General features: G+C 39.7%; 1 protein-coding gene across 3 annotated transcripts; it reads left to right on the top strand.

The window, feature by feature from the left end:
- The first annotated feature begins 1,402 nt into the window (after positions 1-1,402).
- LOC115264697 (oxidative stress-induced growth inhibitor 1) lies at positions 1,403-96,187 on the top strand. Of its 3 annotated transcripts, none has more exons than XM_062860099.1 (6): positions 1,403-1,474; positions 46,883-48,144; positions 74,201-74,406; positions 74,539-74,622; positions 84,563-85,338; positions 93,089-96,187. In XM_062860099.1, the coding sequence occupies exons 2-6, from the start codon at positions 48,075-48,077 to the stop codon at positions 94,230-94,232; spliced, it is 2,280 nt and encodes a 759-aa protein (XP_062716083.1). In that variant the 5' UTR covers positions 1,403-1,474; positions 46,883-48,074; the 3' UTR covers positions 94,233-96,187. The 3 variants fall into 3 exon arrangements, with proteins under 3 accessions (XP_062716083.1, XP_062716082.1, XP_062716080.1); XM_062860098.1 differs by lacking the exon at positions 1,403-1,474 and adding an exon at positions 12,867-13,372; XM_062860096.1 differs by lacking the exon at positions 1,403-1,474 and adding an exon at positions 12,867-13,647.
- Positions 96,188-121,896: the final 25,709 nt, after the last annotated feature.

The raw sequence follows: 121,896 nt of genomic DNA, 5'->3' as shown, positions 1-121,896 counted from the left end.
TTTTCAATCAAATGAAGTTTTATGAAAATTTATGTTTTTATTTGGAATAACATTCGACCAGGTCCATTGTATTATTGCATATTATTATTTAGATTTTTTAGAATTCCTTGTAACTTAAATATTGCAGGATGTAGGAAAAATAATATGGCTAGTTTTTTTTCATAGGAGCTGTAGGTACATTGAATCTATTATTGGTATTAAAAATATTTTAAATTGTTTTCCTTTGATTGTTTCAAAAATTAAATGAAAAAATAAAAATTGAGTAAAAATAGTTGGCAGTATTTGACCAACTTTGAGACTAGAAGTCAGCTTTCTACCGAAGAATAATAAAAAAAATCGGAGGGTACGGTTTTTGAAAAATTGAAATTATATGACATCTAACATAGATTTGCTATTAATATTACTCTCAGTGTATTTTTTTTTTCTTGAAGTCCTTAAAATATCCTCAAACATCTTTGAAGACATCATTTCAATCCAACAAACCGTTTTTAAATTATAATTTTTGAATAATAAAGTATGATTTATTTATACGCCCCTTTCAGAACACATAGCATGCAGACAATTTTCAGACAGAAGCTCCTACGTGAGCCAAATTTGATTTGAATTGAGAAAGGTCACGTCTACGTGATTCGTGTGTTAAGTAGGAAATGCTCCTCAGAGATCTGGTATGTAGAGAGTTGTAGAGAAAGACAAAGAAAGACAAAGTAGGAGAAAAGGGACAGGTCAGGAATTGAACTTAGAACCTTCTGTATACAAATTAGAAATGGCGGGCACTAGTCCAACTCCCAGTACTAAGTCCGTCTGGTGTACTTTTAAACTGTTCTCGAAGTCACGAAAATTGATTACGTCAATAAATCATAAATATAAGCCAATTCGTATCGTAGAAAAACATTCTCCTAGCCCCTACTTCGTATAGACTTAATTCTCATGGCGATATTTATGGCACGGGCGGCGTCTTCACTGCTATTTTATAGGAAATGAAAGGGCGAGTGTTCGTTTCTGGTTGCGTTGTGTTCACAACCACACGTGTCCCAGAATGTTGGACGTATAAAACGGTTTTTTGTCGAACTGTGCCAAAATAATGCAGTCCTTTTATTGGCGCGGCTGATGATGGGAAATGTTGATTGTAATTCATCCATTATTCAAACAACTGCATGTGCATAATACATTCACTAGGACGCTGAAATCAGCAATACATACATGTGTGTATGTGTCGTATTGGCTTGGTCAATATTGCTGCCAGTACTTCAGCTCTTTCAAACGGGATTAGCTTTCACAGATTTCCCGATAAATGCAAAATTTAGTTGAATTCTGTTTATACCAAGCGTTTTATAACTGCTTTGGTGTTTATTACCCGCACATGTTGTGGTTGAACGTGAATAATGTTCTAGTCAAAAGTTTAATTCTATTCTATTTTTTTCTATTTTCAGATTTTTACACTTTTTCGTGTGCTATCAACTGGACTTCCAATTAGGTACGTGTTAATATTGCCATTTCAATGCTGCCCATAATGCGCATCACATGTAGCACTTTAATTTGATAGTCGTGTATTACACATGTCGCGCCACCATATTTCAACTACCGTAATTTAAAGTGCAATTGATCCGTTTTAAGAATGTTCCGAATGAATGAAGGAAGAGCTAGTAAGTCTATTGAATGATGAACAAATAATGCCTAAAATATGTATGGACAATCTTCAGACTTTCAAGTTTACTCAAACTTACAGTATTTTGTCGTTCTGCGACTTTTACGTTAAAATATCATACTGCTCTCCATTACGCTTAAAAGCGTTCGTTTCCAATCAACACGGCCGCATTTAAGGAGGCATCTTTTTCTTCTGAGCAGTGAGCAGTCGTAAATTTTGGTTTATGATGCTCATATTAACATAACATCATGTAGGTGTCGTCGTCGTTCCTGATGCCTTGATCTTGTCACATTCGCCACTTTTTTGCGAATGCCTACACTTTTATTGAGTTGTCTCGAGATTTCGAAAGCATTCATTTTTCACGCATGTTGGCATTGTTGGCCCCGAAAAGTGTTGTTCAGCTAAATCCCGTGCTGCGCGGCCACATGGTATCATCCAACCAACACATTTCGCAAGTGTCAGTTTTCCTCATGTTGTGTAAACATGCTACCATGGCTGGGTTTGCACTTCTTCTAGCTGCCCTACAATACAGGTGGCCGACCACGCGTTCACTCTTACTCTCCGCAACTCGATGTTCGTCGTTGCTCCTGAACCGCAAGAGAGGTTTTCTCCGGAGTATTTCGCGGTGGGTTTACGTACGTTTTCTTTAGTTACAATTCACATCCAGTCCAACTTTTGTTTCTTTACGCTTCAGGCAAATGTGCAACAGTGTCACCGTTTCAAATGTTTTGTTTGGCACAATGTCTATGTCGTCCACAGAGCGGGGTTTCTTGAAAATAACGCTCAGTAGTGTGATCGCGCGATAGTTCCCGCAATCCAACTGGTTGCCCTTTTTATAGATAAGACACACGATACCTTCCATCCATTCGTCCGGTAATACTTCCTCTTCCCAAATCTTGGTAATGACCCAGTGTAGTGCTCTCACCAGTGCTTCTCCACCGTATTTTAGTAGCTCGTTTGGTAGTTGATCTGCTCCAGCGGCTTTGTTGTTTTTCAACCGGCTAACCCCCTCCTCAATCTCTTGGAGGTTAGGGGCTGCAAATCTTTCGACCTGCGCACGTACTCCTAGATCTGTTACCACGCCACCTTCGGTACTTGCAACGTCTCCATTGAGGTGCTCATCGTTATGCTGCCGCTACCTCTTGACCACCTCACACTCGCTCGTGAGAAGATTCCCGTGATTGTCTCGCCATCTGTCGGTTTGTGGCCTAAAGCCTCTGCGCGAGCGGTTCAGCTTCTCGTAGAACTTCCGTGTGTCCTTAGTGCGGTACAGCTCTTCCATCTCTTCGCGATCTCGTTCTTCCTGCTGGCGCTTCTTCATCCGGAAGACTGAGTTCTGCCTGTTTCGCGCCTGTCTATAACGTGCCTCATTCGCCCTCGTACGGTGTTGCAACATTCTCGCCCATGCTGCATTCTTCTCGTTTTTTCTACTGTTCACATTCGCCGTCTTAACAGTCATTTCAGTGGTTTGGAGTCGCGAAGCCTAGTGCTGCAGCCGAGGTGCTACCTATGGCGAATGGATGTCCCTCCACCCGTCTTCAAGTGTAGCTGCGCCAAGCTGCCCTTTCGTTGGTAGGGCCACTGCTAACTACTGCGCGTAGTCTTGGGTAACTTCTACGTTCCGCAGCCGCTTAATGTTGAGCCGCGGCGTTCGGTTTCGACGGGTGGTAATAACCGTCGAAAGTTTTAAACGCATGCATACAGCGACTAGCTTGTGATCCGAATCTATATTCGGAATGAGGTATGTGCGGACATTGATTATATTCGAGAAGAATTTACCGTCGATTAGAAAGTGGTCGATTTGGTTTTCTGTTTGATGATCAGGTGACCTCCAGGTGGCTTTGTGGATATCTTTGCGGGGAAGAAAGTGCTATACCACGGGAGGCTGCAAAGTTTACGCATCGCTGGCCGTTATCATTCGATACGGTGTGCAGGCTGTTTCGCCCGATTACCGGTCTGTACGTTTCCTCCCTTCCTAACTGCGCGTTCATGACGCCAACAAAGATTTTCACGTCACGCGGCGAGCAACCATGGTATGTTTACTCTAATCAAAAATTTTGCTGCCAGGAAGAGAAAACATAATAAAAATCATCAACACCGCTGCTCTCCATACAAACGGCGAGAGACCATTTATGTCATGACAAATCTGTCCAGAAAAAAAAACAAGACATTTCTGTCTAGTGGAGACGTCTTGTAACTGCGCGTATAACGATTCTTCCTGGTCATCAGATCTTCCTTCGTGCAGTTCACATTAATGGTGCTGTAGTTGAAGAAACGGCCCTTAACTCTCAACAAGCACATCCCTGAGGTGTTTGGCTGCCACTCGATCACACGTTGTCGCACCTTGCCTAACACTATGAATCCTGTTCCCAGTTCATTGGTGGTGCCACAACTTTGGTAGAAGATAGCCGCTCGATGCTCGCTTTTCCACACTTTCTGTCCAGTTTAACAAAGTTCCTGCAACGCCACGATGTCCAAGTTGCGGGTACCCGGGTAGACGTGAATATCATAATCATATCTTGAAACGATCAAATTTTGATGTCATATCTTAATATGATATTGATGAGATATTCAAAAAGTTGCCAAATATCTACTCAATATCTCATCGTGATATGATTTCAAAATTAGTACTTAATTTGATTTTTGGAAAGCCTAGTGCAACCTGCTGTATAAATGTCGAAATTTCCCAACATTGCGCATAAAAACTATTTTAAGTTTTCAACTTTCATTATGCTCCGTCCCCAAATAACGTAACGCTTCAGGAGATAGGGGTTCAATAAATTCCGTAACGCTCCAGGGGAATAGGGAATACAGCCTAGCGTTACGACCCATACAAAAAAGTTGGAGTTATCATACAAAAGCACATTATGGATTCCGCCAGTTCCTAATGAACCAACCACCGAGTTCAAAGATATCGAATTTAGTGTTACACAATAAATAGATGTTCCCTTATGTACACCACAAATTTTACAAACGAGCACTGGGACAAAAAGGAAGTAGAAGAGGCCTTCATTTTCAATAAGCGGGTGCGGCAATTGAACAAAAAAAAACAGAGTATGTGCGCCTATTACTCTGCTTATAATCGATATTTGCTTTTCTTTAAAAAAGGTTTAAAAATATATACTGATTTAATCTGATACATTTCTTAATTATTTCACTGTGAGTAAACCAGCAGAGGCTTTCCAATTGAGTCCGATGACAACATGAGCTGGATCTCGATGTCGAGCTTGCATTTGTGGTACGAATCCAATAAATGAATCACCGGATAATTTGGGAACTTTATCGGCCCGCTAAGCGAAATACGTCTATTACGAAAAACGGATCGTTTAATTCTAGATTCAACAAAACATACCGCTGCAGACGACAAGCTTTTTGAGTTTCAACCAACAAATTGCGTAGCGATTCTGCATGGGGTATACGAACAGACGACAGTCGTGACGACTGCGATCTTCTAAATGTTTCCAAAGCTTTTCTGGGCGACAGTTCACAATGGGGCACGTTCGGTGTGGTACTAGATTTGTAGTAATGAGCTGAATTTTAGTATGGTGAGAAGGTCAATTCTCCGTTTCTGCAATGAAAAGGCGCAAAAAGCGTGGGTATTATGATTCCTTGCCTAATTTGATGCTGTTTGAGCAAAACTTTGGATAACTATGTGTCGTGTCCGGAAGGACACCATGGCAATTCCGATCCAATGCAATCGGTCGGATCTTATCACCAGGGATGCACCCGACGAGTAATCCAACTTACTCGTGCAAAATACTTTACAAGACTGACGTTTCATTTCATCATGATCGTTTGCTTTGTTTTTCAGATGGCGCATCACCGCTGCTAAAGCTATATGCCCTGTTTCTTGCTTTCTCTGTATCCCTCTCAATCCCTACATTCTCCTCCTGTCCTACTCTGTCATTGTTTTTAAAATTCAAATTATTATTTAATTTAAACTTCTCTTTTATTTTAACTTCTATCTAAATATTCACCCGATTTGCATTACCTTAACTGTAGCTTAGTTAACAATTGTATTCGTTAAAAAACATAATAATCGATCATTACTATCATAATCCTTTTCACCTATATTTCACCATCATAATCCTTTTCACCTTCCTTTTCACCTATATTTCATCTTAATATTTTTTTCGGCCTTTACCACATTGACATGCATTATGCAAATTTTCTATTTGTGATTTGAATTCAATCTTAAACCCTTCATTAACAACCTTCATTATCATGCTTCATCATTATCCTTCATCATCATCCATTATCATCCTCCTCCATCATCATCCTTCATCATCATCCTTCATCATCAACCTTTATCATTATCCGCCATCATTATGCTCCATCTTTATCCGTCAACATCATCCTTCATCATCAACCTTCATCATTATCCTTCATCATTATTTTTCATCATCGTTCCTCGTAAGCATCCTTCATCATCATCATCATCATCATCATCGTCATCATTCATCAACCTTTATCATCCTCCGTCATTATTATGCTCCATCTACCATCTTCATCCTTCATCATCATCCATCATTAACAACCATCATCATCATGCTTCATCATTATCCTCCATCATCATCCTTCATCGTCATCCTTCATCATCAACCTTTCTTATCATCCTCATTCTTTATCGTCATCATGCTTGATCATTATCCTTCATCATCATCATCATCATCATCATCATCATCATCATCATCATCATCATCATCATCATCCTTCATCATCATCATCATCATCATCATCATCCTTCATCATCATCATCATCATCATCATCCTTCATCATCATCATCATCATCATCATCCTCCATCATCATCATCATCATCCTTCATCATCATCATTATCATCATCATCATCCTTCATCATCATCATTATCACCATAATCCTTCATCATCATCATCATCCTTCATCATCATCATCATCACCATCATCCTTCATCATCATCATCCTTCATCATCATCATCATCATTATGATCACCATCATCCTTCATCATCATCATCATCATCATCCTTCATCATCATCATCATCCTCATCATCATCATCATCCTTTATCATCATCATCATCCTTCATCATAAGAGACGAACCAGCCAAGGGCTGAAAGTCTCTCTAATAAAGACAAATCAATCAATCAATCCTTCATCATCATCATCCTTCATCATCATCATCATCCTCATCATCATCATCCTTCATCATCATCATCATCATCATCATCATCATCATCGTCATCATCCTTAATCATCATCATCATCATCATCATCCTTCATCATCATCATCATCATCATCATCATCCTTTATCATCATCCTTCACCATCATCATCATCATCATCCATCATCATCATCATCATCATCATCATCATCATCATCATCATCATCATCATCATCATCATCATCATCATCATCATCATGCTTCATCATCATCATCATCATCATCATCATCCTTCATCATCATCATCATCCTCATCATCATCATCATCATCATCATCCTTCATCATCATCATCATTGTCATCATCCTTCATCATCATCATCATCATCATCATCATCATCATCATCATTATCATCATCATAATCATCATCATCATCATCATCCTTCATCATCATCATCATCATCATCATCATCATCCTTCATCATCATCATCATCATCATCCTTCATCATCATCATCATCATCATCCTTCATCATCATCATCATCATGATCATCATGCTTCATCATCATCATCATCATCATCCTTCATCATCATCATCATCATCATCATCATCATCATCGTCATCCTTCATCATCATCATCATCATCCTTCATCATCATCATCAACATCATCATCATCCTCCATCATCATCATCATCATCATCATCATCATCATCATTATCATCATCATTATCATCATCATCATCATCATCATCATCATCATCATCCTTCATCATCATCATCATCATCATCATCATCCTTCATCATCATCATTATCATCATCCTTCATCATCATCATCATCATCCTTCATCATCATCATCATCATCATCATCATAATCATCATCATCATCATCCTTCATCATCATCATCATCATCATCATCATCATCCTCCATCATCATCATCATCATCATCATCCTTCATCATCATCATCATCCTTCATCATCATCATCATCATCCTTCATCATCATCATCATCATCATCATCATCATCCTTCATCATCATCATCATCATCATCCTTCATCATCATCATCATCATCATCATCATCATCATCCTTCATCCTTCATCATCATCATCATCATCATCATCATCATCATCATCATCATCTTTTATCCTTCATCACCATCATCATCATCATCATCATCATCATCATCATCATCATCATCATCATCATCATCATCATCATCATCCTTCATCATCATCATCATCATCATCCTTCATCATCATCATCATCATCATCATCCTTCATCATCATCATCATCATCATCATCATCATCCTTCATCATCATCATCATCATCATCATCATCATCCTTCATCATCATCATCATCATCATCCTTCATCATCATCATCATCATCATCATCATCATCATCATCCTTCATCATTCATCATCATCATCATCATCATCATCATCATCATCATCATCATCATCATCATCCTTCATCATCATCATCATCATCCTTCATCATCATCATCATCATCATCATCATCCTTTATCATCATCATCATCATCATCATCATCATCTTTCATCCTTCATCACCATCATCATCATCATCATCATCATCATCATCATCATACTTCATCATCATCATCATCATCATCATCATCATCATCCTTCATCATCATCATCATCATCATCATCATCATCGTCCTCTCGGGGGAATCCGCTTTCTATTTCTGCTACCCTCTCGGGGGAATTTGCCTAGCTTACCCTCTCGGGGGAATTCGCTTTCTATTTCGGCTACCCTCTCGGGGGAATTTGCCTTGCTTACCCTCTCGGGGGAATTCGCTTTCGTTTCGGCTACCCTCTCGGGGGAATTTGCCTAGCTTACCCTCCTGGGGGAATTCGCTGTTTGTTTCGGCTTACCCTCTCGGGGGAATTTGCCTAGCTTACCCTCTCGGGGGAATTCGCTTTCTATTGCGGCTACCCTCTCGGGGGAATTTGCCTAGCTTACCCTCTCGAGGAAATTCGCTGTTTGTTTCGGCTTACCCTCTCGGGGGAATTCGCCTAGCTTACCCTCTCGGGGGAATTCGCTTTCTATTTCGGCTACCCTCTCGGGGGAATTTGCCTAGCTTACCCTCTCGGGGGAATTCGCTTTTTGTTTCGGCTTACCCTCTCGGGGGAATTCGCCATAGCTTACCCTCTCGGGGGAATTTGCCTTGCTTACCCTCTCGGGGGAATTCGCTTTTCATTGTGCCTTGCTTTGCCATGTAAACACTTTCTACTTTACCTGTTCTCATCGCAGTTTACTGTTGACCCTTTTTGCACTTTTCCTTTCATCAACCCTTTCAATCATATCGCTGATAAATGGGCCTAAACCAGCAATGAAATTCGTATTGACTTCTCAAAAGAATTACAGGGCCAGAATAATATATGTAATTTCACTTCTGATATCCGCACATTCACCCTATCTTAATTAAAATTTAAGGGACTTGTATTAGATGCCCATATGGCTACTAGATATTTTATTTTGTCCAGCAGATATCTGTTAGATATCTAGTTGAAATTTCCAAGCGGGAAGCAAAAATTACACTCATCTCAGCAGAGAAACAAAAAAACTTAAAAAACTCACATTTTCTCAACCTGCAACTGAATCAATGTATACAATCCGCCCCTGCATATGAAGTCGCTCAACGCAGCTGCAAATAACATCAAAACACGACTCTTTAATTTTTCGTTTTTGTACATCCAAGGTCCAAAAGCCAACGAGACTGCTCCTTGTTCCATAAAAAAAACAACCCCGCAGCGGCCGCACGTCGCTTGCTCTTCCAGTAAACAAAACCGAAATCCACACTATGGTTTACCTGCTCCAGCTGCTTCTGCACATCGACAACACAAAAAATACTCTTACTAAAACCTTTCTTTGGGAGCTTACCTACCGGCTGTGCCATTGTCGTGTCCGGAAGGACACCATGGCAATTCCGATCCAATGCAATCGGTCGGATCTTATCACCAGGGATGCACCCGACGAGTAATCCAACTTACTCGTGCAAAATACTTTACAAGACTGACGTTTCATTTCATCATGATCGTTTGCTTTGTTTTTCAGATGGCGCATCACCGCTGCTAAAGCTATATGCCCTGTTTCTTGCTTTCTCTGTATCCCTCTCAATCCCTACACTATGTTGTTTATGTTGCAAGAAATTGAGAAAACAACAACTCTGTTGCCCAAAGTTTTGCTCAAACAGCATCAAATTAGGCAAGGAACCATAATACCCACGCTTTTTGCACCTTTTCATTGCAGAAACGGAGAATTGGCCTTCTCACCATACTAAAATTCAGCTCATTACTACAAATCTAGTACTTCACCGATCTGTCCTATAGAGCACGTTCAGTGAAGTACATACTTGATTCACCTTCTCACCATACAAAAATTCAGCTCATTACTACAATCTAGTACTTCACTGATTGCGTCCTATTGGTGGAAATTCGTCCTGTTTTAGGCGCAAAATAAACCAAACATGTTTCTACGCATGTCGTTTTTAAAGTTTGGATCACCAGCTTTGTTAACAATTCAGAGATAGAGCATGATATGTGAAATCATGTAGAGAAAAGTGCTCTCTTAGTTTAGGAAAATATGCAAAATAGCCTTAATTCGTTTTTACTTTCCATACCATCACGTCAGTTTACAAATTTTGGGTGGAAACTGTATTAATATTCTGCAATAGAACATTTATCATTAAGAAATCTGAAAAATACTGCTCAAGATCAAAATTAGCACTTCACATTTCCATCTGCAACATCCAGAATTCGAAAGATCTGAAAATTACTGCTCAAGATCAAAATCAGTTCTTTGACACATTCATCTATAACATCCGAAAATTGTAAGATCTGAAAACTACTATTCAAGATCATAATTAGTTCTTTCACACACTCATCTACAACATGGCGGGACCAAACCAACACAACTACCATGACCCGCAAACATCTTGGAAAACGTAGAACTTGATGCTCTTGTTACCTTCTATTTTCAGATATGAGTCGTAGTGCAGTGGTAATGTCACTGCTCATAAATCACAAGGTCATAAGTTCGATTCTGGTCGCGGCCATTTTTCTGTTTTTTTTTACTCCAATCCATCTGTCAGATCATTTTATGATATTGGTTAGATGTGCTACAGCCCAGATCTCCCCAGATATTAGTCTGATCTTATAACATCAAAATGAGATATTATTATGTTCTTCCACATGCTAATTTTTGATCTTATTTTTGATCTTTTATCTCTTATGTCAAACAAACCAATAGCTAATTATGATCTTGAGTACTTCACTGAGGAATATCAAATGATGCTATTGTTCTGATTTTTACTTCTACTCGGGTATGTAGATTATCCTGCAAAACCAACTGACATGCAATTCCATGTTCCAAGTTTCCAAGCGTAATCTTTTTTTTTTCGTCGCGTGGGTCTTTGCCGATTGTAACGAGTCGTATGTTTTCCTATGTTATTCGTAACGGGGATTTTTTATGGGTGGCTTATTGGGCCTACGCCAACACTCCTGTCTCGCCAGGTGGGCCATCGTGCCAGTTCTGTTTAGCGTTCCATCCAACCAACACTAGGGTGGCCTGGCTGACGGGGCTTCCATCTTGAATCTAGCTGGCCGTGATGCAGCATTTCTTACTCAGCTGCTGGATGCTAACAGATGCCGCATCTCCATATTGAACAGACGCTCGGGTCGTTTCTCCTCAATCTAGCTGAAGTCAGAAGGACAACAGTGTCCAGGCTGCACTACCAGCTAAGCACACAACTCTTAGCTGGCGGTTTGTCATCGCCTGACCCGCCATGAGGTGGGAACTTGTGAGGACCAGAGCTTTGTTGGACTGTTATAGACTCACCGTTTTATCTGCTTTGGATCCTTATTGTGAGTTGTGAAATACGAAGATGCATCATCAGTGCAGTGTAAATCGTGCCTATAGTAAACTCCAGAAGAATCTGAGATCTAAAAAGAACCACCCCCGCACCAAATGTACCATACACAAAACGCTAATAAGACAAGTGTTCTACGGACACGAAACATTGGCCATGCCCCCCCTTCATGCAAACACTCAGAGTTTTCGAACGATGCGTGTTTAAGGACGATCCTCGGTAGTGTGCAAGAGAACGGTGAGTGGTGGTGAAGTATCCAGTGGATGGCCAAAGCCGGAAGGATACGGTGGGCAGGACATGTAGAAATAATTCCGGTCAACAATTCTGCAAAATTAGTGTTCGACGCAGATTCGATTTGTACAAGAATAGGGTAAGTGTACCAATTATGGCTATAGTGTCAATTAATCGCCATAGTTAATTTTCACCCTTTAACGATGTAAATCAACAAGAAAAAATTTGTGAACAACAGATCACGTTCACAAAAGATGGTCGCACTGATTTAAACTCAACATTTTGCTCAAATCATGGTAGAAATAAATCATTTTCTATAAAATTTCGGCTTCCTTGCACCCTTTTTCGCCATAGTGTACCAGTTATGGCTTACCCCATAAGGAATGCATGCAAATAGTGCGAAAAGAAACCAAAGTTAAAAAATGTAGCCATAACTGGTACAGGGTTCCTATCATTGGCACACGCCGTAATAAATACTAAAAGTAGTTTTGGCTCCGTTTCTATATTTTTACTGTAGGAAACTAAGCTGTCTTTTAACTTATTGATGACATTCGTTGGTCTTCTCGTTATTTTTGTATAAATAGCTTTCCTTAGGTAGTGCTATAATTGGTACACGCACCCTACGTACAATTATTGATTATGCGTTAACCTAATGTAGTCTATGCAAGATGTCCTTATCGAAACTGTTCTAAATCACGGTGGATGCTCTATGCATTCACCATTGACCCTTACCAATTTAATATCTACCACGCTTACCTGCTTACATTTTATCGAGTTTCTCTTACCTCCAGTCCCACCGTCCCACAAACGGCGAGAAAACGAAAATGTGGGTGGATGGGTTGGAAAATTGTTTTCTCGAGAGCATAACAGACACCCGACTAAACATACATAGGTCTTTCGAGCAGTCAGTGTGTCGCTGGCTCTGTCGTCGGTCGGAGAGTGCAAAACATTCACGGTGCTATACTCAACTGTCGTCGCTGCTAGTGTCTAGAAGAGGTTTCCAATCCCAATCCGATCCTCAGTTGAATGCCGAATGCACATCAGCCCCGAGCTGACGGACGCGGAGATTTTTGCACCAAGTAGCACGATCTCAGTTGGATACTGACCGCGACCCAGAAGTGCAGAGGTTGGAGCGCGCGTTCGGATGTTTAGTTGCGATACTTGGCTGTATGGTGAAGGAAGAAGTGCAGCAGCAGTCTGGTGGTGCAGTTGTGAGTGCGATAGTTTCAATCCGCCTGCCAGAGCGATTGATGGGAAACCGAACGAGACGCGTCTTGCCGTCAGTATAGTGCAGTGTATGTGATTTATTCGAGGTGCTTTTAGTAGCTTGTTCTCTAAACATTTTCATTTCGATTGAAAGAGACGTGTTGCCGAGTGCTGGGGAAATTAATCGATTGCCAATTCGAAAGTGTGCTGCAAATATCCGGATTATTCCTTATGCTAATTACGAGAGTAAGTGTCGATAATTAATTAAGGTTACAGTAGTGGTGTGGAGGCGGGGTCGGAGGTGGAAGATTGCAAGAAAGTGGCATGAGAAATTGATAGACACACGTGCCAGGAAAAGTGCGAAGAGTGCACTCTAGCAGATTTTCTTCTCGTTTTCGAATTTTCTCGGTTTGGTGTTCGTTTCCCGGCCCGCGGACCATCAGCAGCTGTTCGTCGCAGCACGATTCGACATTAGGTCTCTGTGGCCCAGACACATAGCGTACCTAGAAGATGTATAAGGGGTGAGTGTTGAAGCGGGTGTTTCGTCGTAGGGTTGGCGGTTGTCGAGGTCGGCATTCTTACGTGTCGCAGCCGTATGTTTCAGAATGACGGATATACACATAAAAACGAAACATTTCTCTGGCGCTAAGGTATACTAATTTCTTACACTAGGGGATGAGAGGTGTGGAGCACTCATGTTGTTTGTTTGTAAGACTTTGGCCTTGTGCTGTGGCTTTCAAGTCACATAGTTTTAACTCATTGTGAAGGTTTTTTTTTCTATTTTTTTAATATATTACAGTGGTTGGGTAAAATGCTGTGACAGTGAACCCTTCAAAGAGAATTCTAATTAATACCGTGAACATGAAATCTGAAATCCGCGGGAGGACTCATACAGTCAGAACTGTAAAGGCGTGGGTATTCAGCTTGACCATTCTGAGGGAGTCGTTATGTGCGAGAAATCGTCACAGTTTAGTGTTCCATTAACACTTCCACAGTTATTAACTGAGAGCATCCTTTGTCAATTGATCAATTTGCATACCTAAATCGTGTGGCAGGTACAATGACACTATATTCCTAAAGAAGTCAAGAATATTTCCATTGGGGAGCGTAGGTAAAGTCCCATGTCCGGACGGAGTTCCGACCTTGGCCTTAAAAGTAGCTATTGCAAAAGCTCCTGGGATGTTCAGGTTTGCTATGCAGAAATGCCTGGACGAGGGAGTTTTCCCAGAGGTTTAGAAGCGGCAGAGCCTGGTTCTATTTCCAAAGGCGAGGAAACCAGCCGGAGACCCGTCGGCATATAGACCAATATGCTTGACCGACACGACGGGGAAGTTGCTCAAACAGATCATCCTCAATAGAATGTTGAGGCACATGGTGAGTGTGTAAATGGTCTCTCGAGCAACCAGTTCGGCTTCCGAATGGTCAGGAGGTCGATCATAGACGCTATCTTGTCAATTGCAAGTTCAATAGCGCCAGTTAAGCGGTTATATTGCCGATACGCTCCTGCGTCTGAGGATACCCGGGTATCTGTACAAGATTCTCGAAAGTAACTTCCAGAATCGAGTACTAATTTACGACACAGATAATGGTAGGAAGTGCTTTCACATAACCTCAGCCCGAGTAGAGGAAAGAGCTCAATAATATCATATTTTGATATGGAGATCAAAAAGTGATATGGGTTTGATTGACATAAGAGATAAAAGATCTAAAAATAAAATCAAAAATTTACTCCTGGGACATCATCATCAAAGCATATTTAGATTTTGTAAGATCTAACCAATACCAGCGAGCTTTTAGTATGATCTTGAAATATCAAATTTTGATATTGTTCAGATGTTCCAGGAACATTTTTCAGATATTATTTTCAGATCTTTTATCTCTTATATCAATCAAACCAATATCATGTTTTGATCGTCAGTATTTTATCTCTACCCGGGAGGAGTTCCACCGGATTCCAAAGTCTACGCTCCGTACAAATTTTCAAATTTTTGTGGGGTCTGAGATGGCCAAAATTTGGTCTTCGTCGACTTTGGCACCTACTCATGATTTCGAGCGCACAAATCTCTTCGTATCTAAACAAAACCAGCGCACCTGATCTTCTTATTTGAAGCTTATTACAAGTGAGCAAGAACAGAATAATAAAATGCACTGATGTTTGAAGCTTGCTTCTTTAGATTTGTGCGTCTGAAGTTCTGATACACTGTTAAAGCGGGATTTCAAGACGTTTGTCCTTAAGAGTAATTGAGTAGCCTTAACTGTAATTGAGACCTATCACCTTTTTGCTATGTGACTGTGCAGCACTATGTGGATCGTACTTTATTTTTCCTATTCTTTACCTACTAGTGGTAGTGACAAACTCGGTAGGGAGTAAGTAATTCCAATGAAAGTATTAATAATAATACTAATTTAAAAAGCCCAAATTTTGCCGTTGCAACCCACGATGTGTTACGATCCCATACCCAAACGGTAGGTATTAGCTACTGTTGGATCAGTCATACACCCGCATCAAGGTACTGGTATGTTTCCACCAGACGCTCTTCCCCATCTGCATGTTGGGGTAACGGCTCGACGCGGCTATTATTTCTAACAACATTGCTCACGCCACGATATTGAACATGATAAGAACATAGCGATTCGAACACTGTCAGTAATAGGAGAGGACGGGGTAATTGTTCTTTTAGTTGTTCTCTTTGTTTTTTTTTTTAATTTATTGTTCTAATTGTTCACTTCTCTTAGCAGATTTGTGCTTTGAAATCTTTATACCATGATTTTGTTAATACTTTGTTTTTTGCTTTTCCACGTGACGTCTTTTCTGGAACAGAGTTTGTTTCCCACCATGTTTAATTTAAGGTGCATGAGCCACTTCAGTTAGCCTAGTGGTTAAGGCTTTGGATCGCCAATCCGGAGATGGCGGGTTCCAATTCCCGTTCCGATCGGGAAAGTTTTCTCGACTCCCTGGGCATAGTGTATCATTGTGCTTGCCTCACAATATACTAATTCATGCAATGGCTGGCAAAGAAAGCCCTCCAATTAACAACTGTGGAAGTGCTCAAAGAACACTAAGTTGGAGAGAGGCAGGCCAAGTTCCAGTGGGAACGTAGAGCCATACAGAAGAAGAAGAAGAGGCACTTCAACTTTTGAGAAGAATTGTTTATCACATCAGGCTCCAAAGCGTTCTGTCATCATTCCCTCTAGGTGACGACGACAACAAGATAAGGCCACACTAGCTTTACACAGCATCTTTTTTTTTTTTGAAGAATCAAATTATCACTCAACCCTAATTGTTCGCTTCATACCCTTTGACGCATTTCAAAAAGAGATTTCAAAACATCAAAAAGCCTGCTAGGTCTAGAATTGTTACTAAATGTGCTCATGTTGTGTTTTATTTTTGTCAGTTTTTAATTTTTGCCTGTTTATAAAATTGAATTAGAACTGATATAGTACTGAAGATGCTCTAACAGTGTTTCGTTTCGTAGTGTTGTCACAAATGATCTATGAGCCATTTTACGAAGTGACAACAATGTTGATGATGATATTGGTTTTCACGGGTTATTGGACGCTACCTTCTGTCAAAATTCATTCATAAAATCGGCTCGTAAAATGGACTATTAGTAAGTCATAATTCTATTTAAGGACAAACATCTTGGAATCCCGCTTCAACAGTGCATCAGAAATTCAGACGCACAAATCTCAAGCAGGTGCGCTGGTTTTGTTTACGAAAAGATTTGTGCTTTCGAAATCGTGAGTAGGTGCCAAAGTCGGCCATTGTGGCGGTCATTTTTGGATTCTAACAAGTCTGTCCTTTAAAACATGAACAATTACGTCAGTTCCTTCGTTGGGTATTCCAATCAAAATTAATTTTATTTAAAAATCAAGTAATCGATACATCCGTTCGTGAGCTATATTGCTCAAAGGGAACTCAAACTCATTTTACTTTACTAGGTTTAATCACAGCATGACTTTATCATTCTTTCTTTAATTTGCTTACTCCCTCTTGCTTCGAGCAGTATTCATATCACCGAAAAAAGCCAATTAAAGTTAATAATGATAATGTCAAACTCATTTTGTATGTAAAAGGTGTGATATAATTTTAATAAAGTATTTTATAAACATCAAAAATTATGAACATTTTTCTTGACATTTTTATATCAAAAAATGAGATATAAATATCCAAATTTGTTATAATTCTACTATATTTTTGTTATAATTTTCTAGTCTACAAGCAGAGTACCTGGCGAACTTTGATAGAAAACTGCAGATACCCTACCTTACCCCGTCCTTCCCTATGCTTGTGTACTCGCTGCCTAGTGGCTTGAACGATAACGTGAGCTGGTGAGGTGAACTCTGTTATAAGTGATATAACGACTCAAAATGAACTCTGTACGGTGCCTATGTACACACGTACTGTAGGTGAAGGGCATGCGGCATTAAATGTTTGTAAATAAGACTGTCTAGCTAGATCATACGGAGGATAGTACGAGTAATTATTGGTAATTATATTTTACTATTGTATCTGTTGAATGAGGTAAATTTGATAAGAACATGTGCTTAGATAATTAGTGCAGTATCTCAACTACAAATTTCTGTCATGATACTTTGCTGTCTGTTCAACGCTTTCTGTATTTTTTCCTGAGCTCAACCAAATCAGAATTCTATCACGGGATTCCATTTTGAGGTTCTCATAGAGCGCAGAGCACGAGCTTCTTCGAATGCTTCTATGATGAAGTACGTTTTTCGTTCAATAGCATCATCCAAGTCACTTGGGGTTTCTGATACATAGAAGGTGAATATCCATGAAATTTGTCCGCAACCAAATGAAGTGCGTTCGGGGATTCCGAAAACGAAAAGTTTGTGAAGTTTTCAAAATAGATGTAGCGATGGAATATATGGGTTTGGCAGATCTGGGTCGGATGATGTGATGAGCATTTGGCGTCACTGCCATCAATCAGTGGAAGGTGCAGTATGCACCAAAGTGTTTGAAAGCAACATTTGATATGGTTCAAATAAATTCAATAAACCAAATAATAGACACATTTCCTGTTTTCAGATACGTTAATTTTAACAGCACATGCATCTCTGGTACTTGTTTCCGAGACGAGTGTAGCGATAATTGTGTTATTGACAAGCACACATGTTCAAGGCATGATACGCGAGTGTGCCATTTCATTTTTACTGAAAGTAATTCCCCTTACGTAGGTAGGATTCTTGATCTAACGCCACTTGGGCTGCATAATTTTGCATTGTCTGAAAATATTGATCGTTACTGTTATTTTTTTTTCTTAACCCTCTAATACCCAAATTTTTTATTTTGATCTAAATATAATTTTTCGTTATCTAAAATCGATTTAAACATGTTTTGGAAGATGATTCTTTTTAATTCTTGATTTCGTGAATTTCAGTTTTTGATTTTTTAATTTTTATTTTTGAACATTCCCACACTTTTATATTTTTCCTGGAAGCCTATTTGGGGTACGGATTTTTTGAGATGAAAACATTTTGAGATTTTATGATTATTTAAAAATATTTTTATTTTTATTTTTTTTCATCGAAAATTTTATTTTCCGTGTAATTTTAAAGAAAATAATTTAAGAGTGTATTCGATTCCCTTAAATTATTAAACTAGGATAGAATGATTGGGGAAAAATCTAAAATATGCTAATTGTAGCGATTCAAAGCAAAATAAACAATGACTTCTGAAAGGTGACTAAAACATCAATTTTTCAATGATTTTTAAAAAATGTAAGTATGCTTCAAAATACACCAAAAATTATTTTGAGATATACAAAACAGTCCTTAATCTCAGCCAAAAATATAAAAATTTTGAATTTCCACGAAACATAAATTACAAAAATGCTCAAACTATACCCCGTCTAAAGGCGGGATTGGGTATTAGAGGGTTAAAATAGGTCTGTTTGACCAGCTACAATCCCAGCACAAAAATGCTAGTAAAAAAATCAGATCAGCATCGATTGGAAAACGCCAAAGACGACGATACACAGAATACACTGAATACGAGATTCCTTGAATTACCAGAGTGCATATTTCAAAATCGAAAAATGAGACGACACTATGTTTTAGTTTGGTAGATCTTACTATGTAACGCAGTATTAAAAGGTGAAATACACACGCTACGGGCTTCGTGTGGTGATGCAGCGGACTCAACACAGTCTGCAGTATGTAAGCGATTGCAATAATTACTTTCCTCACCTTTCTCACATTGACCTGCAACCTGACGTAGCAGGCGCCATTCTAGCCCAAAAAAGTCGAAGATCACCAACGCTCACACACTGAGGATGCATGTTAGTCCCAAGCAGCTATTTGATTGATTCTGATCTGGCGATACTGGAGTAGCAACTACGGTCTGTCAATCAAATTTAGGCCCTTAAGGGCGAACGGGACGGTCAAGGAAAGATCCGCCATTGCTCTGTTGCTACTAAGATGGTAATCTCAGATTCTACTTCATATTTTGCAACAAAAACCTATCATTGTGTATGCTCACTTGCAGTGCATATGCAGATTGGTTTTCAGCATCTTCAGTGCGATAGAACTCGAGATTGCCATCTTCAAAATCACGAGGCAAATTGTTAGGAAGAGAGGCAAGGTAGGAAAAATAACATGGCATCCCGTTTCACCTTAAGTTAAGTTTGCTCAAAAGTTTTTTGTAAAATATAATTCATATTCGAACAAGTTTTCATATCAATTCGTTATTCCATTATGAATTGCCGTGCTTCTGACAAAATTTGGACAATAGCAAGAATCTATTCGAAATGTGTACAGTAGCGTGGGACACCAAAAGACATTTTACTCCTGTACACTTTTTGAGATCCATTTTGGTCCCATATCAACTGTGCAAAATTTCAGCTCGATCGGAGAAACTGTATTTTAGCGCCAGCTATTTTAATTTTTCATACGATTTACTATGGGGAAAATCACTTTTTGAAAGAAAAATCGCCACAGGTTGCCCCTTAACCCCCAAAAATAAGTCGATGAATGATTTCTGTTTGAAATTTTACGAGGAACCAACCCTTCCGAAGACCGCAAAGCGATCTAAGGCATGTGGAAAAAGTTATTGACTGAAAATCGAATGGCATGCCAACGCTGTTTAACATGTAAGGAATAACAATAAATAATAAAATCTCGTCATTTTATCGATCGGATGAGGCTTAATAAGTTTCTCCACGGACGTCGCATCGCTTTGCAGTCTTCGGAGGTCTGATTCTTCGTGAAGTTTTCTACAGAAATCATTCATCGACTTATTTTTAGGGATCTAGGGGTGACTCCTAGCGATTTTTCTTTGCAGAAGTTAAATTCCCCCATTGTAAATCGTATGAAAAACTATGAATGGCGGGCGCTAAAATATATTTTTTCCGATCGATCTGAAATTTTTCACAGTTGATATGGGACCAAAGTGGAACTCAAAAAGTATACAAGAGTTAAAGTTTTTCCATTTTTTGTATTTTTCCCAGGCTAGTGTACATCGCAAGATCACTGACCATTCACTATTCCGCTAATTTATGGCATCGTGACACAGCAAAAATTCATTGTTTGAAACTCCGCTCACATGCAGTGCAACGTAATTCTCGGTAGACCGCACCGTGGAGGAGCAGATAACACTCCTTCCATTGACAATAGAGTGAAGGTCAATTGCTGTTTATTGCGGCTAGAGTAGCGGCAGTTAAACAACGGTGCTAGGTAGCTATGTATGTACTGTGCTACCGTGTGCAGTAGTAGCCTTCATGGCTGAAAAGGTGATCATCATCGAACCTAACAGCAATTCCAATTACATGGTTATTGGTTTCCGTGTGACAACGGGCCGGTTAGTCACTACTGTAGTCAGTGATGAAGGTTGGGCAGATCTAATAGTATTAGATAATGCATTTGCCGTAGTGGAATGTTCCATTCTAAACCATTTGGAAATAGGAAACCTTTGTTAGCTCAAGTAAATTTATTATTATTCTACTCAAAGGTATTAAATATCTTTGATGTAACTATTGAACCTAAAACAGTACAGAGTATCGTTGTCATCTATTCCCGTTATAAACTGCAATCCTCAAATGTCTGAAAAGTAGGGTGATTTTTTTCTTTTCACTATCGTGAATACCACTTCAGAAGACCATCCACGCTGACTGACGTTAGTTTCATTAACCCGATCTGCAACTCATTAGGATAAGTAGGTACACTTTATTTAGAATTCACTTGACGTAGTCCAACAATGCTTTCACCCGAATCGGCATTTATGGTTGCAGTAGCTGCTGCTATTGGCTGTCTTGTTTAATCTTTTTTTTTTCTCGCACTGTTCTGTACGTGTGTGCAAATCAGCAAGTCGCCAAGTATGGGTGGAAGTGTAGTGAACTCAATCGATTATAAATGGGGCACGTTCGGTGTAGTACTAGATTTGTAGTAATGAGCTGAATTTTAGTATGGTGAGAAGGTCAATTCTCCGTTTCTGCAATGAAATGTCCCAAAAAGCGTGGGTATTATGATTCCTTGCCTAATTTGATGCTGTTTGAGCAAAACTTTGGATAACTATGTTGTTTATGTTGCAAGAAATGGAGAAAACAACAACACTGTTGCCCAAAGTTTTGCTCATACAGCATTAAATTAGGCAAGGAATCATAATACCCACGCTTTTCGGACCATTTCATTGCAGAAACGGAGAATTGACCTTCTCACCATACTAAAATTCAGCTCATTACTACAAATCTAGTACTTCACCGATCTGTCCTATTGTTTAAAATAGCCGGGACCGGTTTTTTTTTGCATGAGCTAGTGGTTTACACGTTCGTGCATCGGCTTTTCCTGCTTTGATATTCATAGAGTTGGACTGCCTTATTTACTGGACAGTTTTAGCTGTTTAGTAAATTCTTCATAATACAAATCTTTATTGTTGATGTTGTCCAACATGTTGGAAACTGTACATTTACACGTGAATTCGTGGATTATAATTTTAGGAAACTATTCAGCGAAATTTTTGTTGCGAAAGGTGAAACACAACTTCGATAACCAGATTTGATTAAGTTGACCCATCCGGATCTCCGTGACAGGTTCCGCGAGGCCTCATTGGGGACACTTCTGGTTTTCAACCTGCCAACATGCCGTGCGACATATCAATCTTCAGGATTTCGAATGGCTGAGTCAGAAACGATAGACTGCATCAACTAATATGGCCACCCCGGAACATCTAGCACAGGTTCCATGGGTGTGTCATCGGGAACATTTTTGGTTTGGTCTCCGGAACACCTAGAACAGGTTCCGCGGGGCCTCTCAAACACAATAACACAGGAAATAATCACTTTTAGCCAGACACCTTCCCCTCTTCTTGACCCCAGTAAAATCCGGAATATCTCCGGAATGGTTCCGGATAGTGCATGGCCACTTGAGTGTAATAAACTTGCATCAATTTATGATTAATTGAGAGCGGTTTCAAAAAAATCGGATGAAAATTGACGAAATGTCAGCATTTTGAAAATGAGTTGCCGGGGGTCGGGTATGTGAAGGTTAAAACGTGAGTAAGGGTTCAAGTCGGTAATTTTGGCCGCCATATTTGTATTTTTTTATGTTTCGCCTTAACAACGGATATTCATTACGCTGTGTCACATTCAGAAAATGTTCCTCATGCAGAGTTTTTTTTTGTTAATATTGATCTACTTCAACCGCACGACGGCAAGACTCTCCTACTACAGTAAACTTACCGATCTTTCAGGACAGAAGTTTAAAACTCTTTGCGGTAGACGACCCTATTATGCTTCTCTATGGCAAAAGGCGCGAAGTAGGTAATTGAAATCAAACCTGTTTCGCGGCTGTTTTTTATTGCACTTGGATGAGCAGAAATTCTTGCGTCTCACATGCCCTCACCTACCGCCTGTGCTACGTCACCAAGTTGGTAGGGGCACTCCGTCAAGTCATCGTTAGTCATTCAATGCTGGATCAAACATTTGAGAAAAAAATATGTAGAAAATGAATTATTAAGTAGGTTTTCCTTAATCCTCTAATACCCAAATTTTTGATTTTGATCTTAATATCATTTTTCGTCATCTAAAATCGATTTAAACATGTTTTAGAAGATGATTCTTTTTAATTCTCGATTTCGTGAATTTCAGTTTTTGATTTTTCTAATTTTTATTTTTGAACATCCCCACACTTTTATATTTTTCCTGGAAGCCAATTTGGGGAACGGATTTTATGAGATGAAAACATTTTGAGATTTTGTGATTATTGTTGAAATATTATTATTTTAATTTTTTTTCACAGAAAATTTTATTTTCCGTGTAATTTTAAGGAAAATAATTTTAGAGTGTATTCGATTCCCTTAAACTATTAAACAAGGATAGAATAATTTGGGAAAAATTTAAAATATGTTAATTTTTGTGAAACAAAAATTACAAAAATGCTCAAACTATACCCCGTCTAAAGGCGGGATTGGGTATTAGAGGGTTAATGGCGAATAACATAGCCCAACTGTTTGATTAATTGTATTCGACAGCATAACCATCACGCTGATCAAACGTGTTTGATCTGATTGAGCCAGAGCCTTCCTAACACTTTCCAAGTTCAAGGCCAAACAGAATCACGCATCACTACCTTCGCATGTGGCCGGCTTGAAGAGTGAAGCGAACCAGTTAGTGACGTCCGACAGCAACGCACAAAACTAGTTTCTTGCCAATATGCCGCTCCTTCTCTACTATCGGCAATCGACGATGATGGTATGTACCACATTGCTTACGCAATTTCAGTGGCGCGAAAATGAACGAGGTTCTTCTGACCCACATCGTCCCACCCAGCCAGGCAGACTTCATCCAAGTATTTTTAGCGTCGGATAATTTATCCGATACGCCTGTAATAATCGTACTCTTTCATCATAATCAGATATAAAGGAATCCTGTTGCCACCAGCATTTTTCCATGCATTCATAGGAGTGTGTCCGTCCATTGTAGATACATACGGGGTTGCAAACCGGCAGGAGAGACCATGACTCTTCCGAGTATCCACTCAAGGCTGTCTGCGCTAGCCGACAGGATTTATTTTTATTCACTGTGGTGGTTGTCCTGTCCTTACCTACTACCTATGATATACGGGTTTCCACTTCCACGGCGGTAAAATTCACGCAAAAGATGTATTGTAATTTGGGCCATTAATCACAGCTCACTGTACTGCATCGACTCTCAGGGTATTATTTCCAGAATGCTGAAATGATGCTTATGCTTGGGTGATGAAGCGAAATAGAGTTGAAGAATAGCAACACCAACTATGCACACTCACTTCAAATTGCCGGCATATCACCACTTTTTCAAATTTTTATCAAGACACAGAGTCGAAACAGCGTCATATATATGTACAATGCACCTAAACAGTCTGTTGTGGTTGAAATCGACTGACGTGCATGTTTTTAATGTTAACTGACCCTGCATTGCATTCTGCGAAATGTTAAATCCTCAGAGCTTATCGGCAGGCATTAGCTACTGACAAGATACCCAGAATAGCAAGATATACCGCATATGATGATTCAAATTTAGCATTTACAGGTTTTTTAGATACAACACGCTGATGCTGATGCACCTATTTGGGCCCATAATGACTCCATTTTCCGTAAATGCATAACACGGAGCATTAGAAAAAAAATACTGTTGCGCTACTAATAAAACTTTACCAGAAATTGATCATCTCACCATACAAAAATCCAGCTCACTACTCTCAATCTGTACTTCACCCTTTGCTTCCTATTAGTCTAATTATTTTTCCGAGGAAAATTAAATACAGCATTTATCTATAAATACACCGACAGAATACTGTAGGCATTCTTCTTGGGCTTTGAAAAAAATCTATGGATATTGTGAAAAATTAAAAAAAAAAATGTTATTAATTTCTCCATAGAAATTGAAGAACTCCTCCAAAGGTTCCATTATGCTAAAATTGTTCTCACAAAAACTTCATCACGACTATCTCCAGCATGTAGATTTCATCAGGAATTTCATGATTTTTTTACATGCATATTGCAGAGAACTCCCTGGAGGTATACCATTCTTGTAGAAATTTAATCGAAGGTTTCTCCAGGGTTTATATCAAGAATTTCGACGGCGATTTGCCCTGGAATTAATCTATGAACTTTGAAATACTTTCAAGAATACAATTAACTGACAGAAAGTTGAACTCAGATTTCATTTCAAAACATCTAGTAGGGATTATCATAAAATCCTCATGAGAAATCATCCAAGCATTCTATAAATGAAGAATCATTCCTTTGATTTCTACAAGAATTACCACAACTATTTTCTAATAAATTATTTTTGGAAATCCAACAGGAATTTCTCATTGATTTCTTCCAAGATTTTTCTCCAAAACAAAAACTGCTGCCTGTTATATGTAAATGTTTTACCTATCTATCAGTAAAGAATTATTAAACATGAAACGTCTGCGAATCCAATATGAATTGTGTATACAAACTGTTGATGTATAAATCTAACGAATGAAGCAATATACCACAGTACATACATTTGTTTATTCTGGCTTCGAACATATAAATATACTGCAACGATTTGGTTCCATTTCTTAATTTCACTTTTATTTAATAATTCCAGGGGTTTACAATATACAGCAGAACTGTAGAGTGCTTATATAAAAAAAGCGACCGGATAAGCTGTGGCTCAAACCAACACTGATTTCTCAGCGAACCAAATGATCGTTCGATTCTCTTCAGTTGGGTTGCTCGGTTGTCTCGTTACAACTTCCCCCCACCAGAACGATCATTGAGCGAAAAATTTGGAGATTCGTGATCTGTTTTGTCCATCATTACCAGCGTATTGTACAAAGATCCAATATCGTTGCAGTACATCAATAGCTCTTGTACATTTGGCGAAAAATGTCCTATGATGCTCCTAATCAATCTGTCTTTCGTTGGTGGTAGTTGCATATACTGTGCATTGATCAGTAAACGAGTAAAATATGCAGCCATTCGACTTTTCCTGCCTTTTTGTACGTATTTACCATCCAATAATTTTGTCATAAAACTCCATTGATCTTGATGCCCCCAGAATATCAACAGAAACAGCCTTGCAAATGTATCCCAGCTACTGAAACGGCACCTGAACGCACGATACCATAGCTTAGGTTCGCCTAGCAGACAATCGTATACAGCCTCGATACGTTCTGTCTCATTCTTTATTTGAGGCTGACCATTCACATATCGATCGAATCGGTGCAAAAACTCTTTTGCAGTGAAGTACTCACACCTCCCGTCGAATCGTGGTTTCCCAATCTGGCTCGGTTGGATAATAATCGTTTGACTCTCGATCGGCGCTGGTGTAGTGGATGGTAGAACGTTCTCTGTTTTAGTTGGGATCCCATGATCAATTGTTTCGTGGCATACAGTATTGTTCTCGGCAGCAACAGGGATTTCGGTGCAAGCTGTTGTATGATCTCCATCCATTAGACTACTGTTGAAAACCATGGTGCATATCTGCTCAAGCTTCTTTATACTGCGTTCGCTTTCTGATAGACGACGTTCAAATGATAATATATCTATTGGCTGGGGCATCGAATTAACGATGCATCCCGGTTGAGCCCCCACGTTGAAACGATTTGGTTCCATTTCTTAATTTCACTTTTATTTAATAATTCCAGGGGTTTACAATATACAGCAGAACTATAGAGTGCTTATATAAAAAGGCGACCGGATAAGCTGCGGCTCAAACCAACACTGATCTCTCAGCGAACCAAATGATTGTTCGATTCTCTTCAGTTGGGTTGCTCGGTTGTCTCGTTACAATACATTTATTTGTACAAAAATCGCAATTAGGATAACCTATAATCAACAACATTACGCCACAATATCGGGTTATGGCTATCGGTCTCCATCATTGGTCACGCCTAATGTTCGCCAGATCATGCTCCATGTGGTCAGCCCATCGCACTCTGCACTCCACGCTTTCTGGCTCATCACTGATTGAACTGAGTAGCGAACACCAACTTAGCAGGGTTATTGCCGGACATTCTTGCAACATACCCTGCCCTTCAGGCTTTGACAACCTTCTAGATGCTGGGTTCCCGAAGAGTTCAACGAGCTCGTGGTTCATCCTTCGTCGCCACTCATTATACTGGCTTCGCTTGCTAGCAAAAAGATTCAGATACCTATTACAGGATCAGATGCATTGTACAAAGTGTCGAGATCTTTGCTCGTGAAAACGCGAGTTTTATTGATCAATAGAACCCAAGATAGAACCCAATTATCTTCCTTTACAAAAAAAATGATGAACTCATCACCTCTCGACTCACTGAGCACCAATAAGTTCACCTTTGTATCAATAGCCCCACGCACGCCAAACAAACGTTTCGTTATCATTCGTAGAGCTTTCATTGAGAAAAGACGGGTACCGGCCGGCCGACCGGATAATTCCACATTCACAAAAGTTGTCTCATTCTGTGTCAGTATGTTGATGAGATTCGTCTCTCGTCGATGATGGCGAAGCTGTAAACAATTGAATTATTGCACTTTGTAACTTGCATGTGCATCGCAGGTCGGAGGCAGTCACATTGACAGAACCGGTTTTGTACGTGATTGATAGTCGTAATGAACTGTATTGAGAACTTTGTGATGTAAAGAATCATTCACCTGTAAGCGGTTAGTTCGCAAATGCTAATAAAAGGGTCGAGTATTGCATGCAAATAAAAGTTGGTGGTATATAGCTTTTAATAACATCATCATTCAACGAGTTACAGGAAATAGGATTTGCTCTACTCGCTTGCTCCACTCCTCTGATCGCTGTTCTATATCCCAGATCTGAAAAGAGAAGATAATTGTCTGAAGAGGCATTAAATAAGTGTCCATGAATACACAATGAATTTTTATTTTGTCGCAACTTGTGCAGATAATGCCTTTGTCACGAAAATGTTTGTCGGTAACAAAACAGCAGCTTAATTTGATGCGCACTTTTCAATTGGCTTCTTTAGCGGTGTTGAGATAATTCCATATTCTGAATCTGCATGCAAAACTGAGCCGAAATCCAAATTTTCATGAATTTTGGTGCCCGGGAACCTATTTAAAAATCAGTTTGAAGTTTGTATGGGAGCGATTTGTCGAATCACCCCTCGTCGCATTTTGTACTGGGTGGAGCTGTCAAGCAGTTGGCCAGCTGTCAGAAGGTGATTTCTAAAAATCTCTTCGAAATCGATTTTAGGTACCAAAACGAAGTTCTGAAAATCTGAAAAAAAATCATAGTAGTTCAGAAAAATGTGCTCTTTTGTATAAAATCAAAAAACCAATACATTTTTCTTAATTTGAAAACCCAATTCGTGAGTACTCAACATCAAAACTGTTTTATCGAAGACCACTTTATCAAGAAGACTTGCAGCACTGCTGAAAACCGGGAGTCACTGTTAGCAGCGCCACCACGGATGAAGATGGAACTATTTATAATAGTGTGTGTAAAACCTCATACTCGCACCAACACACTCTTACGCTTTTATACAAGAGTATCACCTTAACTCAACAGACGGCGGTGCCGTCGGTGACGCTTGCCGTTAGTATGGAAAAATAACAGAGTTCCATGTCTTGTTGATAAAGTAGTCTTCGGTTTTATGTTTTATCACAGAGAACAGACATTCAAGCTTGAACAAATTTCATTTAGACAGTTGTGTAAGGATTTGAATCTTCACTTGAATAAGGTTGCAAACCAATACACGATGAAAACACTGACGCCGCCAAACACCATATTGCCACAGTCAGTGGTGAGCTTAAACATTTCAAGTGGTGAATTAAATTAGTATGGAAAATTAACCGATTGCAGCGCCACAATGTTGCCACTCGTGTTGCCGATTTCAAATGGCCGTTTAATTCCTTACACAGTTTCGGAACTGGACTTGGATGTCTGTTCTCTGTGGTTTTATGTAGTTCTTCAACAGAAATGCAATGTTAATCCATTCGAAGTTACCCCCTGAAAATCTCAATTCAAGGTTCAAAAATCTCTGAACCAGCGGTGTGCGATCTTTACGTTTTTGTTTCAGTTTTGACAAACCTATGTCGCATTGGGTTGATTGTCGCTACAATTGCAGATTCTGACATTGTTGTTATTGCTGCGCGATGGTTGGAATTTAATTCAGCGTCCAGATCCTCTCCTGACTATTTATTAGGTGCGGTGCAGACAGATGAACAACTTTTTCTGAACTGTTTTGCTGAGTTTAATGAATGTAGACAGCACAAATGCCCCAATGCAGTCTTTTCAGTGTACACATTACAAATACGAACACCTCTATATAAAAACTCATGTATTTGTGCACCAATAGACATATAGTTTGGCCAAAGCCTCTTTCATTAAAAAAAAGTCGAATCGAGAACACTAACTGTGAAAACTAATTTTGCACAAAACAGTAAAAAATCCGGATATGACGCACGGGTATATTGTATAGATGTTGAGTACCGTAAAATTGGGGCTAATGTATGGAAGTGGAAATGTATCTGAACATTTTAAGCGAAAAAACTTGTTGAGGTTCACAAAGAAAGGTTCTCGTATCATAGTTGGAAATGTGTGGATGCGGTCTCAGAATCGACAAGACTGCTACTTAACCCTTATGTGGCCGGCAGGGTACCCGGGTACCCAGCACCCATTTAAAATACACGGTGTAGGAAAAAGCAAAAAGTTTGCCGGCCACATAACGGTTAAACGGATAATTTTACGTGTAAGAATGTCAAAATAAGCGTCTGTTCCTTTTTTTTCGGACACAAACCACTGCGTAAATCGCATGATTGAAATGGACAAATTCGAACCAGAACGAGAAGAACACCCAGGACGCAACGAAGAAAGCATTTTGGGAGTCCCTGGTTCCTCTAACTCAGTCGCGCCTTTTGCTGCCAGCGTTTTTCAAAGCCGTCCTGGCCCTGAGTTTAGATGCGGATTGGGGATCTCCCAACTTGCTATCCCGGGCAAGTACCATCCTGTTTATGAACATTCGCCAACTGATGCCACTCCGATTTTCAGCCATTGTACATTACACCGGACTCCGGGGCGCACGCTTGCCGACCGCATTAAGGAAGCCCCTATCCCACTCATCGCAGTCGAGCCACTCCAGCCAGCGACCACCAGCCGCCCCGGTCCTGCGTTTGAGCTGGAAGACGGGGTCTTCCGTAATCCTTCCATCGGCAAGTATGATCGTTCTGTTAGAATTCCATCGCCTGAATATTTTTCGGCTTTCAGTGCATCTCCACGATCCATCCCACGACTTGTGACATCCTCCAGCTCTCAACTACATAATGAATCCTCTACTGTCGTTTCATCCATATCGTCACCGGGACGCACATTTGCCGCCCGTCTTGAGGAAGCCCTAGATCCTCCCAACACAGTCGAGCCAATCCTGCCAGCGATCAGCAGCCGTCCCGGTCCTGTGTCTGGGTAAGGAAACAGGGTCTTCCGATCTCCACGTGTCGGCAAGTATGCTCGTACTTCGAATGAATCCCTGCCTGATTCGGTCCCACCTTCTAGCGCTACAGTTTCTCACCAATTGAAGTCCAACGTCACTATATACTACCAGAACGTGGGAGGAATGAACGGTCTGGTGGACGACTATCGCCTTGCAGTTACGGACAACAGCTACGATATCATAGTTCTTGTCGAGACGTGGCTTGATTCTCGAACCGTTTCAAGCTATGCTTTCGGAAATGGCTACGAAACTTTCCGTTGCGATCGTAATCCGTACAACAGCAGAAAAAGTACTGGAGGGGGTGTGCTTATTGCCGTCAGTACCCGGTTGAAAGCGAAGGCGATCGAAGATGCTACCTGGAATTCTGTTGAACAAGTTTGGGTCACTATCAAGTTAGGGGACCGACAGCTATTTCTTTGTGCAGTGTACATCCCTCCAGACAGAACACGAGATTTGGATCTTATTGATGTACATTGTCAATCCATCGCCAAAGTTACAGACATCGCGGCGATTGATGACGAAGTTATGGTCTTCGGGGATTTCAATCTAGCAAACATTACATGGACGCCAACTCATAGTGGTTTCCTCCATCCAGATCATGATCACTCCACTTTTCATTCTGGTGCCATCAGGCTTTTGGACAGCTACAGCACCGCTACGCTGCGCCAAATAAATCATGTAGTGAACGAAAATGGTCGTTCCTTAGACTTGTGCTTCGTGAGTAATAGTGACACGGCTCCATCCATCTATCCGGCACCGGCACCACTAGTTAAGGTGGTTGCTCATCATCCTCATTTAGTAGTTACCGTTGAAGGCACCATTGTGGATCGTGATTGCAACTGGAATCCGGTTGCTGTATGCTATAACTTTCGAAGAGCTGACTACGGCAGTATAGTAGCATTGTTGTCCAGTATAAACTGGATCAATATTTTGGACATGACAGATGTTAATATCGCTGCACAGACTTTTACCAATATCTTGCTTTACGCAATCGACAGACACGTTTCTAAAAAAGTCGTTAAAGAAGATTCCCGGACCCCATGGATAACGAACGATTTGCGTTCATTAAAAAGAATTAAAAGAGCTGCTCTCCGAAGGTACGTTAAATACCGCACTCCATCGCTTAAGATCCAGTATATCAGACTCAACTACGAATACAAGAGGTTAAGCCATTTTTGCTTCGATCGCTATCAAAGGGGAATACAGCAGCGTTTAAAATCCCACCCGAAAAGCTTTTGGAACTACATCAACCAGCAACGAAAGGAAGTCGGTTTGCCATCATCCATGGTCTACAACGGAGAGTCGGCTTCTTCTCCTCAAGAGATTTGCAGGCTTTTTTCAACTAAATTTGCAAGCGTGTTTGAAGATGAGCAACTATCCTCCAACACCATTTTCACCGCTGCCAGCAATGTTCCACTAGCAAATCAAACCCTCAATGCCGTTGATGTTAACGAAGAATCGCTCTCACGTGCGTTGTCGCTGCTTAAATCGTCGCCAAAACCCGGACCTGATGGTGTACCATCAACGTTTCTCAAAGCGAACGCTGTTTGTCTCTTGGAACCTCTCCTCCTGTTATTCAGACTCTCGCTCTCTAGTGGGATTTTCCCATCTTGTTGGAAAATAGCTGAAATGTTTCCCGTGCACAAAAAGGGTAGCAAGCGTGACGTTAATAACTACCGAGGAATAACTTCATTAAGCGCTGTTTCGAAGCTTTTTGAGCTGGTGGTTATGGACTCCTTAAATTCCCACTGCAAACAGTACTTGAGTGCTGATCAACACGGATTCACTTCTGAACGTTCTACAACTACGAACCTGCTGTGCCTTACATCATACATCACGAATGGCATGAATGCTCAGGCTCAAACGGACGTAATTTACACTGATTTAACTGCCGCATTTGATAAGTTGAACCACGAGATCGCAATCGCAAATCTTGATAGATTAGGGATAAGCGATAATCTCCTTGGGTGGTTCCGTACATATCTTACTGGTCGTCAACTGGAAGTAACTATAAGTGACGTTCGCTCAGATAGTTTTCGTGCAACCTCCGGTATACCGCAGGGCAGCCATCTTGGCCCCGTTCTTTTTCTTCTATACTTCAACGATGTTAATCACACTGTTCGAGGACCAAGATTATCTTTCGCAGACGATCTTAAGCTATTTCTGCGGGTCTGTTCAATTGCCGACTGCAGTTTCCTTCAAGCTCAGATCGATGCCTTCGCGAACTGGTGCATACTTAATCGGCTATCGGTGAATCCAGCGAAATGCTCGGTTATTTCTTTCTCCAGAAAGAAGCGGACAATAATCTACAGCTACAATTTGCTAGGAACGCCTATACAACGAGTACATTGTATCAAGGATTTGGGGGTGCTGCTGGATGCAAAACTGTCATACTCGCAGCATATTTCATACGCTGTTGACAAAGCGTCACGAACTCTCGGCTTTGTTTTCAAGGCGGCGAAGAAGTTTACCGATATCTATTGCCTCAAGTCGCTGTATTGTGCTTTGGTGCGATCAACACTAGAATACTGTTCTGCAGTCTGGAGCCCGAACTACAACAATGGCAGCGACCGCATTGAGAAAATACAACGGCGCTTTCTCCGTTTCGCGTTGCGTAGGTTACCTTGGAGGGATCCAATTCGTCTACCGAGATACGAAGATCGCTGCAGATTGATCGACCTGGACCCTCTGCGGATTCGACGGGACGTATGTAGAGCACTGACCGTTGCTGATATCTTCCAAGGGAAAATTGAGTGTCAGGCTTTGCTGGAGCAGCTAGACATCAATGTACAACCTCGACTGCTGCGCAATAATGCTATGTTTAGGATCCCTTTCCGTCGAAACAATTATGGTTTGAACAACGCCATGACCGGACTTCAGCGTTTGTTCAATAGAGTAGCGGCTGTGTTTGACTACCATCTACCTAGGGAGGCGCTTCGTCGCAATTTTAGAACTTTTTTTTCAAATAATACTTGATCTGTAAGGTACGTGTCGATTTTATTTTAATTGTTTGTGATAAGGTTGATAGTTTTAAATTGTACTGTTTTTGTTATAATTTAAGTTAGACATCATTGGGACTTTGCATAGTCTGTTGATGAGTAATAATAAAGATAAAGATAACGGTTCAGGGCTGTTCAGACCTGACTTGGTACTTGCAACTATTGCAAACTGCCTTACAATATGGTATAGGAAAGTACACGTACCGAAACAGTATCAAATTTCCAAGGTTTTGATTTAGCGGATTAGATGATCTGGGATTCATTACACTCTGTCCAATCGTGGGCAGAGAATTGGGTTATGGCTAAAAATAATCAGAAAATCGGGTTAAGTACGGTTCCTTTGAATTCCACTAAGAATTTGCATCCTTTGACAGATACGTATTTAGACCTCAACTGTAAGGTCGTCTTCAGTGTCTTGTACTTGACTCGACTGAAGAGATCCATCGCATTCTACACGTATTATACTTCTTAGGTAAAAAGAATAGGTAACTTAATCTAGGTAGTTTTTTTTTTTTTTCGAGCATGCAAAAACTTATACATATCTATATTAACCTCCACCATATAAGTTTTTGCATGCTCGGGAGAAAAAAAAACTACCTAGATTAAGTTACCTATTCTTTTTACCTAAGAAGTATATAATACGTGTAGAATGCGATGGATCTCTTCAGTCGAGTCAAGTACGAGACACTGAAGACGACCTTACAGTTGAGGTCGAAATACGTATCTGTCAAAGGATGCAAATTCTTAGTGGAATTCAAAGGAACCGTACTTAACCCGATTTTCTTTTTATTTACAGATATTCCCCTAACAAGCCCAGGTTAATCATTATAAAAATAATTGGGTTAAAATAAAATATTGGGTAAAATAAATGGCAACTAACGAAATTCTGCTAAATTAGTGTAGGATGACTTTGTGCAACAGCTCAAAAAAAGGCGTCAAGGGAAAGACACGTGTATTAGGATACAACATATTCGAATAACTGAATCTTATGTGTTTTACCTTCTTATGTGTTGTATCTCTGTGTTCTGATAAACTGGGTAATTCTCGCTGAAACCAGGCCGCCATTTTCATAAAGTCTGGGATTTAAACATTTTCCTGTTATTTCGCTAGAAAATGATAAAAAAGGATGAAAACCACTTTGGTTGGGATGAACCCTTTACTTGCCAAGGGACTGACAAGGTGACATAAATGACGATTTTTCATGAAATTGCACCTAGTTTATCGTATTATATTTCGAAAATTCATGTTATATGTACAGAACTTCACATTTCTATGAAGTGGGTCAACGTTGTATGGGGACAATTTAATTTTGATCGCATCAACCTGGAACAAAAGCTTTTCAATCTGTATTAGCATCCAAAACAACTGTGCAAAATTTGGGAGCGATTGGTTGCGTCCGCGTGTTCCGCATTGCAATTAAAATTTGTATGAAATTTAGTATGGAAAATGTACTTTTTTTTGCATTATTCTCATATTTTTTTTTTGTCTAAAATGATCTAACTAATAACGTTAAAGCATAGTCTAGGATATGCCGAAAAACTTTGCCGAAGACCGCAAAGTGATCCGATGCTTAGGCCAAAAATTAAGATTTTATTAATGACGATATTACATGTTAAATGTTAACCCTCTAATACCCAATCCCGCCTTTAGACGGGGTACAGTTTGAGCATTTTTGTAATTTTTGTTTCGTGGAAAATCATTTTTTTTCTATTTTTGGCTGATATTTAGGACTGTTCTGTATATCTTAAAATGGTTTTTGGTGTATTTTAAAGCGTATTTACATTTTTTTAAAATCATTGAAAAATTGATGTTTTAGTCACCTTTTAGAAGTCATTGTTTATTTTGTATTGAATCGCTACAATTAACATGTTTTAAATTTTTCCCACCTTATTCTATCCTTGTTTAATAGTTTAAGGGAATCGAATACACTCTAAAATTATTTTCCTTAAAATTACACGGAAAATAAAATGTTGTATGAAAAAAAAATTAAAATAATAATATTTCAACAATAATCATAAAATCTCAAAATGTTTTCATCTCAAAAAATCCGTATCCTAAATTGGCTTCCAGGAAAAATATAAAAGTGTGGGGATGTTCAAAAATAAAAATTAGAAAAATCAAAAACTGAAATTCACAAAATCGAGAATTAAAAAGAATCATCTTCCAAAACATGTTTAAATCGATTTTAGATGACGAAAAATGATATTTAGATCAAAATCAAAAATTTGGGTATTAGAGGGTTAAGCATCATCAGATGCTCTGAACGTAATAACTTTTGTCACAAGTGTCGGATCACTTTGCGGTCTTCGGCATATCCTAGGTTATACTTCAATGTTATTAATTAGTTAGATCGTTTTAGACAAAAAAAATCAATTTATGAGAAAAATTTGAAAACAAAAATCCCATACTAAATTTCATACAAATTTCAATCGCAATGCGGAATACGAAGACGCAACCAATCGCTCCCGAATTTTGCACAGTTGTTTTGAACGCTAAAAGGAATCGAAATAGCTTTGTTAAAAAAATCAGCTTTGTTGCAGTCTAGAATGTATAGACTTTTCATTTGAAGTTGAATTTTTTTTGGCAGCCATCTTGGATTTGACCGCCGTTTGAAATGTTATTATAAAATCGCGATTTTCGCTGTGTTCGCAATCACCGATTTCAAATCTGAAGTCATCATTAGAAAATTGAAAGTCTAAGTTTTTCATAACATTACAGTATTTAGGTAAGCTTTGACCACAACAATGAAATATCGATGAAAATGTGAGCTAACCACTGAGCGTCCAATAAGCTGAACTTTCGTGGCATGCCACGTTTTGATACATATTCGCATCTAGCTAACTAATTACAATCAGCTTCTGCCATGCTATCCATGCTGCTTGTTGTATCCAAACCACCCTCAGTATGCCATCATTAATCTCACGCTCCCATATTCATCCTATTCGTAAACAAGCGATTACGGCACCGATTGATTCAGTTCTTTTTGTTTTCATGGGTACTCACTTTTGATAAAAAATGCAAAAATAAGAAACAAAACAAACAGCGCTTCAATCCTTTGTTTTTCGTAGGATGAAAATGGGAGCCGTACATACGCGCCAACTTGTGACGTAGTTGGGGGGGCAAGACCTCTCAAAATCAATGAAATCCGGAAAATATCGACGCAGTTTACCTTATTTGAGCATATTCTGGTGAAAAATAGTACATTGAGCTGAAAAAAGGTCAAGATTGTCCAATTTTGGAGAGCTTCGCCCCCCAACTACGTCACAAGTTGGCGCGTATGGAGCCATATGCTTAAGAAGGGAACCAATACCCTATGTGTTTATAGTGTTTATAGTTTATAGTAGTATTGACCTAGCAGATGTTTCTGACAAGCCGATGATTCAAAAAAGATGCTGCAAATTCTATGTGGACGCGGATGAATCTGAGAGTTCAAACCCCTTCTAGAAATTCCGCTTCAATATTTTTTTCCACAATCTCTGTCAGAATTTCTTTTTGGAACTTTTTATATTCCTTCCTCCCAGGATTTCTCATAGGATACCTTCCGTATTTTTCACGACATTTTCTTCCTTATAAAAATATTCGAATAATTCTTTCCGGTACTCTTTCTTGAGAATCTTCCAGGATAACTGAACTCCGGCCGATTTCTCCTGGAGTTTTTCACGAGAATGACACAGAATTTCTATCCAGAATTTCTTCCAGAAGTTTTCCAGGTATTGCTCTAAGAACCCTCGAGGAATTTTCCCGGAGATCATCCTACGTTTTGCTCAAAGAAAATTTACGCGATTCCTTCTAGTGTTCCTCTTGAGACTCCTCCAGAAGATATCCTCAAGGTTTCTCTCAGAGTTGCTACATTAATTTTTCCAGGGATTTTTACTTGAGTTTCTCCAAATTTTTCACAAATTTTCTGCTGTTGTTCCTCCCGGAATCACTTCCAAAGTTTTCCCTATAATTTCTTGAAGAAATTTCCGTAGTCTTTCTTCTATAGTTCCTCGCTGCACAGGAGCTTCCTTAAAGCTCGCGTAGAACTCATTTTGAAGTTTCACCTGAGATTTCTCTCGGAGTTTTTCTTGGAACTTCTCTCAGAAGACTCCTTTCAAAGTTGGTCCTGGGATGCCTCTAAGAGTTCTTGTTGAATTTACCCTGGACTAAAGTGACCAGACGTCCCGCGTTTCGCGGGACAGTCCCGCATTTTCACCAAATGTCCCGCGACAAATTATGTCCCGCGAAATGTCCCACGTTCGTCTCAAATCGTAAAAATGTCCCGCGTTTGAAAAAAAAATCAACAACCCTTCAAAATATTGTAGTAACTTCAAAGCCAAAATAGTCAAACCGGTTTTGTACAAAGCACGAAGCACATCAAACATCGCGCTCAGTATCATACGGGCGTATCTACTCTGATCCATTTCTTTTCATCGATTTTCTATTTGGTTAATAGTTTGGCCGGTAAATCATTTTCTTTTGGTTTTGTTGTTTTTGATACTAGTCCTAGTAGTCCTTTATTGAAATACACCGACAAATCATCCGAATATTGGCCGCATTTCGCGAAATAATCCGAAGACAAAATCGATGAAGAGAAACCGATCATTGTAGATACGCCTGCATGATACTAAACGCGAGATATTAACGGAACTTTCAACATCAGAGTTCAAAAACTAAAAGATTTTTGCGAGAAAGTACATGAAGATTCCGGGTTACAATAAAGTTTGAACTGTTGAAAGCTTTTTTTATCAAGCGATAGCAGTCCCAGCATTTTTTTTTTTTTTTGAAGAGAAAAAATCGAATTTGGTTGATTTTTATGCACAGTCAGGCAGCATCATTTTACAGTTCGGTGAAGAAAATAGAGAGTGACAAGAGTACAATTACAAAAGTATTAGACAAAACTGTCTCAAGTTCAAACTTCAGGATAGAAAACTACTTTTATTACTATGTAAGTGACCACTGCGCACAGTCAGATGAAAAATCTGCAGGGAAATCGTTGCCCGAAGTTAAAATCTTTCCAAGCCCAGTACATATAGTAAACTATTATCGGAAATTTATTTTGACTGTGTTACTTTTTTTCAAATGGGTGAATATCAAAACCTTCATTGACTGGGAGGCGGTTCAAACGAGCTTGTAAATTACATTCATCCAATAAGTTAATCAATGTTGACAGAGAAGCATCCGAGCTACTTAAGGAAATAATACGCAAATGACAAAATTGGACAAACAGAAGCTAGACTGGTTATCATTTTCAGGCAGGGTAATAATAACCTCAAAAAATTGTAGAGTTCACGTCATGCTTATCAGGCAAAAATACTGTAATAAATGATTTTTGTTTCAGTTGTGTACGAAGTTTGAACAGGTTTGAGAATTGAAATATTAAAACCATTTTTGACAGCTACATTAAATTATCAGGTTTCTTTAGAAGACTGTAGAAAAAAATGTTTATGAGTTTGTCCCACTTCTGCGAAGCTCACAACGCAGAAAGATATGCTTTGGTAGAAGAAATGAGTGCTTCGTATTCTACGAACAAAAAAACATTACGTATTCGTTAACAAAAAAAAAAAAAAAAAAGATCATGATTTCACCTTACTATGCATCTTTCCAAATTAATGTCCCGCGTTGGAGCTCTGAACATCTGGTCACTTTACCCTGGACTAAGTTTTTTTCCAGATTGCCTTCTGGGATTTCTGCAGCAGGTATTGTTGATATTCCTCATTGATTTTTTCTCGTGAATTCTTATTTTTTACAGGTTTTCACGAAACTACCAAACAAATATTTTTGCTGTACAACAGTAAAGCAAACTTTAGCTTAAGAAACTGTTATTCAGCTAGTTCTGTTTCTTTTCTTGGGTATTCCCAGAGCTCTTCCCGGATTCTTTACCGGAAATTGTCCCAAGATTCTAGATGCTCTTTTTGGGATTTCTTTGATATTTAGTTGCTCCCACAGTTCTCCTGGGATGCCTTGCAAAATTCTTAGTCAGAACCATTCTTAGGAACCCAGGTGAAACCATGTGAGAAACTTTGCAATGTTTTGTTTAAGAAATCTTGACAGGAACTTAAATCCTGGAAAAAATTACATCTCGAACAAAAGCTCAAAGAGCAATCCAGGGAGGAAATATTAAAGACATTCAAGAAGATACTTTAAAACCCTGGAGGAATCACAGGAGGAAATACGTGAGAAATATCTAAAACTCTTTAAAAGCAATCCATTGAAACTCTGCCATCTCGTAAAAGTCTTAAGAAAAAACTGTTGGAAAGTCATCCCAGAAAACCACTAAGAGAAATTCATGAAGAAACTTTGAATAATTTTGTAAGGATTTTCAGGATGAATCCAGCATCTGGAAACATATCGAGATGCACTAATAAGTAAACATCTTTCAAGATTTCTGAGAGTTGTTTTGTTACTAGGTTTTCTACCAGAATTGGTTCCAGGATTTCTGCAGAAATCCTGGAACCAATTCTGGTAGAAAACCTAGTAACAAAACAACTCTCAGAAATCTTGAAAGATGTTTACTTATTTTTTGGGTACATTTTTGTAGAGGTTTAGGAAAATATGCAAGTCTAATGAAATTTGGGCTAATTTTTATTGCATCTTGCTTTGCTTTTTAGATTACCGTCGTGCGGGGTGTCATTGGGCCAAAGCGGGGTGACATTGGGCCACTATTCCGCACGTTTAGAATACTACGAGATGGGCCCATATAGCCGAGGCGGTAAACGCACGGGTATCCAGCATGACCATGCTGAGGGTGACGGGTTCGATTCCCGGTCGGTCCAGGATCTTTTCGTAAAGGAAATTTCCTTGACTTCCTTGGGCATAGAGTATCTTCGTGCCTGCCACACGATATACACATGCAAAATGGTCATTGGCAGAGGAAGCTCTCAGTTAATAACGGTGGAAGTGCTCATAGAACACTAAGCTGAGAAGCAGGCTTTGTCCCAGTGAGGACGTTACGCCAAGAAGAGGAGAGGAGGAGAATGCTACGAGAATGCATTTTGTGTGCAAAGCTACTAGAACACATAATTCTAAGATACTTTGCATCCACCGTCTGATTCTCTGACTTATATTGAATGCGTGGGATCGATGGACCAATGTCACCCTCTAGGCCCAATGTCACCCCGAACGACGGTACCATGCAAATGTTCAATCGTCTAAAATATTTGTTCACACGTCAAACACCAAAGAAAGTAGCAAGTAAACAAACCGATTATTCCATGCACTACCCAAAAAGTGTAACCGACGCTTTAAATTTCTAGCAGTGAAACGAACCAATGTATGCTGAAACTGGTGGGAACATATTGTGGTGTGACAAAAAATTTCTGCAGGGGGTCGAATACAGTGCAAAAAAACCCGATTTAATCCACCTATGGTGAACAGAACCCTTCTTACACTTATTAAAAATATTGTTGTATTATGCGTATTAGGGGCTGTCCATAAACCACGTGGTCATGAGGGGGGGGTTTGGCCAATGGCCATTTTGTATGGACGAAAAAAAAATTGGTATGGACAAATGACCACGCGGGGGGGTTGAGAAGTCCCAAAAAAATGACCACGTGGTTTATGGACAGCCCCTTAAGCAAATTTATTTTGTGTGATTGACCAAAAGTTCTAGAAAATATTGTGGATTTGACATCTAGTGAATTGGTTCCCAAAATAGCATCAGACCATGGACTTACCAGAAATGCCAGACACCTCCTAGAATCTTATATGGAATGTTAAAAAAATAGCTTCATATTCTGGAATATTGTATCTTTTGTCAACTGCCAAATAATCTTGAATCGATTAACAAATGGATAAGAAAATCAGCGAGATGCACTTTGTCTAATATCTCTTAATCAGTCGAATAAATTAGCTCCGAAGTACTTGGTATTCATGGTTATGGTGTAAAAAGGACAAAAATGACATTTCTACTAAGTTAATCAGTTTTGGCATTAACTAGTTATTTTGGCTGTCCGGTTCTTGCATTTTTCCCACAATATATAAATTCAAAGCTTTCATTTAACATATTGTTAGTTTTCATAAAATTCCTGTGTATTTGCAATTTGTTAATTATAATTTTGTTGAAAACAATAACCTGCTAGAATACACTAGGGTGGGGCTAATTTCAAAAAATCTCTCCGATATATAATTTCCCAAGTGGAAAGTGATCTACTAGTCGAAATAAGTGAGCTGTACAAAAATGAGCGATTTCGGTTGATATTTAGGGGTGGCGCAACGGGTTCAAGTGAAATGTTTGCTAGAACAAACTTTCGTAAAATATTTCAAATTTAATTTTCAAACTTAATTTTTCTATGCTACATCGGTGATTCTAGAACCCAATTGGGCGAAATTTATGCTCAAAATTGCGATATCTCTACTGGTTTCTGAGATATTTGAACAAAAATGTCGTTTTTCAGTATTTTTTGGGTTGTATGCCAAAATATGACATTTTTTCAAATATCTAGGAAACCAGTAGAGATATCGCAATTTTGGGCATAAATTTCGCCCAATTGGGTTCTAGAATCACCGATTTAGTCTAGAAAAATTAAGATTGAAAATTTAATTTGAAATATTTTTTGAAAGTTTATTCTAGCAAAAATTTCACTTGAACCCGTTGCGCCACCCCTAAATATCAACCGAAATCGCTCATTTTTGTACAGCTCACTTATTTCGACTAGTAGATCACTTTCCACTTGGGAAATCATATATCGGAGAGATTTTTTGAAATAAGCCCCACCCTAAGAATACACTTTGTATGAGATCAGCATTATTTATTGAAAAATTATTTCCCATAGACTGGTGAAAAACTTATGCAAGATAGCAAGTGAATATAATAATAAAAAAGAATTTATTGATATACTCTTCGAAAGATGTCTCAGTAATCAAATGTCGAATCGAAATAAAATTTCAGGGCCTTATACAAGGATATTGTAGCTTTCATTTGGTGCTTAGAGAACCCAAATCGGTTGACAGATGACTGAGATATTTATTATGGTACCCTTGGTCCAAAATCTTTCAAAAAGTTAACCTGTATTACTCCCAAGTACTCTTTGAAAGATATCTCGGTAATCAAATGTCCAATCCTAATGAAATTGTATAGGGTTCTACTAGAATGTTGTAGCTTTCATTTGGTGCCAGGGTAACCGAAATCGGTTGACAGACGGCTAAGATATTTATTATTATACAATTGGTCAAAAATCTCAAAAAGTTTAGTTGTATAAATCCTAAGTACTCTTCGAAAGATATCTCTGTAACCAAATGTCCAATCGAAATAAAATTTCTGGGTGATCTACTAGGATGCTGTAGCTTTTATTTGGTGCCAAGAGAAGTTAAATCGATTGACAAACGGCCGAAATATTTATTATGATACACTTGGTGAAAAATCTTAAAAAGTTTAGAAGTATTACTCATAAGTACTCTTCGAGAGATATCTCGGTAACCAAACGTCCAATCGAAAAAAAAATCAATAGCGTTCTACTAGGATGTAGTAGCTTTCATTTGCTTCCAAGAGAACTCAAATCGGTTGACAGACGGCTGAGAAACGTGCGTGACTTTTTTTTGTAACGCACATACACACACACACACATACACACATACACACATACACACACACACACATACAGCCATTTGCTCAGCTCGTCGAGCTGAGTTCATTGGTATATGAGACTCGGCCCTGCGGGCCTCGGATCGAAAGTCGGTTTTTCGAGCGATATTTATACCCTTCTTATGGGTGTAAGAAGGGTAAAAAGAATTTATTGAAATACTCTTCGTAAGATATCTCAGTAATCAAATGTCGAATCGAAATAAATTTTCAGGGCCTTATACAAGGATATTGTAGCTTTCATTTGGTGCTTAGAGAACCCAAATCGGTTGACAGATGGCTGAGATATTTATTATGGTACCCTTGGTCCAAAATCTTTCAAAAAGTTAACCTGTATTACTCCCAAGTACTCTTTGAAAGATATCTCGGTAATCAAATGTCCAATCCTAATGAAATTGTATAGGGTTCTACTAGAATGTTGTAGCTTTCATTTGGTGCCAGGGTAACCGAAATCGGTTGACAAACGGCTAAGATATTTATTATTATACAATTCGTCAAAAATTTCAAAAAGTTTAGTTGTATAAATCCTAAGTACTCTTCGAAAGATATCTCTGTAACCAAATGTCCAATCGAAATAAAATTTCTGGGTGATCTACTAAGATGCTGTAGCTTTCATTTGGTGCCAAGAGAACTTAAATCGATTGACAAACGGCCGAAATATTTATTATGATACACTTGGTGAAAAATCTTAAAAAGTTTAGAAGTATTACTCATAAGTACTCTTCGAGAGATATCTCGGTAACCAAACGTCCAATCGAAAAAAAATTCAATAGCGTTCTACTAGGATGTAGTAGCTTTCATTTGCTTCCAAGAGAACTCAAATCGGTTGACAGACGGCTGAGAAACGTGCGTGACTTTTTTTTGTAACGCACATACACACACACACACACATACACACATACACACATACACACACACACATACAGACATTTGCTCAGTTCGTCGAGCTGAGTTCATTGGTATATGAGACTCGGCCCTCCGGGCCTCGGATCGAAAGTCGGTTTTTCGAGCGATATTTATACCCTTCTTATGGGTGTAAGAAGGGTAAAAAGGCTTTTCCTACATACATTCCGTGATATTTTTGCTACTGTTTATTAAGCTCAAATATAACAAAGAGATAGTAGCTTTTATGTATTTGATGCAATTGCATTTTTATGTATAACTAACTTGTGTAACCAAATATGATCATAAAAAATCTGTTGACAAACGGCTGAGAAATGTATTATGATACATTTTATCAAAAATCTCTCAAAAGCGTAAATTTCATTACTCCTTAGTACTCGTGGAAAGATATCTCGGAAACAAAATGTCCAAACGGCATAAAATTTAATAGCATACTACTTAGATGCTGTAGCTTTCATTTGATGCTGAGAAACTCAAATCGATTGACACACGGCTGATTCATTTATTATGAAGCATTTTGTCAAAGACCTCTTAAAAAGTTAAGTTGTATTACTCCAAAGTACTCCCCGAAAGATATCTCGGTTACAAAATGTCCAATCGGAATGAAATTCAAAAGCGTTCTTCTAGGGTGCAGTAGCTTTCGTTTCGAGCCTTAAGAACCCGATTCGGTTGATAGACGGCTGAGAAATTTATGGTGATACACTTTGTCAAAAATATCTAAAATAATTAAGTTGTACTACTCCCTAGCCCTCTTTGAAAGATATCGCGGTAACCGAACGTCCAATCAAAAAAAATTCAATAGCGTTCTACTAGGATGTAGTAGCTTTCGTTTGGGGCCTTAAGAACCCAAATCGGTTGATAGACGGCTGAGAAATTTATGGTGATACACTTTGTCAAAAATATCTAAAATAATTAAGTTGTACTACTCCCTAGCACTCTTTGAAAGATATCTCGGTAACCGAACGTCCAATCAAAATAAAATTCAATAGCGTTCTACTAGGATGTAGTAGCTTTCATTTGCTTCCAAGAGAACTCAAATCGGTCAACAGACGGCTGAGAACCGTGAGTGACATTTTTTTGTAACATACATACACACACACATACACACACACATACACACACACGCACATACAGACATTTGCTCAATTCGTCGAGCTGAGTTGATTGGTATATGTGACTCGGCCCTGCGGGCCTCGGATCGAAAGTCGGTTTTCCAAGCGGTATTTATACCCTTCTTATGGGTGTAAGAAGGGTAAAAAGCAATAAATAATAAACTATCAAAATATTCTCCTGGAAAAACTTGGAAAATTCAAGGAATTGGATCTTGAGTTATGTGTAGACACCCTGACCAACTTTGTAGGGTTGTTGAGCGAGATTCTAGCAAACTTATGTTTTTAGGGTTTCCGTAGAGTGCAGCGAGCGCGTTATCTACACGCTAACAGTTATTAAGAAATGGATACGATTCTCAAAAATCTGAGATAAAATGGGACAACACAAAAATTAATACATTGCATTTCCAGCGCTAGCTTTGGGCTAAACTTGTGGTGAACGGTCTTTATCCTATTCTGTTCAAGTTGAGACAAAACTATGTTGCGTTGGGTAGATTGTCACAACAAACGCAGGTTGCGACATTGTCATTATTATTGCCTGATGGTTGAAATTTGAATCAGTGATAGTAGGTAATACTGGTTTTATCTCCATGGTTACTTGAGACACCACAAGGCCTGGCCTGCCGCTGTTCGCTATTATGAATTTTGTCTTGGATAATTTTATTGTCAATCCTATCCTGGCAATCTCCCGCTTTCAATGAGCAAAAGCTTCCTCCACTAGCTTGTTACTACCTGATCATATCATCATCATGGCTACCAAGCGGACGGAGCAGAGTTATTTCATCGATTTGAATTGTTACCTTCTGATTGCTCCTTCGAGTGGAATGTTAAACAGAAAATTTGAAAGAGCATCACCCTCGATCCATCCACGGTCGCAAACGATGTAAATCCTTCGGCAGCTATCCGAACAATTCGACAATAATTTTTCTTAAGGGCCTAACTGACTTGATCGATTTCTCTTCGTCGACTCTCTGTTTCGCTAATAACTTGATCAAAACAAACAAAATCATTATTCGTTTTGTTTCTAGGGCAAGATGTCGCCTTTGCATTTCAACCAAAAAATCTTTGGAAAACTTAATACACTTTCCGTAATAACACAAAGGGAGGATCGTTGAAGAGAAATCGAAAATGTCAGTTAGGCCCTAATGAAGAATCAGTGTCGAATTGATATTAATCTATCCAGTGTTGCGTGTATCAACCTAATTAGTTCCACCACAGAACCATGTTCTGACACTATCTTCTAAAGTTTAATGGTGCAGTCTTGTATCGCGCGTTATTGACAGTTGCATAAAATCTTCGCATATCGCTCCGGCTCTCTCCTGTCTTCTTTTAGCTTCACCATAGGCTGTTTGGACCAATATCTTCTTCATGTTGCGGATACAAAACCATCTGCAAACTGCAAAGCATAGTTTCATGTGGTGTAAGAATGTATTTACTTCAGTCAAAAATTGGTCAACATAGAAGAACAGTCTCAGCGAATTGTTTACTTACCAATTACTTCCTTTTTTCCGTGAGTTTTTCCTTTCACGTGAGCAAACATGATAACAAATAGAAGCCAATCAATTTGAATCGACCTTTGATCTCATGTTTACAAATAGAATAAATGAAGTAGCGTAGGATGTGTAATAAAATTGTTCTTTTATATTGTAGTTACTTCGATTCTTTCATTTCTTTTGCGCGTTAATAGTAAGGATCCTATCAATCCTAAATGTTTACTTCCAACGTATAAGTAAAATATCAACAATATTTTTAATCGTTTAATTTCTCCTTCTCTTTTCAGGCTAATTTAAATCCATCGCCAAAGCATTATCTGTGAGCAGTTTTTATCTAGTATTTTAGTCTAATGCAAATTTACCCCGTCATCACTACGTCATCACAAAATTAGCCACGCGCGCGCCCCGGTGTTGTATCGAATAGGCAGATAAGCCGAACACACAAGTCATCACGTGGATTGTCAACCACCCAACGAGATTTGCGTGCAAACACTATCATTGATTCTTATCTCCGCACGATATCGATCAGTGTGATTCAGTGACACAGAAGTGATATTATTATTCGTACGTCCGATAAGACGAGTCCGTAGGGTGGCCGGCCACCGCGCTCTAATCATCGTTACCGCACGAATCCCAGGGGAGCGTGCTCTCTTGCACACGTTCTCTCCGCCGGCAGACATATAGGAAGGAGGTGTCGCTCTCTCCCCGGGTCGTGACTTGGACCGGAGTCCTCTCATCGCCGAGTGGTTCGCACGTTGCTGGACGCCGGACCGCGGCGGTTGTGTATGTTTGTTCAACCACTTTCGGTCGGGAGGAGCCTCACCCCTTGAGTTGCGATTCACCCACCCGCGACTTCATTCAGCACGGCCCCAACGTACCGCGACGCGACCCGACGACGACGGTCGGATGGTGTGATGGTGTATGAGTGTGGACGCGACGCCCGCGTGAATAAATATATACGGGATCTGAACGCCGCAAGTCAACCAGTCCAGTGCCGGCCGCGGATGAATACAGTCGCAAAGTGAATTTGTGCAACATTACACAATTCGGAAGCACATTACATGCTGATTGTTGTATTGTATCAAGTCTCTTCCGAGTGATATAACTGCAACGCGGGGAATACTATCGCCGTATTCTGATTCCCTTTTCTTTCCTGAAAGTCTATGTGCATTGTGCGTCCAAGAAGGAGTTTTTTCTCTTTGGAAAGGTGAAAGTGGACAAAGAAACATAGACAACGTCGTAAAGCCGCCTGGAAATCGAATTATACACATCAAAGGGTTGCATCGTGTCGGCTTGTGTAATCCTTGTTTTATCAAACCCGTTATCGTTTCCTCGATTTTATTTTTGGGAAACTTGTTAGAGCGTTAGTGTTTTGTGTAGTGAATAAGTGAGTGTTTTCAATTCGTTGAGTTTTACGTTGTGCAATCGAAAACGGAGAAGAATCGATCTCCGAAGGTGGCCAAATCGTCAAAATTCAAAATGAAGGATATCATCGCCAACAGGAACCTTATCAACAAGGATACTATCTTTAAGGAAGTCGTTATCATTGGTGAGTATCATTGCATCCTTAATTAGGTATAAGGAATCCTTAACAAACTTTACATTGACCGATGAAGTCCAAGCCTGACCAAGGAAAGGTCTAGTAGGGCGAAATTTGCATGTCATTGCTAATGGAACGCGTTCATTCATGACGTTGCCGGCCGGGGTAGCCCCAGCCAAAACGTGATTCGAACCAAGTGGTTCACCATTGGCAATACAACACACATGGATATAGTACAAACTACAGAGACTGATACGACCGTGTGGATAGTGGGAAACAAAAATTCACATCGAACAGTAGAGTTGAAACCAACCGCGTCCGCGCTGAGAACCGTCACGATGGTGTGCGGTGATGATGGTTTGTTTCTAAGAATACTTAATGCAAAGTGGGGGCAATCGTAAAATAATGGCAGAAACAATCGTGTGCAGGATTTCGAAGATTTATGTAGCGCACGAGATAGCGCGGGCTTGAGTTTAACGTTCGCTGCTTAACCAGTTTTATGGGGTTAGAGATAAGGCCGGTAGATATCGTGGTCGTCTAGTTGTGGTCAACTAAATGGTTGTTGTAGAATAGAAACTAATCGGATTTGGGACTGTTATGTGATCACACAGGTTTCGCAAGTTTTCACATCATTTCAATACCCAAGACTTATCTTTCCGATTTTTTCAATTAAGCATGACGCTGCAATTTTACAAGATGATTCATTGTAGTACATATTTCTAGAATCAGAAGAATCTATGACAAGCGTTCAATGAAATTGAACGAAATAAAGCGATAAACAAAAAATAAAAAATCGCTCACTTTGCCGAAACTGGATACAGTTACTTATGTTTGGTTGTTGGTTTTTCATTAAAAAACCTATACAATTCTAAAGAAAAAAATCCTGTAGAAATTTCTTGTCAATCCAATGCAGAAATCCCTGGAGAAAACGTTAAAGGAATACTGGGTTAGTTCATATAGGGAAGTGGATCCATCTCGGCAGGGGTCCTATTTTGGGAACTTTTCTGCTATAACTCAACCAATTCTGAACCAATTGATACAATTTTTGCAACGCGATGAGATACGTATAGTATCTAGCCGTGTACAAAATTTCAAGTCAATTGGTTTGGACTTGACTGAGTTATAGCGAAAAGTGCCCAAAATACCGGCCGCTGCCCAAGTGGTTCGCTATCCTGTTTATTATTTGTGGAATCAATTGGTGAATGACTGGAGAATTATTGATTAAATCCTTAGTGGAATCTTTGTGAACAAATCCTAGAGAAATTCCAGAAAAAAAAATCTGAGAAAAATCCTGTAGGAATTCCTGGTGAAGGAACCCCCGCTAGCAAATCGTGAGATATTTCCAGAGAAATTCGTTTGAAAATCCTGGAGGAATTTCTGGATAAACTCCTAGAGGAATTCCTGGTGGAACCTGCGGGTTAATTCCTGGGGAAATCCGCAGAGAAATGGTTGAAAAATATAGGAAAAAATCTTTGAGAAATCACACTGGGAGTCTCTAGTACTCCCAAGAGGAATTCTTGGAGATACTTCTAGAAAATTCTGGAGGAATCCCTGACAAAACGCATGGCGGAATCCTTGGAAAATTGAAGGAGGAATTTCGGGAAGATTCCCTGCAGGTGTTTCTGGAGGTATTCCGGCCGAGATTGGTTGAGGTATTGCAGCAGAATGTCTCGTAGGAATCCCAGCAGGAGGAATTACCACAGGGATTCCTGGAAAAATCTCCGAAGGAATTTCTGGACATTATCTGCAGGAATTCTTAGGTGATTCCCAGCAGGAATTCCCAGAGCAGTTCCAGCTGTTGCATTTGTGTTGTTCCACTGAGACGATATTCAGGAAATAAAATAATTTTCGTCATTGAGTCATCTTTTGAGGAGATTTTTCACATTTATATTAAATTGTCATGCAATTGTTGATACTAGTTCAAAGAATATCTCTTTAGCGAGATATCCAATCGAAATTAATATGTAAAGCAATGTGCATATATATGAGATAAACATAAGATAAAACATGTAAAAATGTTACATTTTAGAGCCTAGTGTGCGCCATGTTTCGGTTGAATTGCGTACCCAACAGCCTACCTTTCGAGAGCAATGAGACTTCTGAACAACTTTGCTGAAGACATGAGCATTCTAGGTGCTCTGGATCATGAGATAATCATGAGGTAAAACATGTGAAAATGTTCTAGTTTAAACACACACACTAGCGCCTCGTTGTGGTAGAATGGCCTAGCACACATTACACCATTTGAGAGCCATGAGTCCTTTATACAACTTTGTGGAAGACTTGTAGGCAGTCCTGCAAAATATCAGTCTCAGTGCCTGTTTTTCAGCCGAAAATGAATGACTGCTGCGGTCGTTCTCAGTTCCTCGATGTGAGAACTGACAGAGTCCGAGAGCTCCATTCGTGAGCGACCCAACAAGATCAATTCCCAATCATCCACACACTACTCATGCTGAAAGGCCATTCGTCTCAAGCGGTGGCTTGTGAGAGTGAGTGCCCTATACGTTAGCACTGGTGAAAACACTCAACTACAGAAAATTGAATGGAAATTTAGCCCTGTCAGCTCTCGCTTTCAGCACGCTGCGTGCGAGTGTGAGTACCTATTTCATTTCGCTCCCATGCTGCTGATCGGAAAGCAACTTTGACAGGAAAACCAAAACGGAGAAAATGAAAAAAGCAAAATATCGCTATCATAAAGGCCTGTCGAAAAATTGCAACACTGCTTGTAGGTGGTCTGAATCATGAGGTAATCATTATGATAAAACGAGCGAGAATTTTCTATTTTGAAAACACAGTGTCACGTCGTGGCAGTGTGTACTAAATATTCTACCATTTGAGAGCCAAGAGACTTCTGAACAATTTTGCTGAAGACATGAACAAGGCGGCCTGGATCATGAGATTACCATGAGATAAAACACACTAGCGCCACGTAGCAGTGTAATTGCGCACCATTTTTTTATGTACCCACCAAATAGCAGAATTCATCTGAACAATACTTCCGAAGATCACAAATTGAAGCTATAAATTCCAAGATTAAGATATTGCCTTGAATGATGCGATTTTCAAGTGATGCCAAACTTTCTGCGGGTGTTGCAATATTCAACCAGGGCGTTGCAATACTACGATTCCACATTTATGGCGGGTAGTGTAGATTATTACTTTCATTTGCTGCAAATATTTAGATCTTCAGATCTAAATTTACCCAAAGCAGAAATTTTGCATACTAATTCTGAAATATTGTATATTTTGTTTGCTACCAAAAATCTCAAAACGGTTTACAAGTGGCTGAGAGATTAAATGAGGAGATACATACAGACCAAATACATTTATAAAATGAAGTAATTTTGCTCCCATGGCCACCCATGGTATCTTGGTAATAAAATGATAAAATGACCTATCATTATCCGAAACTCGCACACATATTCTGGAGTATTGCAGTTTTTGTTTATTTCCAAAAACTTCTAAACCGGGTAATAAGTATCCCAGAAATTGATTGAGATAGAGATTCGGTAACATTGACCCCAAAAACTAGTTGTAAGATAGGGTGAACATTTACTTCATCATATGCGTTAATTCCCGTCACATCAGACAAAAAATACAAATATTCCCATTTATCTTTTCCAATGCCTTATTGGATGAAAGTAAAAATATGTAGACTATCGATAATCAACCTGTTTAGCATTAGAAATCGAATAATTACACTAAATTACACGTATCAATTTTACTCCACTTACGAGTTGACATTTTTTTTTTCATTCCGCGTACGACGAAGGCAACCGCACCAAAGCAGCAGCTAGCCGATTTTTTCTTCATCACCGTTCAATTTTCACTTCGCCAGATTCACTTGTTGAACCAACCTTCTATTCACAACCCACAAAAGCTCTGTGGTACTTCAAAGTTGGATTTCACTGCTGCAAAATGCAGCAAAAGCCGTTTGATTAATCACTTTTTTCCCGTCAGTAAAATATAAACAAGTTGTGGGAATGTGTGCGTGGATTTTCTGCATACGAAACATCGTATTTCACAAGCACAGAGAAATATTTCTTCGTTGCACTCATGGCGTATTATTAATATTGGTCGTTATTCTAAAGCTACACAATCTCAATTTGAAACTTTCTTCTCTATCGTACTTTGAATACATGGTTTGATTAGGATTGCGCAGAATTTGACCGATTTTTCGAATAAACACCTAAGGCCAAATAATAATTTATGACCATCCTATGTACCATAGTGTCACGTAGATGGTTTGTTAGGAATTGAATTCAGATTGTGCCCAAAATAGACGTGGACTAGACGGAATCAGAAATCGAGGGACAATTATTCAATCCTATTATTTTAAGAAAATTGTAGTTCTGGAAGCTAATTTATGAATTAGAAATTTATACTAAATTGTCCATGAGACGTTAAAAATTCGATCATTATTGTTCGTTACTTAGAGAGGAATAAGATAAAACTCTATCTCGAAAACGAAACAAAACGTCCCATCAAAATAAAATTGCATTACGTTCTACGAAAATGTTGTAGCCTTGATTTGGTGCTAAGAGAATTCAAATCGACTAATTTTAGGGAAGTTATCCCCTAACTTTTGATCTGAAGTGTATTATTGGCCCCCAATCTCGCTTTTGCAGTGACACAATTTGTCGGATTCACTTTGAGATCAATCTGTCCCGCCCACCAGGCCAGTTCCAGTACCCGCCAGTAAACAATGCCTGGCTTGAGCTTGATTGGTCACGAGAAAAGCTTATTATCTCGTTGATAATAATCATTTTGCAAATATACCATATTTCTCCGGTGAGACTACTGCGCAGGTAGACAAGTAGGTATAGGTATGCGATGACACCACTACCGGACCTTTTATTTTCATTGTTGACCGATTGAATTGGAACACGCTCAACTTAGCGGCGATGTAACTTTATCATTAGTAGACTCCTATTCATCATTGTGACATTCCTCTAATGACAAGGTGAAAATAATAATGCCGGAAAGTACACGTCCCCACCAGTTCGAAATGTCATGTTATTAAGTTTATCCGCAAACCATAATCGATTCGATCACTTCGGCGATAAGATAGACAAAATATTTTCCTAATTGCTCATCCGGATCGTTGAGATACCGGTAGTGCGTTGAATTTCCCGAAATTATTATGCATCGTTATTGGGTGCAATCAAACACATGAGTCCCAGTGTGGCAAGTAAATTGTAGATTCCTTTCTAGATTAAATTTATGAATATTTAATCAGTAATCCGATCTAGAAATGACGCGCAATGCCCAGCTATATTTTTAGTCCATCTATTCATTCAGGCTTTAGTAACCCGCCCGTAGTTATGACTGAATAATTATCAACAAAAGCAATTCAAACTAACTGTCATTATCATTGTTATGCTATTGATAATAACGGGAAAAGACACACTTCTTCGCCGGTGCGGTGTTCCGCGCGTTGAGTCACTTGAAGTGACTTCAGAAAGACGGTTTCGTTGACATGAACTTTCAGGATAATTCATGAACAGATACAACTTTTACCGCTGTTCTTGAGATTGTCATCTTTCGCGTGAATGTCCGTATGATGTGTGTGCGGCGGTTTCATACGAAGAAGTGAACGCGAGTGTCGTCAGCTGATAACAGAGCTAAGTCGGCTAGAAATTACCACCGTGACGAAGCTGAAAACGAGACCATGTCACGAGAAATGACTGCATTTATCGGTATTATTAAGCCAAGTGCGGTGTTATCTCACGGTGTAGGTATAAGATAAAGGGGGGTCTCGCTCGAAACGTCGCGTCGTTCGATTTCGAGCGGCTTTCTTCCGCTGAGTGATGAGATTCTTGTTTGTTGTTTTGTTATGCCAATCCAAGTGAATCAATTTCAGTCGTAATTCGGTCAGTCGAATACTCTGGGTCTTCGAATTTCGAAACTGATAACAGCTACGTGATATAAATGGAAACGTTTCTGATGTCATGTATACAACACCTAAGAATCTGAATTTACGGAGGATTTGAGGGCATTCATGTTAAAGTTAGTATCCCTTTGGCCAGCTTAACTTGTTGTTAAGTCATTGAACGATAAGGCCTGCGTTTGTTTTTCATTTATTTTACTCAAAATTACCAAACTGCATATGATTGCATAACTATCCTATATGATAGCAAATATGGGACTGATATGCGATTATAGGTAGCAGAGGTCTTCACGTAAAATGTGATATAGTTGTGGCCATAACGTGCTAAAACCACGGATGGGATCATTCACCAAGGAGAATACATTTTACTAAGGTGGCGCAGATAAACATTGCAAACCACTGGTTGTCTCTTCCACTCTTCTGGTGTTCTTATGCAACTAAAATAGTGACGTCACTATTTCAGTTCCATAAGAACACCAGAAGAATGGAAGAGACAACCAGTGGTTTGCAATGTTTATCTGCGCCACCTTAGTAACATGTATTCTCCTTGATCATTCACTTGCAAAGAACTACCTACATTCACTTGCTACCAGGGTTGTCAAATGTCACGAAAATGTTATTCGTTATAAAAAAGACGCGGACACCGTCTTCAGCCAGAGGCTGTACAGACTGAATGAAACTAAACATTAGACAATGAACACACGGAGTAGCACCAGTGGACACGGAGAAGAAACTATTCTCACGAAAAGATTCATCGCCCGGAGCGGGAATCGAACCCTCACCCCATAGCATGGTGCGATTAGATGCTTGGTGACCCTAACCGCACGGCCACGAGACTCCATTTACAATGACCTAGTAAAAAATGTTTATCGACAACATCGTTATTTCTAACTAGCATTATTGAAGGTTGTGTTCACGGAAAGAAATTTGCACTGGAAATGGTAGCACTGGAAAATGCCATGACATCTTTTTCCATGACATTGTGATGTAGCTCCTCTAGAGGACTGTTGGAATACAGTTCAAAGCAGCCATCAACGACGCAGCTGAGAGCGCCATCGGGTACGTGGAAAGGAGTCGACAGGAGAGTACAGAGCTATTTAGAGCACTAGAATGCAGCATGTGCGGCAATGCTGCAGCATAGAACCCGGAAGAACGTGGAACGATACAAACAGATGCGGAAACAGCAGAGCACTTTGATGAGCACTAGAATGGTTTGAAAAGTTCAGACATGGAGGTCCAAGGCACCAATGAGCACGTTTAGGGAAGTTAGGGATGCTATCCAGCAGCTAACGAACAATAAGTCAGCTGGAAAGAATGGTATCGCAGCTGAACTTATAAAAATGGGCCCGAATTCCTGAACTCATAAAGTTGGTCACCTGCCTTCACCGACTAATAGTCCAGATCTGGGAGTCCGAACAGCTACCTGATTAAGGAGTCATTTGCCATATCTACAAGAAAGGTGACAAGTTCGAGTGTGAGAACTTCCGGGCGATTACAATTCTGAAAGTCGCCCAGATCATCTTCCGTCGTCTTTCACCTGAAGTGAAAGAATTTGTGGGAATCTGTGTGATCCCATTCCTGGCTTCAACATGTATAGCAATAGCGTATCAATTCCAAGATATTGTCATCAATGTTAGTGAGGCGAATGGTTTTCCGGATTCTTCCACAGCAATGGTCGTAAACCCCGGAATTTGTTTATTTCGGGACTAACGGGGACTTTGCTTCCTTTCTGAAGAAATAACTCACATTATACCACATTCTCATTATGAAAAGCAAAAAGGATGTGATGTTTATCCGGTCGACTTCCCCCAAACAAGCCCAATTTGTTTATTCTTTCCTGGAATTTGGAATCTGAATTGTATGAATCGAAAATAAGCGCAGCATTCAGCATAATGCGCAGTTGTCGAACGGTTTCACTACATGGCAGTTGATCAATTTAGAATAAACACAATTATTGGTTTTTGCTGACAATGAAAACCAATGATGTTGCATTCTTGGAAACCTAATCGCGACAAAGTTCCGGCAACGGAACATGTTAACGCAATCTGATACGATGCAAACTATAACAAAAACTTGACATAGTTTCAAAACATTATGAACACGAAATCGACCTGATCATTTTTTTTAATTATTTCGAGCCTCAACTTTAGAATTCGGGAAATGATCTGTTTTTCCTTTTTAAAACTCTGTCAATTTGGTTTGGACTTTGGAGGTGTGCTACAAGCATTAAGTCCTGGCTATTGTAAAAAGTTTTTGACAATTAATAACATCTTTTGGCAACGTATGGAGGTACAATATCAGAATCGAGCATGTATATGGAAATTAGTTAACATTTATAAGTAACTCGGCAATATTCAATATTTCAATTTAATTTGCTATCGGCTTTGCCAGGGTAAGAACCAGTTGATGTCATTTTTATAAAAAGTATATCACCATGTGTATCACCCATCTCACTCTGGCAACGCCTATAATAAATTAAATTTGTTTCGAAATCATGTATTTATACATATTCTGCCAGTTTCGACTAAATTATTTTGAAATTTGCTTTTTGATGACGTTTTAGCTTTTTCAATAATGTTATATTTGGTTAAATCACCAATTGGTGATTTGATGTTGCATGAACAAGAAGAAGAAGAACGACGGTGTTTTGAAAAAATCATATCCCTACAACACAGGGGAAGATTTTAAAATGCCTCTATAAAATCTAAAACAAAATCTAATTAAAAACGGTTTGATGTACGGTGTTAGACTTTGGACGGACTACATATTGAACGTATAAATTTAAATTTAACATTTTTTTCTTGATAAGGTACTTAATTTGTAGTCCGTTCAAAGTTTAACACCATTCATCAAACCGTTTTTAATTAGATTTTGTTTTAGATTTTATAGAGGCATTTTAAAAACTTCCCCTGTGTTGTAGGAATATGGTTTTTTCCAGAGAAGTTGTTATAGAGATGCGCGAAGAGGATTTAGGTTATCACGGTGTCTTTTTCGTATAACTTTATAAAAAAAATTCGGCATGTCTCAAAATTGGACAGAAGCAAGTTTGGACTTTCCCCTTTCATTTGCGACTATCACCAAAATAAACTGTCGGGGGGTCTAGAGCAACTTTTTTTTTGAAGTTTTTTTTTCATTCAAATCAACGTTAATTTAGCCAAGAAACAAAAAAAATGCAGTGTGAATTTCTTAATTTAATTAGGATGTTATATTAGCTATTATAATGGCTAAGCCTTCTTAAGGTGGTAGTAGAACGAAGCCACGACGAAATTTCATGAGCACATACCTAGCGAACCGAATGGTCAGTCACGCTGAAAAGTTGATCAATTAGTTTATAAGGTAACACATGATGAATAACACATTTTTTGAAAATTGATTTTTGAAAATTTTGAATTGGGATTTTGGAACGTCAAAAACGCAGTAGGCTGGATAAAGTTTACCAGGGATAGCTAGCATAATTGTTGTTGTTTCGTTGGTTCATATAAACAATCGTCCTATAAATCTGTTGGAAAGCAATTTTTTCGAATCTAACCTGTAATCGCGCTGCTTAAAGATGACGCCTCCTAGAACTCACGAGGAAAATCGAAGCAAAGTTTGTGTTTTGTGTCTCAAGAAATCAAATTTAAGAAAAATATCCGAAAAAACAGTGCTCTTGGTAAAAAATCGGTTTCTGCCGGACATTGACGTAAGAAGCGGGTATTACCCGAAGCAAATCTGCTGTCGTTGCTCATTCGCTATAAACGAAAATCAAACAACTGCTCGCTGTTGTACCAGGCATAACGGAAAAATACACCAATATTGCGAAAGTTTGGTCAACACTACTCAAATTGAACGAATTGGAGGCAGTAGTGGCAGGGGACCTTAAAATTGTCAATCTTTTGCTGGGACTCATGGGACACAGCTCTTCCCATCCTTGTCCATATTGCTGCACAAGTAAATCGAAGTTATCCCAAGAGTGCATGATTCCAAGAACGCTTGGGTTAATCAGAACCAATTACGAAAAATGGGAAGATGATGGTGCCGACGACAAACGAGCAAAGAATTTTTACAATTGTGTTCAATACCCTTTGCTATGTGGGTCACCCGATCAAACAACAGTGATGCTGTGTCCACCTCCCGTGCTCCATATCGTTCTTGGGATAATAAATGCAGTCTATAAGGCGGTTGAGACTGCCGATCCAGCAACTGCTGAGCAGTGGGTAAAAGTCAGTTCTTGTCAACGACACAGCAAATATGGATTCACTGGCAGACATTGCCACAAACTACTGGACAAAAGAACCATGTTGGAATTTGATGGGCCGCTTGGAATGTTTCGATCTGTAAGAATGTATTATAATTTATCATACTAACTGTAACTAATTATATATTTTGTATAGGTACTCGACAGTTTCGCTGCCGTTTTCAAGGCTTGCCTTCAAGAAAAACTTGAAGTTGGCTACCAAGACTCCCTTGAAGAATTTGCAGCACACTGGATCGAGGCGAAACTTCCGAACAGTTCCAAGTTCCACATCCTGCGATTCCATGTTCCAGAATTTTGTAATTCCGTTGGATCAGGATTAGGACGATATGGCGAACAGGCTAGTGAGACCGTCCATTTTGATTTTGGTCTAACTTGGGACAAGTTGAAAGTTCCAGAGTCATCAGAGCACTACGACGATCACTTGCTTCGTTCAGTTGTTTTGTATAACAGTAACCATTTGTAAAGACATACACAATTAATTCTTTAACATATCCGTTTGAATTCTAATAGCAATAAATATGTATACGTTATATCATACCTTTTATCTTAGTATCACTACTCTTCTTTATGTACCAAATCTGTAATTCGTTTTAAAAAGAATAGTGGGCGTTGATACATGTTTAAAGGATTTTTTACAAGAAACAAGACTTTCCAAGACTACGAAGCGTAATGATGCTTGTTAAAAAAGGTATTGACATTAAACCGATTGAATATTATAATTGGCTTGTTATACTGAACATTTCGTCATTTATTCGTTCGGATATAGCTTAATAACTTTTTCCACAAACTTATTATGGTATTTCAGAGGTCTAATTTATCGCGAAATTTTATATGAGAATTCATCAGCGTTTTGATTTGAGGGTATACTGGGTGCCCTCCAGCAGCTTTTCTTCAAAAAAGTCCCATAGAAAATTCTATGTAAACTTTGATCGGCGAAAATACAGTTCGGCACCAACATTTCAAAAGGGCGTAACTGCTTTTGCAACCAATGCCTTCTCACAGAGCTGTGGGTCGTATTTCATTCATCTCACGCAATTCACATCCATTAATCGAAAATGGAGGATTTTATCTTTCTATTTGTGCTAGTGGATTGCTCGAGAGGGATGGGAAACGCTCCACAGCTTTGTGAGAAGGCATTGATTGTAAATGCAGTTACGCCCTTTGGAAATGTTGGTGCCGAGTTTCTCAAATCAAGCTGATTTTTAGCACAGTTGATATGGGACCTAAATGAAATGAAAAAAGTAGGCTGTGCAGGTAGTGAGACTTAACATTTTTCATATAATTGTGTCCTCGCTTATGTGCATCATATGACACATTCCGTCAAATTTTTACTACACGCCAACAAATTTGCTACTTTCTGTAGGCAGTTTTCAAAGTTTCGAATATTATTAGAAGGATATAAGTAAATATCTTCATTTTGGTGCAAAAAGAATCAAAATCGATAGCAGGAGCCCGGAAATATCGCTCGATGAAGTTCAAAAACCGCGGTGTAGAAGTGCGTGAAATGTGTCATATACAGAAAATTTTTGAAAAAAAAAAATACTCCAGACCCCCCGACAGTTTATTTCGGGGTTGATCGTAAAGGAGGAAGTCTCAGCTTAATTGTGTCAAATTTTCAGACATGCCGAATTTTTTGTTTTGAATTTGTTCTACGCAACACACCGTGTATGTTTATTTACATCACGCCCAACAACAATCAATTTTTGCGGTGAACAAAATTATATTTTCGCGTGCGTGTTAGTTTGATCTGCCCATAAGATGTCAAGCATACAAGTGACGTCATGCTTTGCACTAACACACTTTCATGTGCTTTCATGTTGCGCTTTGTGTCCCATGTTTTTCTATTTCCTTGAATTTGCTCGATTGGGACCGCGTTTGACGGTTCAATTGGAACCTTTGGTTTCAGTCTTCGCGCATCTCTATAACAACTTCTCTGGTTTTTTCAAAACACCATCGTTCTTCTTCTTCTTCTTCATGCAACATCAAATCACCAATGGACAGTGAATCAAAATTCAACCATCGCGCAACAATAACGACAATGTCGCAACCTGAATTTGTTGCGACATTCTACCCAATGCGACATAGGTTTGTCCCAACTTGAGCAGAATAGGACAAAGATCGTGCACCACGGGTTTTGAGATTTTCAAGCGGTAACTTTGAATCGGTAAACACTGCAACTCTGCTGGAGATGCATCATCGAAAAGTTTAGATTTTGGGTTGATAATAATTCATGTTCTGTTTTGTCTGCAACAATTATTTTCGAGATTATGTCATTATCTGTTACCAGTTGGGATAAAGAGTAATCGCCGCGTCTTTTTGTTGCTTGTTTTATGCCTCTTTTGTCCGACAATTCTCTCCACTGCCTATGAATACAGATCACAGTAGGGATTGAATTTTAGGGGTCATTCACAAATGTCATAATGCCAAAATTGGTCTTTTTTGATACCCACCCACCCCACCGTTACACTGTTTGTATGGGGAAAAATATTTTTGTTCGAGCTGTAACACCATGAAGGACACTCACCCACCCCCTCCAGCGTTATGACATTTGTGAACAAGCCCTTAAAATGAAGGCAGATTTTTCAAGTGCCGTGGTGCACTTTTCAAGACTTACCACATACAAACAAACGTAACACTTGCAAAATTTCCATCGACCACGCTTTTAACGATCATAGTTGTGGCTTTCACAACCAGAGGCGCGTGCATCGTTTTTCTTTGCGTTTGACGTTTCACACTAGCGCCTTTTGTTGACAATATTGCACAACGAAGTGTTTCGTGAAACATTTCCACCAGGTGATGGTAGTGTGAAGTGCAAGTGGGCGATGGATTTTCACGAAAATTGTTCTATGTGTTACGTCTGTTTGTCTGTGACGCCACGGTGCAGCAAGTGCTCCTCAGTGTACGATCTGAAAACCCCTGACCTTTAAAATTATGACACTGCATTGCATTTTTTTAATTACTCGCCGGAGCTTGGCACCTGAGACCTTGGCACGAGTTGCTCAACTTTGAGTTTGCAGGATAATATGGAAAATTTACGGGGGTAAGATGCTGTAGAATGCTTAGTGAGGTTCTGAACAGATTTATAATTAAGTTCCTGCCATTATTCGGTTTCTGGAGAGATCTACGGCAAAGTCTTTGCGAGATCTTCGAAAGCTTATTTTTTTTTATTTTAGCATACTACTTACAAAAGTTTTGGTAAGTTCGTATCAAATTTCAGGGGTGGAAAGGTTTTTTTGAAAATCATATACACATTTACAGAAGTATTCACAGTGAATTGATTTTGGGATCATAGATCCCTGTCCAGTACCGCAAATCCGTAAAAATACTAGTTGGATTGTATCTGAGACTTTTAACAATGTTCTTTAACCTTCACGTACCCGACCCCCAACATCTCATTTTCAAAATGCTGGCATTTCGTCAATTTTCATCCAATTTTTTTGAAGTCGCCCACAATCGATCATAAACTGGTGCAAGTTTATAACACCCAAGTGGCAATGTAATATCCGGAACTATTCCGGAGATATTCCGGATTGTACTGGGGTCAGGGAGGGTGCCGAAATGGATAAAAAATATTATTTCGTGTGTTATTTTGTTTGAACCATCGATTTTCAGCGGATTTTTCATTGTGAACAATAAAACACAACTGCGATAACCAGATTTGAATAAGTTGACCCATCCGGATCACCGTGACAGGTTCCGCGGGGGCCTCATTGGGGACACTTCTAGTTTTCATCCAAAACATGTCGTGTGACATATCAAACTTCATGATTTCGAATGACTGATTCAGAAACGATACCCTGAAGTCTGTATCAACTTATATGGCCACCCCGGAACATCTAGCTGCCTAGGAATAAACAACCATGGTGGAACGGTGAACTAAGAAATTTGCGGAACAGGTTAAGGAAAGCTCGCAGGAAATATTTTCGATTGAGAAGTGATGATCGAAAAGCACAGGTGCGCGACTTAGAATGCCAATTCAATTCTCTGAACGCAGCTCGCTTTCAATCATACATTTCCCGACTCGAGAGTTTTATGAAGGATGACCCGAAACATTTTTGGAAATATCTGCGCAGCCGCACTTCGAACCACGGGATTCCTGAAATTGTCAACTATCGTGGAGTAACATTATAAACGTTGGTCGAGTCCGCAAGCTTATTCTCGTCTTTCTTTCGAAGCGTGTTAAGTAATAACTCACCACCTTTGTCTGAAACGTACTTGAACAGACTGCCGACTTTCGATCTCAACCTTCCTACCACTGTCTTTACGGAACGTGCCGTCTTCGCAAAGCTACGTGATGTGGACAACTCCAAGGGACCAGGATCCGATGGGCTGCCGCCGTCTTTTATCAAGGAATGCGCTACTTCTTTAGCTCTCCCTGCATCGGTTCTCTTCAACCGTTCACTGGCAGAAAACATTTTTCCGTTGAAGTGGAAGGAGGCGTTAATCACACCCATTCACAAAGCCGGGAATGTGCACGATGTCCAAAATTATAGAGGGATCTCCATTTTGAGCTGTTTTCCTAAGGTTTTTGAGAGCATGGTGTTAGATTTTCTGTACCCAGCGGTACAGAACATTATAGCCGTGGAGCAGCATGGCTTCGTCAAACAACGTTCAACAACTACAAATCTGATGAATTATGTGTCGATGATAATCGAAAATCTTGACAAACGCCAACAAATTGACGCAGTGTACGTGGATTTCTCGAAGGCTTTCGATCAAGTTCCCCACCAACTGGCAGTAGAAAAACTCAGAAGGTTTGGGTTTCCCGATTGGATGACCAGCTGGATCGCTTCATACCTCAACAACCGCTTTGCATCTGTAAAACTTGGGACAGTGAAATCGGAACCGTTTCTGATTACTTCAGGCGTGCCCCAGGGTAGCCATCTCGGCCCTCTTCTTTTCGTGCTTTTTGTGAACGATCTGTGTAGCGAACTGGATTCCTTCAAAACAATGTACGCCGACGACTTGAAAATCTTTCGCATCATTTCATCTTTAGTGGACTGCTGTGCGTTGCAGACGGACATCGAACGTGTTTTGGATTGGTGTTATAGGAACGGAATGGAGGTGAATGTGCAGAAATGCAGCACCATAACATTCACACGCATTCGGTCGCCGATTACGTTCGGGTATACAATGAAGGACTGTACCTTGAACAAAGTCTCCCTCATCAAAGATCTTGGTATCCTGCTGGATAGCAAACTTCGTTTCACTGAGCATATTTCCTCTGTGATTGCCAAGGCATATGCTGTACTGGGGATTGTGAAACGCAACACTCGCGAATTCAACGACGTTTACTGCCTCAAAACGCTGTACATCTCTCTGGTTCGCAGCATCCTCGAGTATGGTGTGGTGGTGTGGTGCCCTTACCACGCAGTGCATATCGATCGCATAGAACGGGTGCCACGGGCTACCGTGGCAAAACCGTCTTCAGCTACCACCGTACGAGCACCGCTGTGCGCTGATCAGACTTCCAACACTGAGGGATAGAAGAACGTTATTGCAGAGGCTATTTATCTTCGATTTGCTTGAAAGCAATATTGACTGTCCTGAGCTGCTATCGCGACTTCGATTCAACGCACCTGAGAGAGTTACTCGGAGGATGGGATTTTTCCGGCAACCCCTGCAGCGGACGCAGTACGGTCAGAATAATCCACTGAATGTTTGTTGTCAATTGTTTAATGTTGTTTACTATCCTTATGACTTTAGCCTAAGTAGAAATGTTTTTAAATCAAGAATTAGTAATTAAGTTTTAGTCTGTGCGACATAAAAATCGAAGACTGTGGATAAATAAATAAATAAGTTCCACGGGATGACATCGGGGACATATCAGGTTTGCAATCAAAACATGCCGTGCGACGTATCAAACTTCATGGCTTCAAGAGAATTGCGCAGAAAATGTTGACTGAAGTATGTTGTAACTGATGTGGCCGCTCCGGAATACCTGAAACAGGTTCCGCGGGGGCCTCTCAAGCACAATAACACAAGAAATTATCACTTTTAGCCATTTGGCAGAACAGACACTTCCCCCACCCCCTTACCCCAGTACAATCCGGAATATCTCCGGAATAGTTCCAGATATTACATGACCACTTCAGTGTAATAAACACCAATTAATTATCAATTAAGAGCGCCTTCAAAAAAATCGGATGAAAATTGACGAAATGCCAGCATTTTCAAAATGAGTTGTCGGGAGTCGGGTATGTGAAGGTTTAGGTAGTTTGGTGTTATGGTTATTTCTATCAGAAATGCAAACACTCACTTGTACTCAGATACACTCATTTGCTATTCTCTCAGCTCAGAAGCCTACAATTAAAAAACAGTGTATGGAGGAGTTTTACTTTGTAGTTTATCTTAAAGATTGTTGAACAAGGTAAGGGTCGCACACGTATACCAAAATCGTGGCAGAACTATGAATGCGACTCTCCACGAAGTGAGCATTATTTGCATTCAACGTGTGGAGAGTAGCTCTTTTGCGACTTCAATATGCGTTTGCGACCCTTACTCTATTCGGCAAACTTTTAAATAAAATTGCAAGGTAAAAGTCCCCCATACACTGTTTTTTTGTTTGCAGGATTCGGAACTGAGATAATAGCAAGTGAATGTATCTGAGTACAATTGAGTGTTTTCATCCTTCTTCTTCTTCTTATTGGCGTAACGTCCTCACTGGGACAAAGCCTACTTCTCAGCTTAGTGTTCAATGAGCACTTCCACAGTTATTAACTGAGAGCTTCCTCTGCCAATGACCATTTTGCATGTGTATATCGTGTGGCAGGCACGAAGATACTCTATGCCCAAGGAAGTCAAGGAAATTTCCTTTACGAAAAGATCCTGGACCGACCGGGAATCGAACCCGTCACCCTCAGCATGGTCATGCTGAATACCCGTGCGTTTACCGCCTCGGCTATATGGGAGTGTTTTCATCCCTGCTTTATATAGAGTTTTTGGAAACTTTCATCATGACTCTTCGCAACTACTTGTGAACTGAACGTTACTGAATTCCTTTTCAAATCACCTTTAACTCTCCGGCGTGAACCATGTAAATATTTCTATCGACCTGTTGAAGCACCTTCCAATAACTTTGCTGTAAACCTCTTTTGTTTTTATTCGTTCAACTGATTTGTCATGAATCACGTAATGCATTAAATGCAAATTCAAAATTTTTTTGAAGAGCTGTGGTGCATTTTTCAAAGCTTTGTGGTGCACCAAATGCACCGCGGTGCACGATCTGAAACCCCCTGCTGTAGCTGATTTTCCCACATTATTCGATCATCATGTCTGTTGTCTATGCTTTCCTTTTTTTTATTTGACGACTTGCATCAGCCAAAAAAATGCAACTGTGAAAAAATTGGAACAATGCTATCGAATAACATAACATTAAAACATTCAAACCTATTCAAACCAATTTGAATGTGCAATATCCAATTGTAAACAATAAACATACACAACACACCTCACGGACGCAAAGCCTCAACCCTTGCAATCATTTTTGTCTCTTATCATATTTTTACTGCCAGCCAACGCTAGCACACGACAGCGTGACGCCGACGGCAATCGTGTCCCACTCACCAACACCAGTTTGCCGACGTCAACAGGATTCCCCTGCTATCGACCCCCTGAGTAGCCAGAGGAATGTTTCGACTTTGAACGTGATGTCGTTCGTAGCTAATCACATCATCGGGCAGCTGTTCACGGGAGGCTCGTTGTGTATGAATCGGCCGAGCAAATACCGACATACGTGCGGGCACTTCTCACTGATAACAGACAGCCAGCCAGCTAAGTGTCTGGGACGGAGGTGTATCGCGTATCTCCGCTGTTTGTAAAGTAGACTCGAAACCTAGAAACGGTTGGTTCGATTTTTTTTTTGAACTGCCATGCTCCACAGAGTGATAAGCTTGTTTTGGCTTGGACAAATTCCTACCGCATTGATTTCCTTTTTCGACGTCTCGAAGCTCCGGTTCTTTGTATGGGGACACGATGTGAGATAATCTTTCTTGCGGGTCGACTCCCGTCCCGGTGGAGATTGCGCAATCTCTTATTGTTGTTGTCGACGGCGCGCAAAGCTTCTGCCGGCTGCGGCGTGATACGGGACACGCGAACTGAAACCTACGCGGTTTGTTCTAGGCGTGTTACCAACTCGAGCCTCCTGATGGCGGCGGGTCGAGTTCAATTATTTTAACAGTTTGTTGATTTATTCGAGTCAACTTATTTATAGATCGCTTTGTCATTTCGAGTCCCCAAGCAGAATTCGGCCCCTCGGCGACAGCGATGATAGCTTGCCATGTGCGCAGGGGGGCTGGACTTTGCAAATTGCATCCAATTAAAATTGCAGGCAAATTGACCGCACCGCAAGCACTTGATGCAAATTGCAAATCTACAGCTGCAGCAGTTGAGGTATAACGTACTCAATTAAACTTTTGCTTTGGGAACTTGACTCGGTAAAGGGCTCCCGCTCTCGAGCTGATAACTAACTTGCCTACCACAAACAATGCTTCCCATTAACTACGAAAGTGATTCAATTATAAGAACCTCAGGCTCATCGTACTGTGAAACGGGGTAACATTGATACGTTTGATTCTTCTTACGTTTGATTACGTTTGAAAATGTCAATACAAGCATATGTTATCACAACACTCTACTCGGTCCATGGCTGTGCGTCTCTAGTTCCGCACTCTGCGAAGAATCCGCAAATTGTCTTCCACTTGATCGACCCACCTATGTAACTTGCTGCGCACCAAGTATTCTTGTACCGGTCGGATGGTTCTCGAGAACCATTTTATTCGGCTTGCTATCCGGCATCCTGATGACGTCACCCGCCCACCGTAGTCTCCCGATTTTCGCAGTGTGGACCATGGTTGGTTCTCTCAGCAGCTGATAAAGCTCGCGGTTCATTCGTCTTCTCCAAGTCCCGTCTACGATTTGCACAACTCCTTTCGTTCGAAAACTCCAAGGGCGCGTTGGTCCTCTGCACGTATAGTCCATGTTTCGTGCCCATAGAGGACTACCGGTCCAATCAGCGTTTTGTAGATAGTTAACTTTGTTCGATCGTAGAGTTCTGCGGAGTCCAATGTAAGCTCGATTTCCTGCCACAATGCGTCTCTGAATTTCTCTGCTGGTGTCGTTGTCGTCGGTCACCAGTGAGCCCAAGTACACGAATTCTTCAACCGCCTCCATTTCATCACCGTCGATAGACATTCGGGTGGCGGGCGCGGTGATTCTTCCCTGGAGTTCTTTGTCATTATGACACATTAATGACAAATCCGATTCGTCTGGCTTCATTCTTCAGTCGGATGTACGTTCAAATTTGCGAGCTATAATATCAATATAATCAGTGAAACCAAGCAACTGAACGAACTTCGTGAAAATCGTTCCACTCGTGTTATCCCCGCTCTCCTTACCATACCCTCTAAAGCAATGTTAAACAGGAAGTACGAAAGACCATCACTTTGCCGGAACCCTCTGCGAGATTCGAAGGGACTCGAGAGTGTCCCTAATACTCGAACTACGCACATCACTAGATTCATCGTTGCCTTGTTCAACCGTATCAGTTTATCCGAGAATCCGTATTCATGCATAATCTGCCATAGCTGATTTCGATCGATTGTATCATACGCTGATTAAAAATCGATAAACAAGTGATATGTGGGCACGTTGTATTCACGGCAGTTCTGCAACACCTGGCGGATGGCGAACATCTAGTCCGTTATAGCGCGTTCACCCATGAATCCAGCCCCACGAACTCTCTTGCAATCGGTGATAGACGTCGACATAAGATTCGAGCGATTATCTTGTAGGCAGCGCTTAATAGTGTGATCGCGCGATAGTTCCCGCAATCCAACTTGTCGCACGTTTTGTAGTTGGGACACACGATACCTTTCATCCATTTCTCCGGTAATAGTTCCTCCTCCCAAATCTTGGTAATGACTCAGTATAGTGCTCTCACCAGTGCTTACCCACCGCAGCTTAGAAACTCGCTTGGTAGTTGATATGCTCCAGCGGCTTTGTTGTTTTTCGACCGGCTAACCTGCTCCTCAATCTCTTGGAGCTCAGGGTCTTGGATGCAAGCCTTTCGTCCTGCGCACGTACCACACCACCTTCGGTGCTTTCAACGTCGCCATTGAGGTGCTCTGCTCATCGTATTGCTGCCGCCACCTCTCAACCACCTCACACTCGCTCGTGAGAAGATTTCCGTGATTGTCTCGGCACATGTTGGCTTGTGGCCCAAAGCCTCTGCGCGAGCGGTTCAGCTCTTCGTAAAACTTTCGTGTGTCCTTAGCGCGGTACAGCTCTTCCATCGATCTCGTTCTTCCTGCTGGCGCTTATTCCTCCGGAAGACTGAGTTCTGCCTGTTCCGCGCCTGTATATAACGTGCCTCATTCGGCCTCGTACAGTGTTGCAACATTCTCGCCCATGCTTGCTACATTCTTCTCATTCTTCAGTTAAAAACTGTTCACATTAGCCGGCGTACCAGCCGTTTCTGTGATACGGAGTCGCGAAGCCCAAATAGTGCTGCAGCCGAGGTACTACCTATGTAGCGTTGGGCAATTTTAAATCGATGTTCACGACATCGATGTTTTTGTTTCGAATAATCGATTTTTTGAATCGATATTGAAGCCCCACAAAATCGACCGAATAGATTTTTTACATTCGATTTTTCTTTCGATTTAAAAATATTAAATTTTCATTTTTCTTCAGAATGCATTGTCTCAACGTTATATCAATTTTCGAAAGTTTTTTATTGTTTTGGGGGCCTAAGGAAGGGGGCTGACCAGTGTTGGTAAAAACTCAAATTCTCAAATCTCATGGTTGAGTTGTTTCACGCGCGATTCTTGACTCGCCGAACTCACCGCAGAAAAAAAATATGCATGAGTTGACTTGCGATTTCACTCATTACTTTATTTCTTGGTGTTTTTATTATTTACATCTAAGTTTTTAGGATTATATGATAGAACAAAAGCAAATCTAGCGTACAAAATATTGAATGCCGTTCAAATTGATTTGGATTCGTTTCACAAGCGAATGAGATTTCGGCGCTAGACTCGTGAGAGCGAGATTTTGCATGAAAATCTCGCGCATGAGAAAATGATTTAGAATCGCGCGCGAGTTTGCTCACGCAGGAACGGTTCATGAGTCTACTTTTAGTGTGATTTTACCAACACTGGAGATGACTTAACCTTTCTTTGGTATTAGGGTCATTTTTTGACCCAAACCATACACTACGCCAGCGAGCTTTTGCCAACGTGATACAAACGGAAGGGTAAGCAGCCTGGGCGCCCGATATGTGAATATCTAGACGAACATTTGAAAAGGGCCTATCTGCTTTGCGTAAACAAACATGTTTTTGTCTCTGTAGGGCCCATCTGCATCCACCCACGCACATCAACACCCTTATCAGAAAGAGTGTTCTTCAAGCTATCTGTTAAGAGTGTTTATGTGCGTGGGTGGATGCAGATGGGCCTCGAGGTTTCCTTCAGGAATTTGTCCAGAGATCCATTAAAGATTCCTTCAGAGATTTCTTCAAGGATTCCGCTGGAGATTTCTCCAATGATTCCATTTGGAATTCTTCGAAGTATTTCTGCAGGAATGTCTTCCAGAAATTCTTTCAGAACATTTTACTAGAGATTGCACAATAATTAATCCAGAATTTCTCAAAAAAAATCATTAGGAGTCCATCCAAGTATTTCTTCAGTAATTTGTCCAAATTACTGCAGACATGGATTTTTTCAAATTTTTACCCAGGGATCCCTACAGAAATTCATCCAGGGAATTCCTTCTGTGGTTCTTTCGGGAACAACTTCCAGGATTATTTTGAAAATGCCTCCAAGAACTCTTCTTGGGATTCTTTCAGGAATTCCTCCTGGAATTCTTCCAGAAACTCCTCCAGCAATTAAACTAAGACTTCCTTTAGGACCTGTTTAGGGACTCCATTCGGAATTCCTCTTGAGATTGCTTTTAAGCTTCCTCCTGGGGTTTTTTCTGGAACTGATATAGGGATTACTCCAAAAATTTCATCTGCGTACTCTTTTTAGAATTCCTTCAGCATTTCCTCTAGATTTTCAGCGATTTCTTCAGTATTTCCTCCTGGGATTTCTAAAGAAACTTCTCCTAAAATTCCCTCAAAAATTGATCCTAGGGTTTCTTCGGGAATTCCGCCTGGAATTCAAGAATGCCTCAATGGATTTCTCCAGGAATTCCAATTGCTCTAAGCATTCCTCCAAGAACTCCTTTGAGAATACCTCCACAATATCTACGGCAAAAAAAAACATTGGGAATTCCTCCCAGAGTTTATCCAGGAATTATTCAAAGAATTTCTCCAGCGATTCCTGCATGAATTCCTTCTGAGATTCCTCTATGAATTCTTTCAAGAATTTCTTCAGGAATCCACCAGGAAATCCTCCAAGAATTCCTTCCAGAATATATCCAGGAATTATTCCAGGTATTCCTCCAGGCATTCATCCAGGCATTTGTCCAGGTACTCCTCCGAAAATTCCACCAGGGATTACCACAGGTATTTCTTCAGGAATTCCTCCAGGAATTCTTCCAGGAATTGATACAGCAATTCTTTCGGAAATTTCTTCAACAATACCTCCAGGAATATCTCCAAGAAATCTTCCATGGATTCCTTCAGAAATTCTTTCAACAATTTATTCAGGAATTTATCTAGGATTTTTTTCAGGGATTCCTTCGGGATTTCTTCCAGGGTTTCCTCAAGGAATTCCCCTAGGAACTCCTCTAGGAATTTCCTTACAAATTTCTCCATTGATTCTTTTTAGGGTTCTTCCAGTGATTCCTCCAGAAATTTCTCCGACGATTCCTCCAGAAATAGTTCTCGGGGAATCCCTCTAGGAATTTCTTCAGAAAGTTCTCCAAGGATTCATTCAGGGATTTTTTTAAGAATTCCTTTAGGGACCTCCACCTGGGATTCCGCCAGGAATTTGTCCAGAATATTTTCCAGGCATTCTGCTGAGGTTATTCCAGAAATTGCTTCAGAGATTCCTCCAGCGATTTTTTCCAAAGTCCTCCAGGAGTACTTCCTATAATTTCTCCAGAAATTTCTCTGAGATTTCTGGGAATTCCTCAAGATGTTTCTTCTCCAAAGATTCCTCCCAGATTTCCTCTATAAAATCCTCCAAGAGTCCATCCAGGGATTCCTTCAAGATTTCTTTCAGAATATGCTCCAGACATTCAGCCAAGAATTTCTCCAGGGAGTCCTTCAAAAAAATCTCCTGGAATTCCTTCAGGGATTGCTTCAAAGTTTCCCTCAGGTATTCCTGTAGGAAATCCTCCAGGAATTTCTTTGGGAATTCCTCCACGGATGCATCCAGGAATTACGATTATTATTTATGTACGATTATTATTTATGTAAAATTTATCCAATTTTGATTGGCTGATCAGCTTCACATACTGAAACTAGTGGCATCAAGACATCCGTTTATTTCCACTGTCGTGATTTGCTGTAGAAATTCTTAGAAAAGTTTCAGGAAGAAAAATAGGTTGTTATTAAAATTTAATTGATTTAGCTAGAGTTGCTGAATAAATTTTATTCTGGAAATATTTAAAGAAATTCCTCTTCATATCGTAAAGCCATTCTTAAAATCTTTTAGGAACTTTTCGAAAGAATACCGAATATCAGTAGAATCTCGTGGCTCTAGCCATTAGAATAATTAGCCACAGAAGTCCAATGTCGCGACTGTTCGTGTGACTAACATCTAGTTTGCCGTGCCTCTACAGCGTCCGTAGCGGTACTAGAAGTGTCAAATAAGTTTTGTTTATTACCAAAACAAATGATCCTCTACCAGGTGGACACTTAAAAACAATTAATTATTACAAATAATGTATTTAATCAAATTAAATAGGAAAAGTGACTACAGCGCCATTGAAGTTCTAGTATATTTCTATTCTCTAGCCTTACGGGACTCTTTCATGATTTTTTTACATCAGTATGAGCATAGATTGCCATTCAATTGGTGATTGGCTTGACTATATTGGCTAACCTATGTTTAAATTATGGTACATTCAGACAAAAAATACGAATGACGTACACGTAAGCTGTACTAACAAACCATTCAAAGGTTTTTGTAAATGCATAATGGATTACTGCACGAATTTATACTGCTTACTCTCGCACGAAATTTGACGTTTGATCGGTGTTGGCACCGCTCAAAAGTCAGTTTTGCGATGAGAGTAAGCAGGCCAGCATAAATTCGTGCAGTGGACCATTGTTGTAACTCAATAAGACAACGACTTTATCGTTCAGAGGTTCGTGTAAAGCCTGTATCCGCAATAATCGGGACACAGAAATACAGCTGTAACTCTGTAAAAGATACATTAAAGTTGCCCAAATTCGGCCTCATAACATCCTAAGATGTGTTCATTTCACCTACAAAATTCCATGTGAATCGGTGCAGTACTTTTTGTTGTAGCAATGAAAGAGTAGACTGTGCGCCATTGAATTTAGTACAGCCCCTAGTTTTGCTTGTCATCGCTGTAACTTTTGAATTTGGCAAAGAAAATGGTTAAAATTTTGAACACAAACCTCTCTATCTAAATTCGTTGCATAGGCAAAATTTCAAAAAAACGATGCACTATCAACAATTTTATAGTCGAAACATGTATTAGGACTAAACGTGATTTCAGCCCCTCAGACAGCAATTAGTCAGCACCCTTTATTGTTTCGATTGTACTATTAAAAGTACTACACCTATAATCATCAAATTTTGCAGACATAAAATACACATAATCAACTACCTTCTGTGAAAATTTCATGAAAATTGGCAGGTAAATACAAAAGTTATGCATAAGCAAACATCGCACATGAAAAAAACCGAAAATTTTCTCTTACACTCGCCCCTATCAACACCTGTAGCTTTCAAACCAATTGATTAAATTGATGAAATTTTGCAAGGAAGTGTCTCTATAAGTATCATAACTACTAACAAAATTTCATAGTTATCATCACAGAACTTTAAACTGTAGCCTAAAAGAACCATCTACTATGCGAATGAAAATTGGTCAAGATTGTACAAAATTCTTTAAACCACGTCTGTTTGTTTTTTATCCCCAATTAAAAGTAATGCATCGATTTTTATGAAATTTAGCACAGATAATAAACATACACCAAAGAGTTCCCAGTCAATTATTTTTCCAATTTTACCGATTCATTACAGCGCTGCAGCCGTACTTCTGTGTCCCGATTATTGCGGATACAGGCTTTATATTACAGAACTGTCGTAATTATCAAACTCGTGCTGTAAAAATCTTCATTCTGCACCTTGTTGCGTAAACTACTATTTTGCAATTTCTCATCGTAATAGACTGTTTTACCTCACGCAAATCTGCCAGGAAAAGGCCTACTTTCCCACACCAAATTAGCAGTACTGTAATGGTTTATTACAGCACTGATTTGCGTTGCGTAATTAACCATTACAGCACTGTTTTCAGTTTTGATCAACTTCTTGAGTTCTTGATGCTTTTTGACGCAGGTTTGAAAAATTGTGACAATTGCACAGTATAACCTGCTATGATCAAACTTTCTTAAACGTGGCTTTGATGAACAAGTTTAGTTAAAAACTATCCTCATGTGGTAATTTATGAAATTGCAAAATTCGTTGTACGCAACTCGGTGCAGAACTCGATTTTTACAGCACTCGTCGTAATTATCCAACTCGGCAAGCCTCGTTTGATAAATGTACGAATCGTGCTATAAGAATCTTCATTCTGCACCTTGTTGCGTAAACTACTACATATTAAAAACAATTGTCGCAGTAATATTATCCAAAATACCTGTTTGTTTTATTTAAAAAAAATATGTTCACATTTTTTGTCCAAAAGGCTTGTTGATATCGGTAATAAACTATGTAGCTATAAAAATAATTCTAAGACACAACCCATGTCACACCATCCTACAGTAAGCCATTCTCTTCTCCTTCCTCCCATTCCAGGTAATGGACCAAGCGGAATATCGTTATCCTACATGTTGGCAGGCAATTGGCCATATTGGTCACCCGAGAAAATCCAAAGGCATCCGGACGAGTTGCTGCGGGCACGCCTGAACTACTACGATCCACAGAAGAGCCTGGTAGAGCACGACCTCTTCAGTCTGGCCGATGGATTGGAAGGCCGCAGCACTAATCCAGTGTCACTGTTGGTAAGTTGAGCCTTCGTCGTACCTACAACTCACAGAGCAGCAATGCGACGACGACGACGATGACTGACATTCGAGTGCATTCAAGAAGATAACGGTTCTCCGTGTGTGTCTGTGTTTGATTCTTCTTTTCAGTTGGACAGCCTACAGCATCCTTGCGCTGACCTTGGAATGGAATTACCCTGCATGGTGGAATACAAGTACCACCCGGAGAAGGAAGTAAGTATTCTTAGACGGTTCGGTTGGTTGATAACGTGTGCGGTGCGGTGTGGTGTCTGTCTAGTCTGGCTCCGAATGCATTGGGACCAACGGGGATCGGCTTATCTCAACGAAACAACCAGCAACAATGTCTATATTGTCTTGTCGAGCACGTGATTCAGCGAAATTCTAGTCGTATAGGGTTAGAACATGTTTAGAATAAAACAGTGTAATAGCGAGATTGTTACATTTGGAATAGATTTGTGCATCTTTCGTTCAGTTTGACCTAGATTCATATCATCAGTGCATAAATAGAAATTGGTTTGCTAGTATTTTGTTTTCGTGTAGTAATATTGAAGTAACCTACTTTTATAAGTTTTCCATGCTGTATAACTTTAAGCTTGTTTACAAACACCATTGATGTCCATATTACATATTATATTGATGTCAGACTGAGTAATGTTAGTTGATGAGTTGCCATTAGATAGGGTACGAGTGCCATCAGTAATCTCACGCTCCCATTTCCATCCTATCCGAGAACAAGCGATTACGGCACCGATTGATTCCGTTCTTTTGTGTTTCATGCGTGCTCACTTCTAACAAAAAATACAAAAATAAGAAACAAAACAAACAGCGCTTCATTCCTTTGTTTTTAGTAGGATGAAAATGGGAGCCACATGCTTAATAAGGGAACCAATACCCTAGTTGGTTTAAATATTTGATAACTATAGGGTTTTGTGAATCCCGATGAGTAAAACGTTGCCATTTATCAGACAATGAAAATTCCATGTTCAATCGATTACTGATTCTTAGAATATGCAGAAAATTCCAGTGAGTAATTTTGTTTTTATTTTTATTAGATGGAAATGTTACACTTCAATGGATAGCAAATCAATTGTACCAGTTTATCTATTATAAACGATGTTATCAGATAGCATCAATGGCGTCTGCAAACATACTTGAATTTATTTATCAAACATAGGAATTGGAAAGCTTATCAACAATATCTACTTTATTATGCTTGAAGCGACAATATTTTCCCTTTTTTTCAACCAAACACATCGATTCCCGCGAAAGTCCTTCAAATGGATATGGCAACAAACAGTACCATGGAGTGGCCGGTCGCTTTCAATAGGACAGATCGGTGAAGTACTAGATTTGTAGTAATGAGCTGAATTTATGTATGGTGAGAAGGTCAATTCTCCGGTTCTGCAATGAAATGGTACAAAAAGCGTGGGTACTATGATTCCTTGTCCAATTTGACACTGTTTGAGCAAAACTTTGAGCAACAGTGTTGTTGTTTTCTCCATTTCTTGCAACATAAACAACATAGTTATCCAAAGTTTTGCTCAAACAGCATCAAACTAGACAAGGAATCACAATACCCACGCTTTTTGCACCATTTCATTGCAGAAACGGAGAATGGACCTTCTCACCATACTAAAATTCAGCTCATTACTACAAATCTACTACTACACCGAACGTGCCCCATTAGTATCACAGTCAACCAACCTACCAACCACCCACCGAGTGAGTGCATTATTGCATATCCCGAAAGATGACGCGTACGGAATTTCCGTTGCTAGCTGTTGCGTAAATGGGGCATGAATATTATCGGTGGCAGCACCCATTGTTGTTGTTGTTGTCACATCCGATAGTGTAGGTATGCAGGTGTTGTGAAGCGCGAATCTTGCAGCGTGCATCACTACTGCCGCCGAACCTGGCCGCCGGCCATTATTATTAGCAATAATTCACATTCGATTAAACATCGCAATCCGCGGCGCACAAACATGTGAAGTAGAGCGTGCTGAGCCAGGCGGATACCAGGGTGATAAAATATACGAATTTGCTGGAATGGCACAAATATGGGACAAAATCCGAGGGATCGGTATGCTATTTCAACTCAATATAAATAGAATACCCTCAAAATAGAAAACAATTTATGATGTTGGGATCCATTACGCATGCTACCCATGACTCATTTTGCCCCAGGATATGTTTATGTAAGGTAAGGTGGGATAAGATTTCATTTTTCAAATTCATTTCGTTGTTATTCAATAGTAAAAAATTCTACTTGAAGGACATTCAAAGTATAGATATCATCAATCATCACGTATCAGAAGGCCAGATCCAGAGGCACGTTATCCTCCATTTTGGACATTTGGGCCATTACCTTTTTTTTTTTTTTTTTATTCGTTTATTTGGAAGGCTCGGGCGCCACATGGGCATAACTGAGCCGAAATCTTTTGTTTTTTTACAATGGTTATACATTTTACAATTTATTACTGCCTTAAAACTATGTTAGTTTGGGAAGCCGAAGTACTCGCGGCTGTTTCGAGGTTAAGGATTGAAGAAAAAAAAATGGGAAGGACGGATTTATGGGTTTAAAACTAAATTATTTGCTAACTTATACTAAAACTTTGATGGGACAAATTGTCCATATCTGTAACGGAACCAAAAAGAAAGGACTTTATCGGTAGAAAACGACAAGAAGAGGACAAACGGAAGGGGGTGACGACAGACAGGGGCGAACAACAAAACCAAAAGGCGGACAACGAAAACAAGGAACGTACTACATCAAACTCTGACATCAACACGTTTCAAAAACTGGTAAATCAGGTTCATGTATTCCAAATCAAGTCCTGCCAACACTTCTCTAACGGGTTTCTGTTGTTTTCCTCGGACCCGGAGAATTTCATGTAGCTCAGATCTGACCTCACGATACTCATTGCATCCCCACACGACATGTTCGATATCCTGGTAAGCCACGCCACAGACACAGAGATTGCTTTCTGAGAGCCCAACACGGAAGGTATGTGCGTTCAACAAATAGTGGTTGGACATCAACCGACACATTACACGAATGAAATCGCGGCTCAAATCCAACCCTTTGAACCATGGCTTCTTCGACACCTGTGGAATGATGGAGTGCAACCATCTACCCATCTCTCCATCTCTCCATTTGTGTTGCCAGCTGATCAAGGTCTCCTGACGGGCCAATTCAAAAAATTCGTCGAAGGCGATTTGACGCTCATAAATATCGCCTTCGCTAGCGCCCACCTTAGCCAGAGAGTCCGCTTTCTCATTGCCCGGAATTGAGCAATGTGAAGGGACCCAAGCTATGGTGATGATGTATGAGCGTTTGGACAAAGCACTCAAGACTTGGCGTATTCCTTTCAGGAAGTACGCTGAGTGCTTCATCGGTTTCATTGACCGAACAGCCTCCAGAGAGCTTAGACTGTCGGTAAAAATGAAGTAGTGCTCAGGTGGGAGAGTGCGAATGTACTCTAAGGTGTAGTATATAGCCGCTAGCTCAGCAATATATACCGAACATGGCTTTTGAAGCATAAAGGTGGCGCTATGAAATTCGTTGTAGACACCGAATCCAGTCGAATCATCGGTTTTGGAACCATCTGTGAAGAACTGTCTGGCCCCGCTAACATGCCCGAACTTACTTGCAAAAATTTGTGGAATACCTATGGAACGAAAAGATTCCGGTATACCGGTGATCTCATCCTTCATAGAGAGATCAAAATCCACAGAGGAGCTGTCGAAGTCTGAGAAGTTGTCACGATTGGTGTTAACCGGAGATGGGCTTACCTCCAGCGTCATGTACCAGTAGTACACACTCATAAAACGAGTTTGGGGATTCTGTTCGAGCAGCTTTTCGAAGTTTTCTATGACCAACGGATTCACAACCTCGCATCGGATGAGGAACCAGAACGACAACTCCGCAAAGCGGTCTGTCAGAGGCTGTACACCAGCAAGTACCTCTAAACTCATTGTGTGAGTCGAGTTCATGCAACCTAACGCGATCCGAAGGCAACGGTACTGAACCCGTTGAAGCTTCAGCAAGTGTGTTTTCGCCGCGGCTTGAAAACAGAAGCTACCGTATTCTAAAACCGATAGAATGGTTGTTTGGTACAGCCTGATCAGATCTTCCGGGTGTGCTCCCCACCATGTTCCGGTAATAGTTCGCATAAAGTTGATTCGTTTTTGGCATTTCTGTATCAGATACACAATGTGCTTCCCCCAGGTGCATTTGGAGTCGAACCAGACGCCGAGGTATTGTGAAGACATGCTATGAGTGATTGTCTTACCCATCAGAACAAGCGGAAACTTTGCCGGTTTGTGTTTTTTAGAAAAGACAACCATCTCAGTTTTCTCCGGAGAGAACTCGATACCCAGCTTGAGAGCCCAAGTAGACAAATTGTCCAAAGTATCCTGTAGTGGTCCTTGCAGATCGACTGCTATTGATCCCGTTACAGAGACAACACAGTCATCCGCAAGCTGCCTTAACGTGCAGTTTTCCATGAGACAATCATCTATGTCTCTAACATAAAAGTTGTAAAGAAGGGGGCTTAGACATGAACCCTGGGGGAGGCCCATGTAGCTAATTCGTGAAAGTGTCAAGTCACCATGAGCGAAACTCATCTGCTTCTCAAACAGCAAATTATACAAAAAGTTGTTAAGAATTGGGGAAAGGCCACAGTCGTGTAGTTTGTCGGAAAGAACATCGACATAAACTGAATCAAAAGCACCCTTAATATCCAAAAACACTGAGCCCATTTGCTGCTTTTGAGCAAAGGCAAGCTGAATTTCTGAAGAAAGCAACGCAAGACAGTCGTTCGTACCTTTGCCTCTGCGGAAACCAAACTGTGTGTCTGACAACATGCCATTCGATTCAACCCATTTGTCCAGTCGAAAGAGAATCATCTTCTCCAACAGCTTCCGTAGACAAGACAACATCGCGATTGGACGGTACGAATTATGATCCGACGCGGCTTTCCCGGGTTTTTGAACAGCTATCACCCTCACTTGTCTCCAATCATCCGGAACGATGTTGTTATCCAGGAACTGATTGAACAAGTTCAACAAGCGCCTCTTAGCGACGTCGGGGAGGTTTTTAAGCAAGTTGAACTTGATTCGATCCATTCCTGGAGCGGAATTGTTACATGAAAGAAGAGCAAGTGAGAATTCAATCATTGAAAACGGCCTATCCATGTCGTCCCTATCGTCGGAAACATCACGAATTATTCGCTCCACGGGCACGGAATCTGGACAAACTTTTTTTGCGAACTTGAGGATCCATCGAGGAGAGCTTTCTCGATCCTCGTTGACCGACGACGCGTTACGCATTCTTCTACCGACGTTCCAAAGAGTTCTCATCGAAGTCTCGCGCGACAAACCCTCGACGAACCGACGCCAGTAACCGCTTTTCTTCGCCTTGATCAAGTTCTTGAACTTGCTTTCAAGGGAAGCGAACCGCTTGAAGTTTTCGACCGAACCGCGTTTCCGAAACTCTTTGAACGCCGCGGATTTCTCGCGATATATTTCTGTACACTCACTATCCCACCACGGATTGGGGGGTTTCCTGCGAACCGACGGACCTGGCACTGGTCGACGTTGTGCCTGACGCGCACTACTGATGATCAGTTCTGATAGAAACTGATACTCTTCCCGCGGTGGAAGGACTTCTACCGATTGTTCACCGTCGATAATTGCTTCTGCGTACTTCTCCCAGTCAATGTGCTTGGTGAGATCGTAGGCGATGTCGATAGATGGAGGTTGATGTGACCCATTGGAAATAGAAACAACAATCGGCAGATGATCACTACCATGGGGATCCTGGATAACCTTCCATGTACACTCCAGCGATAGTGAGCTCGAACAGATTGAGAGGTCTAATCGGCTGTTTCTAGGGCTGCCATCTTGAGCTGGAGGTGCCACTCGTGTAACTTCTCCGGTATTCAAAATTGTCATGTTGAAGTCGTCGCAGAGGTCATATATCAACGTTGAACGGCTGTCATCGTACAGTTCCCCCCAGCCTGTACCATGGGAGTTGAAATCTCCCATGAGCAGCCGAGGCTCGGGCATAACCGAGCAGATGTGGGCGAGATCCCTGCGAAATATTGCAGTTCTCGGTGGAAGATATATGGAGGCAACACTGAGGGTTTTACCTCGGATAGTCACCTCACATGCGACGGCTTCAATGCCTGTCATCGGATGAAAATCGACTCTGTAAAATGAGTGCTGCTTCTTGATCCCTAGAAGCACCCCTCCGTAAGAGTCGGATCGATCAAGGCGAATGATATTATGATCGGGAAAAGGTAAGGTTACATCAGGTGTCAGCCATGTTTCGGATAGTGCAAAAACATCGCATTGTAAATTGTAAACTAAAAATTTAAAAACGTCTAATTTCGGTGTAATACTACGACAGTTCCAGTGTAGAACCGAAATCGTATCTTCGACCTCGGTGGTTAAATTAGCCATCGAAAGATACGATTGTCGCAAGGAGGGGCATTTTAGAAGCCAACTGCTTCAAAAGAGGGGTCACGCAAGGAAGAAGTCCTTTTACAATGTTCTTCACGGAGTCTGAAGCATTGAAGAAGCTGAGGATGATGTCTACAATGCCAGAGAGCGTAAACAATGGCGCACCCTGAGGTTGCTCCTGGTGCTCCGAATGCTGTCTTTCCGGTTGAGAATTCGAAAAACGTGGGACATCTGGGATTTTAGATGTTCCCGGGAGTGATGGAAAGTCTCGTTCGTCCTGGATTTTGAATCCCGGAGGGGAACGTTTTGTGGCTTTCTTACCGCTCTTCAAATTTGTCATGGTGGGTTGGGGGTCGCTGCTAGGCAGATTCCGAGGTTTTTTGGTGGGTCTCTGGAGCCTCATCCGTTTCCTCGTTTCACCCTTGAAAACAAAGGGAACCCCGTCCCCGACCTCAGAGTCAGAGCCCTGATCATCGAGAGATAAAGACGAGTAGATGTTACGGGATTCAACGGTCGGGGCAGCTTTTTTCAGCATTTCGGCGTAGCTTCGCCGTGATCGCTGCTGCAACGATCGTTTTTGATGTTTTTTCTGCTGTATGTACCTTGGGCAATCAATCAGATCATGTGGACGGTCGCTGCCACAATAAACACACTTGGGCGGCGTTTTACACGCACCGTCCACATGTCTCTCCCCGCATGTTGCACAGCGAGGTTTATTGCTGCAGTACTGGGCGGTGTGGCCCAGCTGCTTGCAATTGATGCAATTCATTACCTTCGGTACATACAGCCTCACAGGTAGCCGAAGTTTGCCAATCACCAGCAGATCTGGTAATGCAGATCCGGAGAAGGTCACAGAAAATTCTTCAGATGGTGTGTAAACCTTCTTCTCGCCCTCCTGGGACACCGAATGCAGTTGCCGGCAATCCAGTATCTGGACAGGAGGAAGAGAAGGGTTATGGAAACGACCACAGCCTTGCATGATCGTTTCGCAGGTCAAAGATGCGTCGGCGACCTTCCCCGAAATCTCTATCGACGCGCTTGGTAGGTAAACGAAGTACTCAAGTGTAAACAACTCGCAGGCCACAATCTCATTAGCGTGTTTTCGGTCGCCTACTGTCACCCGAAGCTTAGCTGTACCGACCATGTCAATGGAGACAACGGAAGAATACCGCTTAGTCAGATCCTTGCTGATTTGAACGGTGTTCAAACGTTTGCCTTTGGGTCGGAAGAAAACAACATATGGCCCGCCAAAGTCGGGAGGGTAGGCCTTGAGGCGGGGGGACGTCGAAACAGATTTACTGTTGGTGTCCATTGCAGAAGCACCAGGGTGAAGGGAGACAAAGGGATTAGCATTTACATCGCCTTGTTGGCTCGAGCAGTCCGATGCCAATAACGAAGCTTCGTTGATGCGGTACGATGTTCCCCCGCCATCATCATCATCGCCCATTGTGGTAGCTAACTACCACCACGGGTCACTCAAAAATCTTAAACTACCACTATCACAGGGACGAGAAATAATCAAAAAACAAGGGACAAAATTAACGCTACAGGAAAAGTGAGAAAAAACTGCTTATGTACCAAATTAAATCTAATCAAAGAGTCAGTGGAGAGGGGGGAACAACGAGAGGTAACTTTATGTACTTATCTTTGTGCACTCTGTTTAGCCACAGGCTCGACGACGACAGGTCCAAGCGATCGGATGGCCCACACAGGGAGGAAGCGAGCTGCTGCTGAGCGCCCGACGCTGCGCTGGTGTGCGGCGGTTGAACGCTCTCTGCTCTTCTCTCGGTGGGCTGCTGCTGTCGACGACGATGAGCTTGGGTACTCACTGGAAGAAGCCGATCACGGCCGCGCGAGCGGCACGGTGTGCGGGGGGTGCTGCACTGATGTGCTCAATAATCGGTCAATGCGCCACGTGATAAAATGAAAACGTGAACTTTACTCAAACTAAACGAACTTTTGCGGCAAAAATTGTGGCCTAGCCAACCGCACGCGTCCCACTAGGGATTTTCACTTCAACACTTGATCACTCGGAAAACTAGCACTGGAAAAAGCCACCGAACTGAATAGTATCGGGAGACAAACCGGACGAACGAAAAGTTGCGACTGTCTCGCACGAACGCTCGCCAAAGAGTGGTTGGGCCATTACCTTAATAAGAGGTTATTTCATCATCTACCTGAGGGAGAGGGAAAGGAATAAATAATGGGACGGGGAAATAGGGTATGAGAGTATCAGTATCTCAATGGGTTCAAACAGCGCCGTAAAGAAAGCTCTTAGCACATTTGTACAAAGGTTTTTCTAGCCGGATCGTTCATCAGACTGGTGAGCTTTCCTGTAGGCCTTGCAAGCCGACCTGAAGGTCTCCGAACCAGTCGAACATCATCCGTTCCAACTCTTTCTACATTGTTTCCTGAGCTTCGCCAGATCAAAGTTGTTCATCTTGTGGTCTTCACAGACCGTAGAGGGCAAGCTTCTTCGAAAGCTCCTTCGACTCATCTAAGTTACTTGGCGTGTCAATGGATGATGAGTATCCATGACATTTGGCCACGACCAGATCAGTAAAGAGATCCCAGTTGGTTGACCGGGGATTCCTGAAACGCAAATTTTGCGAAGTAACATTCACATGTTCAAAAAAGCTGACACATGCCAATTGATCAGCTCGTGACTAATTCTACGAGAGCAAAGCGTTATGTTTAACACTTCCTCTCGAGCAGATACTATGAAGGTTAGGCGGTTGCCTACGTTAAATAATTCAAGATCTGTATTACCTGAGTACTCCATCAAACTGGAGTCTCTCAAGATAGTGTCTGAGCTGCCCCAGATGATATGGTGAGCATTAGAATCACTGCCAACTATAAGTGGCAGTACAGTATGCGATGATTTGTTCGAAAGCATCCGTAGGGAATGGTTCATCATGTGGTAAATAAACCGAACAATAGACGTATTTCTTGTCGAGGTTTCCAAAACATACATCAATTGTGATAGCACATACATCTGTGGTGGTTAGTTCAGAGATGAGTGTAGAAACTATTGCGTTGTTGATATGCACACAGGCTCGAGGCATGACACTCGAGTTTGCCATTTAATTTTTACTGAAAATAGCAAACGCCGGATTCACAAGGTTTCCTAGATAGAAATTCCCTTTACGAAAGTAAGGTTCTTGGACAAAGGCCACTTGGGCTGTAGCATTTTGCATAAGTCTGCAAAGATTGATCGTTGTTGTAGCAAGGATACACAGAATACACTGTGAAAATCGCATAATGCGAAACCATATATGTGAAAATTTAAGCTAATCAACAACATCTCCATAATTCCGACCTTGTTTAGCATCAAGTTTAAGATCAAAGAAGGGCAGCTGATTGTCTCGCAGAAACACAAGGTCCACTGAACCATTTCTCCGGTTAACGCAGTAAGGAAAAAATACTGTGGAGGGCGCCGCATCACACCATGAATGAGGAGTCATTTTTTTATTGGATTCTTACCTCCGGAACAGGCGATCCGTAGTGTTATTCTTAGCCAACTCAGACCGCCGCCACCAACACTACACAGCTATCTAGGCTGATCGAGAAAAGAAGTTAATATTGATGATCAACTTATACGGGCTCGAACAGCCGATGTGCTCATGTTTACCTATGTTTACTAAACCTTGATCATTTCTCTAACAAATTATTTCTACCACCTCCACAGATCGACCATCTCGTCCTGGGTCGAGGCCCTCCGGGTGGTTCCTGGCACCGGATGGATCCCAACCTGCGTACTCTTTCGCTAGCCGCGTGGATGTCCCTGCCTGGATTGTCCTTCCCCGAGTGGGAACAGACCCACCCACCGACGATCGAACCCGAAGAGCTGAACATGGACGGCTCACCCCTAAGCAATAGCCACCACCACCATCCGTACCTGCCGCCTGTCGGAACCGAGGAAGGCGTTAAAATCCTCAAATCCAATAATCACCACGGTGCTAGCATTAATCGTAATAGAAAGATACTTATCGGTAGCAACAGTAGTAGCGTTAGTGCGAATTCTACCATTACCAATGATACATGTGATAGATGTAGCGAACTGAATCGACAGCAGCAGCAAAAAGTGCCCTTATTGTGCCATCGGTGTCGCATCCATAGCAGTAGTAGCAACAGCAACAATAACAACCCGGCCACGGAAAATCAAAACATCCTACGGCAGCAGAACAACAGCATTGCCTACGAGGAACGCAACGGCAAAGTCAACATCAAACTGTGCCCGCCGAGGCGAAACCTTTCGCTGAAGCGGCAACTTTCGAAGGAGGTGGAAACGAGGGCACTGATCTCACGGGTCGCCCAGTACTACGAGAGTTACGTGGACGAGATGAATCTGGCCAAGTATTTCATGAACGATACCATTGTGACGACGGTCCTGCCGCTGGACTTCTCTGCCGTGAGCAGTCCGGTGCCGGAGCGGTTGCGCGGCGGACGGTGGATTATTTCCGGGTAAGTGTCTTGCTGAGAATGTTGGCTTCCGCTTTTTATTTTCTTTCCCGCTCAATGCTCGTCAAGTCACGTTTTAAGTTGTTCGGCCATCGTGCTCTCTGTCTTCTTACCTTCCTGTGTCAACCAGATCAGTAGCGAACACCAACTTTGAAGGATTGCACTGCATTCTTGCAATACGCCCTTCGTACAGTATATACCCTTTTTTCCTCCCCTGTTGGGGAAATTAAGCCACTGCGCCCAATAAGCTGAACTTTTGTGGCATAACCCTGCTTTGCTCACCTCTTCTGAATCCAGGGTTCACCGTAGAGTGCAAAGAGCCCGTGGTTTATCTTTCCCCGTCAGACATCGTTCTCCTGCACGTCGCTGAGGATCGTTCTTAGCACGAATCGCTCGAAAACTCCGAGTACTTACAGGTCCTTCTCAAGCATGTTCTATGTCTCGTGTCCGTAGAGGACCACCGATCTTATAAGCGTTCTTTGCATGATTTATTTGGTGCAGAGACTTCCACTGGAGATGTGCCTTCGTATTACACGACTCTCATGCTGCTTCCAGTTTTTTGATAACTTATCGGTGGTCTGTCAAGAGGGTCCATCGCCAGCTTTTCAGGCGAATCCTTGACCTACATAATACATCTCCCAACCACCCACTCCGTAGTACTTATGGGAGTGTCACTGAGTCGGAGGCCTCTTAAATAAGTGCTACAGCTACATCAACACTTCCTTCCCCTATCCCAAGTTACGGTAAAGATGGGCGTGGCCGGGAATAATGACATTTGTGCTTTTGGTATTCTTGCATAAGATTGGAGCAAAGTTAACTCCCCGGGCTGCAAAACGGTGAGTCGATAAGGAGAGCATCCAATATAGCTCTGGTCCTCACAAGTTCCTACCTCATGCTTCCACGGGTCAAGCGATGACAAAGACCGCCAGCTAAGAGTTGTGTGCTTAGCTGGTAGTGCAGCCTGGGCACTGTTGTCCTTCTGACTTCAGCTAGATTGAGGAGGTACGATCCGAGTGTCTGTTCACCAAGGAGGTGCGGCTCAAACAGCGTCTGTTCTGGCATCCAGCGGCTGAGTAAGAAACGCTGCACCACGCCCAGCTAGATCCAAGGTGGTAGCCCCATCAGCGTGGTCGTCCCAGTGTTGGTTGGGACGTTAAACAGAACTGGCACGATGGCCCTCCGGCGAGACAGGAGTGTTGGCGTAGGCCCAATAAGCCACCCGTAAAAATCCCCATTGCGAATAACATAGGAGAAAATACGACTCGATACAATCGGCAAAGACCCACGCGACGAAATAAGGACTACGATTGGAAACTTGGAACATGGAATTGCAAGTCACTAGGTTTCGCAGGATGTGACAGGATAATCTACGACGAACTACATCCCCGCAACTTCGACATCGTGGCGTTGCAGGAACTTTGTTGGACTGGACAGAAAGTGTGGAAAAGCGGGCATCGAGCGGCTACCTTCTACCAAAGCTGTGGCACCACCAATGAACTGGGAACAGGATTTATAGTGTTGGGCAAGATGCGACAACGTGTGATCGGGTGGCAGCCGATCAACGCAAGGATGTGCATGTTGAGAGTTAAGGGCCGTTTCTTCAACTACAGCATCATCAACGTCCACTGCCCACACGAAGGGAGACCCGATGACGAGAAAGAAGCGTTCTACGCGCAGTTAGAGCAAACATACGATGGTTGCTCGCCGCGTGACGTGAAAATCGTTGTCGGCGACATGAACGCGCAGGTAGGAAGGGAGGAAATGTACAGACCGGTAATCGGGCGAAACAGCCTGCACGCCGTATCGAATGATAACGGCCAGCGATGCGTAAACTTTGCAGCCTCCCGTGGTATGGTAGTCCGAAGCACCTTCTTCCCCCGCAAAGATATCCACAAAGCCACCTGGAGATCACCCGACCATCAAACAGAAAACCAAATCGACCACGTTCTAATCGACGGTAAATTCTTCTCAGATATAACCAACGTCCGCACATACCGCAGTGCGAATATAGATTCGGATCACTACTTAGTCGCTGTATGCATGCGCTCAAAACTTTCGACAGTTATCACCACGCGTCGAAGTCGAACGCCGCGGCTCAACATCGAGCAACTTCGTAACGTAGAAGTGGCTCAAGACTACGCGCAGCAGTTAGCAGTGACCCTACCAACGGAAGAGCAGCTTGGCGCAGCTACACTTGAAGATGGCTGGAGGGACATCCGATCCGCCATAGGTCGTACCTCGGCTACAGCACTAGGTTTCGCGACTCCGAATCACAGAAACGACTGGTACGACGGTGAATGTGAACAGTTGAAAAACGAGAAGAATGCAGCATGGGCGAGAATGCTGCAACACCGTACGAGAGCGAATGAGGCACGTTACAAACAGGCGCGGAACAGGCAGAACTCAGTCTTCCGGATGAAGAAGCGCCAGCAGGAAGAACGAGATCGCGAAGCGATGGAAGAGCTGTACCGCGCTAAGGACACACGAAAGTTCTACGAGAAGCTGAACCGCTCGCGCAGAGGCTTTGTGCCACAAGCCGACATGTGCCGAGATAATCACGGGAATATTCTCACGAGCGAGCGTGAGGTGGTCGAGAGGTGGCGGCAGCATTACGATGAGCACCTTAATGGCGACGTTGCAAGTACCGAAGGTGGCGTGGTAACAGATCTAGGAGTATGTGCACAGGACGAAAGACTTCCGGCCCCTGACCTTCAAGAGATTGAGGAGGAGGTTGGCCGGTTGAAAAACAACAAAGCCGCTGGAGCAGATCAACTACCAAGCGAGCTTCTAAAATACGGTGGAGAAGCACTGGTGAGAGCACTTTTTTTTTTTATTCCTGTTCGGGTTTGTCACTGCGACCAGTTTTTAGATCTATTGTGACATTACCCGTATCCTTAGTGTAGTGCATGTCGCATTACTCAATTGCCATTGAGGGGCAATAAAGTATCGATTTTGATACAGTTTTTGTTTTGTTTTCTTAGAAAACAAAACAAGAGTACTGATATTGGCCATGCATCGGAAACCTAGCATCACCCTAGTTTTACTGCTAAATTCTCCCCAGGTTTAGGACCCGGGTTTTAACATTAGCAGCAATATCATTCCAATAATGGGACATGTGTTCAGTAATAAGGATTCTAGTATGTTCCTTGCGTACTAGCACTTTCCAGTCTTCGAAGAGTTAGTACATACATGGATCCCTAACCCAATTTGATTTCCTTTGCATTGAGTTTAGCCTCAGATGGTGAGGTTTTTAACTATATGCAAAGTAAAGTTGGTAAACTTAGTTTTATTCAAAGACTGGAAGTCATCACAACACCAGTAGCAAGGACTAAATACTATAATGCCTATAATTATCGGAACACATATTCCAAAATTGAAAAATAGGACGACACTAGATTTCGGTTTGGTAGATCTAACACCGCAACGCAACCCAAAAAGGCGATCTACCCACGCTACGGGCTCCGTTAAAGATCGAGCATGTTTTAAACCCCCTCAACCATTCATCCCTCAGCACGGGTCGCCTGACACCTTGGATTGGGGTTACCTGTTTGGTGGACTTTTACCCCCGGAACAGGTGGTCCGTAGTGCTATTCTAAGCCGGCAGCTACACGGACATGGTGAGAGCACTACACTGGGTCATTACCAAGATTTGGGAGGAGGAAGTATTACCGGAGGAATGGATGGAAGGTATCGTGTGTCCCATCTACAAAAAGGGCGACAAGTTGGATTGCGGGAACTACCGCTCGATCACACTACTGAGCGCTGCCTACAAGATACTCTCTCAAATTTTATGCCGCCGTCTATCACCGATTGCAAGAGAGTTCGTGGGGCAATATCAGGCTGGATTTATGGGTGAACGCGCTACAACGGACCAGATGTTCGCCATCCGCCAGGTGTTGCAGAAATGCCGCGAATACAACGTGCCCACACATCACTTGTTCATCGATTTCAAATCGGCGTATGATACAATCGATCGAGAACAGCTATGGCAGATTATGCACGAATACGGATTCCCGGATAAACTGATACGGTTGATCAAGGCGACGATGGATCCAGTGATGTGCGTAGTTCGAGTATCAGGGACACTCTCGAGTCCCTTCGAAACTCGCAGAGGGTTACGGCAAGGTGATGGTCTTTCGTGCTTGCTGTTCAACATTGCTTTGGAGGGTGTAATAAGAAGAGCGGGGATAAACACGAGTGGGACGATTTTCACGAAGTCCGTTCAGCTGCTTGGTTTCGCCGATGATATTGATATTATTGCTCGTAAATTTGAGACGATGGCGGAAACGTACATCCGACTAAAGAGTGAAGCCAGGCGAATCGGATTAGTCATTAATGTGTCGAAAACAAAGTACATGATGGCAAAGGGCTCCAGGGAGGAATCACCGCGCCCGCCACTCCGAATTCATATCGACGGTGATGAAATCGAGGCGGTTGAAGAATTCGTGTACTTGGGCTCACTGGTGACCGCCGACAACGACACCAGCAGAGTGTTATGGCAAGATTCATGCGGCAAAATCAGGAAGCTCGCAGAGTTTGCTCTCATAGTATGGGAGGTTCTGATAATAGATAAATTGTATGACACAAGAGAATAAAGTTTAGTTTAGATTTGACTATCAACATCCTCGGTCGTCGTCTCTTTATTCATATTAAAGAATGTCTCCAATAATATGTCACGTTTTAATGGACATAACAGTGTCGACGAGGAGAAATATTTGTTCTTGCTATGCGCTTCACGACCGTAGGTATCATTGCTACCTTTTGGCGTGATTTTTTCCATGCAAGTTTCATTCGACGAAAAGCGTGCAAATTTTTTTTTAGTGCCGTGTATTTCACGCTGGTGTATGCGTTCTTTTTGCGTGATTTTTTGTGATAGTGCATTAATGAATCATAACACTATTTTTTTGTGTCCGCCGAGATTAGTGTATTTTTGACGTGAACCTATATTTGTTGAGTGATTTTTTAATTGTTGTACCCTTCACGATCGGTTGTATTTTAATGCTTTTGGCGTGATTTTTTTAGTTAACTTTGTTTCCATTGATTGTTCTTTAGTATTTTTGTAAACTGTTTTGGACATCAAACGATGCATGAAATGCATAACATTGCAATTGCTTTTCCTATTTTTATGGTGTAGCAGGACATTAAATAATTGTTTGTGTCTTTATTTTTTCGCTCACCCTTTTGTTTATGTTTTTAATGAAGGAAAAGCGTATTTTTCCTGTGCGGGTTGGCATTAATATTGTTAATATTGGTTTGCCGTAAAACCTTTTGTCTCCCTCCATTTTTCTTAAAGCTCTGTAGGTACATATTATTTTTGAAGGACCATTTTCATTTTATCTTCCAATACATTCACGCACACGTAAAACAGAAACAACATGCTATAATGGTAGGTGGTGTAATCTGCTGTTTAAAGATAAGCGGTAAAATCCAATACATACAAGCCACTTTGTCTATCACATGTGAACTTTATTTTTTGTCGACCGTTATGGCGCAAGTGGACATTGCAGATACTAAACAATTGCATATTGTAGCAACACAAACAACTTTTAGATGATTTGGAGCGGTATATATGTGAATGTGGCTGTTTTGTCTGGTGCGCAGTGTATTTTTTATGCCTTGTAGGAAACGATTTCAACGTCTGCGCCATTGAATTGAGTTTTTTTTTTATTTTGCGGAGGAGAGTGTTGGTCCCGTATTTCATTTGTTTTACGCCTCATTTCGGTAGAGTTTTGTTCGACAGTTATCAACTGGTGATATCCCGACCGAACAGCTGGTTTGCAGCAGTAATGCTTTTCATCAAGTCGAGTGCCTAGAAGTGCATCATTTTTTCCGACTAGTTTTGACGTAGGAATACGCCTACTTTTATTTTTTATTTTTGTGATGTGGTCTTGCAGTAGTCTTTTGGATACAATCACACTCCAAGTAATGAAACCAGACAAGCGGATGGGGATGGTACCCGAGATGGTACCTTTATGTAGAGAAAATATTTCCTGTGATCCTGAGACGATGCCCTATCAACAACGAGTGCTGTTCCCACCGTAGAATTCACCATCAGAATGGAAGACTGTATCGTTCATTCCGGAGTCAAGATGCGGCTGAAGAAAATCTAGTATTCTGGTAGTTGATAATGCTTATTATTACTTTTTCAGCAATCGAATGTAGTAGATATATTGTTTTTTTGTTTTTTTTTTAATGAAAATTTCGATATCGAAGTTCGTTAAAATAATGCTTATATAGAAAGAAAATAAACGATAATAATAATTCCTAACTAAAGCGGGAAGGAGTTGTTATGGCAAGATTCATGCGGCAAAATCAGGAAGCCCGCAGAGTTTGCTCTCATAGTATGGGAGGTTCTGATAATAGATAAATTGTATGACACAAGAGAATAAAGTTTAGTTTAGATTTGACTATCAACATCCTCGGTCGTCGTCTCTTTATTCATATTAAAGAATGTCTCCAATAATATGTCACGTTTTAATGGACATAACACAGAGAAATTCAGAGGCGCATTGTGGCAGGAAATCGTTCTTACTTTGGACTCCGCAGAACTCTACGATCGAATAAAGTACGCCGTAACACGAAGTTAACCATCTACAAAACGCTGATTAGACCGGTCGTCCTCTATGGGCACGAAACATGGACCCTACGTGCAGAGGACCAACGCGCCCTTGGAGTTTTCGAACGGAAGGTGTTGCGTACCATCTACGGCGGAGTGCAGATGGAAGACGGGACTTGGAGAAGGCGAATGAACCACGAGCTGCATCAGCTGCTGAGAGAACCAACCATCGTCCATACCGCGAAAATCGGGAGGCTACGGTGGGCGGGTCACGTCATCAGGATGTCGGATAGCAACCCGACTAAAATGGTTCTCGAGAGTCATCCGACCGGTACAAGAAGACGTGGAGCGCAGCGAGCTAGGTGGGTCGACCAAGTGGAGGACGATCTGCGGACCCTACGCAGAGTGCGGAACTGGAGACAAACAGCCATGGACCGAGTGGAATGGAGGCGGCTACTATGTACAGCAGAGGCCACCCCGGCCTTAGCCTGACCGGTAAGGTAAGTAAAGTTAACTCCCCGGCCTTGTTCCGAAAAGCAATCCGAGCAAGATTAGCAAAAGGTACATGAATGTTGTTAGTATCCAATCTACGAAGTATACCGTAACTACGCTAACGCTAACTTTTCGGTGGTCTGTCAAGAGGTCTGTTTCTAAACCGCAAACCGTTACGGTATGAGCTGAGCTTTTGGTAGAACTTTCGTAATTCTTGCGAACGACACAGCACTTCAATTTCCTCCTTTTCTTAAAAAAAAAGCCGATTCTGATTATAACGTTACACGTTCTGTCGAGTCCCATGCTGCAGCATGACCAACAGCGCTGCGTTCTTCTCTTCCAAATTCTCTCTGTCCTCCTCGTCGAACCATTCGTCTCGTTCACTCCGTCAAACGTACCTACCCGACAGTTCTCTGTAGTATGCTGGCTGATTTGATTCTACTTCAGCACCAACAGAGGAGCCATATCGAGGTCTCCCTCGTTCGGCAACGCTGCCTCTCTAGATTCTTCGCGTATGCAATGCCCACTTTCGGTTGCTTCAGTCCTTACATTGTTGATAACGGATAGTTTTGGGCATTGCTTGACTACCTTATTCTTTTATTTCATTTTATTTTTTTTTTTTTTTTGCTAATATCTGTACAAATTCTTGTTAATTGGTAATATCTATTGAACTAACCAACTCCATGTTTCTCATTCCTATTACAGATTCGACCGCCTTACCAACAAACAATTCACCGTGGTCTGCAAGAATCTGGTGATGGCCAACGGTGCCTCGGACCTGGCCAATCGGTTGGGCGTCAAGGGTGAAGGCCTCGAGATGCCCTGGGTCAAGTACGAATTGCCCCAACTGGAGCACGCACTGGAAAAGATCGACGACGGAGCACGATCCCGGCTGAAACCGGTGCTGATTGTGGGCGCCGGGTTGAGTGCCGCCGATGCCGTCACCATCTGTCGGTCCTCGGGCATCCCGGTGGTGCACGTTTACCGCAACCGAACCGCTGGCCTGGACAAGATGCTACCGGGTAACGTTTACCCGGAGTACCACGAGGTGCACAAAATGATGAAAGACTCGAACCGAAAGTACGATCTGTACACAGCCCTGCCGGAGCATACGATTGCGGACTTGACGCAGTCGACGGGCAGTGAGAAATCTAACTCGCATCGAGTTACCGTGCAACATTTGAAGACGGGAGAGAAGCGCGAACTGGAAGTGTCCTTCTGTGCTATATTGATTGGATCGCGTCCGGATCTACGATTCATAGCAGGACTGACGAAGGGAGCAACAGTGCAAAACGGCCATGAGTTTAATTTTATGAACAGGCATTGCCCGAACAAGGAGGATTTGGAGGAAGCTCCATGTGAGAACAGGGGTCTGCAGCCGGTGGCCATTTGGTCTATCACCGAGCAGCTGTTGTCCTCGAGGCTGGGACGGAAGTTATTTTGGTTTAAGAACATTTGCGCCAAGTGTCGCCACTTGAACGTTTGTGAACGCGGTCGCTATAAGCACCAATATCATCAAGCAGGTACAGGCGAGAAGAGGGTTACCAACTGTAACCATAATATTAGTTTGCTGGGAAAGAACTGCGAGTGTACATTGCCGGTAGCTAGTAGCATTAGTGACCACAATGCTAGTAACGCAGGGCTAGGACTAGGCGAAGACCCAACCAAACCGATCGATTGCAAGAGTAATCCCATCGACGTGGACAAGTACACCAACGTTGTGCTTCGATCCCCCTACAAGGGATTGTACGCGATGGGACCGCTGGTGGGCGATAATTTTGTCCGGTTCATCCCCGGGGGTGCCCTCAGCATCACCTCGGCACTGCACAAGCTGACCGAGAACGATTGATGTGGTCCGCCGGGCAACGCAGTGCGAGTGCTCTTTGTTTGAGGCGCCGGGTTTCTGGGATATGAAATGGCGCCTCTTGTCGTTCTGGTTTGCTCTAACGACCGGTGAAGTCGTCAGGTCAAGATTTGCTTGGATTTTGTTTGATTTGACTGTTTCCGTTCCGCGTGGGTTTTGCGGAGCCATTCGTTTGGGAAACAGTTACATATGTTGCATAACGCAGCGTTAGCTGCAACAAATTTGAATCACGTCCCGATGGCGCATTGGCGTTATTGCTACCCGAGACACAAACTTTTATGGCGTTACGTTTCAACCACCCATGTAACGCGTGATTCATTGGGGATGCCCCAACAAAATTTCGTTCACTTGTATTTTTTAATTTGAGATTATGTTTACTCTCATCATGACAATACTGTCCAGCCCTGAAACATTCCCATCATTTTTAACGAGTTCACGTTTTGTGTAGAAAAAAAATGTTTTCAGAGAGCTATATACGCTTGTTCTATGATGTAAATGTATAGTTTGCTAGTTCAAAAGCGAAGATTGTTACTAATGAAGTAGTTTTGTATAACATCCTATTCTGCTATTAAGTCCATGATTCATATTTACGAGGAAAGATGCATTTATCACCATATTGCCCTAATGCCCTACATATTCTAATTAACATGAAAATTAGCTGGTCCATATTATCCCGTAAATTTGAATCTAAACTTCTGAATTAATGCGATAAATGCATCTTTCCTCGTAAATGTGGACCCTGGACAATAACACACGGCTTTTGCCCAGCAACAAATATCCTTTTCCAGTTGTCTTCGTTCGAGAAGAAAACGATGAAAGGTATTCGAAGCTGCACAAAAACACTGTTAAACCTGATAGTCCAGAAATGTTCCGCTTTGTATCCCAAAGAAAAACGTTGTTTTTACAATCTCGAATAACATTCACTGCACATTCTAAGGAACCCTGCCGTTCCTTTTTCCGATGCAGATACCTTCCCGAGCCTTCTGAATCATTCCCTAGTACACAACCCTCCAGTATAATCCGAAAACAGTTAACAATGCCATACCGATCAAATACACAAAAGTATATCGTATCAAATCAATCGTATCAGTAATTTACTTACCTATCTTCTAAATACGCATATGAAACATAGTTCCAACCACCGTTTGTCCTCATTTCAATATATTGTGTTGCAACCGGCAGCTTTCCTCTGCTGCTGACATCGCAGTACTAACTACTATACTAAAAATTGTGGAACCGAATAGAGACTGATTTGTATATTTTGAGAATAGCCTAGCTCTTAGAAAGAGAAATAATCAAATGGACAGCGCAAGGTTTGAAGTTTTCTCTCTAGTACACCAACTGTACGGTTTATCGAATTTGGTGCCCTTTCTATGTCCATTTCCTCATTTGTTTTTATAGATACCTATACCTACTTAAACGAAGATTTTAAACTCTACTTGTTCAACAAGCGAATACTTTTTACGTAACTTATTACAAGAGTGTTGATTGCGAATATAGGTTCTTAAGCGTTCATAACAATACTTAATATTATCTACAACAGCTTTGTAGTCATAATCTTATAGAACATCTTCTGCTGAGCTTTCGCACGAGATACACTCGGTATTACTCGTTTGGATGCTCGGAAGAAGCATGTTACTGTTTCGCAGTTCAGTGCAATGTTCATATAAAAGAATAAAAAAGGTATAATATCAAGGCAATTTCAAGCAGAATTAAACACAGGGTAGACTTAAAGTCCGATAAAATCAAGTTCAATTTTTAGCATCTAGTGAGACACGGTACACACAGTGTTGTTTGCCTTCGTTTAGGGAAACCCAAAGTTGTTCTACTTTTTTCCGTGGACTTTACGCTGTATTAAACTGTTCAAATTTGATACAAAAAATAATGTACGGTTGTTATATTTTTGTCCTGCAATATACTTGGTTTACTGTTGCAATCAACTCTGTGGTAAGATTCATTGCGTTTATCCGAAATGTCCCTTTCTTTGGCTTTTTGAAACCGGTTCGATGAAATTTGGAGATTCCGATTCGTTAGTGTAGAACATCGGCTGTCTGCTGCTTTATTTTTAGATTGAGGAATTCCACGGGTCATGTCAGTCGATCCTGAGCGACCATTTCAAAAATATCTGAAACTTTGCACAGTTTTTCAATTTCATATAAATCGCCATTTTTCGATATTAAACCTTCATATTCTCTCACGACTAACTTTTCAAAAGGGTGTATGCGAAAATAGTTCAAAAATATTCTAAAAGCTGTACAGCAAAAACGGATTGTTCGATTGTTATGAATTTTTCAGCAAAGTTAGATAACTAAATGATGATTCCTTAGAAAATATACACTGTAAAAAATCTCTTTTTTTACTTTAAAAAAATATGATCTTTGTCACAAAAACTGAAATATCTCAAAACCCTATCTTTTTACCAACGTCAATTTTATAGGGGAAATGGCCCATTATATCAGCTATCTACCATAAAATTTTGGTGATGGTAAACTGATAAACAAAAAAGTTATGACATTTCAAACATTTCACAATTTTTACATTTTGCAACAAAACATTTTTTTTTCTGTGTAAATTATTTCTAGAATTATATTTTGATGCTGATTTTATTGTAAAAGCTACCGCCTGAATTAAACAAGTTGTTTTCATAATATTTTTGTTTGAGACGAACCAGCCAAGGGCTGAAAGTCTCTTTAATAAAGACAAATCAATCAATCAATCAATATTTTTGTTTGATTATTCATAATTACTATAGTATCTATTTGAAACTTAGACGCGATCCAGTGTTATGATCAAAAATATTGAGTGTCATACTTTTTATTGTACGTGACTGGTGAAAAAATCCCTTGATAGTGTTGAAAAGCTGTTGATTATAAGAAAAATGGAATTAAACTTATTTTTAAGACAAAAGCTGTATAATAAAAGTTTTATATACGCGTATACGTCTAGTTTATCTGCAAAAAAAATACCTCTTAGAGAACAGACTTTATGATCGGAAGAATGCGAGTAACTTCAACAACAACAAATGTATGAGAGATACATACCACAGACAAACAGACGAAACGCCTAGAACAATTTTCGTGAAAATCCATCGCCCAGTTCACACTACCACCACCTGGTGGAAATGTTTCACGAAACACTGCGTTGTGCAATATCGTCATCAGAAGGCGCTAGTGTGAAACGTCAAACGCAAAGAAAAACGAGGGGCACTCTTCTGGTTATGAAAGCCACAACCAAGATTCAAAATGATCGTTAAAGGCGTGGTCAATGAAAATTTCGTCAGTGTTACGTTTGTTTGTCTGTATACATACCATGACAATGCTCACGAAAAAGCAAAAAAATACTACCGCTATGGATATTAAAAATTTTATTGTAAACTTTTTCTTCAGCCAAGCAAACAACACCAAACTAGTCAGTTAAAACTAATAAGTGATTTTGTTTATTATAATCTAACAAACAACATGAACAGTCGCTTTCTCAAAGGTCTTTAACTCAACGCTCTGTTGTAGACCGTTTGATGAAAAAAAATGTTCAAAAGAGTTACGAAATCTCACCGAAAGCACCATAGATAAACAGAAAGAGACTGGTTATGCCCAAATGTCCACATTGAATATAAATTTACGCGTTTGCACGTCCTGCCGTCTAGACTTTGACAAACGAGCCATCTGTATATCATCGGTAAAGCAGAGCGCAGGAAGTTCGAAAACAACAACAACTGAGAAATTGCCAGAAGTGCTAAGTGCAGAGAGTCATGTCACCGTATCATGAGCGACATCTGTTTAAACAATTTAATCACGCCCCTTTTAAAAAATGCTTTGAAATATTTTTCAACATCTATACCTATTTCAATATTTTTAACGTTGCAAAACACGCTTTCAACATTCATCTTGAAGAAGAGGGAAAACACTTGTCCCCAAATGTAACAGCAAATTAATGAATAAACGACTGATGCGCGGAGGGCGTGCTTAAATCGGAACATTACTGTACATATAATATACATACTGCCCATGATCGCATATCAGTCCCATCTTTGCTGGGTTTCCTATTCATATGGGACAATTATGCGATCATAGGCAGCATAATACATAATAAAAACAGCTTGTTTTTCTCACGCAATGCCATTAACAATAAAATCAGCATTAAACTGCGATTTCCGGCCGAAATAATTTACACTAAAAAAAAATTATTACTAAATGTGCAAATTGTGAAATGTTTGAATTGTGTTAACTTTTTTGTTTATTAGTTTATCATCACCAAATTTTTATGGTAGATTGCTAATACAATGGACAGTTTTTCCTAAAAAATTACGTTGGTAAAAAGATAGGGTTTTGAGATATTTGAGTTTTTGTGACAAAAAGGTTTTTTTTAATGTTAAAAAAGGTTTTTTTTCACAGTGTATATTTTCTTAGGAATCACCATTTAGTTATCTAACTTTGCTGAACAATAAAATTAGCATCAAACTGCAATTTCTGACCGAAATAATTTACACAGAAAAAAATATTTACCAATTGTGAAAATTGTGAAATGTTTGAAATGTTATAACTTTTTTGTTTATTAGTTTACCATCACCAAATTTTTATGGTAGATTGCTAATACAATGGACCGTCTTCCCTAAAAAAAATACGTTGGTAAAAAAATAGGGTTTTGAGATATTTGAGTTTTAGTGCCAAAAAATTATATTTTTTCATGTTAAAAAATATTTTTTTCACAGTGTATATTTTCTTAGAAATCACCATTTAGTTATCTAACTTTGCTGAAAAATTCATAGCAATCGAACGAACCATTTTGGCTGTGCAGATTTTTGAATATTTTTGAATCATTTTCACATACACCCTTTTGAAAAGTTAGTCGTGATTCAAAATAAAAATTTACTATCGAAAAATGGCGATTTAGATGGAACTGAAAAACTGTGCAAAGTTTCAGTTCAATAGAAAATCATGAATTAAAAAATTTCCTTAATTTTGATGCTGTTGCTTGGAATCGCTCATTTGTATACCCATGTTGACTGTTGAGTCTTCCTTACTGCATCCATTGTTGGCGGTTCCACTGACTACCGTTGACAACTATGCTCATCTTTTTTTGTAAGCGCCTTCGTTTAAAAATAGAGTTCTCGAATGAAGTCCTTAGCTTAGGAATCATCATTCAGAATAATTTTGAATGGGATTCATTTTTAACTGAAACAATGCGGAAAAGTATACCGTGGAGGGCCCATATTCTGCGCATCTAAGACTTTTTCAATTTCAATCAGCTGTAATAAATTGCAACTCGAACCGATTTGTCTGATTTTTTGACAGCGCTTAGTGATAAGCCTTTTTAATAAGGGAAAAATATAATTTTTATACAAAACATTGAATTTTTATGTAAAATCATGGAAATTTTAAAGTGTGTCTATGTTCCTAATTCTGCGCACCCTTTTTTCAGGGTGTCTACTACCTGGAAAAACCTGGAAAACCTGGAATTATCAGGGAATTTTACTCGACCTGGAAAAATCCTGGAATTCTCAGGGAATTCTGGTGACAATCAGGGAATTTCTATGTTTATCATTTCAATCCAAATTTTCAGTTGAAAATGCCTCAAAGTAAATAAAAATTTCGGCAGCGTCGCTACTAACTACCCGCTCGTTAATTATTATTTATCAGATATTCATTACCCTTGACATTGATTCTAACTTGTACTTTTTCTACAGCAATCTCCAATTTTACGCTTTACTTTTCGTAAAATTGAGTCGACATGCTTTTATAGTTAGGATTTTGAATTCTCAAATCTTTCAATCAATTACAGCGTTAAATATTGGCTAAGTGACCTAATCTGTATAAGCTATTTTTCTTTAATTCCATGTAAATGAGCTTACTGTAAAGCAGAATTTATTGAGGTTTGCCTGACAAATTCGCAAATGTCTGTAGATGTTGTAAAATACCTGAAGGAACTTAAAGATATATTTTAATCGTAGTTCCTGCAACTCTCGCAGAATATGATTGATAATCTCATACATTATTCTAAACAATGTTTAAAAGAATTTCCAACTCTCTTTTTCCCATAGTTGCTTCTGAGCTCCACATATTTTAAAGAACTCGAGAGAGACTATTTTCGATGGACATTATGCAATACTTTTAGAACATGGTTACCAACTTATTAGTATATTCTGAATTGTCAATTATTTCTTTCAAGGGTGAAACTATAGACAACCAAAACTATTGATTTAAAACATTTTTCTCCATTAATATATATAAATAACCGTATCTTATATTTTTGCTAGCAATTTCTATAAAAGGAGAAATCGCTGAGAGAAAAAAATAGCGAAATTCTTGAAAAATACATATTTGAGCGATTCATTTGCGAAACCAACGAAGGTCTCATGCGCATTAACTGAAGCTATGCGTGATGGTTTCTTGGAGGATTGTTCAAAAGCGTTAGCTCCAATTTGTTTAATTTCTGACAATATTTAAGAAAGTTTGGTTAGGAACTACTCGAAAGATTATCTTCTGGAATTGCCAAGCTTAACTTTTATAAAAATAAAGTGTAATTTCTTCTTGTTTTTCTGGTTAAATTCCTTCAGAACTTGATAAACAAAATTTTCATCAAATTATGCAGAAAATTCTCCTAAAGTATCGCCAGAATTGTTTTATTTATTTATTTATTTATTTATTTATTTATTTATTTATTTATTTATTTATTTAATTCATCTGACTTAAGTCTACATGAATATTTAAACTAAAAACTATTGCAAACTGGAATTTGACACTTTTCTCTTCACTTTTCTCTTAAAACATCTAAGAATTCCATCAGAAAATTATCTCGTGCTTCCGCCCTAAATGCTGGTGGGATGTTGTCCATAAAAGTCTTTGGAACTAGAAATTTCCCAGAAAGTGCGTTTCAACGAATTTCTAGAAATCGGAAATCATGTTTAGTTCTGTCGATTTGTTAAAGTTTCTTGAACCTCGAATTACTTTCAAAACCCTGGAAAAATCCTGGAAATATCAGGGAAATTCATTTTCATGATTAAGTAGACACCCTGTTTTTGCAATGTTTCTTATTCTGCACACTAATGTTCCTAATTCTGCGCACATGAAAAGAACTCTGAATAGATAAATTATTGCAATAAAAACATGAGTCATATATTAAATTCAATTTAGTTCTACATTTTAACTGTTATGAGACATTACGATCACACTGGAACTTTGCATGTCCCCAACTTTATTTCCTAAGCAAAGTGAATTTTAATCATGATGCAGAAAAGGATTTGGAAAAAAAAAATCGAATACTACTATATGATAGTTTTGTTAGTTATCCGCATAATATGTACACTCGCTATGCCTGTTACTTAACTTAAGGTGAAACATCAAGAAATCCCATTGCAATTTTGCATATTGTATGATTTCTTGAAACGCAAACACCGCGCGGTCGTTGAAATGTTTCAAAAAGGGGCTTTGCACAAAAGTTCACGCGGTCTATCGTTTTCGAAAGGAACAGACGCACCGTAGGAAACGCCGCAATGTTATTTCCCATAAAGATGAAATAAACAGGGAGTGAAAACCGCGGCTGTACCTTTCGGAAACGATAGGCCGCGTGCACTTTTGTGCAAATCCCTCAATACAAACTTTAGAGGCACAAATCTGACGCACAAAGCGTCGAACCAAGCCGCACTTATTAATCCTGGCTTTGCTCACTTGCAAAAATGGGCAGCTTTTCCAAATCAAGCGCATTTGTTTACGAATTTTCAAGATTGGTGCTCTTGAAATCGTGAGTAGGGGTTCAAGTCGGCCATTGTGTATATGGCTGCCACAATGGCCGACTTGAACCCCTACTCACGATTTCAAGAGCACCAATCTTGAAAATTCGTAAACAAATGCGCTTGATTTGGAAAAGCTGTATCCTCTGAAGTTTCTCCTTAAGGTACATTTACTTTCATTTCTAAATGGCAATATAAATCTTTTCCCCATGAACAGATGACACAATCTTTGTGTACTGAGGCCTTTTTTCTCATCAAACTTCAAGGTTTCCTCTATTCATACAAATCTATATATATAAAAATGAGTTTGAAGTCCCTTTGAGGCAACAAAACTCAAGAACCGCTGAACCGATCAGGATGACTCTTTCACGGTTCGGTTCGTATTCGTTGTGGCTGTGTTTATAAGTAGAAAAAGTTACAAAAATCAACTTAAAAAGTATGAAAATTGAGAAAATACAGATTTCTTATGAACCGGGAACAAATTTAGCGTGATCAAAATTAAATCAATCTAGAGTGCGTTGCTGCGATGACCTCAACAGTTGTCAAACCACCACAGCTTGGCAAGACAAAGTTTGTCGGGACAGCTAGTAACATATAAATTCACATCATATGTCCCATTGTCGAATGCTTGCATGAATAAATAAAAATTCCACCGGGGTTGATGACGAATATTTGAATTAAGTGATTAGCCGGTCGAAGTAGGTATCACATTAAAATTCCAAAAAACGTAAATATTCATCTAAAGTTTTTTAAACTAACTTTTTGAAATAAAGTTACACTCATCGGATTGCTGGGAACATAAAATATCCTTATTGTTACTATGATAGCATTTAGATGATGTTCATCGATTGATTATATGCTCAAAACTTACTATCTGCGCCGAATTAGGACCATCATTTAATACCAGTTCCTAATTATGCGCACTTAAGAAGAACAAGAACATACAAAAAAGAAGAAGAAAACTCACATGTATTCTGCCAATTCTGATTCCTCTCAGACAGTAGCACAGGATGCTTATTGAAAAGCATACATAATTCTCATTGTATATGTCACAAAATGCTTCAGCTGATGAGGCAACTTCTTAGCAGTTTTGCTAACGGACACAGATTTCAGGCTGTTTTCAGTACTTTCACAATCATTTTATTTTTTTTATAAAATAATGGTCGTTAGTTTGAAACATTTTTCTTTACACACTTTTTGATAACTGTTGAAACAATATTTGAAAAATATATTCTAAGCTATTGTTGAATTACCATTCATGATTTTCAAGTAGGGGTAGGCGGGGCAATATGGACACCCTAAGGTGTCTTTACCTGGCAAGATGTCAAAAAAGTTTAGTTTTTTGATACATGTATCCTTTTAAAGTCTATTTAGCATCTATTGCATAAGAATGCTCACGAAGAAAAATGATTTATGCACTTCAAAAAATGTTATGAAAAATGTTAGTTTTTCATGACCCTCTTCAAGCATACGGGGCAGAATGGACACCCCCATGGGGCAATATGGACATCATGAAACTTTTACGAATTTCGTACATTATTTACACCTATAAAGTCATTTCATTACAAAACAACTATTATGGATGAATAATACGCCGAAGTAGTTCATTTTTGTTCAGTTAATTTAAATTCAGGCTGTTTTGGATGAAGCTTCGTTTTTGTCGGCATGTGTAGCTGTGCCTAGAACAACTATTTTCCACTGCTGTCGTTTTTTGACCAATTTGTTTCACCCTATGTCTACTATAGTCAACATTTAACCGAAAATATACTGAAATCGAAGAATTTGGTTGGTTTATGATTTGGTTATATTTTTACCTTGCCGCTTCTTTCAAAAAGGTGAGTGTCCATGTTGCCCCGACAGCAGAAGATATTTCCAAACTTGATTTTTGATATAATTAAGAAGAAAATATAAACATGTTAAGCATGTAGATACAGCAAAACTACTTGCACGTGTTCTAGAAATATCAGGTTTTAATCGACCTGCAATAAATTAATCACTAAATCATATTTTAGATGGTGTGAAAATTATAATTTCCATGCACAAAAAACGGAGGACGTGACTTTTTCGTGTAAAATCAAGTATAATTTTAATTTCGAATGTTTCTTTCCAGAAACTACGTTTTAGACAAATGGACTATATTCTCCATTCATTAAAAGTTCAAAAAAGTTCGCATATTTCAAAATATTGAGGGTGTCCATTCTGCCCCGGGTGTCCATATTGCCCCGCCTACCCCTATATTTGTAATAGTGCGCCGAATTAGGGACCGCGCAGAATTAGGGCCGGTCACGGTACGCATCTTTCGAAGTCTATAGTCTGAAGTACACAGGGTCAAATATTTGACAAGGAAAGAATTAAAGAATCAACATCAGTTTGACACTAATGAAAATTCGATCGAGTCAAACAAGATGTTTGAGCTCCTCCTCCTCTTCTTGGCGTAACGTCCTCACTGGGACAAAGCCTGCTTCTCAGCTTAATGTTCAATGAGCACTTCCACAGTTTTTAACTGAGAGCTTCCTCTGCCAATGACCATTTTGCATGTGTATATCGTGTGGCAGGCACGAAGATACTCTATGCCCAAGGAAGTCAAGGAAATTTTCCTTACGAAAAGATCCTGGACCGACCGGGAATCGAACCCGTCACCCTCAGCATGGTCATGCTGAATACCCGTGCGTTTACCGCCTCGGCTATATGGGCTAAATTTTTGAGCATTGGTTTCTTTTTGGACAAATATTTATGAATTAATTTTTAATACCTAGGGTGACGAAGGGTATTATCGGCAGGTTTGTTCTCTTCGTCATGGGGGATTTTTGTGGGCCGAATTGCCTGAAATTTGGGCATATAACTCAGCTTGGTTGGGAAGGATTTGAGGCCAAAGCTGAGACCTACAGGCTTCAAAAAACCCCCCATGACGAAGAGAACAAAACTGCCGAAAATACGTAAGTTCCCCTATTATGTAAACATTTGACCAAATTAAAAAAAAAAATGTATGTTGGCGCAAATGTACCACCCTATCATAATAGATATAAGTCCAAAATATAGATGTCTCTAGAGTAAGATCCATCGATGTATCAATGTAACAAAATAAAGTTTAGAAGTACCCATACCTCCGCCATGGCCGGACGGTTGTTTTATCACAAATCTTTTATTTATACAACAACGTAGAAAGAATAATTTATCCCTTGCGCGATCAATGTATGAAGCCTGTATCCGCAATAATCGGGATACAGAAAAATGTAGGAACTCTGCAATAGATACATTAAAATTGCCCAAATTTTGCCTGATAATATCTTAAGGTGAGTTCATTTCACCAGGAAAATTTCATGTGTATCGGTGAAGTACCTTTTGTTGTAGCAAATAAAGAATTTGAATTTGATAAAGGAAATGGCTGAAATTTGGAACACAAACCTCTCAATCTACTTTACTTGCATAGGCAAAATTTCAAAAAAAATCGATGCACTATCAACAATTTTATAGTCGGGAAACATATATTAGGGCTGACCGTGATTTTAGACCCTCAGACAACAATCAGTGAGTACCCCTTATTGTATCGATTGTATTGTTGAAAGTAATATACCAATAATCATCAAATTTTGCAGGCATATTATATACATAACCAACTACCCTCTGTGAAAATTTCATGAAAATTGGCAGAGACATTCAAAAGTTATGAATGGGCAAACATCGAACATGAAAAACATGAAACATTTTCACTGACACTCACCCCTATCAACCAGTAACTTTCAATCCAAATGATAAATGTTGATGAAATTTGCAAGAAAGTGTCTCTATAAGTATCATAACTGCTCACGAAATTTCATAATTATCCTCACAGAACTTTGAATTGTAGCGGAAAAGAACCATCGAATGAAAATGGGTGATGATTGTACAAAATATTAAAAACCACGTCTGTTTGTTTCTCATCCACAGTCAAAAGTAATACATGGATTTCTATGAAATTTTGCACAAATAATAATCATACATCAAAGAGTTCTCAGTTAATTTTTGGCAAATTTTTATTGAATCAGTATAGCGTTACTGCCGTACTTCTATGTCCCGATTATTGCGGATACAGGTTTTAAGGCAATTTTACGTTCAAGTTTTAGTACGTAAATTTTAACAAATATGTCTATGTAGTTAGTACCACTCATTATATTTCAAATAAGCCAAAAAGAATTAAAATTGAATGAAAGATGACAAACACATAAACAAATCACTTTTCCATGTTTTACGACAGTGATCCCAAACTTTTAGCCGATGACATCAAAAGATAATTTACTTAATATACTTTTTTTCTAGACTTTCTAGCTAAGTCCCGTAAAAAGCAGTTGAAAACTAATAGGAAATAGGTTTCGTTGCCGTTCTCATCTTAAAGTTCGGTCGACCCAATTTCCAGCACACTACCGTAAGTTTATATTATTTTTTTTTTTGAAAAATTCTGCAACTTTGGGTTAAGTTTACAAACAAACATTTTTGAAAAAGTTTCATTTAAATAATGTTCAAAGCTTTTTTGTATTATTATTTTCTGAATGAGATCTAGGGTTTTTAAATCGGACGCAAATTGGTGAAGATATGGGCTTAAAAATGACATGTTTTTTAGGAGGTGACCCCAAACTTCAAACTTTTGATCGGGAGTGGAGTGTATATTGTACGTTCAGGGCTGTTACAAAAGTGCCGATTTGGAAACCGTAAAATCCGCGCCAAGCCATATGAAATCCGCGCCGAGGTAATCAAATCCGCGCCAGTACAAAAACATACGGTTTTGATCACTGAAGCTCATAAAAAGCCAGAGTTTTGTTGTACTCCAGATGAAGAGCATTTCTAATGAAAAAATATTTTTTAACTATTATTAATCTATTACTTTAGATGACAACTTATACATCAAACAAGAATTGAAAAATGTTGCGAACAGGCTAGCGAGATAATTGAAAGAAAATTTTCTGAAACTTCCTGAGGATTTCATGGATTACTTTCTACAGAAACTTATTTTATGAAGATACAAATAGAGTAATACTAGTAGAATTCATTGATTAAATCACCAATAAACTTTACTTCTAAGAAAGATATTTATAAAAAGGAAACACTTAAAAAAATGTCTGAAAATTCAGTAAAGATTTTAGCACGTTAGAATTCCGAAAGCATCAACGATTTCTTTAAATATTCTGCAAAAAAAATTCCTCAAAAAATTCTACCAGGAAACCTTCTAATAACTGTTCCCGCAACTCTCCTCAAAACGAGTGCTCCGCCTGGAAAGCAAAGAGAAATTTTACACCAGAAGTTTACGTATTTTCAGGATAATTCTATCAGAAATTTAGCAAAAAAAATCGATTCCACATAAATTCCACAAATAACTGATTCAGGAATTTCGAGAACTTCGTTTAACTCATCCATAATGAAAAAGTCCTAAGTACATGTTAAAAAAAATTGCTAGAACTTTTCAAAACTTTTTTCCGTGGATTTTTTAAGAAAGCAATCATTCAAACCTTCAGGACGTCTTACCTGTGTTTTTTTTAGGAATATCAGAATTTTTACGACATACTGTGTCAGAAAACCAATCAGATTGATTTCTCACGACACATACCGTCTACAAAACCAATGATTTTTTTCACGAGATTTTATTAAATGTGACTACAAAATTATACCAAATGTTTCTCCAAAATTTCCGGTATTCGTCTTTTTACAAATTCCATAAAAAACAGCCTTCAGTATCACAAAGAAAGCCCAGCCCCATAACTCTAATTTAAAAATGTTCATTTTTTTACTGATTGTGTTGAGCCTGATGTCTAAATGTTTAATGTAAGTGCATTTGAAAACGATTTCCGCAAAATTCGCGCCGAAATTAGCAAAAACGCGCGAAACGCAAAAACCGCGCCACGTGTAACAGAGTATGAAGTTTTGATATAGATTTCAATATAATTTGGAAATTTATCCTTCGCTAAAAGATAGTTTGAATCACAAACTATGTATTATGGTGATCTAACTGTTTATAATCATTAGAAAACATCATGTTAACCTGCTGTTTCATCTTGCCCCGCCCGTTTCAACTTGCCCGGTGTACCTTAATTGACAAATTGAGAGATGGAGCTTGTGAGAAAAATCGCTCTTTTTTCATAAATTTCATCTCTCAATTTGTCAATTAGCAACATTTCGTGCCTTCTAATTAGGATAAGTGTACCAATTACCACCATAGTGGTTCCCTATTTGGCCATAGTGGAAAAAAATTAATTGTTTATGCTTTGACTACAAGTTTTCCAGGTAGTTTCAGACATACTAGCAATTCTGGTAAAATATCAGTAAAAGGCAATAGGGTCTTGTACCATTTGGGCAAGTGTACCTGTTTTGGGCACTTGCCGTTATAACTAAGTCAATTTCAAACCGATTGATTTGATATTTTGTATAGAGTTAGATACTGTACGTGCCTAACTCTATACAAAAATTCAAATCAATACGTTTGAAGTTGACTTAGTTATAGCGGCAAGTGCCCAAAATAGGTACACCTGCCCAAATGGTACATTAAAATACACATAAATAAAAACTAAAAAAAAAATCAAATGGTACAAGACCCTATGTATCATTGTAGTTAATCTCGAAAATGCTTGCCTGTGACGAAGCAGAATCTAACACGTGATCTACTATCTTCATCATAATCTGTTCAAGTTGGGGCTAACTATAATGTCGCATTGATTGGGTGGATTGTCACAACAAATGCAGGATTGCAACATTGTTATTATTTTTGCACGATTGATTCAGTGAAGTGTTCCAATCTTCTTCGTAGTAACATAAGTCACAGAAAGGCCATGCACCACTAGGAACCAACAATCTCTGTAGGGAGGTATGAATTAGGTCAGTCTTTTGCTCAACCTTTCTCTACCCATCACAAGAGAAAAACACGGGGCGCTTCTATAGGATTGGAACCATGAATCATGAACAGTTGCATTTTATTAGCAGTGGTGATATAAATTCGAGGATTTCTTCGTTTTGATACTTTTGTGTGAACTCAATTATTGCTGAAAGCGAAATCATCCGTTGTGTAGGTAGTACCTAGTCGACCAGTCAGCGCCGACTAAAAATCTGCTTCCAAAATAGAGCTGAAACAATCGTATGAAGAGTAGATGCGGAGGTGTGCTGTATGTCTTCTTAGCGGCAGCAATGTCATACTTCACCGCCCCCGCTATGAATCAAACAACTTATTGGCTGTGGGTTTCTATGCGTGCCTTTCAAGCAGAACTGAATCTCCAAATCAGGAAGCACAATTCATTGACATCCAGAAATGCGACGCTTGGAACTGGAATCGTCTGTTGGTTAGGGGTCGCTAAATTAATTGGAGTTGGAGTAAACTTAAGCGTTTTGAACCGCAACCAACTTTTAATCGGAGAGTCATTACATGTGATGTCACAAAGATAATTCGTAGATATTATGATAATGTTCTCTTCATAAAATCAAGAATAAATCCCTCACTCGATTTTGGATCTAATCTGCAATACAATCAAAACGACAAAAACTAGAGCTTGAAATCTTGTTTGAAATTTCAATAATGATTGTTTAGTAGTCAATAATGTCTTCAATCAAACGAAACCCAAACTATTTTATTTATAGAAATGATCGCCTAGATGGAGCATGTGGTGGAGTTGCTATCATCATTCACAGGCGCATCAAGTATCAAATTTTTTCATCATTTGAAATCAAAGCTTTTGAAACATTGGGTGTTTCAGTTGAAACAAACTTTGGTAAACATACTTTCATTGCGGCCTACTTGCCTTTTCACAGGCCAGCAAATATATTTTCTCAAATCTGATTTGCGAAAATTGACTCGCAATAGGATCCAATTTTTCATAATTGGTGATTTGAATGCGAAGCACCGTTCGTGGAATAATCTTCAGTCCAATTCAACCCGAGCAGGAGAAAATAGCTAAAGAATAACTAACTCAGGTATGGAAAACTGAATACCTACAACCTGAATTAGGTATTAAGTAGCCCTGCATAAGAGGTAAAATACCTGAAATAGTAACTGGTGTGTATTCTGTGCATAACGCGTGAATAATGACATCAGGTATGCGTATGGCAATACCTAAATAATAATCGGAGATTTTTCCATACAAATAACGGTTTTTCCATAATTGAATAATACCTCAAGCAGTCCTCAACACCAAACCAATAACTCGTTGAGGTATTTCATCAGTACCTACAAAATACCAAAATAAAATATTTACAATACCTGGATAACCGACCAATACCTTGTCTTGGTGTGATACTTGACTTTGGTATGCTCCAGTTATCCCTTTCGTGACGGAGCTCAAAAAATTGAAATTTCCAAACAAATTGCTCAAATTTGGCTCTCCAGAACTCTCAGACTTTTTAAAATATCAACATTTTTTCTTTAGCATTCGCTAGAACTACTCCTTGTCTTTCGATTCATAGCTTTGTCCACCTAGATAAATCGAAAATTAAAAATTTGCGACAGATAAAACTTTTTCATGTTTTACAATTTTTCCTTAATTTTCGTTTAACTTGTTGTGGTCAATGTCACACACAACATAAACAAAAGTTTGTTTGCACACATGCAAGTATAAGTAATGGCTCAATTATCAAAACAATTTACATCGGGTAAACCAAATACTAAACAGTTGAAAAAAAAATACACAAAACTGTTATTGCTCAACAGCACAATTGTGCTGGTTCGTCACGAAAGGGTTATGTGGCAATTATTCATTCCTGCTCGGGAAACGGCAGGATGAGTGCTCATCTGGATATTTTTGTATTCAATATCCCGATAGCCCCACTTGTTTTTCTTCTGCTAGAAATCCCTCAACAATTGATTTGATCTTAACTGACTTTAGTCAGCATTGTAGCCAATTGGTTACTCATGCTGACTTTGATTCTGACCATCTTCCTGTAACATTCCAAATTTCCCATGACGCGATTTTTAATACCATCAGCTCTACTTTCAATTATCACAGAGCTGACTGGGATACATATAAAACATACAGTGTATCAAACAATTCTAGAGCTCGATTTGAATAGGTCGCATGTGCGTTCGTCGATATAAAAATCGATCAGTTTATTTTAGTTACTGTAGCAATATCAATTATTTTTCGAGGATTTTGAGTGATTGAACGGAAAGCCTGTTTTGTAAGGAATCGGCTGTATGAATAAGTTTTGTTTAATTTCAACAGCTTTCGCTCCAATAAGCGAATCCAACTGATTGAATTTTATATCGACGAAAACACATACGACCTATTCTAATCGAGCTCCAGAATTGTCCGTACCGTGCCATGACCTAATACCGTGACCTTAAGGATGATCTTCACTTCAAAGAGCCCTGTAAAAATCAATAATCCTTGTTTCTTGATTTTTCAAACGCTATATTATTGCTTATTGTGTGTATTATGAATAATAAATATGATTATTGGAATTCCAAATGTTTAATCCATTGTTAAAATCAAAATTGTAAAACATAGCATTGTTCCTAATACCGTGTATGTGGTCCGCATACATTGGTGGTCCTTTGAATCATCACTATATCAATCATACTAAGTTCATACTTAAAAGAACCTGTGCGTCAAACGTTGCCTAGAGGTTTGTGCAATTGATTCATAAAGTAAAAAGTAGCAATAATATTTTCAGTTTGCAAGTTTCAACCGAAACACGGTATTTGGAACACAAAAGGAATTATGCCCTAATACCGTGTATTGGAACTTTGCACTCACATTCTGTAAATATTTTTAATTGCTTGTTTTTGTAAATATGTGCCAAATTTATCACGCCTAACTTGAGAAGGTTTATTATGCTAATGATTGAGCTAGTTACTCAATTAAAAAAATAATACACTTAGTAAAATATTTGAGTTTTTTGTCAAATACACGGTATTAGGAGGCACACGGTATTAGGGCATGGCACGGTACAGTAATTTTTTGAACAAAATATTTTTTCTTTTAAATGTTTATGGATTTTTTATACGTCAATCAAAAACGCTGAAATTTTGACCAATTATAACTCATATATTAAAGCTCCATTGGTAAAATTTTGAGCGAGATCGAATAAGTTTTCTGAAAATTATAGAACTTTTAGTAAAACTTAAAAGTTTTTGTTTATATTTTTAAAACATTATATCTCAATATGTACCTGATGAAAATTTTTCATTTTTTTTGTGTTACAGCTTATACCTGAGGCGTTCATATGCAGCTTCGTTTGAGGTTTTATATTCACTACTAAAAATATGAAAAATCTGTATGTGTTCAGAGTGTCATTTGGAAATTTATCATGTTTTGATCAATAAAAGTGTCAAGTGTTTTCAACTTTTTTAAACTCTCTTAATGTAATATTTTTATACAAGACCTACTAAACTACATATGAAGAGTAGGTCCCATGGATTTTCCGTTCAGTTAATTGACTACTTCAGTTAATGCACTTTTATTGGTGGAAAACATTTGGCAGATTATATGCGCAAAATATGGTAAATTTTTAAACATCGTCAACTACATAAGCACATTTTCATATTTTTGTAGTGTTTAAAAAAAATATAAACATTTGAATGAAAAATTATTTTGACAAAAAAATTGCTGTACGGACAATTGTTTGATACACTGTACATCGATAGCCAGATGTTAATGTTTCATTGGAAACACATTTTGAAATTGTGACAATTACTATAGTCAAAGCTAGAAGCGCATCAATACCTAAGTGTGAAGTCAAATTCGACTCAGTTATTATTGACGACGATCTGAAACTTCTGATCCGTCTTAAAAACGTGAGAAGAAGACAATTCCAACGAACTCGAGATACTGCTTTGAAAGAAATCTGGCAGGATCTTCAGAAGGACATTAAAAAACGTTTCACCGAATTAAGAAACAAAAAAATTGCAAATAAAGTTTCTCAATTAAACCCCGGCTCAAAGCTGTTTTGGAAATTGTCAAAAAAATGAAAAAGCCTCAGAAGCCTATTCCTGCGCTAAAAGAGAATAACAAAATATTATTAACTAATTTTGAAAAAGCACAAAAACTTGCCAAACAGTTTGAAAGTGCGCATAATTTCAGTATAGGTCTCACTAGTCCAATAGAACTACAGGTTGCCCGCGAATTCGAAAACATTCTCAATCATGAGAACATTTTCAACAATTCATTGGGCACTGATTTGGACGAAGTGAGATCTATTATTAAGAAGTTTAAGAATATGAAAGCTCCGGGTGATGACGGAATTTCCTATATTCTCATCAAAAAACTTCCAGAAAGATGCTTATAAAAAAAAGACACTACACCGTATTCAACCAGAGGTTGCACAGACTGAACTATTCACTAACATTAGGCAACGGACAACACGGAACACCCAGTGGAGCAGTGGAGGATTTTTCGTTTGACGAAAAGTTTCCTCCGGCTGGAGCGGGAATCCTCACTCCGTGGCACTCACTTTACGCCTAAACGACTGATGCCGCTAACCGCACGGCCACGAAGCCCATAATTTTTGGTTAATATATTTAACGAATGTTTTCAGTTAGCATATTTTCCTGAAAAATGGAAAAATGCTAAAGTTGTTCCAATTTTGAAGCCTGACAAAAATCCTGCCGAAGCTTCTAGTTATCGTCCAATTAGCTTACTGTCATCTATCATTAAACTTTTTGAAAAGCTTATTTTAAATAGAATGATGATTCATATTGATGAAAATTCTATTTTTGCCAATGAGCAGTTCGGATTTCGCCATGGACATTCGACTACTCATCAACTTTTACGGGTAACGAATTTCATTCGTTCCAATAAATCTGAAGGTTACTCCACTGGCGTAGCACTTCTTGACATAGAAAAAGCATTCGATAGTGTTTGGTACGAAAGCTTGATCGTAAAATTGAAAAATTTTAATTTTCCACTATATACTATTAAAATTATTCAAAACTATTTATCAGATTGAACACATCAGGTAAACTATCAAAATTCCAAGTCAGATAGATTACACAGCGTAACAAAAATTAACTTTTTGTCTGTCTCAAGAGCAAACTTATGTGTCTCCGAAGGATTTTGGGCCGCTGAATCCGAATCCGGGCTCAGATTTGCTCTAACACGTCACAATTTTGAGCTATATCTCAATTTATAGGCCAAATTATGCGATTTTGGGCTTTTTTTACTGCAAGCCATTAAGCATGGAAATATTTTTTTAAGCAATCAAAAGGTTAATTGGTCAATTAACATCTAAATTAACGACTTATGCAGAATATTTCGTTTTACCAAATCGAATTTGATAGTTTTAAGCGATTTATGTTAGGTACGATATTTCCCATACAAGTCACCCTCCAAAAGTTGCGTGCAAGTTTTTATACTAACATAAAATGCTTAAATCTATTAAATTTGATTAGGTAAAACGAAATATTTTGCATGAGTCGTTATTTTTTCTCTGTTCGGGACATAACCACTGCGACCAATATTTGATCTATTGTGGTATACCCCGTGTCCTTTGTATAGTGCATGTCGTATTACTTTATCACCATTGAAGAAGTTATAAAGTATTCGGTTTTGTTACAGTACTCATTTTCAACTAGTTCGCAAGGAAGGATTCTGATTGATTGGTTCCGCTTTTAACACGCTCCTTTTTCAGTCAAAATCGGATTCCTTAACGAAAAAGTCAAGAAATGATACCGATATTGACCATGATTAGGTGATCTACCCACGCTACGGGCTCCGTTAAAGATCGAGCATGTTTTAAACCCCCTCATCCATTCATCCCTCAGCACGGGTCGCTTGACACCTTGGATTGGGGTTACCTGTATGATGGACTTTTACCCCCGGAACAGGTGGTCCGTAGTGCTATTCTAAGCCGGCAGCTACACGGACATGCATGAGTCGTTAATTTTGATGTTAATTGACCAATTAACCTTTTGATTGCTTAAAAAATATATTTCCATGCCTAATGGCTTTCAGTTTAAAAAGCCCAAAATCGCATATTTTTCCCTATAAATTGAGGCATAGCTCAAAATTGTGACGTGTTGGAGCAAATCTGAGCCCGGATTCGGATTCAGCGGCCCAAAATCCTTCGGAGACACATAAGTTTGCTCTAGAGACAAAAAAAATGTTGCGCTGTGTTACCTGTAAGAGCTGGTGTTCCACAAGGCAGCATACTGGGACCAATCTTATACAATATTTTTACCTCCGAAATCGTTATTTGCAGATGACACAGGTATCTCAGCCAAGGGGTGAAGTTTGCGTATCATTTGTAGTAGATATTTTTTCTTCTTATTTGCAAAAATTGAAGATTTCTCCAGATGCTTCCAAAACTCAACTTATCATATTTCCACATAAGCCAAGAGCTCTTTATTTGAAACCCTCAAGTAGACATGTTGTCACTATGAGGGGAACTCCAATAAATTGGAGGGACGAAGTTAAGTATCTAGGGCTCTTACTAGATGTTACTTTAAAAAAAACACATAGAAAGTATTCAAACTAAGTGCAATAAATACGTAAACCCGTGAACGCCAAAGGTATCTCACAATTTAAATCTTCAAATAAATTTGTTGTCAAAGGTCAACTTCCAATAAAATAAGCATGATTTGACGAAAAAAATGAAGTCTATGGTGTAGTTCCAAAAAATCTTCATTGTATGTCCTCAATATCTGATAATATTCTCGAGTTCTATTTCAGCACAACTTCTACGCTATCATTATATTCAGATCCGTATAGATACAATACAGCTCTAAACAATTGAGAGAGATGATAACCACTCAAAAAGAATAGAAAAGGACTTATAAATTGGAGATAACCCGATAAACGCCTAAAAGTATGCAATGTATGATTCTTGTAATTTCATGTAATTTCGACTGCAGTGGTCAACATTTTTCATTTTTTTTAACTAATCAAATAAAGTAAGCTCACTATGTTTAGCATAACCAAACGTTGAAATACTGTAGAAGTAAGATTTCACACAGATACTGATTTCTAATAAAGTAATTGAGTTTTTCCTTCAGCACCCCACAAACTCTCTTTACGTACTCAGCATACGTAAACTTTTCAGAAATTTTGCATGTTTTAAAAAGAAAATCGTGTTAGATACTGTTCCTTTTAATTTGTATCCTTTGACAGATACGTATTTCGACCTCAACTATAAGGTTGTCTTCGGTGTCTCATGTTTTTTTTTATTTGTGAACAATATGTGGGCTTTATGGTCTTATTCTGGGCACTATCAAAGTTACATCGAAAAGATAATGTGTCTTTCGGCTACATGAAAAAGATAAACTACCCAAAAATTCAATTTTATTCGATCTACCAATTGAAATTTAGAATTACGTACAAAACTCTGGAAAACATAAGGCTGGGGGGAAGAACATTCCTGGTAGAAATCCCTGAAGGAATCCCGGGAGGATTTACTGAAAGAATTTTGAGAGGCATATCTGGTAGAGTTCTGAGTTAATCTGAATTAACCCCAAGCGAGGATCCCGGCTCGCAGAAAGAATGCCATTAGGATTCTCTGAATATGTTTCGACAGAACACTTTGAAAGTTTACTAAAATGAATCTGTGAAGTAATTCCAGAAGAAATCCTTGCAAGAATGCTGGTTAAAATTTCTGAAAGAATCCTTTCAGGATTTTCTAAAATTCTGGCAGAAATACCAGAAGTTATTCCTGCAGGAATCCCGTAAAGAATACCTGATGGAATCCTTAGAGAGATCATGACAGGAATGCCGGCCAGAAGCTGAGCAGGCATTCCTGCAAGAACCATAGAAGATGCCTCTATGTTCCAGGATTGCCTGAAAAAAATCTCGGAAGAAATACATATTTTTCATATTTTATTTAGGGAGGAATCCCTTAAGGAATCCTGGAAGGAATCTTTGAAGGAATTCCAGCACAAATCCCTGAAGGAATGCAGAAAAGAATAACTAAAACAATCCTTTCAGGATTTTCCAAAGCAACCCCTGCAAAAACCCCTGAAGAGAACTCCGTAGCAATCCGTACAGCAATCTCGGAAGCAATATCTGAATTAATCCCGGGAATAAACCTGAGAAGATTCTTGAAAAAATGTCTGAAGAAATCCTGAAAAGAATTCCTGAAGGTATCTCGAAAAATAACCTCAGCTCATCTAATCACATCTCAATTCTTCACCCTACTCTCTAACCTCTATCTTACTGTCTTATTTGCCCTCTATTCCAACCCTCTTTCATACGCTCTATCATAGCCTTCAACCCTACCATCTACCCTACTCTCTAAACTAACCTCTATCATAACCACTGCCTTATCCTTTACCGTACCCTTAAGTCTATATTGGGCTCAATCGTGCCGTCTACCCTAACATTTTTCCTACCCTCAACCCTACTCTTTATTCTACCCTCTTCCCTACCGTCTGCCCTATCCTCTACCCTAACCTTCTACTTCACTCCCTCTACTTTATCCTTCACCCAAACCCTCTACCCGACCGTCTGCTCCACCGTTTATCCTACCCACTACCCTACCATCTACCATGACCCTCTACCCTTTTTCTCATAAAGCTCGATCGATAGATACCCATATTGCATGGTATCATAGCTCAAACTACCATTCCATGGCCATGGATATAGTCCGCCATCTGGGATTTTAAAATGGCGTCAGATTTTCATTTTTGAGTTCTACTTGTGAAGCCCGACCGATAGATACCCATTAGAGTGGGTCATCGTTTATATGGAAAGATGAAAAAATCAGATCAAAGTTTTTTTGATCCCATTTCAGGACCCAAATGAGTGTGCAAAATTTGGACACGATCGGTTTGCGCATCGCGTTTGAAGTTTGTATGGGGTTTTACATGGGAAAACACACTTCTTTGAATTTCTCTCATGACAAGCTTGAATTTTTCTAAAACCAAGTAACCGATAATGTGAAAACATAGCCTAGGGTGCCCTGAAAAACTTTGTCAAATACCACGAAGTGATTTGATGCTTATAAAAAAAAAGTTATAGCGTTGGCATTGCTTGCCGATACAGCATGATTTTGTTGCTATTGTTATTCCTTTACATGTTAAAACATAAACACATGCATGCGGTTCTTTGGTTATAACTATTTTTACAAGCATCGGATCGTTTTGCGGTCTTCGACAAAGTTTTTCAGAACATCCTAGGCTATCATTTTAGAGTATCGGTTAAAAAGTTTCAGACAAACTTTTTCAAGTTATGACAAAAATGCAAAAAAGCATGTGTTCCCATACAAAACCCCAAACAAATTTCAATTGCAATGCGCAAAGTGTATACGCAACCGGTCTTGCTCAAATATTGCACAGATACTCAGGACCCAAAACGGAATCAAAAAAGCTTTGATCTGAGAAAACGGTTCCGATGACCCACGCTAATACCCATATTGCATAATATCTTAAGTAGCATTGCCGTTAAAAAGCATATATTTTGGATTTTTGGAACCTTAGCCGTCATCTTGTATTTCAATACCCCTACTACCACCTCCACATTCTAAGAAATGTGTATACCAAATTTGATTAAAATTTCTTGACGCATTTCAGAGTTATGCCTATGCTCCGGCATACATAGGATAAGTTAAAAAAATGTTTTTCTGACACGCAGGTGAAAAAAGCCTGCAAAAACTTAACTGCTACAGCAAATGAAATGTAGGGTAAAAGCTCCCTTAGTGGAGGTAGTACCAATAGTGATGGTAGTGCCAATTTAGCACTATTTCAAACAAAAAGCTTGCAAATGACATTTTTAATAGATGCATCATAACTAATTATTAACATTAATTCAGTTTTGTAATTTGTAATTTGTAATTTGTAATTTTGTAATTTATTAATCGTACGTAAGCCTGTCAGTTTTACAACTTTGTATCAGGTTAAGGAAAGTAGGATTTGCCAAAAAACCTATTTAAAACTATAATTTTCCTTAAATTTTTGGCTCCTTTGCACCTATAGTGGTGGTAGTGTTCCTATAGTGGTGGGTCCCATGAGAATTCAATGGGATGCGCCACTATAGGAACCAATGTTAAATTTTACCTCCATTATAGGAACCGTGTACCTATAGTTGGTGCAAGTGATTAATTAGCAAAAACTGTAATAAACAATGATTTTTACATTTTTCCTAGCAAATTTAAGTGAAAAACTACCGATTAACGTTTTCAGGCTTTTTATTTTGTGGTATTATCAATTTTATTCAATTATTTTTCTACAAGGAGCTACTAATAGCACCACTATTGGTACATTTACCCTAATATGTTATTAATGGATAATAGCTTAAATTTATTTTACCAAATTAGGATGATATTGTGGTATAATGCACAGAACACCTAAAGTTGAAGAATGTAAGAATTGATTGAGATACTAATGAAGATTATTTTAAAACAAAAAAAGAGTTTAGTTGTATCGCCGCCCCACTGACTGGTCCTTTACCAAACGTCCAAACCAATGAGGTATGGTGAGGTGATGATACATTTGCCATTGATTAATGTAGTTATAAGAGATCCCAGACATCCTCAAATACTTGAATTTAACTTCAATGGTTCAAAACATCATTTTGCTAATTTTATTTTTTTCGATTTGGTTGAGCAGTTTCCTAAAAAAATGACTTTTAGTTCTAATCATTCAAATAACAATACAACTTAATGATCAGGTATCAGAAGGCCGGCTCCAGAGGCACGTTATCCTCCATTTGGGACATTTGTGCCATCGCCAAAATAACAGCCTATTTCATCATCTACCTGAGGGAAAAGGAAGGAAAAAGGATTTGGATGGGGATAGGGACAGGTAGGGAAATAGGAAAAATACCCTGGAAGAGGGTACTAACGCACAAGCGTACCACAATGGGTTCAAACAGCGCCCTGAAAAGGGCACTGTAATAACGCATAAAGCGAAAGAGAGCCTATAGCTCTTTACCACAGCGGGTTAAGAACAACAGAATATCCTGAAGATTCAGGTTTCTGAAGTCAGTTTCACTTAATAAGTGTTAACCGAATACTCGGAAACGCAGTTGCGCGAAAACTGGACAGTTACATATCAAATGATACGAAGTTCCATAATCGGATTCACAGCTATCACAGGCAAATGAATCAGCTTGCTGAATATTCGCCATGTGATAGCTGAGTTGGCAGTGGCCAGTCAATGCTTTGACCAGCATGCTGCAATTCTGCTTAGACAGATTAGTTAGATACTTCGCCACCCGTAGAGATGGCTCAGCACTATACAATTTGGTTTGACGACATGACTCCAAACTATTCCAATATTGTCTGTGTTGAGTGACAGCCCAGATGTGAATCTGAAGCTTAATCCAACACTTCGATATCGGAATAGCTGGCTCAGGGCCAATGAAGTCATGTGATGCTCCAGAGCGAGCTAACTCATCAGCCAATTCATTTCCAGCGATGCAAGAATGACCAGGTACCCATAGAAGGTGAACAACGTTTGCTGAATTCAGCTCCTCGATTTGAGTTCGACAAGCGATAACTATCTTCGACCTGGAATTGGCCGAAGCAAGTGCTTTAATAGCAGCCTGGCTATCTGAACAGAAGTATATTACTTTGCCCATTACGTGCTGCTGAAGTGCTGATTGCACTCCGCACATAAGAGCAAAGATTTCGGCCTGAAAAACGGTGCAGTGTTTACCAAGTGAGTAAGACTGATACAGCCTTAGCTCACGAGAATAAACACCAGCACCTGCTCGACCTTCGAGAAGGGAGCCATCAGTGTAACATACGATGCCGTCTGAAATACTTCTTTCCAGATAACCAGATGTCCACTCTTCCCGGGAAGGGAATTTCGTGGAAAATGTCCTATAAGGAAAATTACAAGCAATTGTAAGATCACTTGGAGCAAGGACAATTTTGTCCCAATTCACCAAAAGTGGAAACAACGAGGTGTGTGTTGAACTGCGGTTCACAGGAGTTTCCTCTAGTAGACCGAGTACCCGTAACCGGTAAGTGCAAGAAAGGACTTCTTGTTTGAGATGAATGTGTAGTGGGGCAACGTCAAAGAGAACTTCTAGCGCTGCCGTAGGAGTTGAAGAGAACGCTCCAGACATCGCCATTAAGCACATCCTTTGGAGATGGCCTAATTTTGATTGGACCGTTCTCACTTCACCCTTTTGCCACCACACAAGACATCCATAAGCCAATATTGGCCGAACCACAGTTGTGTAAATCCATTTGATATACTTGGGTTTTAGACCCCAAGTTGTACCAAAAGTACGCCGGCATTGCCCGAAGGCCATACAAGCTTTCTTGATTCTGAACTCAATGTGAGGTGTCCAGGAAAGCTTGGAATCAAGAATGACCCCAACGTACTTTACCTGTTCAGTCACATCGATTTCAGAATCAAAGAGACGCAAAGGTCGAACGCCATTACGGTTTCGCCTTTCCGTGAAAAGAACAATAGATGTTTTACTCGGATTAACCGAAAGGCCATATTGGCGACACCAACCCTCAACTACCTGAAGGGCGTTTTGCATCAGGTCGAAAAGGGTGCTGATGCACATACCAACTAACAATGTTAGGTAGTCGTCGGCAAAACCATAAGTAGGAAAACCGCTATTAAGGAGTGTATCGGAAATTAACTATATATGATCAAAACATCCTAAAAAATAATTTATTCGAGTTATAAATATTTTTATTTTTGGAGGTACTATATAAATCCTCAGAAAAAGGAATGGCACTTTTGCTTTTGTAAAAATAATTATTTTACATGGACATCAATCCCAAAGTTTAAACGCATGATCTTGAAATTTTGGACATTTCTTAAAAATTTGAAACTGCGGAAAAAATGGAAATTTTTTTGATTTTTTAAAATATTTTAGCGCAAATATATTCTTTCCCAGATTGCTCATAATATAGGTAAAAAATTATTTTCAAGAAAAAACTCGACTCCATTTTAGTGCAATTCTTAAAAATGAAAAAAGGTCATTTTTCAGAGACCCCATTTTTTGATACTCATTCAAAGCACGATTTACGCAAATAAAAAATACATCAAATTGATATTTCAATTTTTTTAATTGGAAATGT

The sequence above is a fragment of the Aedes albopictus genome, chromosome 3 (assembly GCF_035046485.1).
Source record: "Aedes albopictus strain Foshan chromosome 3, AalbF5, whole genome shotgun sequence".
NCBI classification, from domain to species: domain Eukaryota; kingdom Metazoa; phylum Arthropoda; class Insecta; order Diptera; family Culicidae; genus Aedes; species Aedes albopictus.
Note: the sequence above shows the minus strand (reverse complement) of the source record. Positions and strands in the feature narration are given on the sequence as shown.

Coding starts and splice junctions, on each gene's coding strand:
- LOC115264697 (XM_062860099.1), top strand. CDS start 48,075: ATGAAGGATATCATCGCCAACAGGAACCTTATCAACAAGGATACTATC. Junction 74,407..74,538: donor CTAATCCAGTGTCACTGTTG/GTAAGTTGAGCC, acceptor TCTTCTTTTCAG/TTGGACAGCCTACAGCATCC. Junction 74,623..84,562: donor AGTACCACCCGGAGAAGGAA/GTAAGTATTCTT, acceptor CCACCTCCACAG/ATCGACCATCTCGTCCTGGG.